General features: G+C 47.4%; 3 protein-coding genes, 1 long non-coding RNA gene and 4 pseudogenes across 29 annotated transcripts in view; 5 read left to right on the top strand and 3 right to left on the bottom strand.

The window, feature by feature from the left end:
- Positions 1-988, bottom strand: part of FCHSD2 (FCH and double SH3 domains 2) — a 212,655-nt gene extending 211,667 nt beyond the window's left edge. The window contains 1 exon segment of the mRNA XM_039848321.1: positions 278-988. Coding sequence (XP_039704255.1) covers positions 278-298 — 21 coding nt within the window. The 5' untranslated portion in view covers positions 299-988.
- A 45,766-nt stretch (positions 989-46,754) lies between these two features.
- LOC120590188 (ferritin heavy chain-like) lies at positions 46,755-47,549 on the top strand (annotated as a pseudogene).
- A 661-nt stretch (positions 47,550-48,210) lies between these two features.
- Positions 48,211-48,329, top strand: LOC120590719 (uncharacterized; annotated as a pseudogene).
- A 1,576-nt stretch (positions 48,330-49,905) lies between these two features.
- On the bottom strand, positions 49,906-50,024 carry LOC120590671 (uncharacterized; annotated as a pseudogene).
- Positions 50,025-63,891: 13,867 nt separating this feature from the next.
- On the top strand, positions 63,892-80,853 carry P2RY2 (purinergic receptor P2Y2). Of its 10 annotated transcripts, none has more exons than XM_039847976.1 (4): positions 63,955-64,364; positions 73,553-73,701; positions 73,973-74,066; positions 79,071-80,853. In XM_039847976.1, exon 4 carries the CDS (start codon positions 79,072-79,074, stop codon positions 80,203-80,205), a length of 1,134 nt encoding a protein of 377 aa, XP_039703910.1. In that variant the 5' UTR covers positions 63,955-64,364; positions 73,553-73,701; positions 73,973-74,066; position 79,071; the 3' UTR covers positions 80,206-80,853. The 10 variants fall into 10 exon arrangements, with proteins under 10 accessions (XP_039703906.1, XP_039703912.1, XP_039703913.1 ...); XM_039847975.1 differs by having other exon boundaries at positions 73,553-73,697; XM_039847972.1 differs by lacking the exon at positions 63,955-64,364 and adding an exon at positions 63,892-63,914 and having other exon boundaries at positions 73,553-74,066.
- A 13,374-nt stretch (positions 80,854-94,227) lies between these two features.
- On the bottom strand, positions 94,228-102,720 carry LOC120590326 (uncharacterized). The gene is made up of 3 exons (XR_005649679.1): positions 101,915-102,720; positions 96,156-96,378; positions 94,228-94,997 (listed from the first exon to the last, which is right to left on the bottom strand). It is a non-coding gene; the product is annotated as an uncharacterized LOC120590326 (long non-coding RNA).
- A 4,372-nt stretch (positions 102,721-107,092) lies between these two features.
- P2RY6 (pyrimidinergic receptor P2Y6) overlaps positions 107,093-142,737 on the top strand; it is a 39,776-nt gene continuing 4,131 nt past the window's right edge. Inside the window, exons 1-3 of one of the 17 annotated variants that reach the window (XM_039847987.1) lie at positions 107,093-107,226; positions 112,893-113,057; positions 142,282-142,501. The gene's annotated coding sequence lies outside the window, so the exon portion shown is untranslated. Of the gene's footprint in view, positions 107,227-112,892; positions 113,058-113,079; positions 113,099-113,130; positions 113,337-115,704; positions 116,496-126,102; positions 126,239-139,381; positions 139,436-139,554; positions 139,854-142,281; positions 142,502-142,737 lie in introns of those variants that run through there. The other 16 variants (XM_039848000.1, XM_039847992.1, XM_039848002.1 and 13 more) reach the window with 16 other exon arrangements.
- Positions 124,102-124,220, top strand: LOC120590714 (uncharacterized; annotated as a pseudogene).

Consider the following 142,737-nt stretch of genomic DNA (forward strand, 5'->3'; position numbering starts at 1 on the left):
TGCCATGCGCGCGCATACACACAAATGCACACCCGAAACTCTTGAGAAATGTCGGGGGTCCCTGGCGTGAAGGGGACGAACCCCAGCAGCCCCTCCGTCGGAAAGGCACCTCACACGCACGCCCCCCGCCTTGAACCGGCGGCAACTCGGTGACAAGCCAGAGGCGACGGCGGTCAAGGCCAGTGGCGGAAAGGGGGAGGGGGCACAGCGGTCGTCCTAGCCGCGATCCTTGGACACATCCTCCCAAAGCTCTCAAGCCCCCCTGCTGCACCCTCACCTTCCTCGGCGGCGGCTGCATGATGCCGAAGGGACATCAATCCTCCCTCGACGACGGCGTTAGCTAGGACGAGGGGCAAGTGGGCCGAGAGGAAGGGACGGCCCAGCGGGCGTGTGTGTGTGTGTGTGTGCGTGTGAAAGGAGAGCCTGAGAAGAACTAGCCCCGGAGGGAACAAGGCCGGCGGGAGGCAGGAGGACCCAGGTCGGAGGACGAGCGTGAAGAGAAGGAGGAGGAGCGCGGGGAAGGCCTGGGGCTCGGGCGGCCGGGGAGGTGTGTTAGCGAAGGAGGCGGAGACAGCGAGGGGGCGGGGGCCCGCGAGCTGGGCGCAGGGTCTCCCAGCTCGCTGAGCGGCTGTCGAGGAGCAGCCGCGTTGTCAGGTTCCCCGCCCGCCGCCGTCTCCGGGGCTCCTCGCAGACGCGCCTCCCCCGCCCCCACTCAGGCAAGCCGGCCCTCGCAGACCCCGACGCCCCCGCCCAGCCGCGGGAGGTGGAAGGTGGTGCCGCGCGCTCAGCTTCGGCTGCTCCACTCAGGCCGCGGGTATTTCCGGCCCCAACGCGCGGCGCAGCGCCCCTCTCCGGCGGCGGAGGGGACAGCGCAGGTCACAGCCGCGTTCCAGGGGACGGGCCAACTGCAGGGAGGGAGCGTGGTCGCGGCGTGGGGCTCCGTATCGTGGCGGGGATGGGGGGAACTAACGGATCAGTAGGCGAATAGGAGGAGCAGAAACGCTAGGAGAGCACGAACCCCTCCCCCGTCTTCTCCGAGAGTGGCACATTCCAAACGCCTCTGGTCCTCCCTCCCCCAGACTGGGAGCCAGCCGGGGGCTTCCCGCGCGCTTTCCCGCCAGCCCGCCGCGGCGCGCGCCTTCTGTCGGGGACGCGCACGTGGGCGGGAGGGGAGAGAGGAAAAAAATACTCTGCGAGGACGCACGCGCACAAGCCGCCCTTCCCTCCCGCTGGCTTTTGCTGCTGCAGCGTTTTGAGTGGGTTATAGGGACGTGGATGCTCAGAGTGGTTTTTACAATAGGGGGCGGGGAGCAGTATGCCTGTGGCAGTAGGAGATGCTTTATCTCGGTCCTCCAACACCCCTCTCTCCAGAGCTAATGGGCCGGGCAGATAGGCACGAAGGAAGCGAGCACGAACAAGCCGGCAGCAGTCGGCAGCAGGTGCCTTACTGTTGGGGGCCATGGTGAGGGGTTGATGTCTAGTTGCCTTGCAAAGAAAAAAACCCAGCTCCCTGCTGCAGGGCATTCAAGTCAAGCAGCGTAGACTCTACTGGAAGGGAGCAGTGTGGTCATTAAAGGCAGGACCCCCATTTCACAGATAGGGTGGCTAGGACCCATAGAGGACTGGGGACTTTGTCAAGGTCACACAGTAGGACTAAAATCTCTGGGTCATGCAGCGTTCTTTAGGTTATAAAGAAACAGATGCAGATGATAGCTATGGGGAAAAGTAGAGGAGGCAGCAGGAGCAAAGGAAGCCCTTGCCTGCGAGTCAGGACCTCTGGATGCCAGTTCCCTCTGCCTGCCCCTAACTGGCTGCTTGAGCTTGGGCTTCCTCATCTGCCAATGAGGATGCTCACCTAGGCAGCCCCCACCCCTTCCTGCTCTGTCCAGACCATCTGGGGGTAGGGGTATCAGCCTCTCTTGGGGTCCTTAGGAGCTTGAAAATACCTCTTCTGGAGTCACATGGCTGTGTAGAGGGTTAACTAGATTTATCAGAAGTTGGCATCTCAGACACCTGTTCTCAGAAGTGTAGTCACGCAAAACAGGAAAGTGAGTGAAGCCTGGAGAAACCCAAGTAACTTGCTCAAGTACACACGGCCAGAAACTGGGAGGATGGAACTTGAACCCAGGTTGTTTACATTGAGTTAGCCTAGATTCTTGTATAGGAAGGTGATAGATTCAAAGCTATGATTGAGTCAAATTTAATCTAGAGCTGTGAGCGCTGGGGATATAAAGGTGCTAGATGTTGGGAGATATGGGATCCAGCCTCCACCTCTGATCTGCTTAGCCTTCTCTGGGCCTCGGTTCTAACTGCAGAATAAGTTAAATGAATGAGTCTGGAACTTTGTAGGCTCTACATGGATTAAGTCAAATCCTAGAGCTTCACTTTATGAATTTAAGAGGGCATCCTCCACCTGATTCGGCATTATTCTGAAACCAGGAATGGCACTGACTCTGAAATAATTCCCTTTGAAGAGTCCATAAAAAAACCAAAGGGGCAACATCAGTTGGGCTTACCTACTACTGCTTTTCCAAAAATAATTTTAAAACATATATGTTTTGTATTTACCAAGTACCTTTTCCAGACCCCAAGTTTTCTTGTTGCTTTTCTGAGTTAATCTTCATTGTATTCCTATGAGACAGTATTATTTTCTTCATTTTACAAATGAAGAACTAAAGGCTCAGTGAAAATAAGTGACTTGCCCTGAAGTGATGAATTTGGGACCAGAACCCAGTTCTTGCATTTACCTCTATGAGGGGTGTTCGAAGGAACTGGGAGAGTTCGCCCAAGAAAAAAAGCAGACTCAGGATACAATTCATATGTTCCAAACTCACGGGAACAGGGAAAGGGGTTTCTGTGACTTACGCAAGCCTAACTTAAAATATACCCCTTTGAACCAAGCTGGGAACTTCCAGAGCCTTGCTCCTGCAATACAGGCAAGCACCATATTACCAGTAAGATCTCTTGAGATTCTTTGGAGGAGATGCCACAGAGCTGTTCCATGGCCACAGAGCAGCATGAACTGTGGCCCCAGAGACAGAACAGGAACAGGTATCGGCTGCATCTAGGGAAGGAGGTTTTCCAGGCAGAGCCGCCCCTAGAGAGGGACCAGCTCCCCCATCCCTGGAGCCGTGCGAGTAGTGCTGGCTTCTTTCTATCAAGGAGGCCACATATGGGATTCTCACCCTGGGAAGGAATAACAGCTACTGTTTATGTTGCCTCTTCTATGTTTCAGGCATTGAACTAAGCATGTCATTTACATTGTTTTTAGCCCTTACAACACCCCTTCATGATATATATGACCCTATTTCACAGATTTCACAGACTGAGGTTCAGGAGTGAAATGACCTGCCCAAGGTCACATAGCTAGGACAGGAGAGCCAAGTCTGACCTCTGGCTCCCTCTGGCTCTGAAGCCGTTCTCTCCCTCCAGTCAGTACGTGAGCTGCTGTGCAGTCTCACAGAAGGAATATGATCTAAGTTTAAGTCTGAGCCAGGACAAACAGCTGGCCTGGAGCAGATATATGAGTGGGCATTGGAAAGTGAGCTATTCCAATATTCCACAGAGCTCCCAGGAGAAACTCAGGGAGGCAAAATGTGCAGTAACCCTTGAGCATGACTAGAACATGAACAGCACTCCATCCTCATCTGGAGTGGGCACCCAGGACAAATTGAAACTCCATCCAAGGCTCTCTTGAGAGAAGGTGGCCACCATCCCATCTACCCATACTGCACCAAGGCACCCCCCTGGCCCTTCCTACAGCTGGAGTTTACAGTCCCCTCTATTTCTTTTCCTATTCTGTCGATATCCCTCACTCACATTGGCACAGATGCCAGCTATTCCCTGCCTGCGCCTCACAGAGCCTAGCTGGGGATGCTGCAGACAATGCAGTCTGTGGACCCCGTTCCCATTCACTTTCCTTCTATCCTAGTCCTTATCCCCTTCCTCCTCCATCCTCCCCACAAGCACATAGGGGCCTTTGCTCCTGCCTGAGCTCATCCCATTAACACGGTCAGCCTAGTGTGGGACTGTGCCCATCTCCTCCGTTAGTCAGCTCTTAAGACAGAGAATCACAGCCCACTGGAATGAAGCTTCAATATTGGTAGCCACTAGAAGAAGGCAGAGGCTCTCCCTAGGACACAAAATAAGTCTGAGGCAGAAATAGACCTTTGATTCCATTCAGCATCACTCAAAAAGCCCCTTATTCTGGGCTCAGTTACAAGCAGGTCTCTGGGTCAAACCCCATGCCCTACATGCACTCCAGGAGCTCCCCGTCTCAACATATGAATCAAAGGTCACAGCAGTGAGTTGAGGACATGCAGGGCCAAGAGAGTCATAGGGACCCAGATTCTGCCAGGTAGTAGCAGGGGTCTAAGGCCAGAGATAAATCCTGGAGAGGCAGGCACTGGGGCAGGGAATTATCTGGTCAGCTGGTGTAACAGACCTTGTCAAGTGGAGTTACAACTTGAGATGAGGGGACAGCCAGTCCCAGGGCTCTAGTAGGAGCTGGCAATCACATGGTTTTGACAGCAAGAGACAGGAAACCAAGATTGTAGTCTTGTCTTTGCCAGATATTTGCTGAGCGTGACCTCTGGTACATCATAAATTCTGTCACGTCTTCTCACTGGGGGTGGTGGTGCAGGTTAAATGAAATAATAGGTATGTAAAGGCTGAGGAGCTATGTGAGCAAGTAACTGCCCATCCTGGGATATATCAGGGAAGGCTGAGTGACCACCTGTGTGGGACACTGACAAGGACCTTCCCATTGAGAGCGTCACTATGATTACAATTCTGTGAAACTAGGACCAATGAGTAAAACAGGTTATGGTGGAGGGGTGACATCATAGGTATCTGGAGTCAGACACACCTAAGTTAGATAGATATCCAGTTCCTCCTCTACCTAGCTTTAGGTTCTTGATCTAGTTTGGAAACCTCTTTTCAACTGGTTCCCTTGTCCATAAAAGGAGAATAATGGTTTTTTGTAGGGTTGTGATGGGAATTGAATGGGAATGTTTATATAATATGCCTGCAACCATGCTGGCCCACACATGTGAGTTTCTTTTGTGCTTGCATGTGTTTTCCTTCAGTTTCCCTTCATTTTGTTTTGGTTCTGTTTGTAAATTAAAAAATAAAACACAAAAAGAAGAATCCTCATGGGTTGAGCCCAATTGCAGTCCTGGGTTTTTCCCCCGACTCCCTGTGAGGCCCAGGGAAGTCCCTGCCCTCCCTTCAGCCTTCATTTCCTCATCTGTAGTACCAGGGAGTCTCTCCAAAGCCCAGCCTGGAAAGAGGTAGATACTACCCATCAGTGACTTTCCATGGAGAGGACCTTCTAGGCTGAGCTGAGGAATGGGGTCAGGCAGGGATTAGGGGAGGGAGATGGAGTTGTGGGGGAGGTACAGAAGGATGGGGAACTGGCAGCTCTGTAACCACTGTGCTCTGGACTGTGAAAGAAAGAGGTCCACTTGGCTGAGGAAGCCTGCCACCTATTTTCCCATAGGAGAGCAGAGGGTGAAAACGAGCATCCTGTAGGGCTGGAAGATGCCCTGGCATCCTGCCTTTCCTTCCTGGGCACCCGCCCTTCCCCTGTCTGCAACACATCCACACACTCATGTCCTGTGGCCTGGGTGTGCTGACACCACCCTCAGCTGGCCCAGTGTGTGGAGAGGAGCTACCCCAAGACCTGCACTCCTCTCTCCATTTCAGTCCTCTTGAATGGACACCTAAACCTACCTGTCTTCCCAGTCCAGCCTCGGGCCCTTAGATGTGATCTAATTCTTGCCATGCTGCTATGGGCAGAGCGCATTGCTTTAGAATTCTGGGAGCACTATCAGTCGCTATGGGAGGAATTCCCTGGCTCAGAAAAGCTCTTTCAGCGGAAGAGAGCAGGTGGTGAATCTCCCTGAAGAGGCAGACACCACCTACACTGTAGGCAGAGCCAATTCTCTAGTTAAAAGCATCAAATCCACCTCCTCCATCTTCTTGCTGATGCTTGTCTATAGTGGGCACAGTAATAATAATAGCTCGTGCCTTATAATAGTTACTATATGTCACACTTCGCATAAATAATTTAATTCTCACAACAACTTTGAACAACTATTAGCCTCATTTTACCCCAGGGTCACACAGCCAATAAGTGCCAAACCAAAATTTGTACCCTATTAATCAGGCTCCAGGGTCAGTGCTGCTAACTGCTATGCAAACCTGCCACCAGAAGATGGTATCCCCCATAAAACCCAGGTCCTGACTTGGGATATGGCAAAGTGCTAGCCCTAGCATCCAAGCATTTTCCTAGACTTGCCTGAGCTGAGAATCACCTAGGGGTGATTGTTTAAAACACGGGCCCTCAGCCCCTCCTCTGAGAATTCAGTAAGATTGGTGTAGGAAGAGAGGCAGTACCTGACACGTGGAAATTGCCCACAACTATTTGTTAAGTGAATAAATGTCCCTGCCTTCTCTGAGCCTCTACTCATCTCGAAAATGGAGTTATGGTTCTCCACCTTGCCTCATTTCCAAGTGTGGCTGTGTGTTGAGCCAGTGTGTGTCTGTACCAGCATTGCTTGGGCGTGAGGAGTTGTTTGCTGGCACACCTGGCTGGCTCCTAATAATAGCTGTAATAATAATAGCAAACATTTCTTGAATGCTTATGGAGTACCAGGCACAGCTCTGAGTGCTTTCGTTGTGTTAACTGCTTGATTCTCACAACACCCAATTATCCTAACTTTAAGGATGTGGAAATTGAGACTCAGAGAGGTTAAATAACTTGCCCGTGATCACACAGTAAGAAGCAGGATTTGAACCCGGATGGTCTTACTCCAGTGTCCAGAGGTGAACCACTCTATCATAGTTTCAGGACTCATCCAGCCCCTCCTCTTGGGAACTAGGCTGCCACAGTTTAATTGAGCAAATGGTTACTGTAGCACTGGAAGTGGACCTTGTTTTGAGGGAGGCGAACAATCCCTGGAAATGAACAATGAGAGCAAAAACTACAGGCTGCATAGGCCTGAGCCATGTTTGGGAACAATCCTAGGAAATGAGCCTACAAAGGTGGACTACCTTGGGTGTCCCTCTTAGTTGTTTGCTCTAAAATGTAAAAGCAATCCTCCTTTATGGTGTTGATCATGGTCTGTAATAGACATGTGTGTTGTTTATCTCACCCATCCGATCAGTGCCCCCCATTCCCATAGATCTCTTGTTCGTCACTGAATCACCAGTACCTAGAATGAGGCATGCTGGATGGATGGCTTTGAAAATCTGAAGACCCGGAGGTTTACCAGCTGTGGAACATTGAGTGTGGACAGCCAGTTCACAGAATAAAAGGCCCAATACAGCACCCTAAAGGCGAGTTTGCCTGAGGGCCTGCACAGGCCCATTATCTATTCATACTTAGCTCTCTGTCCTCACATCTTGCACTGGGCCTGTGACATCACTGCTGCTCCTCCCAGGAGGTGGCTTTTGAGTGCATGGACCATAAAGAAGCCAGATGGTTCTGAAGGGCAAGGCGCCTTGAGCTGGGTCACACTAACTCCAGTGCCTTTCTCCTCTGCATACTGGGCACTCAGCTTGGGGGCTTGGTTAAGTGCTTGAGTCAAATTATAAGCCAAACTGACTGGTTTTACTTTTGACTCTGCTGCTTTCTAGTTATGTGGCCTTAACTGCACAATCTAGATACTGCATACCTCTCCAGTGTCATCTCACATTGACTCTGTGGCCCTGGGCCCAACTCTCACTCTCTGGGCCTCAGTCACTGTGTCCGTTGGGATGATTACCCTTGTGGCCCACGTGGCTTTGTCTCTCTAGTTTTGTGACCATCAAGACGAGACAGTGCTTTCTAGATAGTAACAAAATGAACGTAAAGGTGAAACTTGGCCTTTTCTCTCTGGGGCAGGCAGAAAAACCTCCAACCTAGCACTGATCACAAAGAAGTGATCACATAGACATCATCTAGATATTCCATCTTGGTGACAATTTTTCAGGCATATCTGAAGATTGTTAGTTTCTACTTGCACCCCCACCCAGACCCTCAGTCCTGCACTGTGCCCCAGGAGATAGGCCCCTGTGGGCGGCATCAACAAGGTCCCCTTGCCAATTGACTTCCACTTGGGTTTGGACAAAGAGAAACAACAGGAGACTGGAGGCTGAGCAAAGGGTTGGGCTATTTGTCCTTCTGCTCCCTCCCTGCTTTGGTGCCTTCCCCACTCCCTACTTGATCCCATTCCTGCCAGGCAGCCCTACCTCTCACTGGTCTCCAGTAACATGATTCCTGCCCCTCCTTCAGCCCTAGTTTGTGGGTGGGCGCCTCCCCCTCTTTTTGTTTGTTCCCTTAACCTACCCACACCTCAGTACAGCAGTCCTGTCACTAATTCTCTTCCGTTTGAACTGTTAGTGAATTGCTTCCTTCTGGCCTCCTAACAAGACTCCCAAGTTGACCTAACAAGTCAGGTCAAGACTTTCTCCAGAACAAAGAACCAATCAGCTTGGTTCATGAGCAGCCCTCCAATGCACAGTGTGGTTTCTCTAAGATCTAATTCTGATTTACTGTCACTCTTATAGGCAGTCAGATGAGAGAAGGGCACCTACGGCAAGGTAACAGTGACTGACCTGGTGAACCAAGACCACAGAACAAGACATGACTCAAGTCGGAGCATGGTCATACCATGGTTCAGGCACAGCGAGCGGCAGGGCTATGGAAGGCCAGGAACCTGCACTGTTCAGGGCAGGTTCCCTGAAGAGCTGGACGAGGCCTGATCAGGAACCACAGTGTGCTGGATAGGGAAGGAGGAGGAGGAGGAAAACCTTATCTCAGGAGTGAGTTGAGCAAAGCCTTGGCAGAAGGAAGCGGGATCCTAGGAGGCAGGAGCCAGGGTCAGGGACTTGGTGTGGCGCACAGTGGGCAGTAGCTGGCTGCCCCTTGGCCTCCTTCAGGATATGACCCTTCACCCTACCCTAGCCTGGAACAGGACTCCTGCCTGAGGACAGGCCTCCCACATTCCCTTGTAAGCCATCCCACCTCCCTCAGGGTTGTACTGCCTGTCACCCCAACCCTTTCACTTCCCTTGCTAACCACACCTGCCCAGACCACAGCCATAGCAAGGCCCACGTTTCAGTTCTCATTTCCTCCACACCTCTGTAGGCTCCTAAAACGTTTCGATTTCTTCACAGGGGTTGGGTCTGACATGGACCAAGTTACGTTCAATCTTCTGTCACTGTCACTGCCTCCTTGCCATCATTCCTGCCCCTTCCCCTAACCCGGCTCTCTCCTAGCCTGTGCTCTCTTAGCAGCTAGAGCAAGCCTTCTTATATGCTATTTTGACGATGCACTCCCCTGCTCTAGACCCTTCTACAGGTGTCCCTGCCTTACAAATTAAGCCCAAGCTTCTTAAAGTGGAATTCTAGGCCCTTCACCGCATGACTTCTGCTGGTCTATCCGACCTCATCTCTCAGTCTCACCATTTTAGGCATCCTTTGTTCCAAATATGACACATATTTGGACTTTTCAAGAACTCATTAGGTTCTTTCTGCAACTTTACACTTGTGAATATGTTGTCCCCTCTGCCTTCAGCCTTTTCCCCTTTTCTCTGCCTGATAAACTCGTATTCATCCTTCAAACTTCAGCTCAGACCCCCTGCTTCTGTAAAGTCTCCCTCCTTCCGCCAGGTCAGAATTATTCCTCCTGTCTATGGGTCACCACAGCCTTGTTTACATCTTGATGACAGCATTAAGAATAAACTGACTAGACTTCTGTTTTGTTAAATCTTTTTCTGAACTCCTCTTCCAAGCGGGACCCCTTTTTAGCTATGTGACCTTGTGCAAGCCCCTTAACCTTCTCAGGTGCTCTCCCTGAGCCCCGGGCTGGACGAGGTGCTCTCTGTGGAGAGTTATCAGCTCCTATATGTACATTGATAATCATGATTTTCCCATGATTCTGTATCTATCTCCCACCAGGTTGTGACTCCCTTGCCAGTAAGGTAACGGGCCAGGTTCCTTGTAACCAAATTGTCTCTATATCCCCAGTACCCACCATTCTAGAAATCCTTATGGGACAGGCAAATTTAACCCAAATTCCATTTTTGCAAATAGGAAAACCGAGCCCGAAGAGGCACAGAGATTGCCCAAGGTCATGAAAGGCTTCAGGTCCTTTTCCTCTGCCCTCCCCCAAGTCCTTGCACCAGCCTGCTCTCCAGGGCTCTCCCCCAGCTTGGGCGACAGCTCTGGATCAGAGATCAGGCCTGCACCAGGCCTCACCTGTTGCTGTCCCATGGGCTTTCAGTGTGGAAGCTGCCAGATGCTCAGACAGTTTTACTTCCCTCCTGGCTGCAGATCACTGAGAGCAACTGTCAGACCTCAGGCACTTCCGTTTCTCTCAGAGCCAGGCTTCCTTTTTGCCCATTTCGTAGGCAGCAAGCAGATCAAGTCTCTGTGCCAGCTTCTGGGGAGTTTTGTTTCTCCAGACAGCTTGGGTGGTGGACTCCCGCTAAGGACCGTGGCAGGAAAGCCTGATTATCCAAAACCCTGGGAGACTGAAGTCTTGACCTTGACAAAACCTCATTTGATCTGTATAGTTGGAGAGTAAAAGACCTCACATGAGGAAACTTCTGCAGAATCATAAACCCTCAAAGCCATTCATGGAACCTATTCATTTTATAGATGGGGAGACTGAGACTAAAAAGGGATTTTCTCGAGCAGAAATGCAGTGATGTACCCAGGGGCATTTATTTGTAGAGAAGACTGACCCTGAACTAAATGGTCCCAATGTGTGTTGCTCTGAAGTATTTTTTGCATGTATAATATTATTTTTTCTATCTTCCTTCTACCAGCCCATCAAGTGCTTCTTCTTTCTGCTTCCTTGGTGAGTTCCTGCCTGCAACAGCAACTCTTACCCCAACCTGGCTCCAAATTAACTTTTAAACTGTTTACAACCAGATCGCCAAGGACGTAAAACTAATATGTAAAATATAAGTAAATGGGCTCAGATCAAGAGCTTGAGAACACCTTTGGGATATCCAGCCTGAAATCTGGTCTCTGCAGCCCTCCCTCAGCAGAGAGAAAAGTCCAGTCTGTCTTTATCAGTTCGTCTCACTAGCTCACACTTACCCCACACAGGCTTGCAAGGTGCCTTTGGAAGAAAGACAACAGCTTACCCCTCTGCTTCTCTCATTTTGGTACCTTAATATCATCGCCAGGGCTGGGAGGAGCATTAAAGATCAGGCATTTCAACCCCAAGTCAGATTCAGAAAGCATTTCTTCCATCTAGTTTTTCTCCCCACAACTTTTATTGAACTCACACCAGATCCAGAGCTTGATGTGTAAGATCCAGCCAGGTCTTGGCTTCAGGGAACTCACCATCAAAGGTGGGAGACAGACATGTAAAGAAATCCTGCAGTGGAGTGTGTTGTGGGTTCAGGAGAGTGACCAGGATTCCCAGGGAAGAAGATGCTTCTCGGGATGAATGAAGGATGAATTCACCAAACAGAGAAGTGAAAGAAAGGCTCCAAGGATCTCTCCGTATTCCTACCATCAGAGCCCACTGTCAAGCAGGCCCCTCCTAGATCAGACTCCCTGGCTTTTGCACAACCCTTGCCTTTTCGCCAGGCTTTATTCACTCACCTTGTTGGTCAACATACTTCCCATGCATTTCACCTGTGAAGACCATATTGGACCCTGGGCATACCTGGCCTTGAGGAGACCCTACCCTGCTGCATAGATGCATATAGATGCATAGAGAGACAATGACCACTCAGTGTGGACATGGTGTGAGGGAGGGAAACAGAACTGGAGAGCTAGGCACCCAGCAGCGGTGTCAGAGGGTGGCACCACTGGAAAAACTGGCCCTAGGGGTCTGGGACCAGAGGCGGGATGTTCAGAGGCACAGGAGAGGAGCAGAAACTGAGACCCTGGAGCTGGATGGAGCTAGCAGGACATGCTATCAGCCCCACATGAAGTGGAGCAAAAGAATACATTATAGGCCATCAGTTCATGGCTTCAGGATAGCAGAGCTGGCTCAGTCCTTGAACACAATCTCATCCAGCCCTCATTAAACTGAGGCTCATCTAGGACAATTAATGAAGACATACAGTACCACAGTGGCTGGCCCTGGATTAGAACCCAGAGGCTCTGTCCTTCAGCCCTTCCTGCCACTACACTGTTTAATCCAATCTACATTTACTGATGCATGCTCTGGACTGGACACTCTTCCAGGTACTGTGGGGACCACAGGGATCCTCCCCATCACTGTTGCCAGGAGCTTATAGCTGGAGTGGGGAAGTCCGATCTGGCTCACAGACATGGACTCCAAGCAGCATATGGAAAGTGGGGCAGCAGCAGGCATGAACAGAGTGCTGGGGAATGGTGTGGGAGAGTACCTTAGTGTGCCCTGGGCAAGCCCTTGGACCTCAGTTCTCCCATCCGTTCCAAGAAGGGACTGTAGTCAACAATCTCTGTGTTCTCTCAGTTCATGCAGTCAGGCCTCTACCCCCACTTGCCTTGCAGGGGTTGGAAGGAGGGCTGAGTCAAGTTTATGGGAGGCTGGATGGTGGGAGGCAGAGGAAGTGGCTCAAGCTGCCTGAGCCACCCCCGGTTGCCCATGTCGGGGCTGACCCATTACCAGCAGGGAAATCACAGACTCAGCGCTCAGACATCTGGGAGGCGTTGGGCAGCCAGGGTATTTTTAGAAGGCCAGAGGCAGACATGCCAGGAATCCTGGGCGTTGCTGAGCTAAAGAAGCTGGGAGGCCTGTGGAGGGTAAACCAAAAGAGGTAGCCCCAGTCCTGATTCTTACTTCACCAAGGTTAGCTGGCCTTCTTTTTCCCCAGAGGCCGGTGCTCAGGATGATTGTGTTCAAGCTCTAGTTTCCCTGACTTGCCACTGATCTGCCTCCTTCTAGGTTGTCAGATGCAGAGCTGTTATAGAGCTTCAAGGGGAGGATGTGCACTTGGTCTCCACTGATTCCCTCAGCTAGCTCTCTGGGTGCTTTCTGAGGTCAAGATGAGCTGCTGGGCCCTAGGGATAAGAAGAAAAAGGAGGCAACCCTCGTGCGGGGGATATGGACATACAGACAGTGATGATACACACCCTCAAGATCTCTAGCAGGAGGAGGACATGTGGGCCTGGGGGAGATGTTGCGGGGAGGGGGTACTGTCAGTTTCCCAGGGTTGCCACAAAGACCGATGATTACCTATGGACAAAAATTTAAGCTGCTAGCTAAAGGGCAAACTCTAGGTAATAACTAAAGGGTGACTATCAGTCTTTTCTAGAGGCATGCCTTTTCCTCTTGCATTATTTCCAAAAGATGATATCTCAGAATTGGAGTAAAGAGTATGACGATCTTTTCAGCTCTGGACCTATCAACTACCAGAAAAATTGCCCGGTTTGTAGGAGCAGCTCCAACAAATAGGAGGCTCCAATGCCCTTTCCCTACTCCACCCCCACCAGTTTGTCCAGGCAAGCCTACTCCATCTTATTATAGATGAAGACCCAGGCCCAGAAAGGGCCATGTCCAGCCCAGGATCCCTCAGTAAGGCCTAAGGAAGGACTCTGACCGCTGTCTAAAACCTGCAGATTCTCATGGTCAAAACCACCGAAAGGACACTCCCAGGCCTGCCTGTCACAGGGCGTAGGGTGGGCAGAGGGCAGGAGTCCAGCTCCACGTTGTGCCCCATCACCACTGACTTTGAAGATTAGACCTGGCCTGTCCCCAGGAACGGCTGTCCTTCCAGCCCAGCGTTTCTCAAATCAGATTCTTCCTGAGGGTTTCCAGCCTTAGTCATGAGTGTCTTCAAAGTCTCTACCTGTGATTTTAAATATTGTGCCTTCACTTTAATAATAATCTAAACAAATTATTATGAGAATATTCTGGCTTGACTGGAATGCAGAGCATTTTATAAAAGAGGCAGCTCTAAGTGCCAGTGCCTGTGTCTGGCTTTATCAGCAAATTGGTTCTGAAGAATCTGTTAAAGTGACCACATTTAACTTCAGCGCAGTGTCTTAAGCTGACTTATCAATTTTGAAACTCACTGCTCTAGCTAAAATGCTTATTTCCTTCCTGCAAGATCCTGGGCAGAGAAATAAAGTTCTCAATTGGGATCCGAAGGCCTGGGTTCTAATTTTGTCTTTCCCCGCAACTCACTTAACAGCCTTGGCCAACCCCCTTCCTAAGTCTAGACCTGGGTTTAGATTTCTTCATTCGTAAATGGTTAGTTTGTCCCCATGACCCCTTCTGACTCTCACAAGACAAGATTCCAAACCATGATGAGCTACCTTCTCATCCCCCACATCTCCAAACCCTAAACCCCGCATGCCATCCCAACTCCACCTCTGAGGCCAGTGCTTCACTGGACTGGTAGGTGAAGAAGACACAGGCAGAGAAGTAGAGTCTCCAGGAGGGTGGGTATCAGAGAGAGAGAAATAAAGGAAGAAGCCTGAGTGGCGGGGTTGGAGGTCATCAGAAAGAAAGCCACTAGGCCAAAGAGAACTCTTACAACTAGTCCAGCTATCAGCTGAAACTCACCCATGGAGGCCTGGGGCCTCCCAGAGCGGTGGGAGTCCACATCCTGGGCTCTTGCAAGGTCAGGGAGCCTAGCCCTCACCTGTTCCAGATTCCCCTCTGAGACTCCTCCATCCCACCCTATCCATGCCTCCCTCCAGGCACCTAGAGCTACCCTCTCCTACATCCTTCCCATCCCAGCTCACAAATAGCTTCAGGACATAGGGTCCCCCAGGTAGTGCCAGAGCTACCCCCATTTAACTGGGCCACCATCTTCCAGCTTCTACCCAACTCCCGTTGATTACCCAGATTTCAAATTAGGAGTCCCCTCTGTCAGGAAGCCCTCCCCACCCCTGACTCCAGTCTGGGTAAGGGCCTCATCCCTCTCCATTGTCTGTATTAAACTTTGTTCCTGCATTGATCCACTGTAACTGTTTTCTGTTCTTCCCTCCCTCTTGACTCCCTGTTGCCTATGTGAATTCAGACACTGTGGAGGTGACATTCTAAGAGCTTTGTCACTTAACAAAACTTTTCTGAAATCAGCTCCGTGCTGGCACTGCTTTGCATCAGAAATGCTCTAGTGTAAACTTGCTCTTTGTCTTCTAGGGCTAGGAGTGGGGTTCTATTAAACTTCTCTCACTTTGCTGGGGGAAAGTTTGAAGCTCTGTCCCTCGATCAGGGTATTTTAAGACTGGAAGAGCAGCTGGAGTGTCTGTCCTGTATGCCACCATGACCTTGGGCCCCCAGGCATGCCTGTCCTCTAAGTCAATGTTTACCAGCACCTTGGGCAGCCTTTACCTGCACTTGACGGTTTGTGGACTGAATATGCTAATTTGAACTCCCTACTATCCTGACCCCTCAATTTATCCTGTCTTGTCATCCTGTACTGGAAGGGATCTCCTGGGGACACCGGTCAGAGCAGTGAGTGGGGGCACTGTCAGATGGGAGGAGAGGGAAGAATGTAGCAGAGGGATGCCAAGGGAGGGAATATGGATGAGGAAATGCTTGGAGGTAGGTGGGGCATCCACACCACACCTAGGTGGAGGTGGCTGCCTCTTCTCCTAGGTGCGAGATCATCCAAGCTTCCAGTAACTTGGCCCCCACCCTGGCCCAGCTGAGGAGCCTTCAGAGCCCGGAGATCATAGGTCATCTCCTCCCAGAGAAACAGTGCTCAGCTCCAAGGTGATCTGTTCTCAGCATCCCAGCCCAGGGAGAGAGTACAGGGCTGTGAGTTGGGAAAGTGTGTAGCTTTGGGCAGGTCATGCCTTCTCTCTGGGCCTCAATTTCCTGATCTGTACAATAAAGAAGTGGGTTTTGTAAGCTCGAAGGGCCCTTCCAGTCAGGACAATGTGTAGACAGGATGAAATGGAAGAAATAGCTTCTGTGCGTGTTCTGACTGGGTGCTATCATATCTCTCATTCCAACTAATCTCACAGCCATGAAGTAAGAAAGAAATATCTCTGCCCAAGCAAAGGGAGCAGAAACTGAGGGTACAGGCTAGTTGGGTACGTTCAGAAATCACACGATTGGATAGGGAGGACCTTTGAGCTGAAATGGGGCTACCGAATTTTTGTTTTAAGCAAAGAAGGGTGGCCAGGACATGTTTTCTTTTATAGTAAAAATATACATATAACTTAAAATTTACAATTTTAACCATTTTCAGGTGTATAATTCAATGGCATTAAGTACATTTACAATGTTGTGCAACCATCGCCATTATCTATTTCCAGAACTTTCCCATCCTCCCAAACAGAAACTCTGTACCCATCAAACAATAACTCCCCATCCTCTTTCCCACTAGTCCCTGGTTCCCTCTTATTCTGCTTTCTGTCTCTATGAATTTGCCTGTTCCAGGTACCTCACATAAATGGAATCACCCAATATTTGTCCCTTTTTGTTTGGCTTATTTTACTTAGCATATGCTAGAACTTCATTCCTTTTTAAGGGTGAACAATATTCTTTCGTATGGATATACCACATTTTGCTTATCCATCTGTGTGTTTATGGGCATTTGGGTTGTTTCCATCTTTTGGCTGTTGTGACTAATACTTATATGAAATGGTGTACAAGTATCTGTTTGAGTCTCTGCTTTCAATTCTTTTGGGTAGTTACCTAGAAGTGAAATTGCTGGATCATATCGTAATTCTATGTTTAATTTTTTGAGGAACTACCAAACTGTTTTCATACTGGCTGTACCATTTTACATTCCCATCAGCAAGGCACAAGAGTTCTAGTTGCTCTGGAGGACACAGTTTAGAGACACTGGTCATTTCCTTTTATTATTTTATAATAGCCACCCTCATGAGTATGAAGTAGTATCCCACTGTGGTTGGCCTGGATATTTTTAAAAACATATTTTAGCTGCAGAGTCCTTTTTATAGAGGAAAAGTTACCCAAAGGCTACATAAAGTCCAAGTGAGAAGATGGCAGTGATTAACTGGAGATGAGAGGGGCTGGTGAGGTGTGTGTGTGGCGAGGGGTAGGGGGTGGAGGGAGTGCACATTTATGTGTGAGGTTACTTCCTATTGATCTCTCCTTCTCTGTCTTGCCCCACCCAGAGGTCCCTGAGATCCTTCAGAGGAACCTGGCAGCACAGTGTAAATGTTTCTGACTCGTGGTCATTGAAGTCACTTCCCATCTGGGGTACTAACTGGAGGAGGCCAAGTATAACAGTGGCAGGAAGCTTCTCGTTCTTTGTCCTTGGGAGAGGACTTAGCCAGCCACCTTGGAGGAAGCCTTCTCCACTTGGCAGTCACTTGAGGTTATAAGATGTAAACAGGCCCTGGCAAAACAAAGCAGGACCCCTGATAGCCTGACAAAGGCTCTCTCTTCCAAGATCAATGGCAGAGCTGAGGAGGAAGGGAACACATTTGCAGGAGACAAAGGAGCTTCCAAGGTACACATGGAAGAAGGCCCAGACCCTTCCTTTGTGAGGTTCAAGATTATCTGACTCTTCCAAGATAACCAGCTCCAGTGAGCTCCACGGGTCAATGGGAAAAGACATCTGGGTCCCTAAGGGAAGGTCAGTGGTATAGGAAAAGTGCCTTGCATTGGTGACCAGGCTCAGCTCTGCAGCTGAAGACCCAGGAGCCCCTTTAGACTTTCCTCCTGGAGAAAATTGCCTGAGCATAGGACTGTGAATGAGAGCTGGGACTATGGACTCATGCATTCATGGCTGCTGGGGCTCTGAGCAGCGAGGTGGAGCAAGGCTGGTGCTCAGCAGTGACCTCAGTTGAACTGAGCTAGTCCCTGAGGATTGTTAGCAGTTGCATGAGGTGGGAGAAAAGGTCTCCAGAAGGTCAGATTGGACTTCCTATTGATAAGCTCTTGAGGGAACTCAAGCAATTAATGGAGATGGGAAATGTGACCATAATTTGTACCCCAAGCTGGTGGAATGACCATACCAGTTACATGTAGTTCTCAAATTCTTGGCTTCTCTAGCTTCCAGAAATGGGGCAGAGTGAGGGGAACCAGACAAGTGTATTATCCCTTTTAGCACCAGGCTAGCTCAAGATAACCTTGGGAAATAGGAGGGAAAGTCTTGGGCCTCTTTCTGCACTTTGGTTCCCTGTGAATCCTTCTCAGGTACCCTTCAAGGGCTCCCCAGCTTCTCCTCATCCTCAGGATTCCACTTTGACTGTGTCTATGGCTTAGGATAGTACTCAAGTGCTCAGGTTATTTCCTGTTCACTCTATCAAAACTTATTCAGCCTGAGCTCAGATCTCTCCAAACCTCATTAAGGACACTGAGCCCAGGTGACAGACTAAATTGACCTAAGAAATTGATGGAAATAGTTAGCTAATTTAGACAATAGAGCTTCACATGCATCCCATCCTTGATTCCACTCACATTTTACCAGGGACCTTATTTACTCCAAAACGAGATTGTTGGAATGTATCACCTCAACAGTCTTTTAGCTCTGTTGTGCAAAGGAGGTGTGATTATATTGGTGAAATTTTAGGTACCTTGAAAGGAAACTTGGGAAGATATTTTCTTGTTAAATAGGCACCCACTGCTCACCCATAGAGAAGACATTTTCTGCCTACATGTGAGAAGGCCCAGATGAGGGTCAAATAGGCCCAGCTGTTCCACTCCCCTGGCCAAGATGCTAAATTCAGATCTCCCATCATTCCTGAAGCAGGTTAGACCAGTCACAATGGGCACATACCTGGGCAACCAAATTTGCCTAAGATGAAAACCTGATTATGGAAAAGGAATATTTGCCTACAATGTTTTCTGCACCCAGCATACAAATGAAAAGATTTCTTTTTGACTACACTTGGAAGGAAAAGAAAAAACAAGCAGGATAAAGGTCAAGATAATAGAGCAGGAACCAAGGAATGGAATCCTCTAAGCCCAAGGTCCCCAACCTTTTTGGCACCAGGGACCTGTGCTCTTATGAGAATCTAATGCCTGGTGATCTGAGGTGGAGGGGAGGCGGTGATGCTATCGCTGGGAAGCGGCTGCAAATACAGACAGAGCTTCATTTGCTCACCCGCCTCTCATCCCCTGCTGTGTGGCCCAGGTCCTAACAGCCCATGAACTGGTACTGGCCTGTAGCCCAGGGGTTGAGGATTCCTGCTTTAAGCTATCCAAACTTCGTTCAACCTGCCTCCTCCTCTACACCCTGTATTTGCTAATTCTTACAACCAACCAATCTTCATTCAACTAATCAATAAACGAATCAGTCTTCATTTAACCAAATATCTTGTATTTACTGGAGCAACCATTTAATTTCATTAATTCATTCACTTTAACAAATCAACCTGCATTCATCCAAAAAGTACTTAGTGGTCATTCAATCTTCATTCATTCAACTAAGTATTGTAAAAATCAAAGCTCAGGGCTGGAAGAGACTTCAAAGGCCGTCTGGTTCAGCCAATGCAATCTCGTAGGAATCTGCTCCATTGCAACCTTGCAGAAAACGCAGGTTTTCCGGAGCAATGGAGAGCTCACTATCTTCAAAGTCTGCCTGGACTGTTGTGGGACAGCTCTGGCTATGAGAAAATATTACTCAACCCCCTTATAACGTTCATATCTGTTTCTGGTGCTGCCTCCCAGGTCACCCAGAACAATTCAGCTCCCACACTAGAAGAGCCTGTCAGCAGGTAGAGATTATGTCCCCTGGCTTCCCTTCTTTCCTCACCTGGCCCTGTGGGTAATGTTCCCAGCTCCAGTCTCTCTCTTTTGGTTAGGCAGGCCTCAGTCGGTCCAGGGCTCTCTCCTGCTCTGGGGATTGGAATGGGAGGCCACATTCCAGGTGTGATGTGACCAGTTCTGAGGTAAGGGTCAGAGTCACCTCTAGTTCTGAATGGAACCGGCCTCAGAGTATTTGCGAAGGGGTTTCCTTTCATCCTGTTCCACATGCCCCCTGCCTCCCTTAGCTACAGCTGAGTGCCCCAAGGGCAGCTGATCTTTGGACTTGCTGGAGACATCAAAGAAAGGTCGACCCAAAACTGTGCCCAAATGGAGGCAATAGGGATTAGGCGGGCCAGCCATTTCTCCTCTGAGATCTGAGGAGGGAGCTAAGCCATTGGAGGAGATGAGGAGAGAAGACAGAGAAAAGGGAGTGGGTAGGTGTTAGAGTTTGTACAGACCATGAGAAAGTGGAGGCTGAGGGAAGAAAATGACCTACCACATCAGACAGGTGGGAGCAAGTGACAAACACATTGACTGAGTTAAGCAGAAAAATAATATCTTAAAAGACCTCTAGGTAACTTGCAGAAACTGATCTCTAGTTAGAGAATGATTTTGTAATGGGGTATATATTTGATTCTGAATAATTATAGCACAGCGCAGGAAAAACATTTGTTTCAGAAAATGTAAAACTTCTCTTTCCTCGGCCTTCTAAGGAAGCTACATTCAGATAAGCATGAGGGTGTTTGGTTTGCTGAGAACAAATTCTTGTTCAGGGTGATGGCTTTTCCCACATTAGATAACAGCCTCACATCATGTGAATGGAGGAGATGCCCAGAGCTATCTATGCTGCAAAAAAGAGGAGGGCAAGAAAAGTGGGGGTAGGGGAGCCCCTGGAGAGAAGTGGGGCCTGCAGTCGCTTGAGGAGAGAGCTGCTGTGGGCTATTTGATGTTTAACTTTATTCCATCTCTAGGTAGAAATCTTCAATACCATGTCCATTTCTCACTAAGGCCTTATGATCAAAGTTGACTGTGGAGTAATTAAGAGAGGATCTCTGTGGTGAGGGGCAAGCGCGGAGGTTCTGGTGGGAGGGCAAACACACCTGGACTTCATTTTGGAACTCTGCTCAGGGTTTTTGATGGGAAGTTCAATTCTCAGCTGAATCTGGGTTTCAATCATTATCCTAAATAAAGAGCGAAATGCACAACATTGTACCTATAGTTAACTATACTGTGTTATGCACTTGAAATTTTGTTAAGAGGGTAAATCTGATGTTAAATGTTCTTACCACAATTTTTAAAAATACAAAAACCCTTCCTCCCTCCCCATCGCTGCCAAAGTGCCACTGCAGGCCGATCTAGCCCAGGCAGAGATGGCCTTGGAAGATTGTCTTGCCAGAAGGAAGTTGTGGCTGTGAAGTTAGCATTCTGGCCTGACCATGAATGGATTTTTTAAAAAGATATATTAATCAGGGTCTTTCTGGTAGCAAGTCATGGAAATCCATCTTGAAAGTGTTAAGCAAATCAAACAAACAAAACCAAAAAGTATGAAAGGTAAGGGAGGAATTATTGGCTTACATAAATGTGGAGCCCAGGAGTAGATCTAGCTAGCTTCAGGAATGGCTAGATCCAGACACACAAGTCAAGTCACCAGGAATCTGTCTCCATCTCACCACTCTGCCTTCCTCTGTGTTGACTTCCCTCTCAGCTTACTCTCCCCAAGTGGTGGCAAGATGGCCTCCAAGAGCTCCATCCTGACATCATCAGTCCTACTGTAAAGAGCTTACCTTCCCAATAGTTCTGAGGGTAAGTCACATGGGGCAGACTGGTTACTTCCCCAACCCTGGAGTTGGGGGATGGGTCAGTCACACAGGAACTCTTTGAACTGGGAGCGCAAGCAGTAAAGTCCCTCAAAGGAAATCGAGGTGCTGATACCAGAAATAAGAATGGTGAAACAAAAGTCTGAAAAATGGAGATATGCACTCTGCGAAGTGAACTCAGGAAACTGTCAAAAAAAAAAAAAAAAAAAAAAAGGAGAGAAAGAAGGAAAAAAGAAAACCAAACTTCCTTGTGTGACCCCAGGCTGGGAATTAATCCAGCCTTAAAGGACACATGATTTATTAAGAAACTAGAGTGTCTCCAGGAAGGGGAGAGGTGGACTGGGGCAGATACCCTTAGATGACTTGGGGCCCGACTCTTTCCCCTTTTAGCCTTAGCTTTGGCGACAGGATTTCCTGGAGCTGGAGCTGGTGCTGTGGAGCTGGCTACCAGACAAGCACTGAAATCTCTGGTCAGGGCCACATGCTTCTAGAAAGGAGAGACAGTTGCAAGGAGTACAGCCCCAGGAACAAAGAGGAGGTTGCTGAATTGTGGTTAGAGCTACCCACTGAAACGTTACAGGATGGCGGTGGGAGACAGGGAGAGAAGTGGTCAAAAATTAAGAGGTTTTAGGCTCTGGCAGTAAGAATCAAACATGAATTCAAGGCTGCAAATAATGCTCCCATCTCTGTGCAGGAATGACCAGTGCCACTTCAAGGGTTATGCAATGATAAGGGGAGGTGCCAGGATTCATATGACTTAGAGAAAACAGGAAAGAGACAAGTGCTCCCATATGTGTTAACAATGAAGAGACCTGCTAGAACAGATAACCATGGGTGCAGCCAATAGGGAAACATTACTGACAAAAAGCAGAATTCTCAGAAGTCTGGATTCTCTATGCTGTATCTTTTCCTTCTCTACTCTTCCCCACCCTGCTCTCTGCCCCAGAAAGCTCACTATTAGACTTAATTAGCAGAATTAATTAAGTGCTTCTGGCTTCTGGTTGGATTCTGCCAATGGGGAGTCCCAGCTGGAGACCCAGGGAAAGGAGGAGAGTGAGGTCAGGGTATTTATTCCCTTGACTCCCTTGTAATGGCAGAGCTGGCTCTGTCCCTCAACCAAAGGTCACTGCTCCTCTCAAAGAGGCTAACTCCACATGACTCTTTCTCATTTCAGGTTCCAGTAACTGCTCCCCTCCCCCACCTGTAACCTGGAGGTGATGACAGCTCACTGTTACTAGCTCCAGATTATTGCACTTGAGATTCCCCTACACTTGGTAAATAGTCTCTTTATAAATAAAACCACCTTTTTCCATTTTTGTTGAGTGGGTCATCTGTTGCTTGTTGGGACTCTGAATGGTCCCTGAAATTCTCCTTGTTAACTAAGTGGGAGGGGAAAGAGGGGGAGGTGAGTGGGGCCATATTCAGAGAATAAGAAGGAGCAGCAGAGCTCTGGGTGGAGGAGCCAGTACCCACCAGAGCCAATCTGAAGCTCAAGCTAAAGTGCTGGGCATCCTCTCTTCCACTGAGGAGAGTCTGGTACCCAGGAGGATTGGCACTGCTGGCACCTAACAGGTCCCTAGACTTGCTGGTCAGACTGAGGGGCAAACTAATGAACGCAAAGGACTCCTGAGTTTGAAACAATCTCACATTTATTTTCACTGTGACCAGGAAGGCCATTTGTGGCAGAGAGACCTCTGAGGAAGCTCAGTAAATGCATCATTTTTTTTCCCTTTACAGGAGGAGATGGGGAGCTTGGAGCTGAGGCACACAAGGATCTGTCTAGTGCTGGGCAGGGGTTAGTCAAAGATATGCGGATGGGGCTTGTCTCGGAGGGCGGAGGAGGTGAGACAAAGGATACAGGCTGAAAATTCCACCAGCTCTCCAGGCCCTTTTTAATCAGAATGCTTCTACATTTTAACCAACACTGGCTCCATGTGTTCTCTCCCATGTTTCTCTCCACCATCAAAGTTGAATGTGTGTGTGGAAGATGGGCAGAGAGAGTAGAGGCATTGAGAGGTTCCCTTGAAGAGAATGCAGAGGGACTTCTTCCACTGGATGCTCACTGAGCTAGACTCATCCTGGTGCTAGTACTGGAATAAAGAGTGGCAAGAAAGTGAGGCTGTGGACAAGGAGGGCCTGGGCCAAGTTCCTATGAGACTGAGGGTGTTTGTGAACATAGAAAGTGGACCTAAGAGTTCTGAAGATAAGAGGCCCAAGGAACAGCCTATATCAGCATGCTTGTCAGGACCAGGATATGGTGGGCCTGGGAGGAAAATGGGACTACCCCTCCTACCTCCTCATACTCCCCATGGCTCCATGCGAAAGAGTGTGAAGGTTAGAGGAGGGCTGGAACCAGATGGCCAGCAGCCACTGGGCCAAGCAGTGGGACTTCTAACTTGGAGGAGGGGCTGGGGTCAGACAAATGGTAGGGACAAATGAAGGCCAGGCGGCCCCTATCTGTGGGAGTGCCTGGCAATGAGGGGGCCCAGATAGAGCCAAATAGCACCTAAGAAACCACATATATGCCCTTGTGGAGACTACCACACTGCAGAGGCCTCTGAAGCAGACAGAACCAGAATAAAGCCAGGGATCCCTCTTTAACTGCAGAGTGAAATCAGGTTGGCAAAAGATCTCATCAAGCTTCCTGCCCACCACCAGAAGTTAATGACCAAAAAAGGGCAGAGTGTGTCACAGGCATGCCATGGTCTAGCCCCACACCAAGCCATTGTAGTCACAATTCTAGCCTGGGTGGGGTAAGAGGATTGTTTTTAATTGAATGGAAGATTAAAGTTTTAAACTAGACTGGTCTAAGATTTAATACCTAAACAAGACCAGAACGTTATATGAACTCTACCTGTGATGTTGAAAATGAGGAAAGAGTAAAGGGAGTGACTAGTGACCCAGAATTGCTTCACATGTCTACGACAACATGTTGAAACTCTTCAGCAACCAGTCACATTAACAAAATGGCCACGGGCCTCCCATCTCCATAGGGCACATCCTACCAACCTGAGCAAGAGAGCATCTCTGAACCAGGATGCCTGCAAAAGTCCTGAGAATCACTCTGACTGGACCATCCTGGATGACAAGGCCACCCCCTGTGCAAATCGCTGTGGCCAATGGATGGAACGTGCTGATTGGTCAAGCTTAGGTCATCCTTCCGCCCCTGGAATTGGCGTCCGTGGAACCACAGCATTCCCCAAAGGGATGTGGGGACTTCAGGGAAGAAGGAAGGGAAGATGAATTTGGGGAACTACTGCATTGGGGGTTTTCTCATTCACTCTTCAGAGAGTTTAAAGTCTCTGCCCCAGGATGGAAGAGTGACTAAAACTAAAATTCAGGTGTTTTATAATGCCAAGTATAATAGCCACGGGCATACTTAAAGACAAGGTTAAATGTTGGGTAAGAGTGGCAGAGCAGAATGAAACATCCCTGCAGTAAGAAAAAGGGGGGGAAAGAGAGATGTGAGATGGATGAGAGCTCCCGGTCTGAAGGCTGGGAGGGGCGTCACAATGAGTGAGTGGGCTGCTTCAGGGAGCAACGCCATGTCTGATGGGGATTTTCTGAAGTGAAATTGTGAAAGTGAAAGTGAAAGAAGCCACAGAAACAAAAACAAACCCAAACTCTCTCCTGTTTCCATATGAAAACCATCAGTTAAAAAGTCAGTTCCTACTCTACAGACCAGAGTAGGGAGACATGATGACTAGATGCAGGTGGTACCCTGGATTGGATCCTGGGACAAAAGAGGACAGTGCTAGAAAAACTGGCGAAATCCAATTAAAATCTGGAGTGTAGTTAACAGTAATTACCAATGTCAGTTTCTTAGCTGTAGTAAATGTACCCACCGGAATGGAAAATGTTGACAACAGAGGAACCTGTGTAAGGAGTACACAGGATCTCTCTGCCTGTCGTTGCAAGTTTTCTATAAATCTAAAATTATTCCCAAATTAAGTATGCTTTTTAAAAAGTCAATTTCTCATGGTGTAGAGTCACTTTTACTGTGTGGAGAAGCACCACATCTGGGATCATTCATCTGTCTCTAGGTATCGTGGCATCCCAAATTCAGTATGGAGGCAGTGGGAAGAGCCAAGTGCTAGCCACAACTTCTCCAGGATCCTGTGAACAGGGCATGCATGGATGAGATAGAGTCCATGATGCACTTAGCAGAGAGAGGGCTTGGCACATAACTAGTGCCCAGTGGAGGTTAGCAGTCTTCACTCTGCCCATATCTGGAGATGTTATAATGTACCTGCCTTTTCCCCTTGGCCTCCTACATCCCCAGGCCACTCTTCCCTGTGTCAAGGAGGTGAAGTGAATTGTTTAGCTGCTTAGTGGAGCTCTTCCACAGGCTGAGAACCCCAGCCCTAAAGCCTCGACATCTTTGGTGCAAGTTGACTCTGCCTCGACTCCTGTCATGTGTGTGGACAACTGAGATGACTCTGTGCTGGGTTCTGACCTGACTGATTTCATTTCATCCTTAAGTCAACCTTGGAGGGTAGAGATCACTGTCTCCATTTCACAGATGGGGAAACTGAGGCCACAGAGGCTGGTATTTGCTTTCTCTCAGAGCAGCCTCCTGAGACAGATAAGGCAAACAGCATCAATAACTCTGGGACAAGGTGAGCTGATAAGCAGAAAAACTTGGAAGTTCTGAGGAGCTTAGAGAAGAAGGTCACCTCTGTGTCACAGAGTCAGTAGATTTTGGAGCTAGGAGGGACTCCAGGAAGAAGGGGATAAAGAAAACATTCAAGAGGAGAAAAAAGCGAGAGCCTGGCACTAGGGTGGAGTACTTAGAAATCCAGCAGTTCACAGGCAGTCTGTCTGGGTGGGCTGGAATCCATGATCCATGCAGAGAGCAGGTTGGTACCATAAGCAGAGGGATTGGAGGGACCCCATGGGGCTCCCTACATCCCACTCCATGGGCCCTACCTCCCCTTCGGGATCTCCTCCAAAACTAACATTAGCCTTTCGTCATTTGTAGCTAAGGACTGCCCAACCCAAGTCTTCTTTGTTTCTGCTGGAAGGAGGTCCCTGCTGGGGCCTTTATGGGTCCGTGCTGAGAGGACTCAAAACAGGGCAGAGATGGGAGAAACAATTTAGTATTTATTTTGTGCCAAGCCTTAAAATGGGCTGTGGGAACAAGCTGACTCAATCCCCTTTCCTTAGGATCACTCAGGCCAGGGACTATGCTGACTGCCATGTGCAGTGTGGTCAGCTAGTCCATGAGAAACAGGGCCCCAGGACTGCAGGTGCCCAGAGGAGGCCCCAGCTTCTTGGTGGAGAGGGTGGAGGCGGGGTGGGGAAATCTCTAGCCAGACCTCGCCAACCTGTTAGTAGAGCAACCAACATGGTCAGCGGTCTCAGTGGAAAGGAGAACCCCATGTTCTATCTCTGGCTGCCTCTCCAGGAAGAGAATCAGATTCAGGAAGTGGTGGGCCCCTGCCCGAGGCCCATAGGGTAAACCAGGCCTCCCCCACCTAGGGAGCCCTCTTTCTGCAGGAGGGTTGTATCTTGGCAAGGCCCCATAGTGGTGCTCAGCAGGAGTCCGTCTCCTAGCAGATGTGAGGGCCTCTCTCTATTCCAGGTGACCTCTATAGCCATGCTGTGGGTGTGATCTGTAAACGTGCAATTTGCCAGCTGTCTGGAACCGGACCAACCCAACAAGCTTATTCTTACCTCACATGCTTGGGCTCGTGACACCAAAGGGCAGGACTCTCTCAAGTGCTCTGGCTACTTCTCCAAGGCCATGCAAAGTGCTATAGTCCTCTGGGTCTGTAGCATGAATTTCTACAGAGTAGCAGGGAAAGGGCCGTCTCTGTGACGGTGGGAATGCAGGCAATGTGTTTATGTGCTCGTAATCGTGAGCCAGTACTTTGGGGCCTTTCTCAAGTAAACATTCTTTTTATTCTTTCGAGATGAGTAAGAAGGGGTCAAGGTGATTCCCTGTTGGCAGAAATCCCATGATTTCAGGGAAGATGGCCTAGAGACACCGCGAGTCACATGTGACACTGAGCTCTGTGGAGGAAACTGCGGTAGGAGTCTCCATAGTCTCAGTAGCTCTCAGCGTCTTAGATGAGATATGGAAGGAAAAATCGTGAGGCTGGGGGAAGGGTGGATTCTGTCATGGGGAATGTAGGACCTGAAATTATTGCTATAGGTGGGTAGATGGATGGGACACTCATGGACAGAGGGCTTGCCTGGGCTCTGCTCTGACCCCGTGGGGATCACTGGATCAGACCCAAAAGGGCTACAGAGCCATGGCTTCCAACCCATTATACTGAAGAGAAGACCAAGGTCTGGAGAGGAAGAGGGCTTGTCAGGGCAGAGTCCAGCCTCCCAGGCTGGAGCATTTCCCACCCATGCTCAGGCAAGTCGAATCCAGCAGGCAGTGCTCTCTCTGGGGCTAAGGAAAGGGAAGGGACCCTAGAGAGGTGTCTGGTGCCCCTACCTTATTTCTCAGATAATGAAATGAGTATTAGAGAAGGGTAGGGAGTTGCCTGATGTCAGGCAGCCAGTGAGCAGCAAAATTCACCCACCAGACCAGATGTCCTGACACCCCACCTAGAGCTTCTCACCACACAGTGTCTCCCAAAGAGAGGAAAGGGCAGAGACAGAAGCTCACATTTACTGAGCACCTATTATGTGCCATGTCCCTGACATATATTCCTTCCAATCCCTACAACCCTGGAGGCAGATGTTCTTGTCCATGTTTAACAAATCAGATAACAGAGGTTCAGGGAGGCAAAACGACTTCCCCAGAGCCACACAGAGGCTAGATGGCAGCAAAGAAACAAGCCCAAGCTAGTGCACTTCCAAAGCCTGTGCTCTTGTCCTTACCTGTGCTAGGTTGGATTTAGGACCCAGGGCTGACAATGAAAGGAAGTAGAGGGAGGGGAAAGCCCGGGGCAAACTCAAGGCATTGCTCAGGCTCTCAGCCGCCCAGTTAACCAGTGACAAGGATCAACAGAAATGACCTTGGAAGAGCAGGACCTAGCCTCCTGCTGCATTTTTGTTGTTGTTGTTCCATACCAGTCAATAAAGCCACACTAAACAGAGCTGACGGCATGGCTTCCGGTGTTGCTGAGATACTCACCACTAAGTAGCTTCAGGCCAAGTCACCATTGGCCTCAGAAGCTCGGATTATTAGATTGATTTAAGACTCTCCCATATTTCTAACATGGAGGGGACTCCCAAGATGCCAGTCCACCCCACCAGGAGAGGAATCCTCTCCACAGACTTCCTAAGTGGGCTCATCTAACCTGCTCTCACACCTTCATCGCCTGTTTGTAGAAGTAGCCCCTTCTGCCGGGGACTGCCTTTCTCATTCTGAGCTGAGACCATCTCCTAAGACATCCCCATAGTCTCCTTTAGGGCCCAAAGTCAGCTCCCCTATGGCCCCAGGTGGCCCTTTTAAACTGGGAGGACAATGACTTTGCCTCTTCTCTGCTCTGGGTCTGAAACTACCTGGGCAGGGGTATCAGTACTAAAGCCATTCCTGAGAAATGGGCACAAAACTACAGAGAAGAGCTGGTTGGTCACCTCCCACATTCTAGGCTTTATGCCTCTATGAATGCAGCCAGATATCAAATCCATCTTTGCGCTGGCCATATCCCACTGTATTCCTGTTATCTCAGACCCCAAGCCTTCTTAAATTTGATCCAAGTATGGGGTCTTGCATGTCTTTAATTTCCATCTTGTAAATATTAGCAATTTTAGTGGTACAGCGCCTTACAGTTTACATACAGCTCCTTCACATTCATCATCTCCTTTCATGCTTAGGACAGTTCACAGGACCCCACAGAGATGGCTGATGTGAAATGTCCTCTGGTGAGCCTGGTCTTCCCAATGGGCTCCCAAGCCAGAGATCTTCATCAAACCCAAACCAGGCTGGCCCACAGTCTGTCCAGGGCTCTCTCAGTTGGCTTGAGGAGCCCCTGCCCTCCTGGGGCTCCTATCTGGTTGGGGAGATGGGCTTTCTCATTTTGCCTAAACGGCGATTTATGCAAGCAGTTTCCAGGAGGGTTGATAGTGGAAATTCAGGCCCTGGCAACAAGCCTGTGGGTGTCTCTCTGGAGCTTAACTGATCCCATCTCATACTCTGGTCACTGGGCTTCTGAAGGGTTGTTTGGGAGCTGGGTCTGGCTGCAGATCAGAAAGCAGGGCCCACCCCAGCCCAGGTACCAGGCCTGTGGGGAGGTCCAAGCTAAACCTCCACACAAGGGACCATTGTGGTTGCTCAGCCTGGACCTGAGCTCCACCAGCCCTTCCACCTCCCGGAAAATGCTTCCCGTCTAGCAGCTCCTGGAGCTGCCTGTCCTTGGCCAAGGCACTGGTCCCACACCCAGGTCTTTCTTGCCCAGTAGGGATCCCAGACTCCAGTAGCTAGAGCTCTTGGGTCCAGTCCACACTTCACAGCCGGGGTCCCTGAGGTTCAGGGAGGTGGGCACAGGCCAGTGCAGCACACCAGGACCAGAACCGGGACCAGAACCTAGCATTCTGGCCATTTTCTCAGCTCTCACCACACGCAGAAAATAGCAGAGTTTGAACTCAGAGAAGGAGAAGGGTTGTCCCATTAAACAGCCAATTGTGGCAAAGCATGGGTGAAGTGACTGGTGCCAAGTGGTTGATTGCCCTCCTTAGACTTTCTAAGAGATCTGGGGCTTCCTGGTTCAGCTGTGTGGCCTTGCAAGGACCATTACTACTCTCTGTACCTGGGGATTGGAGGGATCCCCATTGTCAAAGTAGCCCTGACATTCTGAACTTTTAAGTTAGACATGGACGCACTGGATAGGATGAGGAAAAGAAGCTCTGGAATTTCAGAGTTTGACAATCTGGCTCCTTATCTGGGTGCCAGGCTGCACTAGAACCAGAGGCTGTGGGGCCTGGGGCTCCCTAGCCCTTGTGTAGGCTGACAGCGCCACCTGGGGCCCAATCAGTGGGACTTGCGTCCCACTGGAGATGCCACCACCAGCCTTTGCTTACTGAAGGACCTCTGTGCCACCCTGTGGTAGATGCCGGAATAAAGTAGGGATTCTGGCTTCAGACATAGGGAAGAAAGTCCACTGAGAGCTTGGGATGAGGGACTGCAACTGCAGAAAGTCCAGGGCAGAGGTGGGGCTCTGAGCACGACAGGGCCACGAGGAAAGGAATTTCCATCACAACTCTCACTGACTATTTTTTGGACCAGGCCCTGGGGACTCTCAAGGAATCGATTATGATCTATTGTTGAGAGGTGAGGTGAAGGTGGGAGCTCAGGGCCAGATACCTAAAGCTGGGTCTCAGAGAATGATAGTAATTTGCTTTGTGAACGAAGGGCATTCCAGGCTCAGGGAACATACCTGTGCAAAGGCAAGAAGAAGTGAGTTTATGTGTGCAAGCTTGAGGGTGATAGAAGTGAGAAGGAAGAGGAAATGACAGACTATGAGGTCAGAAAGAGGTCACAGCCTTGGGTGCCAATGGTCAACACAGCTTCTTCACAATTCCCTGCTCCCCCATGCCCACCTCCTGATTTTACTCCTGATGCTGGCAGGTACAGAACTTCTGCCTCAAACTCCAACTCCATCCCCTCTGGATCAGGTTACACAGCAGAAATCCTGATTCCTGGAGCCTCCCTGCTTCCCCAAGGCCAGAGGCTAGGTCAGGATGCCCTCAAGCTGATCCCAGGGGACACAATCTTGTGACCTCTCTGGCCTCCCGGGAGCCCAGACACAGCCCCAGACCAGGAGAAGGATCTCTAAGCAGTTACTGAACTCTGGTCTCAGATTCCTCAACTGTAAAATAGGCAGAATAATAGTGCCTCCCTCATAGGATGTGGTGAGGATTAAATGAGAAAATGCATGTAAACCCATTCATTAGCATCTTGCTGGCATGGATTAATGCCAGTTAAAGAGGCTTCTCCCCATTGCCCAACCCTCTGAGCATAGCCTGTCCTGAAGGGGAAGCTTGAGAGCACCAGATCTTGACTTTCCAGGCTGCCCACTCCCCAGCCTCAGGTTACCTTCTCTTTCTCCAAGCCCAGAGAAGTTCTGCTGTGTGCCCAGCAGGGCAATTTGTTTATCATTCCTCTCCACGGTTTTGTTTTTTTTTTTAAGGGAATGTTCAAATACAAAGGGCAAAAAAGTATACAAAGAGCATTCACATGCTCCCCTAGATTCAACAATTATGATTTGCCTTATTTGCCTCATTGCTTTCTCTTTTTAAAAATCTGAACCATTTGAAAGTAAGTTGCAGATACAGTAACACTAGACGACACTGAATACCTGAGCATGCAGCTCCTGAGATTAAGAACATTTGCTACACTGTCATAAACTCTAAGAAAAGGATGAATAATGTCATACTATCATCTAATATTCAGTCTATATTAATATTTCTCTCAATTATCTCAAAATGTATTTTACAGCTGTTTGGGGGGAGAGGGGAGGAGGGATCCAGAATCCAGTCCATGTTCACTCACTAAATTTGTTCGTTGGTCACTTTATTCTCTTTAAATCTAGAACAGGTGCCTCACTTTTTTCTCTCCAAAAAAGAAAAATTTACAAAAGGAAATAATCTGTAATCTGACTACCTTTAGGTACCGACTGTTGGCATTTTGGTTTATTTCCTTCTAATTAAAAAAAAATCTGAGTATATATTCATTTTTTAAAAATATCTCTCTTGAGACATAATTCACATATCATTTAATTCACTCATTTAGCTTCAATCCAATTCAATGTTTTTTAGTATATGCACAAATATACACAACCATTACTACACTCAATTTTAGATTGTTTCTGTCACCTCAAAAAAAAATTCCTATACCCTTTAGCTATCAACCCTCAGCCCTAAGCAACCACAAATCTACTTTCTTTCTCTATAGATTTGCCTATTCTGAACATTTCATATAAGTGGAATTACATAATATGTGGTCTTTTGTGTTTTTTTTCATGTAGCATGTTTTCAAGTTTATTTATGTTGTAGCATTTAACAACACTTCATTACTTTTTATAGCCAAATAATATTGCATTGTATATATATATACCACATTTTGTTTATCCGTCTATCAGTTGATGGATATTTGGGTTGTTTCTACCTTTTGACTATTATGAATAATGCTGCTATAAACATTTGTGTTGAAGTTTTTGTGTGGACATATATTTTAATTTCTCCTGGGTAGATACCTAGGAGTAGAATTGCTAAGTCATATGGTAACTCTTTTTTTTTTTTAACTATTTGAGAAACTGCTGAGCTGTTTTTTCAAAATACTTGAACCATTTCACATTACAAACAGCAATCTGTGAGGACTGATTTCTACACATCCTCACCAACATTTGTTATTATCTGACTTTTTTGTTATGACCATTCTTATGGGTATGATAGGATATCTCATTGTGGCTTTGATTTGTATTTCTTGGATAACTAATGATGTTGAGAATCTTTTCTTGTGTTTATTGTTCATTTTTATCTATTTGTTTATTTCTCCATCTTCTTTGAGGAAATGTCTAGTTAGATCCTTCACTCATTTTTAAATTGGGTTATTTGTTTTTTATTATTGAATTATGATAGATTTTTATATATTCTAGATTTAAGTCCCTTATCCAATATATAATTTGCAAACATTTCCCCTCACTCTGTGGCTTGTCTTTTCATTTTCTTCATGGTATTCTCCGAAGCACATTTTTTATTTTGATTTATGTTTAAATCAAATTTAAGTTTAATTTATGCATTTTTTTCTTTTGTTGATTGTGCCTTTGGTGATGACATTTGGGTTGTTTCCAATTTGGGTTATTACAAATAAAGCTGCTTTGATATTTGAATACAAGTCTTTGTTTGGACATATGCTTTCATTTTCCCTTAGTAAATACTTGGAAGTAGAATGGCTGGAGGATTGGTAGGTTTATGTTGAAATTTTTAAGAAATTGCTAAACTGTTTTCCATAGTGGTTGTACCATATTACATTCTCACCAAAAAGTGTATGAGAGTTCTAGTTGCTCCATATCCTCACCAACAAATGATATGGTCAGTCTTTTTAATTTTAGCCATTCTAATAGATGGGTAGTGGCATCTCATTATGGTTTTAATTTGAATTTCCCTAATGATTAATAATAAGTTTGAGCATCTTGCATCTATGCTCATGAGAGACATTGGTCTGTAGTTTTCTTTTTTGGTAATGTCTTTGTCTGGTTTGGGTATTAGTTAATGCTGCCCTCAAAGAATGAGTTTGGGAGTATTTCCTCTGCTTCTATCCTCTGGAAGAGATTGTAGAAAATTGGTATAATTTCTTCCTTAAATATTTGGTATAATTCACCAGTGAACCCATCTGGGTCTGGTGCTTTCTATTTTAAAAAGTTATTAATTATTGATTCAATTTCTTTAATAGACATAGACCTATTCAGATTGTTTGTTTCTTCTTGTATGATTTTTTGCAGATTGTGTCTTTCAAAGATTTGGTCTGTTTCATCTTGGTTATCAAATTTGTGGGAACGGTTGTTCATAATATTTCTTTATTATCCTTTTAATGTTCATAAGATCTGTAGTGATGTCCTCCCTTTCATTTCTGATGTTATTTATGTCCTCTCTCTTTTTTCTCGATTAGCCTGGCTAGAGGTGTACTGATTTTATTAATCTTTGCTCAGAATCAATGTTTGCATCATTGATTTTTCTCTATTGATTTTCTGTTTCCAATTTCATTGATTTCTGGCCTAATTCTTATTATTTATTTTCTTTTCCTTCCTTTGGACATAATTTGCTTGTTTTTATAGTTTCCTAAAGTGCAACTTAGATTATTGATTTCATAACTTTCTTTCTTTCTAATGTATGTATTCAATACTTTAAATTCCCTGCAAACACTGCTTTCATTGCCTCTTACAAATTTTGATAGGTTATGTTTTCATTTTTATTTAGTTCAAAATATTTTTAAATTTCTATTGAGATTTCTTCTTTGACCCATATGTTATTTAAAAGTGTGTTATTTAATCTCTCTTTTTAAAAAATTTTAAATTATCTTTTGTTATGTTTTTCTAGTTTAATTCTATTGTGGTCTGAAAGCAGACATTGTATGATTTCTATTCTTTTAAATTTGTTAATGTGTGTTTTATAGCCCGCAATATAGTCTATCTTTGTGAATGTTCCATGTGAACTTGAAAGGAATGTGTATTCTACTCTTGTTGGATGAAGTAGCCTGGAGATGTCAATTATATCCAGTTGTCTGATGGTGTTGTTGAGTTCAACTATGTTCTTACAATTTTCTGCTGCCAGGTTGTCCATTTCTGATAGAGAGTGTGAAAGTCTCCAAGTATAATAACACATTCATCTATTTCTCTATGTACTTCTACTAGTCTTTGCCTTTAGAGCATCTTTCCATCTGCTTATTTACCACCATATATTTTTTGCTCATTTTTTTATTGGGTGTTTTGTTTTCTTGTGATTGAGTTTTGAGAGCTCTATATAACTTTTAGTGTTTTTTGTTTTTACAATTGTTCTGTATACAACACCTTTCTTGGATGTGATTTGCAATCGTTTATCCCAGTCAAGTCTTGTCTTTTCATTTTCCTAACAGCGTCTTTCAAAGAGCAGAAGTTCTTAATTTTAAGGAAGTCCAATTTATCAATATTTTTCATTTATAGATCACGTTTCTGGTACTGTATCTAAAACTCTTTGCCTAACTCAAGGTCACAAAAGTTTTGTTTCTTTGTTTGATGTCCCTTCCTTACAATTTTGTGTTTTCTATCTTACTTTTTTTCTCAAAAACTTTTTAAAGGTTTTCAAATCTATTAAAAAGTTGAAAGAGCAGTACCAGGAACACCCATATACACATATCCTGGAGTACGTTAATTGTTAACATTTTGCCACATTTGCCTTATCTCCCTGGATATGTTCCCTCCAGAAACATTTGACAAAAAAATTTGCAGAATTTTGTAACACTGACTTTTTGCAAAGTCTAAGTGAACTGTCCTGGAAACGTTCTTTAAAAAGCAGCAAAAACAACATGTGCCATTTACTACAATGGCTGCACTTACCCGTGTGAAGAGCTTGGAAAAAAAGAGAGGAGTAAAGAAGAAAATAAAACTGTCTCCTCCCTTTATTTTAACTCCATAATAGGAGGGATAAGGGAGCGAGCTCTTGGCTGCAAGCCCAGTGGTCAATGCATACAGAGGGCAAGTCCGTGTATGATGTACCTGGGACCTGTAACCTATCCCCCATCTCCATGAGTCTAAATTTGCCTCTTGCTTTAGAGCCTGGCCAGCTGCAGGGTTGCCTCCTCCATAAGGCCTTCTCTGATTCCCATTGGGGGTGATGTTCTTTTTCTGGATAACCCATACCCTGGAACCAGTGGCCTGATGCTTCTGCCTCTTCTATTCACACTCAAAACCTCCCCTCCAAGTACCCATGGTCCTGCACCCTGGTGCTTAATTAGCTTCATTCAATACATTTTTAATGTTTCCTTTTAATTTATTTGCATTATCTCTTTCTTGCATTATCTCTTTTAACGTTTATTGATTTTTCTCTTTCCTTCTTTTACAATATTGTGTTTTTTTCCTATCAATGCATGTTCACTTATCGAAAATTTAGGAAAGAATAAAAATTGCCCCAAATCGTGCATAGATAACTATATTAACATTTTGGTAGAACATTTTTTAGTATGATTTCTGTAGACATATATTTTATAGAGCTGAGATCACACAGTGTAAACAGTTCTAAAGTCTGTTTTTTAAAAAAATCTAATGTTACACCAAAGACATTTTCCGTGTCATTGCAAATTACATGGGTCACACTCACTAAGATGGCAAGACAGATAATAACAAATCTGGCAAGGATATGGAGAAATTTAAACACTTGTACACTGCTGGTGGGAATGTGAAACAGCACCATCACTTTGGAAAACTATTTGGCAATTTCTCAAATAATTGAGCATAGAGTTATCCTATGATCCAGCAATTTCACTCCTAGGTGTATATATTCAAGAGAAATGAAAACACATATCCACACAAAAACTTGTACATGAATGTTGTTAGCAGCATTAATTATAATAGCCCCAAACTGGGAACAACCCAAATGTCCATAAGCTTAATGCATGGATAAACGAAATGTGATATATCTATGCAGTGGAATATTATTCAGCCATAGAAAAGAATAAAGTATTAATACAAACTAACACATGGATGAACCTTGGAAACATTACGATAAATGAAGAAAGTCAGACACAGAAGACCACATATTCTATGATTCCATTTTTATTAAATATCCAGAATAGCAAATCTATAGAGATAGAAAGTAGATTTGTAGGCTGGGTTGGGGGCGGCGGGGAGGAGGTTTGGTAGCAAATAAGGAATGATTGCTAATAGGTTTAATTGGAGGGGAGTGATGAAAATATTCTAAAGTTGATTATGGCGATCGTTGCAAAACTTTGTGAGTATACTAAAAACCATTGAATTGTATACTTTAAGTGTGCAAATTGTATGTTATGTGAATTATGTATCAATAAAGCTGTTATAATTAGACACAAAAGAACTCTGTGACAGCATTTTTAATGTCTGTAGACATTATTCCTTTGCACAGCTGCATCATAATTTATTTAGATTTCTATTGTTGGGACTTTATGTTTTCTATCAATTCCTTTGTTTCAAAACATTTGAACACTAAAAAATGAATTGAATACTATAATGAACCCCTGTACCCATCACCCACTTCAATAATTATCAACACAATTTTTGTTTTTAGAAACATGGATTTGCGGAATATTCTGTGTATCTTTGTCCACATTTCACACTGTTTCCTTCCATTTATACTGAATTCAATTCAATTCAAACCACTTCCTCAAACCCTCACAATGCACTGTAGGTGCACAGTAGGGACGTGATGGATCAGACTCTATCCTGCTCTTTGGGGGCTCCTAGTCTGGTGGAGGAGGTAGATATTGGATTGTGACCAGTAGAGGCAGGGGCTGTGTAATTGGCAAGTGCCGTCTTTCTATTACCCAGGAAGATCACCTCCGCACACTGAAATCATTCCATTCAGGGAGCCTCTTTCCCAAACCTCTGCCTGCTTCTGTCTTTCTTCCCCTTCTGCCACAGGGGGGCGACAGAGTCACTCTTTCACAGGCTCTTCTGGAATCTCTATCACCAGGAACTTGGATGAGTGGCTGGGGTGGGTTTTGTGGCCCTTCTCCTGATGACCTCGACCTGGTGATGATCCTCTCTTGGCCTTAGGAACCTCACATGGAAAATGAAGAAGGTGAATGCAGTGAGCCATCTGGACCCACCAGTGCTGTAATCTGGTCTCCCACCTTTAGCCAGCTCTCATTAGCAGTGTGTCCTGGGCTCATTCCCCAGCACCTGCTTCTGGGTAGTCCAAGGGGTCCATCCATCTGAGTGCTTCTCCATTCTGGGTCCCAGGAGAGACTAATGCCTACCAAGGCAACTTCCCACTTTGTACAGTTGCCTGCAGGAGGCAGCTCATTACCCTAGGAGTGACTCAGGCAGCAAATTTACCTGGTGGGAAAGGGATCTGCCTACTGATGCCTCCTCACAGCTGCCCACACTGGGAGCCGCCCCAGTGTGAGCAGTGTGAGGGACACCCCAACTCAAGGAGCAAGGTTGGGTTGTGGGTGGAGGAGGAGAAAATGAGTCCCAGAGACTTCCAAAGGCCCAACCTAACTGATGTCCAGCCTAGGCCAGAAGAGACTTGGTCCCTGGTAGACATACTCTGCAAAAGACCATGAGGGCTGATGCGTCCGGCATAGCTGAAGGCTGAGTCAAGGGAAAGGGCGTTTGCTTTCCGGGGAGGGCTTCTTCTGAGTTGAGAGGTTTCCAGTCTTGCAGCTCTCCTGTCTTGGCCAATCCAAGGGGCAGCGAGTCAGGCTCTGAGCTGTCTGGATATCTATCTCTCCTTGGGGTGCTCTTTCATCTGTGACTCCAACACTACCCTATTGGCCTTGCTCCAGCTTGTCCCTGGCCCTCCCCAAGTGCCTCTTCTTAATGAGTGAGCCAGGCCAGAAGCCACTCCCCAAAGGGCCAAGCAGTTCAGTCACAAGGGGAAAGAAGGACCATCTCACATATCCTGAGCACCTACTGTGTATCAGGCTAGCCCTGGGCTATTATGTACACATTATCACATTCCTTCCTCAGAGCAGCAGCCCAACTATTATATGCTCATTTCACAGAGGAGGAAGTCGAAGCTCAGCCCAGCAATGTGAGGACTCAAGTCCAGGCTGGTCGAACGCATGTCTGTGTCTCCTTCCTTCTCCCCACCTGCTTTCTGCACACGCTCTGAATCGTTGTGCTCAACTCCTCCCTCACCTGCTCATGCTTGTTGCTGCTTTACTTGTGCACTCACCCATGTCCACCCAGTTGCACTCATGCTCCCAAGCTCACATGCACCAAGGTGGGTGCACATGTGTAGCTCAGACCGGCAGCCCTGACTGCTACTTATCAGCCATGAGAACTTGAGAGCAAGTCACTTAACTTCTGTGAACCTCAATTGTCTCATCTCATTGAAGTTATGATAATTAAATGAGATACTGTATGTAACATTGTTAGTACTTTGCCTGTCCATAGTGCTCAGTTAAGGTTAGCTATTTTAAAAACTTTTAGCTACTTTCATTATTATTATACACATAAATCTTTGTATACTCTCTACAAATGCAACGAGCCACATGCAATATATGCAGGGCCACAAGGATTGCCATGGACACCTATATGCCCACACAGGAACCCACAATGAAACAGTCATCTACTATATCATGTGCCGAGGTGCTGTGCCAGGCTCTACTGGGGTGGGGATGGGTAACACCTGTGGAACAGAGGACAAGGAGCCTGATCTAAGGGTCCATCCAGACTGGCAGGGAAGTAAGATTCATGATCAACGTGTGGTCTGCAGACCAATCTTGGACCTTGTTAGAACTTTGAAGAATCTCATTTACACCTCACCCCAGACCTTCTGAATCAGAATCTGCATTTAGTTAGATCCTCAGAGCACCAGTATGGAGAGGAGGGAAGTGGGCAGAACTACTATCCCTGAGTGAGAGGGGCATGGCTCTGGGCTGCTACTTATCAGCCATGAGAACTTGAGCAAGTCACTTAATTTCTGTGAACCTCAATTTTCTCATCTCATCAGAGCTGTTATGAGAATTCAATGTGATGCTGTATCTCCAAACTACTTTTATAGCAGGCTGCTATACCTCCTGGTTCCTCTTCTGTGCTTGGAAGTGGTACTAAGGTGTGAGGTTATCCAACTCAGCCTCGGGAGGACAGGCTGCCCCCCCCAACCCTATTCTAGGAGAATGTAAATAGCAAGGTCACTCCTGGTCCTTCCCAGGCCTCTGACAGGCTGGGAACCACATCAGGGCTCATGCAACTGGTAGAGGGTGCCTGCCCTTCAATCCCCATCCTAAAATGTGTCCATACTCATTTGTGACTCTCCCACCCAGTATCATGGCAGGGTCACTGCAACAACTCTAGCTGACCTTGCTCACCTTGAGTGGGGTATGGGCTCAGTCCTTTGGGGCCATGGGGCCTGAAGCCTGGGCCAGTGTCCCCTCCCTATCCCCGCTGGGGCTAATTTTAGGGCTGCCTTGACAGCTGCCTCAGCTCAACTTGGGTCAGTTCCTAGTCACTGAGTGTTAGGGTCAGTTATAATCTGTTGGAGAGTGAACCAGACCAGCCCCAGCTTTGGCTGCAACAGTTGAAACTGAAATCCTTAACCCCTGGCCACCATCCCCATTGCCCGAAGAGCCCCGCTCAGTGCTGACCAGCAGGATGGGATGGGAACTGGTCTTGCTTTCAGCCTCTGCAGATAGACAAACCAAATCCCATGGAAACCTGGAAGTCACAGAGATCAGGGAGCTCAGGACCTTGAAGATCCTCTAGCTCAGCACCTTGGAAAAGGGCAGAGGGACCAAGGTCTTGGCCAGAGTCACAAGCAAGTGGTGACAATGCTGGGGCTGGAGCCTGGGCCTCCTGGTGCCCAGCTGGATTCCAGGGCCAGGTAGAAATACAGAGGGGCTCAGCATCTGAAATGGCCCATAGAGGTCAAGCCTGGGCATTAGTGCCATCCTGCCTGGAGGGTACAAAGACGGGACTCTTCTCAGAGTCCCTCCCTGATGCCAGCCCAATATATACTTCCTAAGCCTCCTTGCTGTGCCCGCTGTCAAGGATTCAGGAGCAGGGAGCACCTATGATAGTTGACAGAGAAAGCATTTTAGCCTCTAAGGTCAAGGGATGGAGTTCTTGCTTTGTCCCCAGCATTCTGGTCCTTGGTTTCCTCCTTGGTGAAATAGACATGGACATACTCACAGACTGGTTGGGAGAAACAGAGGAGATGAATGGAGGAAGGTAAGAGTAGTGGGAACTCCAAAGTGAGCTGAGCCCACAGGGCTGCCAGCTAGCTGAGAACCAAGCCTCCCTCCTGTGGGGAACCTAGATCCTGAGTGGCTCCCACAGTTTTCACCCCCACTGCCCCTGTCCCCACCCTGTCCCTCGCCCAGCAGTGTTGCAAAGGAAAAGGGAAACAGATCTCGAATCTCACCTGAGCGAGAGGGAAGAGAAATGCAAGCAGGGGTCACAGAAGTTAGCTGTGGTTCTCCCTCCTCCCTACACCTGCAGCCTTTGCTCCTTCTGTTCCCTCTATTCCTGCCTCTTGTGATGCTCTTTTACTATTGTCTCCTTCTGATCTCCCCAACCTCACCACCTCCCCATTCCTTCCTCCCAATTCCTCTGAATCCTCTCACCCTAAAGCCCTATGCCCTGGCCCTCCCATGGTTCCCTGGGATCGTGTCTGCAAGTGGGAGTGTGGGTGAACATGTGTGCACATGGGACTTTGATGTACATGGCTGACATTCAATAAAAATTTAACTGCCCACCTCAAATCCTTTTTGAAACAAGACTATGTATCCGTGAGTAAATAGGTAAACATTGACTAACTTTCAAAGTACACACATGCACTCTGGGAAAAGCCTTTTTATCTATTTCCCCTGGGTAACAAGTTGATTACTACTGTGGACTCTCTAGATGGCCGAATAGGGGAGAATCTATGGATTAGGAAGGAGGGAGGCATTCCAGGTGGAGGTAATACCTTGAGCCAAGGCTGGGAGCTGGAAAATGCTCAGAAGTCAGTGGACCAGCAGTGGAGATGAACTGGTGAGGCTGGCAGGGTCTAGATCAAGAAGCGCCTTGAATGCTAGGCCAAAGAAATGATTTTGTCCCGAGAGAAGGAGGGAGCCATGGAAGGATTTTGAGCAGGAGAGTGACAAGGCTGGATTTGCTGCTAATAAGGTCTCTCTCTGGCTGCTGCATGAAGCATAGATTGAAAGCAGAGAGAGTAATGTTAAAGAGTCAGCCCTCTGCTTTCAAGGTTCAGGGGAGAGAAGATGAAGTATGAACATAGGCGAGGCTGCGGAAAGAAGTGGACAATCCCCACGATGTCACAGGAAGATAGCCAGGACTGTGTGAGCGATGGTATGAGGGCAGGGAGAGACTGAGAGGAAGCTTCGTGATCTCAGGTTCCTGGCCGAGATGACCAGCTGGCTGGAGACACCCTCGCTGAGGCTGAAAGAGGAGCAGGTCTGGGGAAAGATGTAGAGTTCAGCTTGGGACATACTAGGGAGATGATATGGCTAGAGATGGAGATGCCTAGACCGGTCAGAGGGCTGAGGCCAGGCAAATCTGGGCAGATTCTCTCTGAGTAACATTCTCTGGATGACTTTGAAGTGTCCCAGGTACTGCCAGACAGTCCTTTAGGCCCCACCCAACCATGGTCTTCAAGACAGACAGGACCTGGACTTAGGCTCCAGGGAAGGACAGGGGATAGGGGCCCCAAAGGGTCTGATCAGGATGGAAGGGAGAATCTGGGGCCAAAGGATAAGCGATACCCCAGGGTAGGGCAGGAGTGGCTCGCACACAGGCTAGCGGTGGAGTAGGAACAAGCCAAAGACAGGCTGGGCTGATAGACCTTAGACATCAGTCAGTCCAAGGCCATCATTGCACAGAATGGCAGAACAAGGCCTAGCAGGGGGCGGGGACATGGTAACACAGCAAGGCAGACAAGTCAACAGCTGCTGGCTAAGGGCTGTCCCCTGGGCCACACTGGCTGAAAGTGTTCAACTTGGTGTGATTTTGAAAGTGAGCTTCCTGGCCATGCTCAGGTATTGTGGGCTTGTCTGGTCCAGAAGGCTGTGCTGGGGCAGACAGGTGAGAAACCAACCCCTCACCAAGCAGCATCCCTTAAATCCACTATCTGTCCATTCCAGCCCTGTGCTGTTCCTTTCTCAGTCCCAGGACCCAGCTTGGGCTGCAACTGGAGGAGGGAGCCACAGAGTCTAACCCAGGGAGCTTACAGTTCAGCACAGAGCCGTGCTCCTGGCAGAGGCTGCAAGGCATATCTGAGGATGTGAGGACTGTGGCATCATGTAATGTGTTCCACACAAAGTGAGATGTAATAGAGGCAATTACCTTTAACAAATGCTTATTCAGCACCTACTCAGTGCCAGGCTATGTTCTAGGATTTCAAGACAGTGACCAGGATTTATGTTTTAACTAGAGACTGAAAATCAACAAACTAATACATAATATGTCAAGGAGGGAAAAGTGAGATGAAGAAATACAGAACAGTCGGGAGCATGGATGAAATGGCTATTTGATAGAAAAAGCACTGCTTGTAGGCCTGACTGCCTGGGTGATTTTGGCTAAGTCCCTGCCCCCATTCCTCACCTCAGTCTCCACTGGAAGTTGAACTGAGTCATCTGTGAGGGCCCCACCAGGCCTGGCCATTAGAAGGGGCTGAGGGGGATGGCCAGTCAATAAATCATCTGGAAGGCCATCTTCTCCCATGTAGTCCAGACCCACCCATCAGCTCTCATTCATGAGCCCTACCCGCCCCGCCCCCTGCCCCACCCCACCCCTGCCAACTCAGCTCCTCCTGGCAGGGAGTTCAGTAGGAGCCGAGGAGCCAGGGCCAAGGCATTGCTCTAGATTTAGCCTGGCAGGTGGAAGTGACTCACCTGGAGGTGTCAGGATCCAGGAAGCTGCCTGGGGTGGACGTGTGTCTGAGGAGGAACCTAGAGACTCACTGCCTTGCCTCACCTGGAGGGCCCTGGCCTTTCCTGGGCACCCCCACCCCTACCAGGGTCCTTCTGCTCTCCAGGAGGGCCAAATTACAGCCAATGAGTTTTGAGGGGCCCAAGAGCTTGCCAGTGCCTGTTCCCTCTGGGCCTCAGTCTCCTAGCACACACATGGGGGGAGTGATGGGGCCAAATAATCCTCAGTGTTCCTTCCAACTCTAAATCTTCGTTTTGTTGAGTATGTTGCAGGAGGCCCAGGACCTCTCTGATGGTTCTCAAGAGGCTCAAGGCAGAGGTGAGTGGCAGATTCTGAACTGCGGGGTGGGGTGGAAAAAGGATTGTCAGATTTAGCAAATAAAAATGTAAATTTGAGATAAGCAATGAATTATTTTTTAGTATAAGCATGTCCCAAATATTATTTATGCTAAAGAATTATTCATCATTTATCTGAAATTTAAATTTAACTGGTATCTTGTGTTTTTTCTGGCAACTCCAGGTGGAGAAGGTGATTGGAACTGAGACTTCAACAAAGGAAGGTCCTAGACTCTCAGGTGACCAGAGTTCTAGCCATCTACCTTGCTGCTCTTTGGATTCTTTATCTGTGGACTCTCAATGCCTTGTTGGGATGTAGGTGGATGAGGGAGGGAGAATCAGGAGCTGGGGGACACCAATAGTTGTATAGAGAGGCGGAGAGGCCCCTAAATCCTAAGAGGCAGCACCTGAACTCCTGCCCCTACCCAGCTAACCTCACCACCGATCCTTTCATAAGGCAGGCAGGTCTCCCCACTGTCTCCTGGACAGCCGAGACTCATTCCTACTTCCACACTCTTGCTCTATTCCTGCCCCCTTCGCCGCTATACAAACTCTACCTACTTCAGGAACCCTCCCTTAGTTATTCTTTAGCATCAGGACTGCTCCTCTGAGTTCTCAGAGTTCTGTCAGACTCATTGTCTGACATTGACACAGAGCCATTCAATCTACTGAGCACTCTCTGTGCAGCAGGATCTGTAGCAGACACCAGACATACAGCAGTGATCAGAACAGACAGTCTCCACTCCCATGAAGCTTACAGGCTAGTGGGGAGACAGATATCCAATCACAAAATGGAGAGATAACTGCCCTTTCACTAGGACTGAAGAGTCCATGTGACTGAAGGCTTCATACAGGTGGGGCCCATGTTGTATTTTATTCATGTTCTACTACAGAGCAGATTTCAATAAATATTAATGGAAGAAATGAAAATGCTAGGGGAGACCAGAGGCGGGAGAGCTTCCCAGGAGATCTTCCCCATCAGAGTTGAAAAAAGGACCTTCTAGATTGAGGGAAGAGTACAGGTGAATGCCTGGCCTGTAGAGCAGGGAGAGAGGTTTGGCCTGCATGGAGGAGGAGCATTGCAGACCAGGCTGAGAGGTCACCATGAAAAGAGCCGGAACTGCACACCTTGTCGGGTGCTGTGGATCCATGACTTGGGGAGGCTTCGTATCGTGGTGTGCCGCTGCTCAGACTGGTCTGTCCTGTGAGCGTCTACATTTCCGGGGGCAAGGGCTGGATCTTCCTCTTCTAACATGCCCTCTAGGACTGGGCTGAGAACCCAGTCCAGGAGATTGATTGATAGAGTGCTGAGGGGTGGATATGGCTGCTCTAGGCTGACTGAGAGAACCAGTTACACTGTACTGTTCTCTTCCCTTGGAAATCAGACGTTGCTGGGGCAATTTTAGTAGGTGATCATAGTCACTCAGCAATATTAGGAAAGATGAGTGGCTTTCTGCCCTACATGGAATGCCCTTGTAGCATTTAATGTGTTTACCCAGGTCCCTTCACAGCCATGGTCTGGGCTGGTGCAGAGACAGTGAAAGGCATTGTTGACCTACCCAACACTGAGCCTCTACTGAATGAGCCAGACCCCCTGCAGATATCATCTCCAGTGCCAGATTTAAAAAGAAGAAACTGAGGCTCAGAGAGTTTAGGTGATTTTCCCAGGGAATTTAGGTGCTAGAAGTTTAGGCTAAGCCAAGATTTTAACCCAGCGTTGCCCAATGTTGAGGTTCCAGCTCCTGTTACACTTAGCTGCCCTTATGTTGATGTGTAATCTCTGAGACGTTGCTTAATTTTGGCACTCAAAAGGCACTCCAGCTTTATGCAATTTTGATCTTTGCTACTTATGTTGCAGATGACTTCAAAGCTGTTGCTTGTCCGTGAACTTCTGCAATGGCCTTTGCCCAGAGGAAGTACACTATGGAAGGAGGGAAGAAGCAGGAAGGCAGGAATGAGGGTGACTTCTCAGGGGGTTCATTGGCATTTTTCCCAGGTTCCCCACCCTGCCTCCAGCCCACAGCCCTACCCTGCTCTGAGTCAGCACTCTTGAGATAACTAGGCCTTGTGCATGCAGCAGTGTTCCTGCTCTGCAACCCAGGCTCACACCATCCTCCCCCACGGCCCCCTGGAAGTACTTCACTCCCTCAAGGTATTCAATGACCACAATCTGCCCTACTGCTGGTGTGCCATGTCTTCGCTGCTAGACTGTGAAGGCCTTGAGGACAGTGTAAACTCCAAAAAGGAATTTTTCTGCCAACAAGGACTCCTTGTGGTTGACTGGGCCCAAATACCTAGCCAGAATCTAGCAGCCACTGCTGACAGAGGCTTTTCATGCATTCTGCATTTCAGGTAAAAGCTGTAGACTGAACTTTCGATCTCTTGCACTGGACTTCTGCTGAGTCAACCCTCATAAGAGAGTTCTTGGTATCATACTTTGATCAACGAACTGAGACCTGCTGGTCCAATAGAAACTGTGCAGCTATATCCTCAATCGCATCTACACTGACCAGTCAGAGCTGCTCCATGATGACCGATCAGAACACACGACTCTGACAGATCAGGACTGTGGGATTTTGGACCATTCAGCTGTGCAAATGTGGGTTCTTCATTAGCATAAAATTGACCAATCAGGAACGAGGGCAGACACTTTCTCTATAAAAGGCGGCCTCTCCTTGGTTTCTAGCAGAGGCTGCAATTCCCCATTTGCAAACTGTGTCACCTGAATAAAGCTTCTTCTTTTTCCACACCACAGACTGGGAATTTCTGTTGACTACAGGGACCTCACATTCTCTCAATAAGCACCTACTGACAGTCTTTGCGGATAGTTGCCACAATTTCCTGCTTCTACAGTGCTTGGATGGAACCTAGCACTGGACCCCCACCCCCACAGCCACTCAGAGCCAGCCCTCTGCCACCTCCTCGCAGTGCCCTCGGACTCCCCCAAGGTCCCCGCCGCTGTTGCCTCTCCTCAGCCACTGTCATGATGACTGCGTCTTCCTCACATGTACACCGGAATTATCACCAGGACTCAGAGGCTGCCGCCAACTGCCAGATCAACCTGGAGCTCTACACCACCTACCACTACCTGTCTATGTCTTACTACTTTGACCACATGATGATGTGGCTTTGAAGAACTTTGCCAAATATGTCCCTCATTAATCTCGTGAGGAGAGGGAACATGCTGAGAAACTGATGAAGCTGCAAAATCAATGGGGTGGCTGACTCTTCTTTTAGGATATCAAGAAACCTCACTATGACGACTGGGAGAATGGGCTGAATGCAATGGAATGTGTGCTACACTTTGGAAAAAGTGTGCATCAGTCATTACTGGAATTGTACTAACTGGCCACTGACAGAAATGACTCCCATTTGTGTGACTTCATTGAGACTCATTACCTGAGTGAGCAGGTGAAAGCTATCAAAGGACTGGGTGACCACGTAACCAACTTGTGCAAGATGGGGGCCCCTGAATCTGGCACAGAGGATTCTCTCTTTGACAAGCACACCCTGGGAGACAGTGATGAGAGCTAAGTGTTATGCTGGCTTCTCATAGCCACTGGAGTGATTTCCCTGGTCACCAAGACAGTGTATGCAAGTTGGGGTTATCTTTACCTTTTCTATAAGTTGTACTAAATCATCTACTTATGTTTTTTCATTATCCTTCAGATAAAGTAATTTAGTATCCCTGCCAAAAAATTAAGCACCTACTGTGTGCCAGGCACAGCGCTGGGCATCAAGGTACAAATGAGATGGATATACTCTGAGACTTCCAACTATTCTGCCACCCTGGCTGCCCTTGGGTGTACCACTCAGGCCTCCTCATGGTCTTTCAACTAAAGGGATAATGTCTGGTGCACCACAGACATTCCAGATGCTTGGGCCACATTAACCCAGGTCTTGGACCTCCTGGACCTCCCTGTTCCTCTCCAGGTGAGTACCTAATACAGGGCATGTCCTCTCAAGGGGAGACATGGGCAGTTTTAGTGATGATTTATATGATGATGGCCCCGGTGAATATTAGGTACTATTGGGTGCAGACATGCACAAGACTCTGAGAGCCACTCTGCAACAGTCTCCTCACCAGTAACCCTCAGAATCAAGTTTGGCCATGGATAAATCCCTTTCATTTTCTTCCATTACCTCCAGGATCCAGCCAGCCCTCTCTCTTTACTCAGTCTTCTGTATCCTAATGGACGTGTGGCCTTGGTGGCAGGTGCCACTTCCCTAGAGCCTGTGGACTTCTCATTGGCTTTATACAAGAATCTTGACAGGAGCCTGAGACCTTATATCAGCTACTCTGCTAAGCACGTTACATGAATCATCTCATCTCATCCTCCAACAATCCTATAAAATACGTATTATTATTATCCTTGCTTTACAGTTGTAAAAACTGAGGGTCAGTGGTTTTAAATAAATTAATAAGTGGAGTCTATGGCCATGCCACCCTGAACAAGCCCAATCCCATCTGATCTCGGAAGTTAAGCAGGATCGGGCCTGGTTAGTACTTGGATTGGAGACCACCTAGGAAGATCAGGTGCTGTAGGCGTTAAAAAAATTAATAAGTGGTGGAATCAGGATTTCAATCTAGGGTTGTCTATTCCAAACCATTCCTCTTAAACTCTATACTTCCCTGCCCTACATTTGTATTTGAGAAAGGCATCCATGATATCCTTATGTACCAAATTGAGGAATGTTTGCTCAGTAGAGAAGGAAATGACCCCTGGTTAGTGGGTGGGAGCATCTGTCTATACTATGTTGGATTAAGATATTCTACTGTTGACTTACAACTATCAGGCCTCAAGACTCCACCCTGCAGAAAGACAGGTATCCCATCTAAAGTTCTTCCTGGTATAAGTCCCCTGGAGAAGATGTGTGGTCCAGAGCCTGGAAAGCAGAACTGCTGTGGGGTCTGAGGCTATGGAAGAGAAAACCCAACTTCTTAGTCTGGATTTTTCAAGGTATTGGTGTTTACAGGGATGCTCCCAAATCAGGAAGAGGCAGGTCAGGAACTTGGAAAGCAGTGTTGCAATCAGGTGCAGCCTCATTTTTTTTCCCTGGGATCAATTAGCACCCCGAGAACAAATGTCACATGATACACCAATCTGTTTAGCAGATCGTACTCCACTCTGTTCATTTCCCTATTGTTATCTCTATCTGAACACCCTTGTTATAGCCTTTACAAGGATTTTTAAAGGATGTATTCTTTAGATAATATCTTTAAGTAAACTTTAAAAATAAAAAAACTTTTTATAAGAATAGTTCTATATTTACAGAAAAGTTGCAAAGATAGTACAGAGGATCTTTGTACACCCCAACCCATTTTCCTCTATCGTAACGTTATATATTTGGCACAATTAATGAACCAATATTGACACATTATTATTAACTAACTAAAGTCTACACTTTATTCGGATTTTCTTAGCTTTAACCTAATGTCCCTTTCCTGTCCAAGGATACCACATCACATTAATCATGCCTCCTTATCCTATTTCTGCTCTGGGATGATTGCTCGAACTTTCCTTGTTTTTGATGACCTTGAGAGTTTTAAGGAGTATTGGTCAGGTATTTTATAGACTATCTCTCAATTTAAGTTTTTCTGATGTTTTTCTCATGATTAGATGGGATTCACGAGTTCTTAAGAGTAAGACCATAAAGGGTACATACTATCACCATGACTTACCACTGTGCATGTTAACCCTGATCACATGACCAAGGTTATGTTTGTCAGATTTCTCCACCGCAAAGTTACTAAGAGGATGCATTCTGTGTAGCATCAACCCAGGTCACTAAGATGGGAGGGTACAGCACTCCTGGAAGTCTGCATGGTGGTGATAATACTAACCAGTGAGAGAAACTTCAGTGTGGAAGGTGAATCTCGGAGGGTAGCCCCATCTCAGCTTCAAAGGTTCGGAGCTCTATCGGCTTTAGCAGGTAGCAGTTCTCATTCATCTCAGTGTCCTCACTGCCTGCACAAGGCTGTCTGATGAATGTATTAAACTTTTTTTTTCTTTTGCAGATGCATTTTTTTTTTCAGGCAAAGCAAGCTGACCTTACAGATTGGTTGACCTTACAGATTGCAAGGAACTTGTCAGCTTATGATCCCTTATTTTTTAATTTTTTTATGCCTATAGCACCTGATTTTCCTAGGTGGTCTCCCATCCAAGTACTAACCAGGCCCAACCCTGCTTAGCTTCCGAGATCAGACGGGATCAGGCTTGTTCAGGGTAGCATGGTCATAGACTGTGGATGCATTTTTTTACTTGAGGTAAAATTCACTTAACATAAAATTAACCATCTTAAGGTGCACAATTCAGTGACATTTATACATTCGCAGTGTTGTGCAACCATCCCTTCTATTTAGTTTCAAAATGTTTTCATCACCCCAAAAGAAAATCTCATGCCCATTAAGCAGTAATTTTGTATTCCCCTCTCCTCTCAGCCCCTGTACCTATACTGGATAGTTCACATAAATGGAATCATATAATATGTGACCTTTTGTGTCTGGCTTCCTTCACACAGAATAATGTTTTCAAGGTTCATCTGCGTTGTAGCATGTGTCAGAACTTCATTCCTGTTTATGGCTGAGTAATGTTCCATTGTGCATATATATCAACTTTGTTTAACCATTCATCTATTGATGGACATTTAGGTAGTTTCTACCTTTTGGCTATTGTGAATAGTGCTGCTATGAATATTCATATATAAGTATTTGTTTTAATACCTGTTTTTCAGTTCTTTTTTCTGTATATCTACGCCCGACTGGATGTTTTGAAAAGGTGATATTTCTTCACAGATGTTTAGGAAGCCGATCAAACTTATACAGGGGCTCTGGTTAAGGAGATTCTGTCTTGGACATAGTTCAGGTTATCATTGTATCAGTAGATTAGATAAAGACATGACACACATGTATCAAATTTACAAGAAGCCAAGAGGAAAAGCTAAAAATCGTAATGTAATGCAAATATATAAAAAGAGTAAAGTATCAAGATTTGTGTTAAGTTTCTTCAAATGATTGTCCAAGTACAGCATGTGGAAGAACTGGTTTACCAACAATTACGCAAAAAAAGAAGCTCAAGTTTGAGCTGACCACAAGCTCTACATGAGCCAAGGCAATGGCTATGAAATAAGCAAATGCAAATATAGGCTGTATTAACAGAGGCATGACATCCAGAACAGAGAAGGTTGATTGCTCTGCTCTGTTTTATATGCTGCCAGACCCACTTGGAGTTCTGACACTTCTCTGGGTCAAGATAAAGTGACCAGACTACAGAGACCTGGAAACCAGGTCATGTGACAAGTGAGCAGAAGAATCAAGTGTAGGCAGGATGGCTGAAGCAGGGTCTTTGTTGCTCAGGGTTGGCAGGATGGTTTCTGGGGAAGAGGCTTTTTCCTAACAGGGTGTGATTTCCCTTCCTTGTAGGGTTGGGTGTGTGGAATGAGCAGGGGAAAGATTTAGAAGTACATCAAGTGAACCCAGGTGACTCTGGGAGTCAGGTGACTTCTCTGGGGTTTTTCAATATTGAGAAACAGATTTAGTCTGAGGAGGAAAGGGACAGAGAAAATTAAGTTAGTGGTGTTGCTTTCGTCTTCTCCTCCTTCCCCTTCTTCACCTCCTCTCCTATTCCTCTCTTCCTTCTCCCTCCCCTTCTTCCTCCACATTGGAAGCTAAATCCCAATACAGGTTAAGGATTTTTGTTAGAATAATGGACTGAAATCAACAGGGTAAGATTTAACTTGCTAGGTTGTAAAACTTCAGAAAAATGCTTGTGCCATTATAGTGAATAAAACAGCAGAGTATACAATTATATATACATTATGGCTAGGTTAAAATGCGTAGAAAACTCTAGTATAAAACACACTAAAATTTTAACATCAGTTTTCTCTGTGAATCGGGAATTTTTTATTTTGGTTTATATTTTTCTGTATGTTTCAAATGTTTTGTGATGAAGAGTCAGGAAAAAAACTTTGTTGTGAACGAATTTAACTGGGATGAGATAGATGTGAGGTGCCACAGGATCAGTGCCCGCAGTTTTTGCTGGCTACTTCTTGCCTAGCCCTAGGCTGGCTGTGTGGCACCCCCACCTCTGGGCCCCACTCTCAGTGGTTCTTCTGGTCCCCTGGACCTCCCCACATAGGGCCCTATTCTCAGTAGGCAGTTTGGAAACTTTAGCAAACACATGACGTTTTGCTTGAAGAGCCTGAGAGTGAGCTAGGGCTCTCTTTTCTACTCTAGAGTCACTATATAAATAAGTGACTCTAGAGTCACTATATAAATAAGTGACTCTAGAGTCACTATATAAATAAGTGACTCTAGAGTCACTATATAAATAAGTGACTCTAGAGTAGAAAAGAGAGCCCTAGCTCACTCTCAGGTAGAAAAAATCCAAGGGATGATGTTGGGCACTTGTCAGGGTGGGGCAGGCCTTTCCTCCCCCAATGTTGTTGCAGTTGGGCATCAGCCTGGAAGGATCCGCATTGGTATGAGACATGGGCTGGCAGGGTCCTGAGGAGCCAGGGGCAGTGTGTGCAGCTCATACTGTCTCCAGCCATTGCACGTGAAAGCCTGGATTCACTGAGCACCTCCCTAGGGCTGCCCTGGGTTGATCCTTTATATATATTTGTTTAATCCACCAGCTTGGTGTCATTACCCCATTTTACCTACAAGAAAACTGAGGCTCAGAAAGATTAAGCACCAGGTCGCCTAGGTGGTACAAAACAGAGGTGCTCTTAACCTCTATGGCACACCACCTCAAAATAGTCTACCACACTTCAGCTTTCTTTGTAATATTACCTATTCTCACCCTTTTGGACTTTGATGTGGCCCCACTGATCGTTTGGTTATTGCATGTGATGACACATTAACTGTGGCCTTAGAGAAAGGACTTCCTGATTACTTCCTCATCTCTCAGGGAAGGCAGAGTGCTAAAGGTGACAGTTGCAAAGACCAGCCCGCCCCAGCCCTGGCTCTGATTTGTTGTTCTAGGCTCTGGGGGCAGGTAGTGTCTCTGTAGCCTTGGAGATAGAGAGGAGACCCTCAAGGAAATCATATAAGGCAAGTCTTAGGTCCTAGGTTGGGGTGAGTTCCTGTTGCCAAGGGCATTGTGATCAGACTGGTCAGATCTGGACAGGTCGTTTGGGACTTCTCAAAAGGTCAGTTAGATGAAATGACCACAGAAGCCCTTTCTATCTTTCAGGTTCTAAGATTCTACAATTCCAAGACTCTCAGATATTTATAGGGAGTAGTGGCAGGGCAGTGGCTCGGTGCCTTCTCCCACTTGGTCAGATGTTTTCAGAGCCTCAGCCCACGAACTCAGGGTCATAACAATAGGCATCCTTGCCACATGCCAAGAGTGAGACTTGTGTTTGTATGGCTCTTGGTTGGCCTTCTCTTGAAGGTGGGAGAGACTAGCCCCTGGGGTTCAAGGCACAGCTCTCTCTGAACTAACTCTAGAAATATTTTTTTATGTGCTAGAGGGGAGGGTTGCCTGGGCTGGGCACTGGGGATACAGAGGGTGATCACTCAGTCCCTGCCCTTGCATGGAGGCAGGCAGACCCGGACAGAGCTGGGAGCTCAATGCTAAGGCAGAAGGACACATTAAGGGACGCAGGAGCCAGAGGAAGGGCCCCTAAGTCTGAGAATATGTACCCAGGGATTTTGCAGAGCTGGTTCTTTTCTCTCTCCAGTTCTAGGAAGGCCTCCAACAACCTGTGGGGCCTACCTAGTGGCCTCAGAATAGCCAGGGGTATCCTGAGTCTGCCGGGGCCCAAGCCCCAGATACACTGAGTCATGGCAGCCCACTCTGGTTGCTGGACATCGAGAGAGAGTCATGGCTGCCTCATGTAGTCTGTTGGGTAACTGAGAAGACGCTAGCGGTTTGTGGGCACTGGGTAACCGTTGGGCTTCCTGAAACTTCAAGTTTCTTTCTGGACCACTCTCCATCTTCCTCTTTCAGGGTCAGGCTGGGGGCTGGGAAGTATTCACAAGCCCACATTTATTATTTATTTATTTATTTATTTGTTTGTTTGTTTGTTTGTTTATTCAACTGTCACTTGCTTACCACCTACCCTGCTCCTGTCTGTCCTGAGCTTGGGGGACTCAGAGAGACATCCATAACGTTATACCCTCATGAGTTCCCTGACTCAGATAATGGCACCACTATCTCCTCCTACAGCCAAGGCAGAAATCTGGGCATCAGCCTAGACTCCTCTCTCACACCCTCTCACATCCCCACTTCTGTTTTCCTGTAGTGCCCTATACTTCCCCTGTCACATAATTTATCATCTTTTATCATAAAAGCTCCAATTGTCCATCTTCCCCTTGTAGACTCAGTAAAGGCAGGGACGGTGTATATCTTAGTTCCTACTGTGTTCCTGGTACCTGACACAGTGCCTGCCACTTAGTAGATGCTCATTAAACATTGCTAAATGAATTAGTAAGTCCCTTTAACTCTATTTTCTTAATATTCCTTGGAGCCACACCCTCCTCCCCTCCCCCAGCCAGGTCTTTGCTCTGATCTCATCCTTCACCCAAACTATTGAGCAGCCTCCCAACTGAGCTGCCTGACTCATCTCCCCTGTTCAACTTATTTTTCACATTATAGCTAGAGTGTTGATTCTAAAGTGCCCATCCGCTTTACTCAGAACCCTCCCAAACTTCCCATCACTCAAAGGAACAAGGCCCCATTTCTGGGATGAAAAAACAAATGATAACAGATACGACTGATTGGCCCACTGTGAAATGATGTCAGGAGGATATGCAAAAATTCAAAAACTTACAGTGATACTATATGAACTAAGGATAAGAGAAGGTCAGAAGGCAAAGTGCAAGATGGGGACAGATTAAGAAACACATTCTTGGATGACACGCCACGTGCTCCTCCCTCTGAAACAGAACAGCAGGTGTCATACTGTCATTAACTGGCCATGTGCCCTCTCTCCTTTACTGAAAGCTCCTTAAAGACAAAGACCATATCTAATTTATCCTAGTATCTCTGGCACCCAGCACAGGACTTGGCATATATTAAGCACTCAGTAAATACTTCTTGAATAAATGGATTGCAGGATTAAATGAATTAATGAATGAAGAACCAATGGTTCCAAAATGAATAAATTAGACTAATCTCCACTGCCTACTCTTCTCCTAAGGATCTAGGGGCAGCACTAATTAGAAGGACCTTTGGTCATACCCCAGCAATACAAGATTATCTTTCAAACCAATCAGAGTAATTGAGGGCATGGATTCTGGGGCCAGAAAGCCTAGATAGTCCTATTAGCTGTGTGAACTTAGGCAAATAATCTAACCTCTCTGTGCCTCACCTTTGTCATCTGTAAAATAGAGATAGTAATAGTACCAGTCTTAGAGAGTTGTTATGAAAATGAAATTTACCCGTGTGTCTGTAAATTTAGTGTATATATATTTAATATATATACATATACACACATACACATGTAAATAAATTTAGATATATATACTATACTATATATACTACATATGTTATGTAGTATATTATATATATATAGTGCTTGTTTAAGTGCCAGCTGTTACTCATGATGATGATAATTTCCTAATCCATCCCATCAGTCTTCTTTTTTTGTGTCTACCCCATCTTTCTAACAGTGGAATTGAAACTTCCACCATTATTAAATAGTGCGTAATGAAGTTGAGGGGGTCAGAAGATGGTGCCTGGCTTGGTTTTATTTTTGCCCAGTCAAAAGAGAGTAAATAAAAACAATCAACGGGTACCTGTGAAAAGATACTACACGCAAGGAAGAAAATTGTTCTGAAGACTCATATGAAGAGCTTATTATCTCTGAAATGATCTTCTGTAAGAAACAGAATAAAACTCTAAAAGTTCTCAGTTTGGTGTTCTCAAAACAAATATGCACTGCAAGATACATTGATATAATGGTTATTTGCTGGGTGCCTCTCAAGTAGGCACAAGATATGAATAGGCAGTTCATAGAAAAGCAAATGCAAATGGCTCTCAAACATGGGAAAAGATGCTTTATCTTACTCAAAAGGGAAATGCAAACCAAAACTACAGCGAGACATGATTTTTCACCTATCAGATTGACAGAAACCCAAGAGTTTGATATCACAGGGTTGTGAGGCCCACTGTGGGAATTTTAAATCCCTGTGGGGATTTTGCTTTGAAGAATTCACCCCTGCCCTACTTTCAGCAATGTTGTTTAACTGAGATTTCCTTCATTCCAACTCCAGGGGTGGCCCTGACTAGCTGAAGCCTGGTAATTTCTCATCATCCAGAGATCATCAGAAATAAATGTGTGACCTTGGGCAAGCTACTTAGCGCTCTGAGTTCTATTTCCTCATCTGTAAAATGGCTGGCAATAATAGAGACTCATAGAAAGCAGCTAGCTCAATGTCTAACACATATTCAATAAGTGACATCTTTTCTTGACTTTGGTAATTGGATACTTATCAATTTAAACATATATGTTTGACCTAATCTAAAGGCTTATAGAACTACAAGATGGAGCTCTACTTTCTTAATCATTACAGAAGAAAAAACAAGAAAAATCTAGAATATGTAGCAAAGAACAAAAAACACAACAATAAAGAAGCACAAAAATAAAGAAGTAAAATGAGACATGAGACATAAATGAGATATAAATAAATTAAGCTATGTTATTGTCAAACTCAAAAAAAGTCTGGAGGCTTTGGCTAGAAATAAATGACAAAGATTTACGCAACGGTTATGGGGTTTTCAAACCAGAAACACAACTAGGCAATACCCAGAAGTGTTCTAAAGAAGAAAGAAAAGCTGAGGGTTATTTTAGTAAAAAGTACATTCTTGAGAAGAATCAGATCTGCATTCTTGGCCACTGGATTCATCTGAGATGGTAATTCTCTAGATTACCCAGTGGCCTAGATAATGGATGTCAGGTGATACGGATATGTCAAATCAACATTCTTTCCTTACCCCTTCAGGGGTAATCAGAGGGTTATTTGGAGGTTTGCAATATATTCAGGCACTGACACAAGACTGGAAAGTTCAAAAGTTTAAGTGCTCAGGCTAGTTAAAACAAGACTAGAATCATACCTCAACCTACTTGATTTTGGTAATTAACAGCTTGACTATAGCGATTCCATTTTACCTTTTCACTCTATTCCTCTCTATTGAAGGCAACGATTCTCACATTTTACCTTTGAAAAACAAAATTCAACTAGACTATATGCTGCTTATAAGAAATATTTAAATAACAGAATGTACAAATATATTAAAGATTTACATGTAAAAAATGAGATATAATAATATTAAAAGAAAACATAGGGAAGAGATCTTGGAGTAGGAAAGGCCTTTTTAACTATGGCTCAAAATCCAGAAGCCATAAGAGAAAAGATGGGTAAATTCAATCACTGGAAAATAAAAACTTCTACATTAAAAAAAAAGAAAGAAAAATCTAGAGAAAGTCAAAATGCAAATGATCAATTGGGAAAAATTATTTTTAATTTGGGTAAAGACAGGAGGATAGATAATCTTCCTAAAATACAAAAAGCTAATAGGAATCAATAAGCCCAGCAATCTAATTGAAAAATGGATGAAGAATATAATAGAAAAAGAAATACATTGGATCTTAAATGGCTCTTTTGTTAGGAAAAGATGTGCTCAAAACAAGAGAAATACAAATTCAAACCACATGGAGACATGATTTTTCACCTATCAGATTGGCAAAATTCCAAAAGTTGAATATCACCAGGTTGGTGAGACTATGGGGAAACAGGTTGTCTCATACAGTGCTGATGGGAGGGTAAATTGGTAAAACCCCAATAGTGGGCAATTTGGCGGTAGTTATCCAATTTATAAATGCATAGTCCTTTTGATCCGGTAATAATATTTCTGTGAAATTTCTTCCATAACTATGTACATAAAAAGTATGTACATAGTTACATTGTAGCATTGTTTGTACTAGCAAAATTGGAAACAACCCAAATGTCCACCAATAGAGAACTGGTTAAGTACATGTGGTGTCTTTACAATGGGATGCTATCCAGCCCCTAAAAAGAATGAGGAAGCTTCCAACGTACTAATTTGGAAAAATCCCCATGATACAATTAAGTGATAAAATGCAAGGTCATGTGTATTATATGCTATGTTTTGTGTTTTAAAAAATAAGCAAATATATTTATATTTGCACAAAGAAACTCAAGGATAACAAGAAACTAATGAAATCACCTTCCAGCTTAGGAGTGAAGGGAGGTGTGGGAACTGGGTAGATGTGTGCTGTGGGGTAAAGAGAAACTTTTCTCTATATGTCCTTTTTTCCTATATTTTTAATTTTTGAAACATATTACTCATTTTGAAATACATTACTCATTTAAATGTTTAAATAAAAAGTTAAATGACAAAAAATTTACATTAAAAACACAGACAAAGCTATGTGTTAGGTAAGTAAAAAGTAGGATGTGATAATAGTAATATAAGAAATAATAATAATTGTGGCTAAGAGCATTCAATGGGAAAAGGGGGATACTTTTATTTATTAAAAAATATATAATCCATAGTGAGGATGACTTTTATGTATTAAACAATAGAGCATCAGAATCAATGAAATATAAAAAGTAGGGGTTAATATAAACAAAAACATAGTAAGAGATGCATAATTATCAGCTGGATAGGTTATATATGGATATACATTATTTAAATATGGATATACATTATTTAAAATATGTTGTATATGTATATGTGTATATATAATATATAATATATAACATATGTATAACAACTAGACTAAAAAAATGTTAAAAGATGGCTCCTAAAAAGACACACACATCTATTTAAAAATCTATAGAATATACATAATCTAAAAAACAAAATATACACAAACTACAGACTTTAATTGAATCCATATCCCTTAAATACCTGCAATAAAACTAGAAATTCATGACACAAGTTTAAACAATTAAAAGAAATAACCCTCAAACCTAAATATTTCCCTAAAAAGAACTTTTGATTGGGTAAAAGAGAAATTAAAAATTCAATTTTCAACTATTTACAAAATAATGATAAAAAAAAACTTTACATGTCAAAACTTGTATAATGCAGCCAAGATTGAATTCAGAGGGAAATCATAATTTTAAATGCTTATGTTATTTAAAAAGAATGACAATGAACAAAATAGGCATTCACTTTAATAAGTTTGGAGAAAAGGAATAGAAAAGCTACTCCAAGATAATTAAGAGGAAGAAAATGATAAAGATAAAGCAGAAATGAATTACTTAGTAAACTCTAGGACTGAGAAATAAATTCAGGTGCATTTCAAACGAGCAAACAAAAAAAAATTCTATACTATGGCATATAAAACCCATCATTACTTGGCTTTTCCGGTTTATCTATCTCTTAACATGATACCCCACCCTCTACCTGCCTACCCCCATCCCCTCCACACATATACATTCAACTCCTGCTGTTCCAAACTATGGACTCCTTGCTATCTGAACTCAGGAACTAAATAGGTTGATTCAGATAAAACATTTGAGAGAGGGCTGGTATCCCTGATTCTCTGAGCTCTTGTTCCTTGCTTAGCACTGTCATCCACTAGTGAAGTCCACCTGCCTTTTAAGGCCCAGCTCAAATGCTTCCTCTTCCAGGCAGGTTTTGTGGATTCAAACTACAGCTCAAACCAGAGGGGGATAAGATCCTACAAGAGAATGGGTAAATCCAACACTTGTGGCAGAGTAGAGGTTAAATCCAACTGTAGGGATGGAGGAAAGCTACCTGGTAAAGGCGGCCTTTGAACCGGTTTATGAAGGAGAAAGATTTCAGCCAGCACGAGGCAGGGGAAAGAAATCTCCAAAAAAAAAAAAAAAAGGAAAAGCCTGAGCAAATGCAGAAGTGTGTGTGTGAAAGGACTGAGTGGGAGAACAGTGAGACATTCTTTATGACTGGGGTGTGGAAGGCTAATGGGAAGTGGGGACAGAGGAGTGTGAAAAGGTCATTGGAGCAGATCACAAAAGGCCTTGAATGGCATACTGAGGGGCTTATGCTTCCTTTTCCCATGATAGAGAGTAGCCAGAAGAGTAGTCAGAAATTTCTGAGCAGGATTGTGAAGTTGGGACTGTCACATGCTCAGCTGTCTGAGACTCACTCTCACTGAGGAAAGCGAAGTGGTCTTGGGCATTAGGGGAGATTCCTTAAGCTGGCGGGCTCCTAGGAGGAGCTGAAAAGAGGCAGTATGGGCAGCACTGGCTCTGGAGGCCTTTTTCTCCTCCTTGACCCATTTACTGGCTCCTGCATGCCACCTCTTCACCCTCATCATGACCAGGGAGGTGTTGGAAGGCAGCTCTTGGCACCTACTTAGTGACCATGGGGCTTTTCTATCTACTCTTCTGGCTCAGCCCCCACACGGGCCTCTGTGGTCAGGTCTTTGTGTCTGCACAGTGGCCCTCTTTGTCCAGAACAGCATCCCCTCTCCCCACCACACCCCACCCCCCCCCCACGCAGACCTCCTCCTGCCTTCTCTCCTCCTTTTCTTCCTCCTTCCTTCCCTCCTACCCCAGTGTATTACAAAGCACCAGTTTTGCAAAGAGAAGGGCCAGGGCTCTGATCTTGGTTGCTCCATAAAATCTCTGAGAAAGTCATTTTGCTTCTCTGAGCCTTAGTTTTGGGTCTGTAGAAAGGAGCTGTTTGAGGAATCAAACTCTTGGCAAGAATTGATCTGCTACTGTGTCAAGACCTAAATAACAAGTGACATCCATGGGGACCTCTCCCAACCCAACTCTCATGCTGTTCACTGGACTTCCTGCCTACATCTCCAACCTCATCTTCACCACTGCCTGGCCAGCAGGCCGTCATTCTCTTATCTGACAGATAAGAAAACCAAGGATTGTACAGAACCAGAACCCCAGGCTTCAAAGAGCCCCGAATTTTATTTAATACTCTGCTATTTTGAAATTCTTATTAATCTTTGAACGAGAGGCCCACATTTTCATTCTACCCTTGATCCCACAAATTATGTGGCTGGTCCTGCTTGTGGGATGGTGGAGCAGAGGCTTGCCCAGGCCTAGACCAGGCTTCTTGCCTCTTGAGCTGCCTCCCCTGGGTGCCTGCATCCTGGCATGCTGAAAGCCAGAGCTTTCAGGCTGCATTTGGCATCAGAGGCCTGGCTCTGCCTGGGAAACCTGAGGAGCACAGTTCCCGGTTGGTGAGAGAGGCAGGACAATCCAGGCCTATGCAACAGTCCAGAGAGCAAGCAAGACAAAGCTGCTGTGTAACTGGAGCTGCAGTGTGGGTCCAATGCCATGTCTCAGCCATCACTCTGAGAACTCAGCAGGGCCTTCCTTCCCAGAAAGTTGAAGTTTTAGGGCCAGGGGACCTACCGCAAATTCATTGTGTGACTCGGGACATTCACTTCCCTTTTCTGAACTTCAGTTTCCCTATGGTAATGACAGCTCCTACCTCACAGGGTTCTGGTGAAGATTAAATGAGATACTTTAACACAATGACTAGCACAAAGTAGGTGATCACTAAATAGAATTCTTACCCATTTGCTCACACGACAGATATTCATGGAAGCTGACCAGGTGACAGGGACAGTGCTAGGTGCTAGGCATTTAACTGTGAACAGGATGGACCCTAGCCCTACCCTCAAAGAAATCACCATTAGAGAGGGTGATAGACAACTACAGTGACAATGGTGTAGTAAAGTGTGACAAAGGGAGGTACCTGATGGGGTGCTGGGCTAGGCCTTAGAGGAGCGATGCTGGGGAGCCAGGAGAAGGGGCCAAAGGCAGAGGAGCATGAAGAAGCATTGCAGGCAGAGAGGGCAGCAAGTGCCAGGCAGGAGGCCAGTAAGGGTGCAGCACTGCAGCACACCTGGATCAGAGGCAGGAGATGAGGTGGGAGGTGGGAGGACCTGGCCTGGTAGGATGCAGAGCTGGGCTTTATCTTGAGGGTAGTGAGGCCACCAGAGGGTGTGAGGCAGGCAATGGCCTCAAGAGGCAACGGACATACCACCCTAGCCTTTGAAGGAGGGCTTAGAGGTGTCGTGTTCTAGCTTAGTGAAGAGACCCGAGCCAGGGCCAGGCCTCCACCACCTGCACAGATTCTCAGAGTAGGTTTTCTCAGAGGAGACGACAGAAGGCAAGTGAGAAAAGATGAGATGGCTTGAGAAAGCCAAATGGTTGGCAAGACAGGAAGCCTCCTAATGCATGGGGAGGACTCCTGGATTGCCCTTCTCTATCCTGATGTGCTGCTGATAATGGAACCCCGCTCCCCTTGCTCATGGCTACATTCTCCACCTCGTGGGAACCATTGGGTACCTGGGCCTTCATCACTAGCCTGTCTTTGCTGCTTGGTTGCAGGAAGACTCCCTCAGTGCTAGTCCACTCTTCCAGGTGGGGCCTCGTGTGGGGCTTGCTGTGGGACTCGCTGGGCCTCAATTTCCTTACTGGGTCAGTGACTCTAAAATCTTTTCACCATGGAAAGTTCTATTGTTTTTCCAATGAACTCTTACCTTAAAATGTAAATAAATACAGAGATAAAAGCAAAGGTGCTCAGGTCGAAGTGGAATGGAGGCTCCTCAGGCAATCTCGAGTAAGGGAGGTCTCAGCTGGAGGAGTTGGTGCATGCTGGACTTGATCTCTAAAGCCCAGTGATGAGAGTGTCAAGGGAAGATGTCAGGATTCTTAGACTTCCAGCCCCTCATTAGAGGAGATACTAACTCTCAAACCTGGGGAGCTCAGGACAATGGACAAAACCCTGAAAAAAGAACCTCAGATGGGCCAGTGAAAAAGGGATTATTATTACTATTTTGCAGAAGAGGAAACTGAGGCTCAGAGAAGAGTCTGAACCTCAACCCAAGGCCGTGGTATTCAAGGTCAAGTCCTTTTCCTCTGCTCCTCAGGGCCAAGTCTCCTGCTGGACTAGCTCGGACATCGTGTGTCTCAAGAATGCAGTTTCTTCAGCTATAAAGTAAGAGATGGACCAGAACAAGAGCAGGACCGTGGGCTGCCTCCTCGCTCCGAGTTGGCTAGAGACTAAAGCAGGTCCTTAGGTCCTCACCTTGGCATCAAAGGAATTTTTTTCTCTCTGTCTAAATAGCAGTTACAGGAGAGATTTGAAGGAAGAGGAAAGAGGGGGGTTGGTTGGACTGGGACTCCAGGGGGACTTCCCCAACCCACACTGGGACCCTAAGGCTCAAGCTCCATAAGTAGGGGCCATGGGATTTCTAGTCCCGGAGAAGCAGCATGGACCAGTTTGAACAATAAGTGGAGGAGGCTGGACAAAGGGCCTTTGTGTCTTCCAGGCATAGGTCTCTGGAGGACTGCAGAGGCGGCTCAGCTACACAGGGCCGTGTGTCCACTCTACTTCTGCTCCTGACAAGGGTGCAGCCAGCATCCTTCCTGGGCCCTTCCTGGGGTCAGAAGCCCGGCACCAGTCAGCTGATGCAGAGCCCAGAAGGACCCAAGGCCCCAGAGCTCTGAATAAGCTTGTCAGCTACAGAAAGAGGCCTACTGTGCACTAGTCCAGACACTGACCGTCCAAAGCCTTGATGGATGGATACTGGTTGGCAGGAGGGTGGATGCGATTGCCTCTATTTCACAGAACAGAGGGCCCTGAGAGGGACCGAAACTGGGTCAAAATCTCCCAGAGTCAGTGTTGAAGCTGAGCCACAACTTACTCTCCTGACATCTAGACCAGATAGTTGGGGTAGGGTGGGGGGGCATTCATTCATTCATCTATTCACACTTTCCACAACTCCTGGGACCTCTGGGCCCACAGTGGGAAGTAGACAGAGTTAGTCTCTGCTCTCCTGGAGCTCACTATAGAGGAAAGAGGCAGACATAGGGTCCCTGACCACCAAAGGCAGTCAAAGCAGGGTTAAGGGCAAAGAAGGGAGATGTGGGTGACTGGAGTAGTCTGAGACAGCAGCTCAAGAGAAGCCTCTCAAGATGAGGGACCAAAAAGAGTAGGGTGTTCAGGAAATTTCTAGTGACTATTTCAGACCAAGATTAAGCAAAGGGAGCTAGGGGAGGCTCTTCTTGTCACCCCACCCACCAACCCTCCTCTCAGGAGCTGGAGAGAGACAAAGCACTGAACGCTTGGATTTCCTCCCTAGGGCAATGGGGAGCGCCCTTTCCCCCTCCCCCACAGGCTCTCAAGCGAGGGAGGTGAGTTCTCAGCATGGTGCTCTGAGCAGGTCCCTGGGAGGAGAGGGCAGAGGTTCACAGCAAGGTCTCGCGGAGGGCAGCGACGGGGGCCACACAGGCACCAGACAAACCTGCAAAACTTTAGCGTCGCTGAAAACCTCGGCCAGGCGGTAGGACAGTCGCCGCTGGCCCCTCCCTGCACAACGCTAGTGGCAGAGGCGCTGACCCAGCCACCAATAGCTCCCGGTAACATCCCGAGCCGGTTGCAGCCTGTGTGTCGGGACAGGGACGGGGCGGTGCCAGGGTCTGTCCAGAGTCCGCCTGCCCCCACCTGACCTGGCTGGGGTGGGAACTATACCCGGCCGGCGGGCGGGTCCCTCTGGCACGTGGATCCCTACGGCAGCGGAGGGACACAGGCGCTGCTGGCACCCGGGAGCGGTGGCCGCGGCACTGCCGGAGGAGAGCACAGAGGTGAGGGGTGCGCTACCTGGAGCGGCCAGAGGCCGGGGAGATGGGCGGACACAGCCAGGAAGGCAGCAGTGCCTACTGGCGCGGGGCAGGCAGAGCCGTGCGCATGTGGCTGCCGGAGTGAGGTTCTGTTTCAAGCCTGTGTAAGCACGCCTGGGTCCAGGGGTCGGACTCTGTCTCCACTGGAGTGTAGCTCTCGGGGAGTGTGAACGGATATCCCGGTGAGTGTGTGTCAGCGTATTTGGAAGTTTGTGTGTTGGCGGGTGAGCTCGTGCGCCCCAGCGGAGTCGATAGCTGAGCTGATGGAACTTGTTTATGTGTTTGTGTTCTGAGGAGGGCGCCCCCTTGGCGCCCCGAGAACCCACCGAGGCCTGCGCCGCCGCTCGCCCTAGGGGAACTTAGGGTGGCCAGCCCCTGCCCGATGTCAGTAAGACTTGGGGGGAGAGAGTTGGGGCAGTGGCCTTGAAGGACAGTTAAGCTTCAGTCAGGGGACTTTTAATCTGGCAGGCAGTGCTGTAGGAAGGGTCAGCCTGGAGAAAGGTAATGCCCTCCCTCCACTCCCCTACTAGGGCTGCCAGCAGCAGGCTTGGGACCCCCTTGGAGTCAGACCCAAGGGCAGGCAGGCCCTGCTGTGGACTAGAACTGCCAGTCTGAGGTCCGTGGGGCTGGTGGCAGGTGTTCCTTTCAGCATGGCACCCCCGGCTTCCCTGGGCCCAAGTCTGAAGTGCCTGGTTTGTTTTGGATCTAGACTGGAATAATGGCAAGCTTTTGAGGGCCAGGGTGAAGTCCCAGTAAAGTCTCAGTTATCTGTGGGTAGAAGTGGTTGCAAAGGAGATTCTTTGAACAGAGCCCACAAAAGCTTTCTGGAGAAAGCGATCTATATTCCAATCCTGCCTTGGCCACTGTGTGACCCTAGATAAGACACATCCCTTCTCTGAGCCTCAGTGGCCTCATCTGTGAAAGAGAAATAACAATAATGTAAAACATGAGGGTTCTTGAGAAGCCAATATGTGGATCATGTTCAGCACCAATGTCCTCTTAGATGGGCTCACAGCTTGGGGTTGGGGGGGGTGTTGGTCCCTGGAAGGAACGTTGGGAAACCCATATCCCAACTGTTCTCCTCCCTAGACTAGACTTTCACAGGACTTCCACAGGACCCAGCCTGCATCCTTAGTGCAGGACTCAGGCCTCCAAGAACTGATCCTTGACAACCTCTCCAGCCCACTCTCCCACCTGACTTTTACCACTATAACTAAATGGAGTCTGCTGCACACACTGGGCAGTTTCTTGCCTCTGGACCATTGCATATTCTTTGCTCACTGCCTGAGATGCCCTCCTACTCTCATCTTCCTCAGTTGGAGAACTACTCAGGCTTGGGGCCCAACTCAGATATCCCCTCCTCTGGGAAGCTTTCCTTGATCCCCCAGCTGGGTTGGAGCCTCTTCTGGGCTCTTGTAGTCCCAGTGCTGATAGCCCTGATCCCACCTTGGTCAGAGGCCCCTGGAGGGCAGGAACTGGAGCTCATTTCTGTGTTGCCAGCACCCTGCACAGGGCTGAGCTATACTGAGAGAGCAGCAGTAGCTTCTCTCCCCTGCCCCCTTCCCCAATGAAGGCCTGTCTATAGTAGAGCTCCATGTCATTACAAAGCAGGGGAAGCCAGAATCAGATCATCAGAGTGTGTGGCACAGGGTGTCAGAACAGTGCATCCTAGGGCACTACAGGACCTAAAGTATATAGGCTGAAAACTTAGATTTCATCCTAAAGGCAATAGGGAGCCATGGAAAGTTTGTGAGTGGGGGAGAGTCATGGTCAGAGCAGCATTTCAGAAAGATCTCTCTGGCTGCAGGGTGGAAAATGGATTGAGTAGTGCCAACAGCATGGAGGTCAGGATATTTGTGATGTTGACACCAGACCCACCAGGCATTTAAACTCTGAGCCCTTGTCCATGTGGCCAAACACTTCCCTGAGCCCTCAGATTCTTCTGCTAAGGAATGTGGGGACACTTAAGACTCTCCCTTTCCCAGGAGACCAGTGATTGATCTCATCCCAGCTCTGCTCCCAACTTGCTGGGTGACCTTGGGGCAGTTTCTGCCCTGCCAGCCTCTAAAAGGAGCCAGTAAAGTCCTGTGCTGAGAGTTTGTGAGTGGAGAGGCCCTGACGTGGAAGGCTTGCCACTCTCCTCTTCTTCCTGCTTTGGACTATCCTGGGATGAGGCCAGAGGGTTTGGAGGATCACAGTGGGTGACCGTCATAAGTGGCTATCAAGCTTGGGCTGCAGAGTGAGGTTATGGCCCCTCCATTCTGGTCCTCTTCCTCATAGAAAATACAGAGTTCTGAGGCTTCTCAATCCCCCAGCACCAACTAAGAAAATGTGAGAACATCACCACGGCCTAATGGGTGACTCTGTGAGTGCTTTGATTTGGCTTCTTTTCTGGCTATAGTCCTTAGAGAGGCCACTGTGACCCTCTAGGTGTTGGTTTTGCCATCTGTAAATTGAGCTTGATGATTCTTGCTTCTTCAAATGCAAGGTCACTATGAGGATTCTTCAGATAGTAGTAGTCAGAAAAGGGCTTTGTAAGCTGTAAAGTGCAATGCGCAGGAGAGAAGTGTGATATTCATAGACTTAAATGCATTTTGAAGACAATAATAGAACATGGGTGCAATAACAAGAGATTATGCCGGTCTGGGGAATTTTGACTGTTGATTGCCTTCCTCTCCCCTTGCTCCCTCTGCTTCCTAGTAAAATTTATAAATGTCCCTCATTTTATCCTCCATGAACCCTGTGAGGCAGGAATTATCCCCATTTTGCAGATGAGGAAATAGAGGCTCAGAAAGTATCTTGCTCAAGGTCACAAAGCAGAGGTGAAAGCTGCAGCTTGTGCCTACCTGCCTCAGCTTATCTCTCCCCATTCAAGACAGAAGCCCCATCTGGGTGAGGCCTGGTCCTCTGGCTTTCAGGCTGAAGGAAGTTTGAATTCTGCCCTCAAAATCTGTCTTCGGTCTTGCTTGTGGCCTCATTACCTAGCCGCTGATAAGATAATGCCTGCTCAGGCCTGCCCTCAGGACCAGGGAAATCCTGCTGGTCTGGTGAGAAGAGGTAGAGGTGCCCCAAGTGAAATTGTTTTCTCTACCTGAACTGCCTTCTGCGGGCCTGTCTGGTGTACCCTTTGGCCCACACCTTCCTCTTGGGCTACCTTTGTGTTCTCAGTCCTGGCTTCCCTCCACTATTCGGCCTGACTAGGGGAGGCTGGCTGTGGGGGCCTATCCTGACCCAGAGGGTCAGTTGCAGGACTTGGCCAGGCCAGGCCTGCTTTCTCTCTGTCTATATCAACCATTATAGGTTGGGGAAAAAGAAATGCCAGTGAGTACTTGGGAAATGAATGACCAGGTAAAAGCGGATATATAAAGGAAGAAGAAGGCCTTGCTCCATGGAGGGCTGCAGTTGGTTCTTGAGCAGAGGAGTTTCTCCACTCCCCCGCCACACCATCTCTTAAGCCTGAGTCATTTCTGATTTCAGGAGTCTAGTAACTCGGAGGGAGTGCAGCCTGGGCCCTCCTGGGCAACTACTTCCTCCTTGGCCCTCTACCCTATCACTGTCATTGTAGTGACAATGGCACTGACTGGGCACTGGAGTATGGGAGGAGGGCTTCCCTCAGACTTCTTGAAGCCCACATGACCCTCCTTTCTCCCCCTGCCTCACGGGAGGCTCTCCCATCCTACCCACCTTCTATGTGGCAACATCTTTGCAAAGGTCAACTCTGACCATGTCCTTCCTTGCTTAAGCCCTCCATGGCTCCCCATTGTCCTCAGGATAGAGGCCAAGCTCCTCAGCCTGGCATTCCAGCCTTTTCATGTGAGTCCTGCAGCCCCTCGACCCAATTATGGGCCACCTAACCCTCCACTGCAGCCTCACATTACCCCTGGCTTTACGAAAACAGGCCACACTATCACACGACTAAGTCTTTGTACCTGCTCCTCCTTCTGCCTTCAATGCCCTCCTCTGTGTCCACCTGACAAATTCCTTATTGTCTATCGTGTCCCAACTCAAGTGACCTCTCCTCTGAAAAATCCTGACCACCTCTTGTCGTACTCATTCCTCTCCAGGCTGGTTAGGGGTTACTCTGGGCTCCGTGGCCCCTGGGCTGCCTTTGGTCATGGCTTGATCACCCAAATGGACTTGGTCCATGTCTGTGGCTTTCTCCCCATCCAAACTGGAGCTCCTCAAGCATCTGACCAAGTCTGATCTAAGTCTGGGTTTGAAGGGTCTCTCTGAGGTCAGGCACATGGGGGCACTGGCAAGTGTTTGCTAAGACTTTGTGGCTCCGCCGAAAGTGACTTATGATTGTATTATTCTGAGAGTCCAGACTCCTGTGGTTCTGAGACTCTCAAAACCAAAGGCTATCAGAAGCAACGAGTAACAGAATTAAGAAAACATTTAGCATTTACTCCAGGAACCAGAGACTCTTAGAACTGGACTGTAAGAATCAATGAACTCAGAATCCTAGAAGCACCCAGAGTGAGACAGTCTCAGAATCACAGACTCAGTTGTATCCTATTCTATACTTTTGCCCCTTTTTATACTTTGAGTTCTCCATTCTCCCTCTTTCCTTCTAAGCTGGACACTTTCTGCTTCTCTTCAGGCCTGATCACAGCCTTTTCCAGGAACCTTCCCTGGCTGTTCTGATCATGACCCCTGCCCCTCTGCTGGTCACCCACGGGGGCCCCCTACTGAGAAATGTCAGGCAGATGCAGCCCCCACATCAGAACAGTGCATGATTTACTAGCCCCACAGAACACCCACCTGCCCTTTTGTCTTACTCATTCTTCACGAGTTATCATCGGTAGCAGTGATTCTCCCCAATTGGCCAATGAAGAACCAGAGGCTCAGAGAGGAGAACCAATGTGACCAAGATTGCACAGCATGGGCAGTTCCAAGATGGAGCTTGAACCCAGGGTTCTTGCCTCTTGAGTCTGGCTGGAGGCATCTGGATGTGATAGGTTGATGTGGAGTCCAGAATCTTCTTGTTCTGAACTGGTTCACTTTAGCAGCGCATCTCTATAGCTCTGTGCTGGGCTGGGCTGGACCATGCCGAGTCAGGGGTGGGACAGGTAGTTCCCACCCTGCCCTTCCCTGCCCTTCCTTGCCCTGAGGTGGGAGTGGAAGTGCTCAACCTTACACTGAAAATACTGTAATTAGAACACCAGACTTTGAGAAGGTGCTTCTTCTTAAGGAGTCTTGGTTTTCTGATCTGTAAGGTGGGAGGAATAGCCTAGCTGATTTGAGACCTACACACTCGGATGCTCTGAGCTCAACTCCAACATGTGGCTCCCCCAGCCAGGATCCTGAGGGCTTCCAAGAGGAAGAGAGCTTCTAGAAGAGGCTCCAGAGTCCAAGGACTTCCTGGAGGAGGCTGCAGAGGCTTTACATTGTAATATCACCTGTCGATAACATCTGAGGTTACCCCCTCAGCTATTGCCCCAGACCAGCCCCCATGCTTGTGGTGCAGAAAGCACTATTGGCAAGGCTGGAGGTCCACTGGCCTGGCTCTGTGGAGGATATTTGGGAGGGGGCAGAAGATAACTTCCAAAATCCTTCTTTTCTTCCATCTCAGCCTTGTCCTCACCACTCCCCTCAGTCCACAGGGATGACTGACAGCCCCCCAAACATACAGTGTGATCTCTTGCCCTGGTTTTTGCTCGCTCTGTTCCTCTTCTCTCTCCATTCAACTGACCCCTACCCATCTTCTAGAATGCAGGTCAGGTGTTCTCTCCTCTAGGAAGCCTTCCTCGACCACCTCCTCATTCCCATTAGGGGCCCTCTTGGCTGCTTCAGCCTTGTTGCCTCTGCTTCCTTCAGCTCTAATCACCCTGAGTTGTCATTACCTATTTCTAGGTCTTCTCCTATATGCAGATCCCACCCCTCCCCCCATCAACCTTGACAGTGACCCACAGCAGAGTCCCCAAGTGCCCTGCACAGGGACAGGCATAGATATGATAACCTCTTTAAAGGATGAGTGAGTGAACTAGTGAATGAAGAAATGCGGTGGGGTCTAGTTCCTGCTGGGGGTCCCTGGACTGCCCTCCCTTCTCAGGATGGCCTTCAGTATGGGAGATTTGATCTGTGGTCTGTCTTACTGTGACCTTGCTACTCTGCCCAAAATTTCTGTGGGTTTCCTGCCCCTCTTGTCTTCCTAGGATACCCCCATCTTCCCTGCCTTCTCCACTTGCTGAAATCATACTTCTTTTAATTATTTCATAAGATTAATCTAAATCATCTCCTTTAACAACCTCGACAACCTTATGGGGCAGGAACTGTTTTTAGATTGCAGAGGAATTCAGACTTGGGTTGTGGACAGGAGATTTGTCCAGGTCCCGCAGCTGGGAATGGCAGAACTGGGGTTTCCCACTTGCCCGGTGCCCTCCCCTGTCCCCTCCATGGTGTTCTGGGTCCAGGTTCTCTGTTTCTTTTCACAGCACCTCACCCTCAGCAGAGGCAGCCAGCAGGGGTTTCCAGAATGGGACAGATCACTCTCCCTTTCCAGGCTGGACAAGGCCAGCCAGGTGGGTGGGCAAGCGGGAGCTGGAATGTCGTCTAACCACCCTGGAAATTCCTCAGCTGGCCTGGGAACTGCCCCACCCCTCCCCTGTGGCTATAGGCTCACTAGCCTGGGGCCGCAGAGAGAAAGACCCAGCATATAGCAGAGGCAGAGCTAGGTCAGTGAGGCCTATAGTCTGCATGTTAGGCTTGAGTCTGCCCTTGACTCACTGGTGACCTTGAGTGAGACCTTGGGCTACCCTTTCTGGCATTAGTTTTTTTTTTTAACCTGTGAGGTAGGTACCATCATGGCTGCTTCATACCTGGAAAGTACCAGAAAGAGTAGATCCTTGGGCCCTGCCTGTAGGGCATTCCCCCTACAGGTGGAGAACTGATCAGACAAGTCTGGTGGAGAACTGACCAGACAAGCAGAGCCATGGGGCTCTAAGAGGGCTGGTCATGGAGCTTCCTGGAGGAGAGGTCCTGGGCTTTGGAGGGAAAGAGGTACTAGTCAGGGGCACAGCTCTTGAAGTCAGATAGACCAGGAATACTCTGCCATTTGCTAGCTTTATGACTCTAGAGAAGTTATTTTGCCTAAGCATCTCAGGATTAATGAGAAGAGGTCTGTGAAGCCACCTAATGTGAAACTTGGCATTGAGAAAGCACTCAATTCCTGTTAGAAGATAAGGGAGGGTGCCCCTGAGCAAAGATATGATGTTGGGACTGCTTTTGCTGTGCTTGAGGCAGGAAGATGAGGATGGAGACAAAGAAGGTAGACTGTCTAGATGAGTGGCAGGGACCAATCAGGGCCTAGAGTGCTAGGCTCAGGAGCTTGGATGTAGCCTGAGGGCAATAGGGAGCCATGGAAGGGTTTTGATCTGCACAGTATGTGTTCAGATTTGTGGGGACTAAAAAAATTAATACCTTTTCTCTCACATTCTAAGTTCTTCTAGCTGGGCTAATAATAAAATTAACAGAGACAGATTAACAGGAGAAAAATCAAATTTTAAATCCATGTGCATTTTCACATAAGCATGAAAATTCCAAAGACAGTGAGGCAATATTGGATATATATGACATTTTGGACAAAAAGGAAAGGGGGGAATGAGGTCTTAGATTTCAGACATGAAAATGGGCAGTTTACAGGTAGTCGATTGCAGTAGTTGAGGAAAAATAGAACACACACGGCAGGCAAATTCTTGCTAAGCAACTCAAAAACAATGGGACACAATGGGTATCTAGCTAGCAGACCCCTGCCTGAAACCCTCCTATTTACTAGACTTAATTCGAAATAGGTTAAGGTGAATATCCTAAGATTTCTTCCCCGAAGCAGACTTTTTCTATCTGAATCTCTTGGAAAGTGGGGAGAGCCAAAGGTTCTTTCTGAGTCTTATTTCTTAATAAACAGCTTAAAATCAATATCCCAAAAAGGCAGCTTCAGGGTGGTAAAACCTTAGTCCCCTTCGGATTCATGTTTTAAGAAATATGAAAGATGTACAGGAGGGGCGGGAGGTAAGGGGAGGCAAGGAGACCAGTGTGGGGGCTTGATGCAATGTGGAGGAGAAACTCGGGCCTAAGGTCACAAGGTGAGGAAAAGTGTCATCTCTGAGCCACTTCACTGGCTGAACTGACAGAACTTGGTGAATGATGAGTTTCACGTGGGTGGGAAAGAGAGAGGTCATCAAGGACATATTGGAGGTTTGAAACCTGGAAGGATGGATGGTGGAGACTCTTCTCAGAAATTGGAGAATGGCTTTGAGAAAGTGCTGTGCTCCACCTTAGTCTGTTGGAGGCACCTCCCAAGAAGACAGGTTATGACCCTGGGCGGAGTGGGGTGAAAAGGAGAACCCAAGGTAGAGCAGACTGGCACATAGCTACCAGTCCATTGGCCCAGGATAGCCTGAGGCTCCTTAGGCAAGGTACATTAGGACAACAGTGACCCAGGGGGATTTCCCAGTGCCCCCCACCCCCAAGTCCTATTCCTGCAGCCACCCATCTCTTCTCTCCACTTTCCCCACGCTTGCACTGCACTTCCAGCTTGGGGATCTGGCCTCAGCTATCTTGAACCCCACTCCCCCGTTGTAGAGAAATGAAGGAGAGAGGGAAAGGAGGGGAATGTTTTTTTTTCTCCTGTGATATGTGTGAATTCTGGTGAATGCTGGAGGCTGCCCACACAGAGGGAGTCCAGTCTACCAGGTAACCACCCCTTCCCTGAAGCCCTACGCCTGGTATGTATGAGGGGCTCCCAGGCAAGACAAAAACAAGGGCCCAAATCTAGAAGGCCTGGCTTCTGATCTTGCCTGTGTCTCTGACTCACTGTGAGGCCTTGGGCCTCAGTGTCTTCCTCTGTCAAATAGGAGTTTGGTACAGGTGATTTCTAAAGGCTGTCCCAGGCCCTGACTTGAATTGTGTATGTGTGATAGTGTGTGTGTGCACTGCATGTACATCTCATTGTGGCTGTGTATGTCTCTATGTAGCTATGTATCTAGGCATATCCATACTTGTATTTGTTCATGTGTGTTTACAACACCTATAGAAGAACAATCGGGGGGTGGCATATTCCAGATATAGAGACCCAGCTTGAGCAAAATTATGTTGGCTGAAGTACTGTCAAGTGTATACCTGGCAAGGAGGGTATTGACTGTTTCCTATTGCAGGGCTGAAGCACAGAACCAGGACCAAGGAAAGGGAGCTGGAGGCTCAGCTCAGCTCTGCAGGATATGGGGAGAACTTCCCTGGCAAAACCACCTTCCTGTGAAAGGGGGCTCCTGGGAAAGGAAGCTGGGAACAACCATCCCCAGAGTGTGTGAGCTGAGAGTGGATGGCTGGGGTATGGTGGGCAGAAGACATCCCTACTGGGCAACCACACCAGGTCTCATATGTGCCTTTTTTGGGCCAAAGTTGGAGAAGAGGAGGAGACCTCGGGGAGGCTCAGCCTAGCTGACTTCCCATGACCAAGAGCCCATGCCATCTCCACCTCCCTATGTCTCAGGAGCCCTCAGCTCTGCCTGCCCTGAGAAATGCTGGAAGCTGGGTGTGGCCCCAGGCGGGGGACCTGTTTTTCCTGTTTCCCACAGAGTTCCCTGCAGCCCTGTCCAGGCATGTACATTCATGAGCGATGAACCGGAGCAGGTGCTGAGTATCCTGACAACGAGCACAGGGGCTGGTCAGGTACGGGCGTGCAAGGGTGGTGCCCAGTGGTTTGGAGCCTGGGGCAGGCGCGTGCATGCATGTGTATACACTGAACTGGGGGTAGAATAAGGGGATCCTTGCCTGGCTCCCTCATCCCAGGCTGTGATGAATTCAGGCTCCAGAGCCAGACGTCCCTGGGTGTCAAGCCCAATTTTTCCAATTCCTGGCAGTGTGACCTTGAACCTTGAACAAATAGCTTCACCTCTATGGCAGTATCTTTTGAGGAGTGAGGATGCGGAATGAAATGAAGATGCCGTATGGAAGCTAATCAATCCAGGCTTGGCCCCTACAAAGTGAGGGGACGGGGCTCGAGAATTAGGAGCTCCTGACCAAGACTGACCTACGATCTGAGCTAGAGATAGGTAAGATAAAAGAATGTGGCTGGCTCAGGCAGCTGATCCATCTTCAGAATGCCTGGGTCAAGTTTCTCTCCCCCTGGCATTTCCCCAGCCTGTTAAGAGAAGGGCAGGGCCTCTGGGCTCTGCAGCTCTTAAAAGAGAGATTGTCCAGGGGCCTGTCTAGGACAGAAGTAGGACTTACGTGGTCTGTGCCCCAGGAGGGCTAGGGTGACTCCTGGCCACCTAGGGTCAGCAGCTGAGAAATCTTTAGGTGTCGTTGTCCTCTGGGCAGCAATCAGAGGTATAAGGAAAAAGAGAGCCGTGGTCATAAAGCTCAGCCTCCTCTGGGCTCCCACAGCCTTTTGCTTTTGTGCATTAATTTATTCATTCATTCATTTATTCTCTTATTCATGTCATACCCGCTTTGGATCAGGCCTGTCGCTGGATGATAAGGACAAAGAAAAGAGTCAGATGGCCCCAGCCCTCTGGGAGCACCTGAAATGTGTGTTGGGGTAGAGGTCGAAAGGATAAATTACTAACAGTATGTGAGGAATGCCTGGGAGGGTATTAGGGAGAGAGCTTCAGAGAAATGGTGACATTTGAAAAGAGCCTTGAGGGATTGGCGGGATGGAGTGCAGGGTGGGTGGGTTCTGGAAAGGCTTTCCAGGCAGAAAAAATAGCATGAACAAAGAAAGGCAGGGAAGCCTGGCAGGGCACTTACATGGCTCACGTCTCTGTCCAGACTAGGAGCTCTTCAGGCAGAGCCAGCCAGAACTGGGCACCAAGGGGCTGCTAAGTGGTTTTGGACAAAGTTAGGCAGGAGCTGGTCTCAGAGAGCAGGGAGTGAGGCCCCAAGGGCATCAGAGGTCAGAAGAGGCAGAGCGAGGGTTGGGGACTTGGCTGTCTCCATAAGCAGGAGCTGAGGGGCCAGGAAAGATGTATTCACAGATTGGTGAGCCAATCTCTGTAGGGAGAGAATGGGCAGGGTCAGTCTGGATGGGGGCCGTGGCGATGGAATCCCCAGCTTGCCTGGTAGGGTGGAGGCCAGGATGTTTTAAAACAGGTGGAAAGGGCAGTCCTCTCTGTTCACTGTTCCCTGGAGGCTTAGGGAAGTCTCCACCCCTCTCATTAGTGTCAGAGATTCCACTGTTAGTGATTAGGGAGAGCATAGTGCAGAGCAATAGGATGTTGACTAAGAGACAATGAGGGCCCTGGCCCCCACTTTGAGGAGAGACCCGCCAGGCCTTAGCACTGGGGCAGGAGCGGGGAAGCAGCATCTCCCAGGTGGGACTAGGTGTCTGTCCGGAGTGTGGAGGGGGCCACTCTCACCTCTCCAGTGAAGAAGAGGACTTCATGAGGGAAGTTTTAGGACCACTGTTCTCCAAGGCCAGGGAATTCAGCCCATGAGAGGTCTGAGTCTCAGAAGGGCAGGAAATACCTGATGTCACTGGCTTTCTGTGGCAGAGCTAGATACCCCAAGCTGGTGTCCCAGGCTGGGGGGCAGAGGCCTTGTACAGGTCCTCAATCTCAAATTCAGACCTCCATACTCCTTCTGCAGCTACTGTGAGCCAGCAACTTCCAGCTGACCTCCCAAAGTGTCCCAGCCCCATCCCCACGTCCACCATACCCCTTCGAAGCACCCCACACGTACCATGTCTGACACCAAATTCTTCCTGTCCCCACTCCTGTTCCTCCCAGACCCCTCCTTGGCCACCTCCTTCTCCTGCCCTCTTTCGCCCAGACTTTCTCTGGGCCAGTCTCTCCAGCCTCCCTCCCTAACAGCTCTCAGATCTCTCCCCTCAGAGGCCCCCAGGCCCGGTCCCAGCTTGGGCCTCAGCATCATCACTCCCTTTGCTCACCACAGTCACCTGCTCCATAGCCTCCAGTTCAAGACCTGTCACCCTCCACCAGTGACCTGAGAGAGCATCCCAAAGATTTCAGGAAAAGGCCACATCTGAGCTGAACCTTGAAGCTCATAACACCATAGCGTACCTACTGTGTGCCAGGAACTGCTCCAAACATTTTACACAGATCACTCACTGAATCCTCACGGGAATCCTGTGATACAGGTTCCATTAATCGCCTCATTTCACAGATGAGGAAACACAGGTGATCTAGCTCCAGAGGCCAGGCTCTTCGTAATCACTAGAGTTTGCTACACTGAAGGATGAAGAGTTATAATTTCAACAGGTAGATAGGAGGGGCGTGCATGGATTCCAGGTTGAAGGAGCAATACGAACTAAGGTTGGGAAGAGAGAAGCATTGAGCACATTGAGGAAACTGCAGGTCACAGAGGATGGTTGGGGCTGGCAAAGCTGGCAGAGGCTGGATTGTGAAAACCTCCAATACCAGACTAGTCTTTCTCCTCATAGCAAGCAGGAGCCATGGATTGTTTCAAGCAGGAGAATGACTGTTTCTTTTACAAAGACCCGTCTGGATTGCGGGAGATTGAGGCTTGAGGCGGAGAGGATAATGGCAGTGTCTCCAGCAGCAAGGGTGGAGCTGACACTGGGTTGCCTATAGCAGGGGTGGGATGCAGGGAATGCTTTAATGCCAGGTCCTGAATCCTGGCCCTGGGCAAGAAGGATTCCAGTAAGTTGGCCCTGACAGAGCTCCTCCATACCTGCCCCCTCTCAACTTGGCACCACATAGGCTTCTCTCTGTTTTTTCACCCTGAGTCTGCCCTGGCTCCTTGAGAAGGAACCTGCGTCCATGTGAGGGAAGTCACAAGTATAGGTGCCCTTCCTCCTGGTTGCACCTTTGCTGACAACAAGAAACAGGGATCTAGGGTAGGGTGGCAGGGTATTGGGAAAGAAGGAAAACTGAAGGACCTATGTGTCCCTCAGTCCAGCCCCCCTCACTCCAATCTCAACTTCAGGGGCCTTGAACTCCTGCTGGGAGACCATGCTGGGCAAGAAGCTTAGGGTCTAAAAGAGTGGATGTCGCTGGCTCTACAGAATTCCTGAGTCTCAGCCTCTCAGGACTCCAGGTTCCAAAATGAGCAGAATTGTACAGCCCCAGATTCTCAGGGTAAGGAGGACTCAGATGTCATCTGCCCTTTCTGTCCTCCCAGATACTCACACAGGGTGTGCACGAGCCTTTCTGCAGACTCTGCTTGCATACCCCCATATGCAGATTGTTTACTACCTTCCTCTTACAGCATCTTTCCTGGGACGTACCCTCGGATAGGAATTGTAGCCCGTCCCCAGCTGTGTGACCTTGGCTAAATTACTTGACCGATCTGTGTCTCAGCCTCTTAATCGTAAAACCAGGCATGGTAACCTGACTCCCAGAAGTTATAAGGATGGAATAAAATAACATTTATAAAGCACACATAGTTGTAGGGTTTGAAAAACGTCAGCTCCCTCTGCCCCTTCATACTATTTGAAAGTTATTCTTTGTGCTTTTCCCAAACCTACCCACCTAGGATTCCTGCTAGGATTTTCAGCCTGCCTTCTGAGACCTTTGGGATCTTTGCCCTCCAGACTGAGATATCTGTCCCCTGCCTCCCAGCTGAGAGACAGCTTTTAATGGTGACATTGGTGGGGGTCAGGAGAGGAGGAAGGTGGACAACTTGTTCTCTAAGTTGCTGGGCAGTCAGTCCCTGTGATGCATTATACGCCCACTAGGGACAAGTTAGGAAACCCTCAAGATAGTGATGGTGTGGAAGAGAAGCTGGGTAGGCCTGGAGGAAGCTTAAGTTGTCCCACAAAAGAAATTCTCAGCTATCTCCACTCCCACCTCCACCCCAGACTTCCCTAGAATCTTCAGGAGGGTCACAGTCCCATCTGATAGCCTCACAGGCCAAGGAGAGGGACTGCTGTTGTCGGATGCAGAAAGTGCCAGAATATAGGAGTATTGAAAAAGTATTTGCTGAGCTAGTGAATGAGTGACTAAAGAGGGAGACCCTTGGAAATACTCCCTCAAATACCAAAATACCAGGCACAGGGCCAGAACCTCCCCAGGGAGAGGAAGGATGAGCTAAAGGAAAGTTCTAATGCCTCCAGGAAGGTATGGATCGTCCATTGGCCAGGAACGCTTCAAAAGGCTGTGGTCACTGGGTGAGAAGTGGAACCAGTCAGCCTTGAAGGCCCCTGCCTATGAATCTAAAATGATACCTTCTGGGATGCTCAGATTCTAAAGCTCAGAATTCCAGATCTAGAACTCGGTGCTCTTGTGGTCCTAGAGCAGGGCCGCCAAACTTTGTTTTTTTTTAAAGGCAAGATAGTAAGTATTTTAGATTTTGCAGAACATATGGTTTTTGTCACAACTATTCAGCCCTTTGTAAACGGATGGATATGACTATGTTCCAATAAAGCTTTATTTATATAAACAGACTGGTGGGCTGGATTTGGCCTTCAAGTTGTAGTTTGCCTATCCCTGCTCTAAAGTTTTAGAATTATATGATCCTGATATTTATGAATCATATGCATTTTCGAGGTTCCAAGCTTCTGAACTCTGAGTCCAGGGAGCCAGGTCAGATGGCAACAAAGGCCTTGAATGTAGTTGGCCAGATATTAACCAAAGAAATCTGAGCACTTGGAGTCCCTCAAGGCCCTGGTCAGGTGGCTATGTCAGGCCATCCTGCTGAGCCCAGGTCATGACGCTGACGACTGTTCTCCCCACCCCACCTCCTTCCCTTCAGGATGATGGCCGCAGGCCTGGGCCTCTGGAATGACACCATCAATGGCACCTGGGATGGGGATGAACTGGGCTACAAGTGCCGTTTCAACGAGGAGTTCAAGTACGTGCTGCTGCCTGTGTCCTATGGTGTGGTATGCGTGCTCGGGCTGTGTCTAAACGTTGCAGTGCTCTATATCTTCCTGTGCCGCCTCAAGACATGGAATGCCTCCACTACGTACATGTTCCACTTGGCCGTGTCAGATGCACTATATGCGGCCTCCCTGCCACTGCTGGTCTATTACTACGCCCGCCGTGACCACTGGCCCTTCAGCACGTTGCTCTGCAAGCTGGTGCGTTTCCTCTTCTACACCAACCTTTATTGTAGCATCCTCTTCCTCACGTGCATCAGTGTGCACCGGTGCCTGGGTGTCTTGCGCCCACTGCGCTCGCTGCACTGGGGCCGGGCCCGCTATGCCCGCCGCGTGGCAGCTGCCGTGTGGGTGTTGGTGCTGGCCTGCCAGGCACCCGTGCTCTACTTTGTCACCACCAGTGTGCGTGGCAGCCGCATTACCTGCCATGACACCTCAGCGCCCGAGCTCTTCAGCCACTTCCTGGCCTACATCTCCGTCATGCTGGGCCTGCTCTTCGCGGTGCCCTTTGCCACCATCTTGGGCTGCTATGTGCTCATGGCCCGGCGGCTGCTAAAGCCAGCCTATGGGACTGCAGGGGGTCTGCCGCGGGCCAAGCGCAAGTCGGTGCGCACCATTGCTGTGGTGCTGGCCGTCTTCGCCCTCTGTTTCCTGCCTTTCCACGTCACCCGCACCCTCTACTACTCCTTCCGCTCACTGGACCTCAGCTGCCACACCCTTAACGCCATCAACATGGCCTACAAGATCACCAGACCGCTGGCCAGCGCCAACAGTTGCCTTGACCCTGTGCTCTACTTCCTGGCTGGGCAGAGGCTTGTGCGCTTTGCCCGGGACTCCAAGCCACCCACAAATCCCATGCCTACTGCCCAGGCTAGCCGCAGGCTGGACCTGCGCAGGTTTCACAGAACTGACACCAAGACAGAAGATGAGTCAGCCAGTAGCGAGGACTCCAGGCAGACAGAATCCACACCAACTGGTGGCAGGAACACTAAGGACATCCGGCTATAGAACCTGAACCCATCTGTCCTATGCAAGTTTATATCGGGGGGACCGAAGGGACTACGACTTGTTCAAATGGGACAGTCTCCCCAGATATGGACCAATGTGACTCATGCGGGATGGTCAAGGCAGCCATGACCCCAACGCTCTGTCATTTGACAGGGGCTCAGGACACTCTCTGTGGTCCAGAGAACTCAGCGGTCCCTACAGCCCCATTGCCATTGGGATAAGGTTTCAAGAAAGGCAAGGGTTCAGAGCCAATGCTGCCACTGGCCTGACTCACCCACGTAAATAGCTGGCTGTGTCTGCCAAGGTACCTAGACTGGAGCCCTACCTAACCAAGTCAAATGGAGAAACAGGCCCAGAGAGAGAAGAGACATACCAAGGTCACAGAGCAGAGTCTGGGCCCGAGCTACATGGGAGGGGTGGGCTTGCAGGCTGACCAGAGGATCCTGGTAAGCAGTCAGGGCTAAGCCAGAGTTTTCCACAGAGGGTCTGGGGGCATATCTGGGTGCCACAGTGGACTCAGCAATGAGAAGTATCCCCAGCCTAAGAAAAACATCTGGAAACTGATGTCGTAAACTTATCTGGAGTCTCCCCTGGGCTGGGAGCCAGTTTGAGGTTGTAACTTATACTAAAAGTGTTGTTGTCTGTTGAGCTGTGCCCTATTTTGTGGTTAGAGATAGCTGTCACCAACCACACCAGGGTCCTGTCTTCAGCCTGCTCTCATCTGCCACCTGCCTTTCCACTAGCTGCCTCAGCAGTGGTCTCACATCAGGTATCCCCTCTCCAGACCCCAGGTCATCCCCCACTTTAAAGCTAACTGGCTTTTGTGGCTGGTTCTGTTGGGCACAGAAAGGAGTCAGGTGGGGTCCCAGTCCTTGAGATCCCCCAGTTTATGACTTAATGGTGATGACCAGTCAATTGCTGACAAACCTTAAACCATTTAACTGGCCTGCTGGGGCGGGGGAAGGTATGAGGGAGACATCTTATTTGTAGCATTGCCAATTGCTGTGGTACAAATACTCCTGCCATAGCCAGTGTCAGACTACCAACCTTCTTGCAAAATTCTTCAAATTTAACAACCAGCTCTTGCCAGCAGGTACAGGTTGCTCTAGCACACCACTGGATAATGCTGAGTCATTAAGGTTGTGGACCAGGGGGACAGGGAAGGCTTCTTGGGGTGGGAGGACTCCTGAGCTGTAGCTTCTGAGAAAAGCGGTTCATCAGAGAAGAACGTCCAGGTGCAGGGTGTATCCTGGGCAAAGACATGGGGGCAGGAGAGCAGGGTGTGCAGGAACTAGAGCAGGCTGGGCAAGTGGTGCCCAGGCTCAAGGCAGGAATGGGGCTGAGGCTGGGTCACAAGGAGGCCAAGTCAGGGCTCCTTCCTTCCCCTAATCATGAGGTTTCCTTTGCACTGAGTGGTATGGGAGAGACTCACTCTTCTCCCACCCAGTCCTCTGCCTCCTGGGAAAATGCAGCTACATGGTTAATGCCCAGGCTGGGTCAGGGCTTGGTGTGAGGGAGATGGGTCTCATCTGTGACAGGTTCTGAGTCCAGCCAGGACCACTCTGGAGGTTTGTGGAGCTGAGATTGGCAGGGTCCAGTAGCCATTGGGCAGAGATAGGGCAAAGCTGACAGGCCCCACTCTTAACCTCAAGGATAAGGACGCACTCCCTCTCCCTCTGGAAGAGCCCTTGCCCTGTGGGCCCACTCTGCCTGAAAGAAGGTTCTTTCCTCACTACACTTCCACTGCTCCCTGTAACTTCTCCACCCTTCCCACTCTACCTTAGCAAAATGGGGCACCTCCAGGGGTTGCTCTATTTAGAGTCTGACTCCACAGTTCCCTCACATGACAGGAACCCATCACAAGTCATCACAAACACAAATGATTAGTCTACATTGTGCAATGTGGGTGACCTGCCCAAAGTGGTGTTTAATGCTTACCTCTCACATTCTAGGTTCTATACTTCTGTTAATGTAACCAGAGTCCCTATGAGCTTGTTTTGTAACTACCTCTTACAGACTGTCCTTGAGCCTTTCCTGTAGGCTAGAGCCGTCTCCTTTCTACTAGCTGCTGCTCAGGCTGAACCCCACCCCAGTTTATAGAGACACCCTACCCAGATAGGATGCTGTGCTGGCCAGGAGTGTGAATGCTGGGCTCCGACTCCCTCAGCTCTGCTCCGACCCAGAGGCAGGGGTTATACATTATGACTTTGGGGACTCTTGAGTGTGCATCAGTGGTTTGGGGTGGAGCTGTGACCACTACAGGCCCAAGTTCACCTAGTTCCCATTCCTTTCACATCCTGTCTACCTGCCCCTCCAGCAGCTGCCCTGGAGACCCTGAAAACCCAGGGCTCCATGGCACGTGGAGACAACACTGTGGTCTGGCCCTAGGAAGCCTCCCTTAAACCAGCTGCCTACAGATTTCTAAGGACTCAGGACCTAGGGGATGGAGTGGGGTGAGGTGAGGGGACTGACTGACCATCTAATCCTGTGGCAGGCACTGATAGGGATGGGGAATGGGGACCTTAAGGGAATCAGGGCCAGGCCCAGGATCCCACCTCTGCACCCCAGTTGGACTGCCCAAGCCACCCTCCTGGTGGGTGAGTTTCCTGACACTGCTGCCTTGTGCTATTTTCAGCCCAAGTAAGAGCAGGATTTTCCACTCCCGGCCACAGACCATTGTCCAGCAGTGACGTGGGGGACCTGCCTGCTCTCAAAATATCTCCTTACTCTCTGGGCCTCCCTGCCCCTCCCCACCTTCCCACCCCCTCACCCTGACATAACTTCCTGGGGCTGATGACTCCTGAAGGCCACTGTGAAAAGGCACAGCCACCTGACAGGGACCCCAGGGATTGTTCGGCACAGCTGCAGACTCAAGGCTGAAGAGGGGCGGGGCCTCGCCCAAGGTCAATCAGTGGGTCAGCCTGGCGCCTGGACATATGCCAGGGGCTCAGGCTGCTCCTTTTAGTGCAGGTCAGTGCCTTTGTGGGAATCCTGCCATCACCCTCACCACCTAAGTTCTTCCCACCCCAGATAGACAGAGCCACAGAACTGAAGCCAAAGACACAAGGCAGAAAGGTGTGGGAGCAGGGTGAAGAGAGTAAATGCCTGCTGACTTGCCTACAGCAGCTGTTGTCGATAAGCTCCATGAAACCAGGGCAGAGGGCTTGGCACCATCTCTCTGCCCTGGGTGACAGGTATCCCACAGCCCAGGAGGGAGGGGGGAACATCAGAGGACATTCCCACTGTCACCTTCCAAGGCTAGAAAAGGCCCTGAACAACATGCTCCCCAGACATAGTTCCAGGTCAGGCTACCACCGTTGTCACGGCAGATTTGGTCTGATTTGTTTAGAGTCAGGCGAATGAGGAGGGAAACTCCTGTACTAACCCATGCCCAGGCACCAGCCAGACCTTCTCAAAAACATTATATCATTTAGTCTTCACTGCAACTGTGTGAAATAGACATTCTTCTCCCCCTTCAGTAGACGAGGGAACAGGCTCTGAGAAGTGACAGCTTGTTCCAGGTTACATAGGCAGTAAGTGGGTGAGTCGAGATTGAGTCCAGGTCCATCTGATGCCCAGATTAGTTCCCTTTCTAATATCCTGTGCCACTTGCAACCCCTGTGGCAGGAGGGTTTATAAGTAACCCTTCATGTGGTTGAGATGAGAGAGGCTATATAGCAAGGATGGTGTTAAGAGTACAGATTCTACACCCAGACCAGCTGGGTTTGAGTGTGGTCTCCACTTTTTCCAGCCATGATATCTTGGGCAAAATACTTAACCTTACAGTGCCTCGATTTTCTTATTGTTAAAAGGAGGCACTACCTCCCATGTAGGGCATTGGGAGTTTTACCTAAGTTAACACACAGGAAGCACTTAGAACAGTGCCTGGCATGTGATAAACAGTTACACACCGGGCACTGAACCAAGGGGATATGGAGGTGAACCAGCCAGATCCTACCCTCATGGAGTTGACATAATTTAATATGGAACCACATGAGGATAAGCGATTTGAGGAAAGGACAGTGTGTCCAGCCAGTGAGCACCATAGGTCCCCTGTGGCCAAGGTTTCCCCCGAGTAGAGGAGGAAGGGAGCAGGCCCATCCTGGGGTAAGGTGTGGGAGCACCCTCTGCCCGGCCTGGCACCGAATGGCTTTCAGGCACACAGGCTTCTGTGTCTACAGAACCTTATCCAAGTGTCTGGCTGTGGGGAAGGCATCAGGGAGAAGGGACAGTGGGAGGAGAAGGAGAAAGACATCTTTGATAGCAAGCTTCTGGAGCCAGCTCCTGTGGGATAGAGAGTTCCCACCCACCCATGGCAGCAGGTTTAGTCATTTCTCCCTGACAAGAGGTACATGCCATGGGGTACTGCAGCCACTCACTGCATGGTTCAGCCAAGAGCCTGGAGACCCAGGGTGGAAATACTGGACTGGAGCTGGGCCGAAGTAGGCAATGAATAGGCAGCATTTGCTGTGTGACCTGAGGCCATCTGCTGGCCCTCTCTGGAGAACTTGCCTCTCATGTTCCAGTTCTTCCTACCTCAATCAGGGCACCCACTGTCTAGATCTTCATCAAGGCGGTACTAATTGCTGCTCCCCCGGGCACTCCCCAAATCCCCTGGGCTCATCGTCCTGAGGACTAGAGTGAGAGCAGTGGGTCTCCATGCATCAAATGACCTGAGAGGTGAATTGACTTAATTGTCACCACACAGTGCCTTGAATGAAGCCAGTCCTGTATCTTATGGGGTGGAGGGTAGAGCTTGGCCTGAAGTGGCTGGGCTGCAGGGTGAGGAATCTGCTTGCCTTCCTAAGGGATATGTGCTTGTGGGGGGTGAAGGATGGAGTGAAAGGAGCCCCAGAAGCCAAACTCTCATCCTCCTCTGTCCTGATGCACCACATAACATGTAACTTGGTGAATCCTTTCTATCTGGGCCTCTGTTTCTGCATCTGCAATGGGACTCAGCATGGCTCAGCTATTCTTCCTCTAGTAGGGGCTTCCTGGACTTGCCTCTGCCTTGGCTCTAGCTTAGCCAGGTGTTCAGTCTCAGCCCTGTCCCAGCCAGAAACAATGGGCCAGGCTGGGCAAGCCACTCATCAGCCCGAAACCCAGTCCCCAGGGGCACCACCCTGGACTATTTTCAGCCCTTAGAGATGGAGTCAGAAAAGGATTTTCCACTCCCAGCACAATGACTGCACTGGACCATTGTCTAGCGTGATCAGGGGATACGCCTGCCCCAAAATATCTCCCCTTCCCCTACCCTCTGGGCCTTCCTGCCCTGATCCTCACCTCTCTACCTTGACATTGCTTCCTAGATCTAACTCCTGAAAGCCACTATAAAACAGCACTTGAGTCCCCTGGGAGACATGACCAGTTTGAATCAGTTTTCTCTCCTGGCAGGGACCCCAAGGATTGTTTGGCTGCTCAGAGGGACTGAAGGCCCAGAGAGGGTCGTGCCTTGCCAAAGATCACACAGCAGTCAGCATGGAGACTGGATGTGAGACCAGGGTTCTCTAGTTGCTCCTACTACCTTGGCTGTCTTCGTTAGCACAAGTCTGTGCCTCAGGGGAGTGATAGCTTACCTTCAAGGCCCAGGTTGGGCATCCTGGCAAGAAGCCTGAGTGCTGTGGGTAGGAGGGGCATAACTTGGGTCTGACTTTGGAACTCAGTCCTATTTTTTACCAAATGTGGTTTTAGCTTGCACTGAACTCAGAGTTACCAAGTAGCAGCTCTGGGAAAAGACAGCGGTTGGGAGGACGCAGGGAAGCTGAGGAAGGAGGAACAGAGTTCTGGCCCAGTTCAGCCATCTCCAGCTCTGTGACCATAAGCTCAGTTTCTTCATCTGTAAAATGAAACTGTTACAACCTGTTTTCCCAGTTTACTGAACAGTGGGAATGTAGTAAGGCACATAAGCACAACTATTTTATTTTTTCTCCCATCAATACTCTCTACTCAATGACGTCTAATTTCCCTCTTCCCATCCTTAAACTGCATATTTGGCAAACTCCAAAACTTTGAGTCACTTTTGAGCAACAAAGTTCAGTCTAGTTTAAAGTTCCAATCCCTACTTAATTTATTGCTTACTCCTCTCCCCCAGTGCAGAGAGGACCTCCTCACCCCTCCTTTGGGTCCATCTCTCCTCTGAGTGTTGGCCAAGATGGGGAAGGAAGGGACCAGTGTGTCTTCCCTACTACCATAGCCCTCTCTTACTGTCCTTGCTTCTCTGACCATTACAACATGGCCATCATTGCCTCTATGTGGAGCCCTCCAAATGCCACGAATGTGCCTCATCTTCCCTGCTGAGACTCTAACTGATACCCCCCAATCTCTCTGAGTGATTTTCCTAGAGCACCCCTCACCTGCCTTGTGGGTAGGAAAGCTCTTGTCCCTCTTTCTCTCCTTTCCATTAGGTTTAGAACTCACAACTTCAGAAATGTCTTCAGGTCCCCAAGCCCAATGCCCAGCTGGTAGAGTCAGCACGGAGGGCAGTAGAAGTTGGGGTAATAAGCTGAGAAGGTATCTGACCCCAATTGTTTTCAGGTTTCTTTAAAATGTAGGGCATTTTACCCCTATGTGTCCTCAGATTTATGTCCTGGAGCCAAATTCCAAATCAGCAGCCATATGAAAAGTCCCACATCATTGTGGGATTAAACTGTTAGACCAGCCTTTGTGACCAAAGCAATCGCAAAATGTGGGGGAGGAAATTAAAAGCCTGCTGCATGGGTCACACAGCCCTGTGTTTGTGTGTGTGTGTGTGTGTGTGTGCAGTGTGTGTGAATTGGGGGCGGGGGCAGGGCAGTATAGTCCCACTTGCACCAAATAGATACCTGGGAATAGAAGGGCCACAGGTGGTTGGCCAGCCTATAGGAGGCAGAGAGGGACCGGGAGGGGCTGCCAGGAGGTCAGACTAAAACCAGAATATAGAAGTAGACAGGCTTGGGAACGGCAGGAAAAGATGGTGAGTGGGGAGAAGATCCAGCTGCCAGCTGTATGGACCCCGTTTCCTTCCCTCCCTTCCCATTCTTCCTTCTTTCCCTCAGCTCCCCTCTCTCCCTCCTCCCATTTTCCTCCCCCTTTTTGTTTCCTGCTCTCGGGATTCCTGGGAGCAAAAGGAAGCAAATAAGGCACTTCAGAGCTTCAGACTCATTCCTTTATTTTTGAGACTGGCTCAGGGCCCTTCCCTGGCTGTGTTTAGTTCTACTGTGGGCCCCAGGTTCATGGACGCTGTCCTGCTGCCCCCTGGTGTCCAGAGCTGACTGCAGAGGCCAGAATGAGGGATGGAGTCCAGACCTTCACATGCGGAATGATGAGAAGAAAATGACTCTGCTGGCAAACAGGTTGATGTGGGGTGCAAGATGGGAGTAGGACTGAGAATTGAAACAGGAGACACAATTTGTAAAACATACCCTGACTTGCAAAACAGGTAACAGTGCTTGACCAAGCTTTAATATCTATCACAGGCTAAGTTCACACTTGTAAACACCCCTGTATTTAGGCCTACATATTCCAAGAGAAGACCACAGACAACCTGATCCAATAAAAATGCTCTGCAAAGATTCCTGTGTTCTCAACTTAGGATCATAGACTGTTCCAGCAACTCCCTGCTTTGCAAATTCTGACCCATCACTGCCAAAGACCATCCTTTGACTAACTCCAGTCCATACAACCTATAAGCATTCTTCCCTAACTCTCCCTTTTGGAGACATCCCAGGGGTCCCCCATTGTGGAGTCTTTGCTGCAGCAAGTAATAAACTCAGCCTTGTTGGTTACAGGTGTATTCCCAGTGGTATGGGCTGACTGGCTTTGATAAGAGGTTGCTGCCTCTTCCTGAGTGAATGAGGGCAGGTGACATTTCAGCTCTCCATTCCGGCCTCCCTCCTCCCATGGCTCCCAGGGACTGCCCCATCTAAAGCCCACGAACCCTGGCTGACCCACCATGGTGCACTCTGGCACCAGGATAACGCACTGCATTGTGAGGTATTTTATTCCCTCAGAGGAGCACGCCATGTCCAGCTGCTGGCTCTGTAAATGAAAAACTAAAGGGCAGACATGGCTGCTCCATCCTCTGGGTTCTGCCCCTTCCAGGCCCAGTCTTTCCAGCTTGGAGTTTCAAAGGCACTCACTTTGCCCTCTCTAGTTTTTCCAGGACGAGGTTCCCTGATTACAGCCCGATGATGTCCTTTGGCCTTGAATGTCCTTTCGACTTCCTGCTTACCTTTAAGGAGGCCCCAGATGGCGTCCCCCACCTCAACTAGCAGCCAAGAAGACACCCAAGCCCTGGGTCTGAGGACATAGCTGAATGGTTGGGGAGAGAGACTAGAGTGACCCTCCCAAAGGGCCTGCCGATCTAGGGCTGGATTCCAGGCCCTGAGGGCCAGCCCCTCTCTCAAGGCTGGGAGCCCTCTGACAAGGTCTATCTCCCCTATTTCAAGAGTCCCCTCAGTACCCCTTAATGCCCTGATATCAGTTTTACCTTCTCCTCCACCTCCAAGAATGGAGGGATCACTCCTTCTTAGGCAACCCCTTTATCTGTGGGAGAGCCCCCCTCACAGGAGCCCTGTCTCCCCAGCTCAGCCTTAGGGGCACACAGCATCTCTGCCCTCAGCTCAGGGCAGGTATGGGAGAGTATGACCATGACCCCAAGTGGAACCTTCTCCAGGCTTGCCCCGCCCCAGCTCCTTCCCCTGCCCTACTCCAGTGCCTCCATCCCCACCAGAGGTCCTGCCCTCTGTATGTCCCTAGAGGTCCTGCCCTCTGTATGTCCCTCTGAGTCCTTGCCTCCTCACATGGTAGCCTCCAAAATAGGACTCCATCCCTTGGGAGGGGTGACCAAGCTCATTTGGCTGGTCCTACCAACACCTCCTGTGATTGCGTCTGGGCAGAAGTTAGGATTCACCCACCACCGGCAAGATGCCTTTAATTTTGATCTCCCCAACGTATCAGTAGGGGAAATGTGTCTGACTCACAGTCATGTGGAAGGGAGGTCCAAGTGCTGGGCGCTTGGAGTGGAGTGGGAAACACAAAGGTGAGGGGGGAAGTCTCAGCCAGCCCTGGGGCCCCACCCTTACCTCCTCACTCTACACCTGCACATCCCCTCCACAAAGCTTTTACTCCATCTGAACCCAAATGTCTCCACTCAAAGGCATAGAGACACATAACGCTTTGAGTCAGACAGACTTAAGCTTGAATCTCGGCTCTAAAACTCATTAATCAGATGGCCTTGGGCGCTTCAGTTTCCTCATCATGACAAAAGCAATAAACATACTCACTTCATATTTTATTTGTACTCTCTGTCTCTTCCTGCCAGGATAAAAGCTCTCAGAAGACCGGGGTTTTTGTCTATTTTAGTCACAACTTTATCCCCAGTGCCAAGAACAGTGCCTGGCGCATAGCAGGTGCACAAAAATTACTTGTTGAATAAAAACATTAATTAGGTTCATAGTTAAGAATAAATGAAATAAACTGTGTAAACTGTTTTGCAGGATACCAGTGGGTATTCATTATATTTATTCCTTCCCTTTGAAAAGCAAGTCAAATAAATTATTTCATGTAAGTTTCACAATGGACCTTTGAGTCAAGAACTTTATTATTATTGATTCATTCATTTATTTATTCAAAAAAATATTCACTAAGAGCCTACTATGTGCCAGGTACTACTCTAAGTACTTGGAAATCATCAGTGAATAAAAAAAAAAGAAGAAGAAAAAAAAGGAAAAAAAGACTCCATTGTGGAGCTAACATTCTAGTGGGGTAAGAGAAACAAAAAGCAACAGACATAAAATGTAAAGTACGTGGTCTGTTAAAAGGCAACGAATGCTGTGGGGAGAACAGCACAGCAAGAAGAGGGACTGAAAGGGCAGGGAGTTTGCACTTTTCAATAGGATGGTCAGGTGAAAACTTAGGAGAGGCCAAAAGAGGGCATTTGAGCAGACTTGAAGGGCTCTCTGCGGGAAGAGACATCCAGACAGAGGGAACGGAAAACATAAAGGTCTGGCTGCCAGTGTGAGGAGTCCCGTGGCTCGGGTTAGAGACAGGAGACGCAGAGGCCATGGATCAAGGAAATCCAGTAGGATATTAAGTGAGGTGGAGATCCATGGCAGAGATGCGATCTGACTTACATTTTAAAAGATCAGTCTGACTTCTGGGTTGTGAATAAACCACATTGAGACAAGAAGAACAGCAAGATCAGGGAGTAGAGTTAATGAAGGAATCCAGGAGAGAGATCATGAGGATTCGGCAGTTGAGGGAAAGCAGAGTTTGCCACCCCAAAATATGTTTGGGGGGATATGGTTATTAAGAAACAAAAGGCACAGAAAGAACCTTTGACCCTCCCTCTTTACCTACCTAAAGGAAATGAGGTAGGAAAACCTGCTTCGGGAAGGGATCGTTAGCATATTTATCTTAGCATATATTAATTAAATGGCAGACAGGGAGGATCCAAACAAGCATTAGACTCCCTTCTGTCACATTGTTTGGGTGGCCTAGCAAGAATCTGTTTACCACATGTTTGTTTGCTTCTTCTCATCTACCTATGAATTGCCTACTTTCCCTTTGAAATCCCAGACCTCTGCTTCACTCTCCTTCCTTATTCCAGAATGGCACATAAGCTCCAACTGCCCAATGTGTCTTCTGGTCTCATACTCTTATGGAAACCCTGTGTGTACATACATGACAAATTTTGTCATTGTCTCCTGTTAGTTAATTTGATTATTAGTCCAGCCAAAAGAACTTAGAAAGGTGGAAGGAAAATTGTTTTTCTGCCCCCACAAGGTGTGAAGAAATGGATTGACACCAGATGTATTTTGAAGGAATAGCCAATAGGATTCCTTATAGGTTTTTCCTGTAAGTTCTGTCAGACAATAAAACAGATCCAGAGAAGGTCTAGTGAGATGCCACGCAGCTGATCAGTAGGTGGGGTAAAGGAGTAGAGGATGGAGGAGAGGTGGCAGGAAGGTCCCCAGTCTACTGCAGTGTCTGGGAGAGGAGAGGGCCGAGTGGGAGAAAAGGTTCTGCTGCAGCAGGTCACAAACCAGCCCCAGGGCAGCTGGGCATTGATTTGATTTTTCCTCTTCCCCTGAATTCCCCTATGATGGCCTTTTAATTGGGTCCATTTGTTCCAAGACCATAGGCTGAACCGAGCAGACGCCAGAGTGTTGCCTATTATTAAATAGATTAGGAAATGGCCCTATGTCTTGGCCTGCCAGAAAAGTCAGAGCAGCTACACAGCATCTCTGAGGAGCAACTGCAGGCCCTTGGTGCACTGCAGGATCCATGCCAGGCATCTTGCCTCTGACGGTGCTGCTTCTCTGTCTGCAGTGACCGCACCCCTGCATTGCTCACCTAATAAATGTCTCCTCCTCCTCCAAGGCTCAAAATCCTCTCCTTGGTGAGTGAACCTTGCTGATTACCATCCCTGCCTTCAGTCGGCTCATCTCCCTGGGCAGACAACTCATACATGTGCTAGAGAAAGATTCCTTGCTGGAGGGCCTGCCTCCAACAGAGAATGTGTTCCAATGTGGGGTTTTCAGGGAAGAGGGACATCCAAAGAGCATTTAAATCACAAGGCCACTTAAGGAAAAAGACTTTTCCTTTCCCCTAGTTACACCTCACAGAGAAGCTGAGGAGGGGGCTGTTGGGAGGCAGGGAGAGGAGAAAAGTAAGTGTTAAATTAATTCAATGGAAATGAAATAGAAATCTAAACTCTACTGGAGAAAAAGAAAACTTTCCTGGCAGTAACGAATCTAGACTATTAAAAAAAAATGATTACTTCCACTTTAGACATAATCTACTGATATCCTCTATGAAAGATGAGGATTTAGTTCTCTTCCCTCATCCTCCCATTGTAATTTTTGGGTAAATCAATATTCAGTGCTTACATTTTTATGACTTACATTTTATGAAGGTATTGTTTGCAGTAACTCTATTATTACATTTTCTTTCTTACATAACTTTTTATTTTTCCTGGAATTAATAATTGCTTCACCGTATGTCTATATAAGGACATAGAAAAATAAATATATAGAAATCTTAAAAGTATTTATAATCATATCATGAGTGGTTACTGAGCACTTGAAAGGTGGCTCATCTAATAGGCAGAATGTGGAAATAGTTCAAGAAAACAAACTGGTAATGGCAGTAAGCTAACACAAACATTACTAATTTATCATTTTTAATCAAGACAGTGACAAATGCGAAGAATTGGTATTTGCCAAGTCACACCATAGATAAGGCCTGGCTGGCTATTCTTAAAATAGAAATTTATTTTTAGATAGTAGTCTGTACATGAACAGCGTGCATTCTCAATGCAAGTGATGTGAGAATTGAGTTGGAGGCTAAATATATTACTCATTTTATGTATAAAATACAGATATACATACAGTATCTAAACAGATATACAGCATATCTATAGTATTAAAATTTCATAAAGGGAGGCAATTAGGTAAAAAATGTCTAAAGGGCTCTTTGGGGGCAGAGGGAGAACTAATGGGGAAAAAAATGTTGACAAATACTGTTCTATATTATAGTCTCAGTCCTGCATAGGAATCCACTAAAGTTCAAGCTCCAAAATGTTAAAATAAATAAATAGATAGATAGATAGATAGATAGATAGATAGATAAAAAGAAATAAAGTTCAAGCTCCTTAAGCACACAGATTTTTTTTTTCTTTCACTGCTCTGTCCTCAGTGCCTAGAACCACACTTGACACATACTGCGTATCTATCAAATATATATTAACTAAATGAGTTCTTTTACTTTAGAGCAGAGACACCCAGGGTGATGATAACAGGACCCCGATATCCATTGCTCTATGATCAAAAAAGAATAATCTAACATTTGGTCAAGTCCTTCTTAGGTCCAGTCCCTAGCCACATGTCCAGTTCCATCTACAACCAACACATCCCCTTAAGCGGCTTTAGTCTCTTCAGCCTGCCGTCTTTCAGGTTTTCTGTCCTCTCTCCTGCTGCAGGACCTTTATGTATAATGCTTTCTGCTCTAAATCGCCCTTCTTGCAGCCTAATCAACTCCAACTCATCCTTCATTAACATCCCCAAATGACTCAAAGTTTTTCATAACCTTCCATGTAATTCTGTTTCATAGCATTGAACACAGAGATGAGATAGCATGTCCATATATAATGAATCAATAATGCTTTCGTTATAAAAAAGAAATTACAATTATGTGATGTGACAAAGATGTTTGATGTACTATAGTAATATATAAATGTGTCAAACCAACAGTGTACACTTCAAACCTACTCAATGTTATATGTCAATTATATCTCAATAAAAGAATACTTGCTGAGAAAAAAAGAAATGTGGCTTGTCTAAATTGACTCATGTTGTAAGCATAAAATACACACTCGATTTCAAAGACTTGGTACAAAAGAAAAGATTGCAAAATATCATTAATTTTTCATATTGGTTATATGTTGAAATGATAATATTTTGGATATAATGGGTTAAATAAATTATATTACTAAATTTTATTTATTTATGATTACTTTTTAAATGTGGTTACTTGACAGTTTTAAATTACACCTGTGCCTTAATCATATTTCCATTGAACAGGTCTAGGCAGTGATCATCAATGGCTGTTAGTGGATATAATAGTCTCCTAATACCCAACCCACTGACCAAAATTAATATCACAAGAAAGAACTAGAAATTGTGTCTCGCTGATGTGGTGCAAAAAAAATGTTGGAAAGATTTCTCTGGGGCTGAGAAACCAAGGAAAGAGACTGACATGCCAGAGTTACATCAAGAGTTTATTAAGGAAATTTATGGACAGAAGCAGCTACTCTGGTGGCAACAAGATAATAGAATTCTGCACCCAAAAGCAGATGGACTTTGTTATACATAGCTAAGTGATGTCTGCTTAATACAAGTAGCTTGCAGCCACCCTGTATGTGCTTGTTAAGAACTGTATAATCCAAAGCAGTGAACAACTTAAAGGGCCCACATACCTATGCAAAAATATTTCTTTCAGGTGATAGAGGCCCACCCCTCCAGGGGTGAACTAGCAGTCTGCTTGCTTCGTAAGTTGGTGTCATCATGTTAAGTGCCAAGAATTATTTTGCCTAACGAAAGGAAGCGCACACTACCACTTATGAATTCTTGCCAAAAATAAATAAATAAATAAACCTGAATCTGATCAAACCTCCAGATTTAACTACCAGTTTTTAGGAAATACAAGGTACAGAAGAACATGTTAAATAACAACACGGGGATACAATTTGCTAGGTCCAGAATTTGAGAATTTTTATAGGATAAATGATCTGGTTTCTTCATAAACAAATGGGGAAAAAATGGCAGAGGAGTAGACATAGGAACGAGAGGTGAAGCCGAGATCCCATCTCCCTTCATCACTACAAAGGTGTAAGGCCCCAACTCCCTAAGTGCTCAGAAGCCACTATCTCAAAGGGAAACAGGGAATAAATCTGAAACAGAGAAGAGACTGGATCATATTTTCTTTTCTTCCCTGTTATAAGCTGAATTGTGTTCTCTTCTCAAATTCATATTTTGAAGTCCTAATACCCAATACCTCAGAATGTAACCTTGTTTGGAGCAAGGTCTTTAAGAAGGTAATTGAGTTAAAATGGGGTTACTGGGGTGGGCCCTAATCTAGTATTGCTGGTGTTCTTATAAGAGGAAATTTAGACACAGGCACGATATAAAGACACAAGAAGAAGACCACCATCTACAAGCCAAGGAAATAGGCCTGGAACAATCTATCTCTCATGGCCCTCAGAAGCAATCAATCCTGCTGTCGCTGTGATCTTGGACTTCTAGCCTCCGAAACTGTAAGAAAATAAATTTCTGTTGTTTAAACCCCCAGTCCATGGTACTTTGTTAGGACAGCCCCAGCAGACTGATATATCCACCACGCAGAGGCACTCGTGAGAACCATCCAGTCCATTACAGCTGCATGTACTTTGTACATCTCTCCCCACATGGTAATGCCTCATTGAAATTCCTTCTCATGACTGAATTTACCCTTGCTGGTTTAATAAGTTGTCATCATGGTGGGGAACCTGGCCCTCATCACTCTAATTGTTCTAAATTCTCACCTTCACACTCCCATGCTCTATTTTCTTTTTAACCAGTGTTTCACAGATTTCTGTTTTCGGAAATATTGATGAACTTTGTATCAAAGAACATCGTCTCCTCTGTTAATTGCATGACTCAACTGATCTTCTATCTCTTTATTGTCATCTCTAAATTCTATGTGTTGCTATTAATGGCTTAGGATTGCTTTGTAAGCTTATGTAAGCCATCATTGTATAAGGCCACATCTTGTCAGGTGTGTCATGTAAGAACTGTCCAAACCTGTAGAGAATTTTTCTGAGTTTATCTGAGCCAAACTGATGACAATGCCAGGAAACAAGATCTCAAACACTCCTAAAGAATGACAGTTTTGCAGTTTCTTTTATGAATTTCAAATTAAGGAGGGAATGTGAGGAAGATTACACTACGGTGGGAGAAAGCAAAGTGGAGATTGGATTACAGGATAGTTAAGATTATGTGTTCTTTTGAGGGTGGTTATTCTTCTCAGGGGTTTTTCAAAAGTGTGTTAAATGCATGAAAAATGATGGGCAGGGCTTGTTTAAGGCAAAGATAAACCTTTTGCTGAAGAAGTTATAGGCCTGGGTCATGACTACCCACCATGACCTGCCCGGTTAGGAATTTACGATCAGATCACCCTGTGAAGTTACTTTTGGTTAGATTTATTACAGTGCTTGTATGTTTGGTGTTGAAGTTGTGTGTGTAAGCCAATGCCGTGTGTGTGTGTAATAGCGTGTGTGTGTAATGCGTGTGTGTGTGTGTGTGTGGGACTAGTAAACTTGGAGCCACTGTCCACACAGGGGACACGCTTAGGCCAACCTTCTGCAGAGGCAGTATCATCAGTCATTGCCTGTACGATAATTTCTTGGTCCTCTAAACGCTTTATACCGGTACCTGGGTTGCTGAGGTGGTGATCTTCATTGTGTTGGGCATTCATCTCACAGTACACAGTCCAGTCTCAATTTCTTTCATTTCCATTTAATCTGCTTGAGGCAAATCAAAACCCTTCAGCACCTACAATAGTATTGATATATCTTAAACATTCTTCTCCAGGGTCTATGAACTGGTAAGTTTTCTTTTCCAGTGTGGGGTCCATGCTGAACTCCCCATTTAAAGCCTGAGGAAAAAGAAAAATGCTGGTTAAAATCCAGGAAAGCAGTGATAATGTAAAGGGATCCAAATTTTTATTTATTGATGTTCTTTCATGGTGAGATTTTGTTCCTGTGTTCATCCTATAGATAGAGGAACATTCAGACTCTTTTCATCACTATCCTCATAGGTGATCTTGGCTCATCCTTTGCTTTCTCATCTTCTGCACACCATAGAGATGAGTTTGACTAAATTTTGTTGTTTCTACAAGGGACCTGGACATTTTTTCATTGCTGTCTGGCACCCTTCCATCTCTTGCTCTTTTCCAAATCCTGGACATATACTATAAGTCTATAAGTTACCTGGAGAAAAGTTGAATACTGTAGCTTGCTTGCCTAAACTTAGAAGTGCCAAATACTTTGGAAGGATTTTCTTTCTTGTCAGTTCTTTTCCTGGAAGAGTCAGCAGGATTCCAGTGAAATGCCTCTCTTCCAATCTGTGGTGGACCTAAACCCTTCTGATCTTGGTCTATTATCCTAGCCACCCTCGTTTTTGTTCTTCTGGACTTTCTTGTTCGTTTCCAAGAGGGGCAACATCTAAAAGCTTCCACCAGCCATAATCTCAAGTGATGGCAGGTGAAGGTATTTTGGTACACACCAAACTCCCTGGTGAGTAAGGACATCTGTGGCCCTCTCCAAAAGAGAGAAGGAAGTCAGTAAATCATATCTCCTTATTCTCAAACTTTGGAGGTAAAAATTAATCAGAAAGAACAACTCAGTTGTTTCTTATATGATGATTTTCAGTGAAGTACAGCATTACTCTGTTAGTACTTTTCTCATCTGCCAGAAGCCCAAAATGAGCACAGTATAAGCCAATGCAATAACACCTGAGATAATGAAAATAACACATGACAACACCACCATTTTTTGCAGCATGAATGCCAAAAACAGCATTCATATAAGATGATCAGAGAACTAGATATGTACTCAGGACCTCAGGTGGAAAGTAGTTGATAGTATAAAATTTGCACATAACACTATCCAAAATGGCATCAAATATTCTGACTGCAAATTTTGTCATTTGTCGTATAAAAACCACTGCACATAAAATTAGATAAATAATTCATCTGGTTTTTAATTTTACAGTGAAGTTTAGTGGGAAAAATTAGCTGAATACTGACAATAATAAAATGTATTCCTAGAAAAGAGATGTGTGTCTACTTAAATTTTGTCTCACCAATGAGACCATAAGCATCTTCCGAGAAAAGATTATTTCCAACACTTCCTTTAATTCTACAATGCTTCTCCCCTTCTTAGTTTATGTGGCAGACATATAAAAAGTTCAAGAAATATTGGTTGAATTGTAAGTCTTGTTCTGTTATTTAAATAAAACACTTCAATAGTTAAAGAAATATTTTGATTATTTGCTCTGTGCTAGGCACAGTGCTAAGAATTTTATATACATCACCTAAGTTAATTTTTAAACACTTAAGGGGACAAAAATATTACCCCCCTTTTTATGAGTGATTGGCCCTCTGACAGGTGAAAACGTGGGCTTTGTTCTGCATTTCTATTATTCCTGTTACCAGGCCACTAATGTCCAGTTCCAGTTCCTTTCCTTACAGATTGGGTGACCTCAAACAAAACCATTGACCTCTGTGAGCCTCAGTTTACTCCTCCGAAAAATGGGAGTAATCATCTGTTCTATATAAGGCTTAGGAAGACTAATGTTAATTTATGCAAAACTCCTTAGAAAATGGTAATTTCTTATGTAAATTTTTATTTATAAAAATTTTCGTTTATAAAAATTTCAATTTTTCTCAATATTGGGACACTATCAAGCCCCAGCATTTGGGACAATTTTATTAAATGTGACATCTTTATTTAAGGAAGTGATGTGGATGACGAAAAAATGGCATAGATGATAGAGGCTTTGTTCATCCCTCTTGCGACCAAATCAGAGTTGTGACAGAAACACAGAGCAAATAGCAAGCAAAGTTACCTGGGATCTAGAAGAATAGAAGCACTACAACTAGGGAGAGAAATAAGAAATTACCCTGCAATAGTAGAAGGTAGGAGGGCGCAGAGACATAAAGATGCCTGGTCCCTAGCAGCTGAGTAGAACAGAGGCTACCACAGCAGCAGTCTCTTAAAGGGGCCATGTCCACAACTGGACTTTCACGGTAATGGACCAGCTTGCTCTGAGCACCAGCGCTGGGTCGACTGCTGAAACAGGGGGCCACCATGGATTTACAGGGGGACACTGAGTGTCAGAGCAAGGGCGCAAGGTGAGGCTCTCTCTCAAGCAGAAGTGATGTCAGTATCCATTGTTCCTCTGTTGAGCCCTCCTGCCTCCCACTGTGCAAAAACTCAGCACCGCCATAGCTGAAACATCCTTAAACTGGATAACAGAGGTTGCTCTGCCCAGAGGATTCCCTGAAATTCCACCTCCTCCAACTCGTGGCCTCACCCAAGCCACATCCAGTTGTGTCCTCCTCGAATCCAGAGCTCCTTGCTGAGCCAACTCCAAGACTCACACTGGTGGCAGCTGACCACAGTTTCTGGTGTGGCCTCTTGAGGCAACTATAAGCACAGCATCTCTGGATTGCTTGCTGAATCTTAACAGGTGGCCCCAGAAGGACACAGGCTGGGGCTAAAATTGGCCTGCAGCTGAACCCCTCTCAGGACTGTGCCTCTGGACACCTACTACACAAAGCCATGCTAATAAGACCGGGAGACTTAGGAGCTTTGCTTAGTACATAGAAACAGAAAGGCAACCAAAATGGGAAGACAAAAAAGCAGAAACCACAAGAGCGAACAGAACAGAGATCTAGGAATAATGGAGTCAAGTAATCTAACAGATACGGAGTTCAAAACACTGGTTATAAAGATGCTCAATGAACTTAGGGGAAGAGTAGATGAACTCAGTGAGAACTTTAACAAAGAGATTAAAAAAAACATAAAATTGGAAATGGAAATTATAAAAGGGAACCAGTTAGAAAGGAAGAACACATTATCTGAGATGAAGGGTATATTAGAGGGAATCAACAGCGTGGATGAAGAACAAGATCGAACCACCAATATAGAGGATAGGGAAGCCAAGAACACCCAATCAGAATGTCAAGAAAAAAGAAGCCAAGAATATAATAATAATTAAAGGAGTCTTTAGGACAAAATTGAGTATAATAACATTCGTGTAATAGGGGTGCCTGAAAGAAGAGAGAGAGAACAAGAAGTTGAAGAGCTGTTTGAAGAAATAATGATGGAAAACTTCCCTAATCTGGTGAAAGAAATAGACATACAACCCCAGGAAGCTCAGAGAGTCCCAAGAAAGAGGAACCCAAAGAGGCCCACACCAAGACTCATCAAAATTAAAATGCCAAAAATTAAATACAAAGAGAGAATCTTAAAAGCAGCAAGAGAAAAGCAGTTAGTTACCTACAATGGAGCACCCATAAGACTGGCAGCTGATTTCTCAAAAGAAACTTTGCAGGACAGAAGGGCTTGGCACAAAATATTCATCGTGATGAAGACCCAGGATCTACAACCAAGATTACTTTACCCAGCAAAGCTATCATTTAGAGTTGAAGGACAGATAAAGAGCTTCCCAGACACGAAAAAATAAGCTAAAGGAATTTATCGACACCAAGCCAGTATTACAGGAAATGTTTGAGAGACTTCTTTAAGAAGAAAAAACATGTATCAAAAACATGAATAAAGAATGGTAATAACTGCATTCCTATCAACAAGTATCTCAAATGGAAAAGAATTAAGTGCTCCAACCAAACAATAGAGTGGCTGAATAGATAAGAAAAGAAGACCCCTACATATGCTGCCTACAAGAGACTCACTTCAGATTAAAAGACACACACAGACTAAAAAGAAGGGGATACAAAAAGATATTGCCTTGATGGACCTACAGGGTATTGCGCCAAGTGAAGTAAGTCAGGTAAAGACAAATATCACATGATTTCACACACGTGTGGGGAGTCTAAAGAACAAAATAAACAACAGTAACAACGAAAATGGAAACAAACTCATAGATACAGAGAATATTTTGAGGGCTACTAGACAGGAGGGGGTTTGGGAGGGTGGTGAAAAAGAGAGAAAGGATTAAGAAATACAAATGGATAGTTACAAAATAGTCATGGAGATATAAAGTGTAGCATAAGGAAAAAAGTCAATAATGTTGTAAAAAACATGTAAGGGAGAAGAAGGGTACTAGATTTAGTGGGGTGATCACTTGAGCTCTAATCATTATGTTGTACAACTGAAACTAATATATTGTTGTATGCCAACTATAATTGAAAAAACTCATCAAATTGTACAATGTAAATATGAGCAACTAATTGTCTATTATATTTCGATAAAGCCGGAAAAAAGTGATGTATTTATTTTCTATTTAATTTTCAAGTAAATAATACATTCGCTTGCTTCAAACAAAAAAAAATATTGAAAAAATTTCATTGATTCTATTAAGTAACCACCATTCATGGTTTCTTTATCTTTTCAGATAACTGTATGCATATACAAGCTCTAAAAGCTGTGTATTGTTTTTTTCTTCCTTTTACACAAAAGGCTGCATACTTATACACATACTTCTAGGTTTTTTCTGCAGATTTTCTGAAGGCCTTTCCACACCAGTATATAAAAAGTTTACTTGTTCTGTTTACAGCCATAGTTCATTTAACCAGTTCCTTATGAATAGACATTTAGGTCAGTTCCAATCTTTGGATATTGACTTGTTGATTTCTTAAAGAGCTGAAATGAATGAAAATATCAGCTCTCTATTCATTACGAAGTTTAACAATTTAAAAAACAATAATGTCAGGCTGTACCTCGGAGTCAACAAGTCTGATTTAAAAAGGACAGGAATCTGTTGGTACCAAGTGAAAGATATGCCCCCTGATTTTGAGATTCAACTCTCCTGTTATTTGGCTTCTTGCTTCACTTGATTTTGTTACCCCTCAGTCCCCCTGCAGTAGGCAGAGGCCAATGAGTCTCCAGAGGTAGTTTAAGCAGCAGACCTCTGTGGAGGTCTCTGCTTTCCCACAGGCACTATGCTGCTACTAATGCACGTTAACTTCTAAATCAGGAGCAGCTCCAGCGGGCATGGTCTGATAGGAAGGAGCTGAGCTGAAAAGAGAAAGACCTAAATCTTGCCTCAGCAGTCCTGAATTCTAGTTCTGGCTGACATTTCCTGGATATGTAAACTAAAGCAAGTCATGTAGTCTACCTGAGCCTCCCTTTCCTCCTTTGTAAAATGGCAATAATCAGAGTATTTACTCAGACTCCATGTGCAAATGAAGCAGGATAATGCATGCAAAATACTTAGCATAATGCTGGCTCCTAGCACACCTGAAATAAATGGTAGCCTGTTTTATTAGCAGAGCTTGCAAGGATAAACAGGACTCATTAAGAAGATATGGAAAGAAACATGTGTAAATAGTAGAATTTACGAGATCTGAACACTCAGATCCAGCCATGGGAAGGAGGCCGGGCGAGGATGGCCAATCCAGTTTTGTAGTTAAGGAAACAGAGATCCAGAAATGGGCAATGACTTACCCACATTTCCCATCAATGTACATGGAGGCAGGCGAGGAATTCAAGCCCTGAGGAAGAGATGCCAGGGCAGAAATTCCTGGGTCATGAATTTGTGAATTAACACTTGGTTGAGCAGCTGGAATGTGGTGGGAATGTGAAAGGGAAAACTCCTGGAAGCAGTGCCCCTATTTAGAACATGAGCCGGCCATGGCTGCTGGACTGACAGAGCAGACAGGAACAACATGAAACTCCTGGGCCTCAGGAAAGGGGTTGGAGAGTCCTGGGGTCATGGCTGGGGCTGAAAGAGCAGCATAACCTCAAGAGGAGGCAGCAGGCACATCAAGGCTGGAGGCTGACAGGGGCAAGGGAAATCTCAGGAGTCATTAGAAATTCCAGACATAGCTCGTCCAGCTATTGCTCTCACTGGACACCTGCCAACTGCTGAGGTTTCTGAGGCCATAGGTCGAGGCTGGGACAGGGAGGAGAAGGAAGAGGAAGAGGAAGAAGCAAGTTTGCTGCCAGACATGGTTTAATGGAGGGTTCCATTAAACTCTCCTGGGGCCAGCTTTGAGCCTGCATTCCTCTCCCTCGCCCTCCCAAGCCCATCTTCCCTTGGCCTCAGTGACACTGGTCTGCTGCACATCTTACTGCTCTGGCTGCTCCTCCTCAGTCCCATCCCCAGTCATCTCTTCTTTCCTCCCTTAACTGATGGGTCCAGCCTAAACCCTTTTCTTTCTTTTTCTTCTCCCCTAAAGCAACCTCACCCACCCGGAAACCTAGACCAGGGATCGCCAACACCCAGGCCATGGACCAGTACCAGTCCATGGCCTGTTAAGAACTGGGCTGCACAGCAGGAGGTGAGTGGCGGGTGAGCTAGGGAAGCTTCATCTGTATTTGCAGCCGCTCCCCAGTGCTAGCATCACCACCTCGGCTCCACCTCAGATCATCAGGCATTAGATTCTCATAGGAGCACCGGTCCCTGGGTGCCAAAAAGTTGGGGACCACTGACCTAGAGAACTAAACATTAAGCTAGTAAGTTCCAAATCTGTATCTCCAACCCACTGCCAACTCTGGGTGATGAGATCTGATTTTATTAAAGAGCTGCCAAGTTTCTCTGCCTTGCTATGGGCACAGGGATCAAACCACTGGGCTATGCTATTCAGAAAAGGCATTTCTAGGGGCTGAAGCGCAGGTGAGGCTCTGCATACCCCAGAGGGCCTGGGGACAGTGGATTGACCAGGCAAGAAAGGCTGAGGGCTGAGGGGAAAACACTGGCAGTCAGGGCCACAGCCAAACCCCCACTCGCCCAACTCTAACACATATTCCCCTCCTCCACCCATCTTGGAGAACCTGGGCTCAGCCTATTAGAAGTAACTGAAGTTCCTTTCCCCCTCCAGCTGCTGCTGGAGCAGGTTCCTGAACATTACCATCAGCACTCACTATTCCTTACACCCCTATAGTTTCTCAGTGAGAGTTCTGGGACTCTGCCAAGGGCCTTTCTCAGATGTTTGGAGCACATTTGACCAGAAGTGCCAGAGGTTTGGGAACAAGTCTTTAACCAATGATGGCTGGAATTGGTAGATAAATGCTTTGTGCTATCTCTTAGAAGTTCCCAATGGGGATGACCCCTAGTAATACTCTATTGACCACCCTGAATAGCCTTACTTCTTTTTCTTGTCTCACTTCCCCAGCCCCCTACTGATGCTTCCTAGGATCATCTCAGAAATTAACTACTTGCACCTGAATCCTTCTTTCAGGGTCAGCTTCTAGGGGAACCCAAACCAAGATACCTCTCTGTCTCCCTCACATTCACATCCAATCTGCCTAAGTCCTATTGAGTCTACTTCCTAAAAAGCCCCACAACCCACCTTCTTAGTCAGCTCCTCATTTATCCCCCTCCTTCATCCCCAACGCCTTGGCCACCACTTGCCTGACTACTGACCCAGCCTCATTACTGGTCCCTGCCTCCTCTTCTGGCCCTCCAGACAGCAGCCATGACAAGTGATCTAAGACACAACTCTGATTATGTCCCTTCCCTGTCTAACCCCTTCCATAGCTCCCATCACCTTTAGGATAAATCAAGCTTCCCAACCTATTATTCAAGGCTCTGCAAAACCTGGTTCCTGACCCTCTTCAGCCTTGTCATGTCCCACTGTTCTCTTCACTGGACTCTCCAGTAGGCTTGAGCTTCACAAGTTTTCCAGAATCTACCATGTTCCCTCTCACTTCCAGGTCTTTGCATGCTGCCGCCCTCCCAGGAACACCATCCCCCAATTCTACTCAGAACTCTAGATCTTGAATACTTAGCTTAAGACACACTTGCACTCTGACCTTCTCTGTGCCCCTTGCCCCCAGGCTGAGCCAGGATCCCTCTAGGTCAGGACCCCTCTGGGCTCCTACGCCTCAGTGCATGTCTCTGTATCCCAAAGCCCATCCTGGTTTATCCTCTCTCCACACCAGATACTTCTTAAGGGCACTAGCCATGGATATTTCATCTTTGTATCTCTAGTGGCCCAACCATGCCTGGGCACATAGCAAGGATCAAAGAATAAATGAATGATAATAATAACTCTAAATCCCCAAAGAAACCTATATTCATGCCTTCATTTAGTTAGATATTTAGAGTGCTGTGCCAAGTGTGGGGAAAATAGGGCTGGTGAACAGTAGACACCGTGCCTGCCCTGTAAGAACATCTCTGCTGTTGAGGAAGAGACGTAAAGAGAGACAACATCAAGCTGGAGTGATGAGGTGTCAGAGGCCAACACTTGGGGCCATGGGAGCCCAGAGGAGGCCCTGGGTTTTGTCAGCTGGGGAAGGAGACAGAGAAGGCTTCTGTGAAAAGGTGCTTCCTATCTGTGTTAGCCCGGCTCACCCTCTGTCTTTGCAGAGCGTGCAGGGGAGTTGGAAAGTCAAAAGAGAAACAAGGGCTATCAGTGTGTCCCCTGCAATCTCATCTCCTCCCTCCCCTCAGAGGTGACCTCTGCATTGTTTGTCATTCCCATTCATGTCCTCATATGCTTTCTACATGAGTTTAGTATTATTGTGAATGTTTTAAAACTTTTTGTTCATAGTATTATACTGTATGTATCCTTCTATATACTTTTTCCAGTCAAATAATGCTTGTGAGATTTAGTTTTGTTGCTGTGTGTTGCTCTGGTTCATTCATTTTTCTCTGTTGCATAGTAGTCCACTATATAAATGTACAGCCAACCCTTATATCAGAACATAGACCATTCCTAGTAGCAAATGTGTGGATAATAAAAGCTCATATTATAGAATTTTAGTTGGGGAAAATAATATGTTCCCCGCTCATCCGAAAACTTCAACTTATTTCCCACAAATATTATTAAAATCTTTAAAACTATTAATAATAACCAAGGATTTCTGCACAATGTAAAGCTATGTAGTCCAATATGGTATCTACTAGCCACATGAGGCTATTTAAGTTTAAATGTATATTAATTAAAAGTTAAAAATTCAGGTCCTCAGTTGCACTAGACACATTTCAAATGCTCAGTAGCCACATGGGTCTAGAGGCTATTGTATTGGACAGCAGATATAGAATATTTCCATCGCTGCAGAAAGTTCTAACGTATTTAAAACACAGATTACTTCATTGAGCTTTTTCTGTTCTTTCACACATAGAGCAGTTCCTGTACGTGATGTGATAGAGGAGGATGTGTGCCTGGCCAAGCTTACATTTTTTTCACAAAACCAGCCCTTTCAATGAGCTTTATTACTTCCACATTTTCTTCTAATGTAAGGGCTTTTCTGAGCCTTTCGTGCTCATCTATTTTCTTCTCAGGTTTTCCCACTTTCAAAGAAGACATTTTTGCTTAATAATCAGGGAAAGATAGTAACAATTATGTACCAAATAAGTTTAAATGACATAAGTATGAGGCATGATCCTATCCTATCCAGAGAAGAGATGAGTTACGACTGCAGCTCAGTCCGCATCCTTGTACCTTGTACCCAGATTCATGCTGGTACGCACCTACAGATTCTTCATGTCGAGTTTTCTACTAGTAGAATTTTTGCAAATCATTAGAACAAATACTGGGAGAGTAAGAGGTCAAATAGCAAGGGATACCTGAATAAAAATGTATTTTTCCATTTTCTTATTGACAGATATTTATTTAGTCCTCCACTTTTCCTTCTTAGCACTTACTGCAATGTGTAATTATGTATAATTATTTTTGACTATTTGTTTAACAGCTGTGTTCCCCACCAGATTATAAATTCCATGAGACCAGTGCTATCTGGACTTCTTGTTCACATGCATCCTCAGTGCCTAGCACAGAACCTTGCACATAGTTGTAACTCAATTAACAGTTGAATAAAAGCTGTGATGGTAGCCAAAAGGAAAGGCCAGCTCGTCTGAGGGCTACAGGTCAGGGAAGGTTTCAGGGATGAGGGAGAATGTTGGCATCAATGCCAGCTATGTGCCAGGTACTGTCCCATCACACTATCCTGATACTCACCATCTTCGGCATCACTCCCACGCCACCCCCATCTTTAGCTGTCCCACTAACTAGGTGACCTGGGGTAAAATAATCTCCCTGAACCCCAGTTTCTTAATCTGTAAAATGGATTTGTAACACCAAGCTCCTGGGATTGTTATGAGGATCAGGGAGTAGTATATGGTATGGAAAGTGCCACCACCACATGCTGTAGGGGTACTTGGACTCTGGAGTCAAACTGCCTGCGTTCAGATCTCAGTCTGCCATTTACTAGCTGTATGACCATGGACAAGTCACTTTAATCTCTCTATATCTCAATTTCCCCGCCTGTAAAATGGGATTAAGAACACCTCTGGAATTGCTTTAGCGATTCAATGTTTTAAAACACCAAGCACAATGCCTGGCACATAGTAGGTGTTCAAGAAATAACAGTATTATTAACCCTCCCTCTCTACCACCATCCTAGAACTGTAGAATGTCAGAGCCGGGAAAAGACCTGAGGAACCGCCACTTAAGCCACCACCCTCAATACAAACAGGGAAACCGAGGACAGGGAAGGGTAGGAATCGCCAGGGACCCTAGGCTGGAGTCCAGGGGTCACAGGTCCCAGCCCAGAGCGCTGTCCCTGACGCCTGTTTCCCCAGGGGCGGGCAGCCCAGCCGAGTCCTGCCTGCGCCAAACTCTCACGTGGGTTGAGGAGGCCTCCCGGCCACACCCCCTCCCCGCCCCTTTGCTCTCACAGCGCGCGGCGCTGGATGTGGGGGATGCTTGTAGCCAAAGCTGCAGCAGCCGCCTATGTTGCCCCTCAGTTTGTAGGTTCGCCTCCCAGCACCGGAGCAAGTGACGTCCCAGGCTCATAGCCAGACGACCCAGGTAAGCGCTAGGTGGGGCAAGGGGAATGAGGGTCAGTAGGTGAGGGACATGGCGGTACGAGGTACATCTGCCCACTCCAGGCTTGTGTTGCTGCCCCCGGGGGTGAGTCTGTGTTGTGTGATGTGGACAGTGTGTAAGAGGTTAATGTGGGCAATGTGTGTGCACTGGGTTGTATGCAGTTAGTGTGTGGTGTGTCCGTGGTGTGCCCAGTGTAACCAATGGATTGTGGCGTGTGTCACCATGCAAAAAGTGTGTGTGGTACTATCTATAGCACTGGGTGACTATGCCCAGGTAGCCCAGGGGTTCCATGTGTGTGTTCATGGTGTGAGCACGCTGCCTGTTGGGAGCCCTGGCACGTTGGTGTATACATGTGTGTTGTGCAAGTTGTGAGATGTGTGTTCTGTATGTGGAACATCCATGGCCCTGAGCAGTGTGCTGAGCCAGGTAATGGAGGGGAGAAGCACTTGTGCAGCTGTTACCACTGACGGAACATCTTCCACGACCCCAGGATGGCTCTGACTTTTCCATCCAGCACCCCTAAGAGCTTGGTAGAGTGAAAACTCACCCCAGATCTGGGTAGAGGAAGTGCAAATAGTCCCATGCTCGCTCGCTCACATGCGCACACGCGCACACACACGGCTTTTTTGAAGTCTCATATTTTATTCTTCAAAATTCATGTGGATTTTGCATTACTCTCTGTAATATTCCTGCATTTGTTTTAATATAAAAATATTGTTCTGGTAAGTTACCATCCAGTAGTTGAGTCAAGGCTTGGTAATGAGCTGGGTTCATCCTGCAGTGGGAGCCTGTGCCACCTGTAGAGGAGGGTTCTTCTGTCTGTGCTCCCAGCTGGGATGACAGGACCTAGACCTGATGAGGGAGTGTGGCAGTGTCACTGGTAAGTGGTTTTACTGTGTGCGTGTATGCAGCACAGTGTGTGGTGGGAAGCTGGAGCTGTGTAAGGCCATGTGTGCTGTGCATGAAGGAAGGGGTCACAGTGCTATGGGAGTGTGTCTTGCATGAGGACTGTGGTGGGGTCAGTCTGAGTCATTTACAGTGCAGGAACAGGGGAACTGGCTTCTGGGAAGGAGCCCCGGCCATCTATGAGGTTCTCACCTTTGCTCCACTGGCCAGGCAGGAAGAGGCTGCCAGATCCCAGGGGACCACAGGGAAGGGGAGATTCCCATAGCAGATGACCACCTGGGACTGTCAAGGTGGTTGTGGTATCCAGGCTTAGTTTAAATCTCAGCTCTCTACATGGAGGACTTTGGGCAAAATCTCTCTGCGCATGAGTTTCTCCCTTTATAAAATGGAGACGTTAATTAGTGTTTGCCTTGTAGGGCTTATTATAAGGACTGAGGTCCTGGATATAAAGTGCTTGGCATAGTCTCTAGCACATAAAAACTCTTTATGGCTGCTGTAAAACTATGGTCCTGGCAATAAAACCATGATGATAATGATGGAGCCCCTCATAGGAGTGTGTCCTTGACCACTCAGGAACCCTCGGTTCCCAAAGAACCAATGATTTCCCATGAGCTAGGCAGGTAGAAATCTGAGAGCCCTCCATTTAAGTAGTCTGGGGGAGCCATTCCTGTCCCGGGCCTTATCACTGTTGAACTCTCAATGACTATCTGACTTCTGGGAAGATGCAGTCTAAAATGGGAAGATGCCAAGTCTCTGACAAGGCCTGGATGGAGTGTGGGAGAGAGGCTGGGCGAGAAGTGCAGGGGCAGCCGTGGGGCTTGGGTGGAAGCCTCTCTCTCCTGACAAACACCAGAGGAACATAAAAATGCTGGTCTGTGCCCTTGAGTGTGTGTGTGTGTGTGTGTGTGTGTGTGTGGAGACTGGCAGGGGCAGGGGCAGGGGTGCCTTCTGCCTGAAATCAGGAACGTCAAGAGGAGCAGGATCAGGGATGTTTGGTCCCCCAACCAAGGCAGGCTCTGGGAGCCGGAGGGAGGCTGTGAGGTCAGAATTAGGACAGATGGGTCTGAGCCAGGCTGAAGTGGACCAGGAGACCCCTCAGACTGAACTTCGTTTTGGGGGGAAAACATTTGCGTTGGTGGAGCAAGAGCCCTTGTTCCTGATGACGTCATCGAGTCAGTTTAGAGAAGGTGCCCAGAAGCCTCGGAGGATGAGGAGACATAAAAGGCAGTGTCGAGAGCTGTGGGAACATATTTAGGGAGGGAACCTAAATATATCCACTGTGGTGGCAGGGTGCTATGATGAGCTGGTGGCGAGGCTCAGTCCAGGGCAGAGGCAGACCCCTGTCCCCAGGCAAGGAGTGCTTTGGCCCAGAGGCCCTGAGAGCTGCTCCAGGAGATCTGGAGGACAGAGCCCTGCTGGGCAGCAGCAGGAGGCCTGGCCTAGCCCCAAGTGGCAGGGTGACAAGGCCAGCTCTCTCTTGTCAGCTATCAGGGAGGTGGGACAGAGTGATGTTGACGTCACTTCTGGTCCCGATTTCCTTAAATCCACAATTCCAACTATAATTGTTTATTTTTCTACATCCCTTCTCCTAAGAGTCTATAATCTCAATTCAAACATTCTAAAAATCTGTAACCCAAACTCTAACTTTCTATACTCCAGCTCTAGCATTCCCTGATTCCAGTTTAAATGTTCAAGGATTCTGGCCCCAGCTTTAGCAGTCCAACACTTTCAAGCTTATAAACTACCAGGGAAGGTTTACTAGAGGTCACTTCTGCAGAATTATTTGAGAAGCCCCAGGAAAGGTCCCTCCACAGCCAGCCACAGCCATTGTCGTTCCTCTGGGGTGAGAGAAGTTTCCTGGTAAAATGGCCACACGTTCCCTGGGATGGATGGCAGTGAACCCAGAGGCCCCTCCTCATCTGGGCAGTGTAGGTGCTCAGAGCAGCTCATGGTTCTCAGGGGAGGGTGGCACAGGAGTGGGAAAGGTTAGGATCCAGATTGTCCTTGGTCCCCTCAGGATAAGGGAATTGTGGGATCACTTGGTTTCTGGAGGGGATATGGAGAGAAAGAAGGGAGACAAAAAGAAATGGGGCTGAGGAAACCTCAAAAGCAAACCTCATTCTGAGAGACTCTCCGAACACCTAAGGTATTAGCACAAGCAGCACTATAAATGCACAGCCGTGTTAGAACTTAGCATGGACTGGGGAGTGGAGAGCTGATGGCCAATCCCAGTTTCAGCTGTGTGACTTCGGACAAGTCACCATCTCGCCTCACTTTACTCATCTGGCAAACTGGCATACAGGACTAAAATTCCCTGACTTCTCTTTCCTACCACCGAGGACATCAGCACTGTTGTGGAATGCCTGGTCCTTGGGCCAGTCTGTAAGCAATAGTCGAATGAACGAAGAGTGAATGCAAAATGAATGATCAGATGAAGAGATGTGGAAACATAGCATAGGGCACCATGATTGTAATCTCTCCTTTCCCCTCTTCCCCTCCCAGCCTCAGCCCACATGTGAGAAATTGACCTCAGAACTAAATGAATTGGCGGCATGGGGTGGGGTTGGGGGAGTGCTTGTCCTCCAGAAGAACACAGGATTGGTGGAGAGTTTAAGAGATTGGGTGGAGGGTGGAACTTCCTAGATGTCACCCTTTGCCCTGTAGCATTTCCACTGCCAGCCCTGCCCTGAGCCCTGGGTAACAGACTCGTGGATTCACAATGCTCTCCATGATTATTTCCCCATGATCACCCCCCACCTAGCCCTTGAGCTGATGATTGAAGGAAGGAACTGTAGCTTCAGGGGCTGCTGTGGTAAGCAGGAACCCCCAAGAGGTTGGTGGAAGAGTGGAAGCCAGAAGAGTCCCGAGCTCCCAGGCTGTGTGAGGCAGGGTGAGGATGAGGGTGGCTCATGTCCAAGCAGGTGTTGGCATGAATAAAGAGAGGGGCAGGTGGTACACATTTACCAGGCACCTACTGTGAGGCACTGCGCCCAGTCCTTATCTGGGTGCTCTCTATCCTCCAACCACCGGGGCAGGAGGGAGGGGTTTCTCCCTCCATTTCTCCTTCTTCCTCTTTTCCCTCATGGAGTTGTCAAGCCCCATTGAACTTTCCTCCCAAACATCTTTTCACTGGCCCCCGCATATCCATCCCTGTGACTTTGGCCCAGCTCTGGGATCCTCATGGTCTCCCACCTGCAGCCCCATTCTTCACTCCTTTTTACTTCCACTGCCAGGAAACTCAGTAGCCGTCTGAGTTCAGGTTTCTGCTACTGTTTTTTCTGTCCCGCCTCTAGAAGGACCTGTAGTATATATAGCTATTGTCTCAGTTCCTTTATGGATGGAGTTGTAAATTCTAAAGCAATCAATAAGTAAAATCTGGTATTTCCTAGATTCTCATGAGGAAGGCCACTAGCTCCTTGGGTTTTTTACTTTTCTTTATTTCCTCTCCCACCACACTGACCCCTACTCAGACATGGAGACACCGCTGCTGACCGAGCAGTGTATTGGTTCAAAGCATTGGGTTCAAATCCTGACTCTGCTACTACTAGCTGTGAGAAGCTTGGGCAAGTTACTTAACCACTCAGTGTGCCTCATGTTCCTATCTGTAATACGGGGATAATGATGGTATCTACCTTACAAGAGCGCGTGAGGATTAAATGAGATAATATAAGCACTGTGGTAAGCACTGTGTGTTTGCTGGTTATTATCCAAATGTGTCTTAGCCATCCTGGGAGAGCTGGCAGGAGGAGGGGCTGGCTCTATTTGGAATGTTCTGTACCAGTGTGCACATGAATCCCTGGGGTCTGAGGCAGTCGGTCGAGGTGGGACCTCAGAAAGCATTCCTGACACACTCTCAGAAAATGCCAGTGTTCCTGAGCAGGGTTTACACTTTAGAGTGTACTGTGAAGACAGGTCAGACTGTGGCTGGGATCCATTGCAGGGATCCAGAGGGGAATGGAAGGGCCCGGGACTGGTGCTCCCACCCTCCATCCTGAAGCTCTGAGGAGGCTGGACTCTGAGCTGAGTGTCTGAGACAAGGATGCTTTTCTTCACCAGTAGGTCACCAGCACTCTAAATAGCTCATCGGAGTAAATGAGTGAATGAACCAAAAATCTAGTGAAGTAAGGACTCTGAGGAGGTGGCTGTGCTCCCTCTGCCTAGGAATGGCCCTGTCTCCTCTAATACTCCACTTTCCCACATTCTACCTTTTGAGCTTCCAAATCCAGAGTGATTAATTAGCCTGAAGCCTCACTTTTAAGCTGGTGACAAACAGGGCTGGTGGCTGGCCAGGCAGGTCAGGGACCACACTTCCGAAAGGACCTTTACCTGTTTTCTTTGAGCATTCTGGGTAGGTCTTGTGTAGGATGGCTGGAGAGGATAAGCTAGACAAACCATCTGTGACCTTGGTAACCCTTTGGAGGAAGCTGAAGAAGGGACTGGGCATTCGAGGACTCAGCTCTTCCGCTCCATCTCTTTCCTGGTTTTGAAAGTTCTTTGCGTGAAATCTGCTGCCGAGCTGCACAAGAGCCCTACTCATGCTGCGCCACATGTGGGTGCACACTTATGCGGGTGCACATATGCATGATGGGAATGGTGTGCTTCTGGATGTGGCAGGTGCCTGGACATATGCACGTCTGTGGACCTGTGTGGGTTATATGGATCTGTGTCGGGGTCTAGGTGTGCTGTACACACACCAGTGCAGGATTGCACCCACGGGCACGTGCTCTTTCCTCCTCTGCCAGGTCTCTGTGGGCTCTCTGTGCTTCCTCGTGATGAGAAACAGCAGACCCCAGACTCTGGACAGAACAAGGTATCCAGGTTACAGAGAAGGAAAACCAAGGCACAGCAAGAGGAACCAGACTCCTTCTGTCTGAGGGACCACCAAGCAGCCTGCCTGCAAGCCTAAAGTAGGGGCAGCTCCCTTCAGGATTTGATTTGAATCCCAGAGGTACCAAGTCTCTTCCCTCAGAATGGGACACATGGACTCCTGTTTCAGACAGAGGGCTGAGGGTAGTGTTTCCCTCCTGGTTCCTGGAAGCAGCTAATGGGCAGTGGCCTTGGGTGCCCAGATATGGGTGAGACCGTTCCTACCAGCCAGTGGCTCATAGAGACCCTTCTCAGCCCTCGACTCACGTGGACAGGAATAGCTCCAATCTGCAGCTGGGGAAACCAAGATTCAGCAAGAGGTGAGGCCTACCGGGCAGTGGTCTGTGCTACACTGTGGGCTCAGTCCAGAGCCTGGAGGGGCTACCCTGAAACCCAGCTAGCAGTGGCAGCTTGTGATTGGGGCCTACAGAGGCTGGGTTCTAACGTCGGCCTGGCATAAGATTGGTGAACATCATGCAACAAGCACATGTAGGGTGTAAACTGTAAAGTGTTTGACTATTGTAAGAGGCTGAGGAGTTCCTGCTGGTGACTAAGGGCAGAAGGATAACTGTGGAGGCGTTGGTGTTCACAGGTAGCAGTGGGTCTTAGGACCCCTGGAGGCAGGGCTTTGGCTTTGGGCACACACCCACCCCGACCTCTTATCCCCCTACCCCAGTGCCTATACCCAGGGCTGAGCTCGAAGGGCCTGAACCATAGTTAATCCTCAAGCCTTCCTCCTCCTCTTGTCTAGCTGCTTTAGTTCCTGAGGAAAATCAAGAACCCCACAACACTTCCATGGCATCTGGGCCAGACTGGGATTTTGGCAAGGACTGGAGTTTTGCGGGCCCCCAGAAATAGGCATGCATGTGCATATGGAGGCACCACAGGCAGAGGCACAGGCACAGCCAAATGCACGTGCAAACAAACATACAGACTCCGGGGCCACTCGCACAGATACACACATGTACCATACACACGTTGGTACAATTCCAAACATGTGTGAGTACACGTGCACCTGCCAGGTCAGATCTACACATGGCTGACACCCCCCATGCAGACATGCATGTACCTGACATGCAAGTAATTAAGTCTTCTCCCAGACTGAGGGCCTGGGGTGAAGAATGAGTGACCCTCACAGTCACCGCAGGTCTGTGCCTTCTCCCTCTCCTGAAATAAGTTTCCCCAGGTCTTCCAACCTTGTCCCTTCCCATATCTCCCTCCTCACCTTCTCACCACAAGGACAGAGGAGGGGCCCTTTCTGTCAGCTGCCTGCCAGCTGGTTGGGAGCAGACGTGGCTTTGTCTTTTCTGAAGAACTCGTTCTGTGGAATTTTCACTTATTCCTGGCCAAGGGTCAAGAGCTTTCTCTGGGAGCTGCCTCAGGGCCCTGAAAGTGTGAAGAGGCTGGTTTTCGGATGGGCGGGGATGTTGAATCCCCATCACCTGGGTAGCTCCTAAATATTGCAAACTGCCTTCTTGCCAGTGTCTTGCTCATTCTTCATGACAGCCTGGAGATATAGGTACCTTCATTTCCTCCATTTTACAGACGAGAGAACCAAGGCTCAGAGAGGGATGGGCCTGCCTAAGGTCACACAGCAAGATGAGGCATAGTTGACCAAAACTCAAGTCTCCTGAGCTTGGGCTTGGGGGAAATAGTTTTAGTTTTCTAGGATAGGTGTCCCCAATCCCCAGGTTGTGGACCAGTACCTGTCTGTGGCCTGTTAGGAACTGGGTTGCACAGCAGGAGGTGAGCGGCAGGTGAGTGAGCGAAGCTTCATCTGTACTTGCAGCTGCTCCCCAGTGCTCGCATCACCGCCTCAGCTCCACCTCAGATCATCAGGCATTAGATCCTCAAGAGTACTGGTCCCTGGTGCCAAAAAGGTTAGGGACCGTTGGGGCTTAGAGAATGAGAGCTGGAAGGGTGGGTCAGGCTGGGACCACCAGGTGAGCCCCATAGAGGAGCATCTCACACTCATTTACCAGGAGCTGGCTGAGGGCACAGGCAGCCCCATAACAGGCCAAAGCTCTGCTGTGCAGCTCAGCCCTTAGTCCACCCTTGTGGACATGCCACAGGGTAGAACAGGAGGGGGAACAAGGAGACCTTTTCCTTGCTGTGTGATCCAGGCAAGCCCTTACTACTCTCTGGTCCCTAGGTCCTCTCTACAATGGAATATTGGGGTTGATTAGAGCATGTGCTTCCTCTCTGAACCTGCATAGGGGGATTCTGCAAGGCTGCGAGCAGAAAGCAAGATCAGGGAGCTCCATGCTGAACCCTTGGTGGTTCTGAGCTGCAGCCTATATCCAGGAAGCCCCTGGCCTGCTGCTGAGCTCTATCAAGGCAAGGCCTAACACGGAGGAGGGGCTCAGGGCCTGGGGTCTCCTCCAGGCTAGGCAGGAGATAGTGTTGTGGGGAGGGGACCCAGAAAATCCCCAAGGTACCTGTTCACCCTGTCTGAGATTTCAGCCCACTGTCTCTCTGCCCCTTACCCTCCCTTATGTTTCTCTATAGCTCTTATCACTACTTGACTTGCTATATATTTACTCATTAACTAAAATAAATGAGTCTCCACTATTAGAATGTAGGCGCTACAAGGGCAAAGACTTTGTTTTATGCTCTCAAGTGCCTTGAACATTACCTACACAGAGTGGGTGCCCAATGAGTACCTGTGAAAAAGGAGAGGGAGGGAGGACTTATTTTATGAATGGGAGAGGATGCCCAGGTCTACCATTGGCCTGAGGCAGATCTACCCTGGCAAACTTCTCCCCATCAAGCCCAAGTTCAAGGATGGGCTGAAGCTGGGGAAGGGGATGGTGTCCAGGCCCAGTCTCCCTGCCCACCGAACTACTCTTGATCTGAGGAGCCATCCTTAGTCCCCAAGGGGAGGGATGGCGTCTGGACTCATGGAGTTAGAGCCGAAGACAATAGAGCCATCAATCTCAGGATCTCAGCCTCTCTTAAAGGACTTCCAGGCACTGCTGAGAAAATCAGGTTAATTCTCCCTCGAGGCAGCAAAGAGCAGGACCAAGCCTCTTTCCAGACTTGAGAAAGGCCAAGAGCAGGCTGAGGGGTGGGGTGGAAAGGAGGAGAAAAATGGTCACCTGATAAGTACCAAGCCCTGGTCCTTAAATGTCATCTCACTCGATCCTCAGGGCTGATACCCACTCTGCGGGTGAGCACACTTAGGGTGAAGTGGCTGCTCACATCTGGGTAGGGGCTGAGTCAGCCTTGGTGTTAGGGACTTGAGCTGGAATGTTCTTGGGATTCGAGTCCCAGCCCTGCTGCTTGCCATCTCTGTGCTGTGGCAAGTTACTTCCCCTCCTTGGATTTCTCAGTTTCCTCATCTGAGGCCTTCTGGGACTTCTGTGAAACGGGCATGTGACAGTTTGTGGCACAGGAACTAGCTAGCAGTAGGGTCTGCTTTGGGAGTCCGAATTTGCTCCAGCACGTCACAGACAAACTCGGCGCTCACTAACTCCTGGGTGAGTGTTCTGGGTCAGTGCTGGGAGAATGCCTGAGTCCCTGCCTCAGCTCAGAGGTCCCTATTCAGTCCACTTGCAGCCCCTATGGCTCATTGTAGACTGGAGTGGGAGTGGGATTGGGAGCAGACTTGAGGTGGCGGGGGGTGGGAGGGGTCCTCCTCCCTTCCTCTGCCTGGTTGTGCCTGGAGCCTGTAGTCTGCGCAGCATGAAGGGGAGAGGAGGTGGAGACGCGGGTGCTGGGCTGGGCCACAGGGACGAGTGGAATAGTGGAGACAGGCCTGGGAGCCCTATCAGCCTGGTTTTGCGTCCTAAGTGGCACAGGATACTTTTCCTCTCTGGGCCTCAATTTCTTACTCTATAAAGTGGGGGTAGCAGTGATCTCCCTCTGAGTATTTGAAAACTAAGTGTTGTGTCCTGGTCAGGGTCCCTCGGGGAGGAGTTTGTGTTGGGAGAGGCTAGAAAGCTTAGAAGACTGGATGAGAGTCCACAGAGGAGGCCTTGGGAAGCTCTGGCCTCTGCCATCCCAGCTACATCTCAAGACAACCTGGAGCTGACCACATGTGACTGGTGGGGAAAGTGTGTCCCTGAGTCCAGATGTGACTTTTTAAAGGGGAACAAAGCAGAGTGAACTAGTGTATCTGAAGGAGATGAGGTGAAAGTTTTCTGGGGTTTCCACTGTCTTTCAACTCCTGCCGACACCGCCACAGGAGAAGAAAATGGAGGTAGCACAGCCCATGGGACGGGCTCTGGCCTCTTGATATCTGGGATTCACATCTCTTGCCAGTTCTAGAATGGGATCTAAGCCAATTCAGGGCCAGTCTCTCCACCCCTTGGTATTCAATGAGGTGATAAATGAGAAAACTCTTTGCAAAATATAAAGTGCTGTGCCTCTAATGGTGCATCTGCATGTGTGTGCAAGCCCTTGGGTGTGTATGCAAGAGTGAGAATGTGCAGCTTGTGAGTGTGTGTGCATGTGTGTGCAATGTGTGTGAGTATGCACATTCCCTTGACTTGATGGGATAGAATAATTCCAAGCTGCCCAAGGCTCCTTGTTTGGCTGGGTCTTTCTCCTCTAAACTTCTCACAATTTTTCTTGTGTTCCCTCACTGTTTCTTAGTTTACCAGAAAGGGAGCAGGTCATAGTCCAGAAATTTATTTATTGTCTCTGAGCCTGCCCTCTCTCCTTTCCCTCTCTCCCTCACCCCATCCTGAGGCTGTCCCTGGAGTTCTGGCTTCCCGGCCCTCCCAGCATGACCCAGTCTGCAGGGCTGGCAGCTTGCCTGGCTCCTCTGTGCAGCTCACCTGCCACCCGCTTTTCCCTCCAAGGCTCTTCACTGGCTGCTCTCACATCAATGTCCCATTGACTTTGCAACATCCTAGCACCCCCACCGAGATGCTCTTATTATTCTCAAGTACAAGCAGGGAAATGATGGCTCAGTGAGTGGAAACGGCTATCCCAGAGTTACCTAGCCAACTGGTGGCAGTGCTGGGGTTTTATCTCCTATTTAACTCCAAAAACTTTTTTCTTAACTGTTGTGGCCTACCTGTTAGGCATGTGCTAGCTGATTAGCTGAATGAATAAATGAACGAAAGAACAAATGAACAAATCACAAGGTCAGTAGTGAGCTAAAAGAGAAGGTTAAGTGATATTAATGATGGCTATCATTTATTAAGCACCTACTATGTTCTCAGTGCTTCATATAAAAGCAAATAAAGCCAAGATTATTGTTATCCCCATTTTGCAATTGAAGAGGCTGAGGTCAGAGAAGTTAAAGCATCTTGTCTGGTGCGGGACCTAGGATTCTAATTCGTCCCCTTTAGAGGAGGGGTGAGTGGGCAGAGCCTGGCAACAAGTGCCCATTGCAGGCCAGTCAAGACTCTCAGGAAGCTGTGTCTACAGGGTCCTCCCCAGTGACACTTCGCCCCCACCCCTCCTGTCTTGGGGCCATTTCCGCATTTTTCTCTGAAATGGGTTTCTATTTCAGTCTAGGATGGGGATCTGCTGGCCCAGCTCTGACTCTTCCTCTGACAATCGGCATGTCTAGTAAGGACCAGTGCCCTGGCCTGAGCATGTGGAGGTGTCTTCTTGTTCCCCCTGACCCAAGGCCATCTCTGTCATTAACAGCTCCCATGATAGGACACACCTGCTCCAGATGCAGTCATGGGTCTGTGGAGATTGCCTAGGGACCCAGGGATAAGTTGATCCAGCCCTCTGCTTAGTGAACTCATGGGCTGGGTGGGCTAAGTCTGTAGTAGTTGGAGCAGAGCCTGGCATCCTGACTCAAAATGCAGAGCTTGTTTTCATGGCCTGGGACAGAGTTAGGGCTGTCCTGTAGCCCCAGGAGAGAGCTGACCTCTAGGAGTCAGATCTCAGCCAGAGTGAAGGATGACACTGTCTCTGTCATTCCAGTGAGATGAGAACTAGCCATTCAGGTCAGCCTGAAGTTCCCTGAGTGCCTTCTGTTGGGGATGCAGTGGAGAGAACACACTGCACAAAGAAAAGAAATCAGATGTTGAAACCAGAGCTGGGTTTGAATCCAAGTGCCAGCATTTGCTGGCTGTGCGATCTCAGACAAGTTATTTAACTTCTTGAAACTTCAATTTCCCCATTTATAAAATAGGATAATAGGAGCTCATGAAGAGGATACCTAACAAGCTCATGAAGAGGATAAAATAAGAAAAGGCACATAAAATTACTTGTAGGCTCTTAGGAAGTTTTAGTTCACTTCTCCCCTAATCTTGGAGAGCCCTTCATCTGAGGAAGGAGATATTCCTTTAGGCAGCAGCTAGACTGATGGTTGAGGAAAGAGACAAAACTTGTAAGATATTAAAACAAACCCTATAGACTCACCAACACTTGACATTATGGTGCACAGACTCGTTTTTCATGTCACAAAGGGGAAATAGAAGCACAGAGAGGCTGATGTTTGAGGCAGCTTGAAATGCCTTGTTGTAAAAATTTGCTTGAATAAAGTGGATAATAGATTAAAATCTAAACAGTTCCCAGCTTAAGTCTCCTGACCAAGCCGGAAAACTCTCTGTCAGACTTCCAGAATCATTAGTGAGATTCACTGAGAACCTATTTTGTGCCAGGCCCACACTATGGATTTATCTTTACAATAACAGCAACGACCGTGAAAGGTTAATACTGTAACTCATGTTTAATAAGCAGGAAAACTGAGACTCAGAGCGATACATAACTTGCTCTAAGTCATACAGCTAATTGAAGTAGAGAGAAGATTCAAAACCAGGACTGTCTGGGCCAATGACTCCCCTACTCCATGGGATACTTGTTCCATAAAAGATTTCAGGCCTCAGATCAGAAATACATAAAATTAAGTGGGAAAATATAAATGACAACCAAAAAAAAAAAAAGGAACAATTAGGAAAATGCAAATCAAAATTATAAATGATATCACTTTATACCCATTTAGGATGGCTGTAATGAAAAAGACAGACAATAACAAGTATTGACAAGGCTGCGGAGAAATTGGAACTCTCACACATTGCTGGTGGGAATGTAAAATAGTGCAACCACTTTGGAAAACAGTTTTTCAGTTCCTCAGGAAATTAAATATAGAGCTACCACATGATCCAGCATATACCCCTCAGAATTGAAAACATACATCCACACAAAAACTTGTACACAAATGTTCATAGCAGTGTTATTCATAATAGCCCCAAAATGGAAACAACTCAAATATCCATAGCTTGATGACTAGATAACAAAAATGTGGCATATTCATACAATGGAATATTATTCAGCCATAAAATGAAATTCTGATCCATGTTACAACGTGGATAAACCTAGAAAACATTACACTTAGTGAAATAAGCCAGAAACAAAGTGGCACATATAATTCCATTTATATAAAATTTCCAAAATAGGCAAATCCACAAATACAGAAAGTAGATAAGTAGTTTCTACAGGAGAAAAGGAGAAAAGAATGAGGAGTAACTGCTGATGGGTACAGGGCTTCTTTGTGGTGGTGAAAATGTTCTGAAATTAGTGGTGATGGTCGTATAGTCTTGTGAATATACTAAAACCCACTGAATTGTACACTTTGAAAGAGTGAATTCTACAGTAGGTGAATTACATCTTAATTTAAAATAATACAGGAGCAGGAACATACGAGTTATATAGAAGGTTGAGACTAACTTTGACCTTAAGGTGGGAGAGCATGGACACTCAACCGTGAGCTTCCTGGCAGCGGAAACAAAAAGGGAGAAGCAAGAGCAGGAAAGTGCCAGCTCCTTAGGGAAACCAACTTTTCCGAGGTGTTAGGTCTAGAGAGCAAAATTCCCCCAAATCTGTGTTGGCTGACTATGATGCTGAATTGTCAAAAACACAAATTTCCTACATCCTCTGCCTGAGATTCTGACACAAGCAGCATCAAGAACTGTGAAGGGTCTGTGATTTTACCACACTTGCAAGTTAGCCTGTTCATGGATGCTGGCTGAAGACATAAGACTCCTAGTTAGAGAGACAAAGAATTTTGTTCCTCACAGCAATAGTAGCAGGAAGAATATCAGTATTAGCATTGGTTCCTTAAGACCTAATTCCCATGTGGCAATGCAGAGAAGGCCAAATAATACCTGCATATGCAATGGATTGAATTATGAGAAGGGAACCTGGACGTTGGGCAACTGGAATCTTTTATAATGGGCAGTAAACCTGCCTGACCTTTGCCTTGGAGCAAGACATTGCCTTTGTTAGACTAGACAATCAACAAATCTACCTTTTGCTCCAGAAGGAGACACTATCACTATCCTCCAAGGCTATTTGCTATGCAACATCCTTGAAAAGATGGTCTGGAACAAGGGCAGTTTGTTTCTGCTCAAGGCATGCAGAAATCTGAGAGACCCATGGAAAATTGTCTCCTGACATGTAGATGTAATTTAGGTCAAGGTTGTTTATGTTTGTATGTTTTTACTGTAGTAAAATATAACATAACATAAAATTTACCATTTTAGTTCTTTTTACAGTGGTATAATATATGTAACATAAAATAAGTGGTTTTAACTCACAACACATCTGATACCAAATGTGTGGTGTTTTTACCTGACACCAACCAATTCTGACACCAACACTGAGAGGTAGCACAGACCCCAGAGGTTAAGGGCTCAGTCCCATAAGGCTGCCCCTCTAATTCAAATGTCAGTTGCAAATCCTGGGCCTTCTGTACTTTTGACAAACCAGCTATGTATTGGGAGCTTTCACAATCCCCTCCTTAGGTTCAGTAATTTGCTAGAGTAGCTCACAGAACTCAGGAAAGCACTTTGTTTTCTCCTACTGGATTGTTATAAACAATACAGCTCAAAAAGAGTCAAATGGAAGAGATGCACAAGGCAAAGTATGGGGCAAGGGCTTCCACACTCTCTCTGGGTACACCACCTCCCAGGGCTTCCATGCATTCACCAACCCGGGTGCTCTCTGAACCCTGATGTTTAGAGTTTTTAATGGAGGTTTCATTTTGTAGGCATGATTGATTAAGTCATTGTCCATTGGTGAATGAACTCAAACTCCAAGCCCTCCCCCTCCATAGAGATTATAGGGTGGAGCTGAAAGTTCCAAGACCAAATGAAGGTTTGGTCTTTCCGGCAACCAGTCCCATCCTGAAGTTATCTAGGGACCTGCCAAGAGTCAGCTCATTAGAACAAAAAATACTTTTATCACTCAGGAAATTCCAAGGGATTTAGGAGCTTGTGTCAGGACCAGAGGCAAATACAAATTGTATATATCTTATTACACATAAAAGTTATCATTTTAACCCTTTTTTCTTTTTTCCCAGCTTTATTGAAATATACTAGACAATTAGTTGCTCATATTTATATTATACAATTTGATGAGTTTTTTTTTCAATTATAGTTGGCATACAATAATATATTAGTTTCAGTTGTACAGCATAGTGATTAGAGCTCAAGTGATCACCCCACTAAATCTAGTACCCCTCTTCCCCCTTACATGTTTTTTACAACATTGTTGACTTTTTTCCTTATGCTACACTTTATATCTCCATGACTATTTTGTAACTATCCATTTGTATTTCTTAATCCCTTCTCTCTTTTTCACCATCTTCCCAAACCCCCTCCTGTCTAGTAGCCCTCAAAATATTCTCTGTAGCTATGAGTTTGTTTCCATTTTTGTTGTTATCATTGTTTATTTTGTTCTTTAGACTCCCCACACATGTGAAATAACATGATATTTGTCTTTTCCTGACTTACTTCATTTAATTCAATACCCTCTAAGTCCATCAAGGCAATATCTTTTTCCATCCCCTTCCTTTTAGTTTGTGTGTGTTTTTTAATCTGAAGTGAGTCTCTTGTAAGCAGCATATGTGGAGGTCTTGTTTTCTTATCCATTCAGCCACTCTATTATTTGGTAGGAGCACTTAATTCTTTTCCATTTAAGGTAGTCATTGGTGGATATGTAGTTATTACCATTTTTTATTCATGATTTTTCATACATGTTTTTTCTTCTTAAAGAAGTCTCTCCAACATTTCCTGTAATACTGGCTTGGTGTTAATAAATTCCTTTAGCTTATTTTTTCGTTTGGGAAGCTCTTTATCTGTCCTTCAACTCTAAATGATAGCTTTGCTGGGTAAAGTAATCTTGGTTGTAGATCCTGGGTCTTCATCACGATGAATATTTTGTGCCAAGCCCTTCTGTCCTGCAAAGTTTCTTTTGAGAAATCAGCTGCCAGTCTTATGGGTGCTCCATTGTAGGTAACTAACTGCTTTTGCTGTTTTTAAGATTCCTTCTTTGTATTTAACTTTTGGCGTTTTAATTATGATGTGTCTTGGTGAGGGCCTCTTTGGGTTCCTCTTTCTTGGGACTCTCTGAGCTTCCTGGGGTTGTATGTCTATTTCTTTCACCAGATTAGGGAAGTTTTCCATCATTATTTCTTCAAATAGCTCTTCAACTTCTTGTTCTCTCTCTCTTCTTTCAGGCACCCCTATTACACGAATGTTTTTATACTCAATTTTGTCCTAAAGACTCCTTAAATTATTGTTATATTCTTGGCTTCTTTTTTCTTGCCATTCTGATTGGGTGTTCTTGGCTTCCCTATCCTCTAGATTGGTGGTTCAATCTTGTTCTTCATCCACACTGTTGATTCCCTCTAATATACCCTTCATCTCAGATAATGTGTTCTTCCTTTCTAACTGGTTCCCTTTTATAATTTCCATTTCCAATTTTATGGGTGTTTAAAATCTCTTCGTTAAAGTTCTCACTGAGTTCATCTACTCTTCCCCTAAGTTCATTGAGCATCTTTATAACCAGTGTTTTGAACTCTGTATCTGTTAGATTGCTTGATTCCATTATTCCTAGATCTCTGTTCTGTTCACTCATGTGGTTTCTGCTTTTTTGTCTTCCCATTTTGGTTGCCTTTCTGTGTCTGTTTCTATGTACTAAGCAAAGCTCCTAAGTCTCCCGGTCTTATTAGCATGGCTTTGTGTAGTAGGTGTCCAGAGGCACAGTCCTGAGAAGGGTTCAGCTGCAGGCCAATTTTAGCCCCAGCCTGTGTCCTTCTGGGGCCACCTGTTAAGATTCAGCAAACAGTCCACAGATGCTGTGCTTATAGTTGCCTCAAGAAACCATACCAGAGTCTATGGCCATGCCACCCTGAACGTGCCTGATCTCTTCTGATCTCAGAAGCTAAGCAGGGTCAGGCCTAGTTAGTACTTGGATAGGAGACCACCTAGGAATACCAGGTGCTATAGGCATATTTTAAAAAGGAAGGAAGGAAGGAAGGAAGGAAGGAAGGAAGGAAGGGAAGGGAGGGGAGGGGAGGGAGGGAGGAGGAGGAGGGAGGAAGGAAGGAAGGAAGGAAGGAAGGAAGGAAGGAAGGAAGGAAGGAAGGAAGGAAGGAAGGAAAGAAGGAAGGAAGGAAGGAAGGGAGGAAGAGGGGAAGAAACCACTCTAACATTTCTGTCCAGGAGAAAGCTTCACCTCTGGCCCTCACTCTAACAATTCAGTGTACCCTTGTAAGTCCCTGGTGCCTCCTCAAGCAGCCCACCCTACACCAGTGCTCAGAGCAAGCAAATCAGTCACACTACGAAAGTCTGGTCATGGACTCGGCCCATTTAAGAGGTGTCGACAGCTGCCAGCTGCCACTGCTGAATGCAGCTGCCACAGCCTCTGTTCCACTCAGCCGGTTGGGATGAGCAGCCTCACGACCTTTCCCTGTTCTACCTCCTCCCATTGCAGGATGATTTCTTATTTCTCTCCCTAGTTGTTGGGCATGTTCATCTAGACCCCCAGGCAACTCTGCTTGCTGTTTGCTCCAGTTTCTGTCACAACTTCGATGTGGTTGTAAAAGCAGATGAAGCCTCTATCATCTACACCATTTTGACTTCTCTCTCATTTTAACCCTTTTGGATGTATAATTCAGTGGTATTAAGTATATTCACATTGTTGTAAAACCATCACCACTATCCATCTCCAAAACTTTTTTATCATCCCAAACTGAAGCATTGTACCCATTAAACAACAACTCCCCATTTCTCCCTCGCTCAGCCCCAGATAACTACTATTCTACTTTCTGTCTCCACGAATTTGACTATTTTAGGTCCTTCACATAAGTGGAATCATACAGTGTTTATCCTTTTGCATTTTGCTTATTTCACTTAGCATGTTTTCAAGGTTCATTCATGTTGTAGCATGTGTCAGAATTTCCTTGCTCCATAAGGCTGAATAATATTCCAGTGTGTGGATATACCACCATTTGTTTAATCATCATTCTGTTGATGGACAGTTAGGTTGTTTCTACCTTTTGGCTATTGTGAATAATGTTGCTATGAACATTGGTGTTTAAATATCTGTTTGAGCCCCTGCTTTCAATTCTTTTCACCTAGAAGTGAAATTGCTAGATCTTATGGTAATTCTATGTTTATTTTTTGAAGAAACTGCCATGCTTTTTTTCACAAGAGCTGTACCATTTTGCATTCCCACTAGCAATGAACAGGGTTCCATTTCTCCACATCCTCTCCAACACTTGTTATATCCTGGTTTGTTTTTTTTTTCGTTCGTTTGTTTTGCTTTGTTTGTTTGGTTTTCTATAATAGCCATCCTAACAAATGTAGGGTGATATCTCATTATGGTTTTGATTTGCATTTTTCTAATGATTAGTGACTTTGAGCATCTTTCATGTGCTTATTGGCCATGGATATCTTCTTTGAAGAAATGTCTATTCAAGCCTTTTGCCAATATTTGAATCAAGTTGTTTTTATTGCTGTGGTTGTTGAGTTGTAGCAGTTCTTTATATATTCTGGATGTTAATCCCTTATCAGATATACTTTCAAATATTTTCTCCAATTCTGTGGGTTGTCTTTTCATACTGTTCATAGAGTCCTTCAATGCACAAAAGTTTGATGAATTCTAATTTATCTATTTTTCCAATTGTCATCATATTGGTGTCATGTTGGTCAGGAGTATTTTGATTGCAAGTGACAAATGCAAGTAGCTTGAGCAAAACAGGTATTAGTTCATGTATTAGTCCAAATTAGACCTAGATTGGATGTGACTAGAACCAGCAGTTACAATGATGTCATCAGCACTTTCTCTTTTTTGTATCTTTTCTCCTGACTTCCTGCATTCTCAACCAAGTTCTTTTCAGAAGCACCAGGCTTCCAGAGCCCTCAAAGATAATAATCCTGGAGGAAAAGGGAGAGAACCTTTCATGCTGGTTGCACCAAAATTCTTGAGGGCAAGCCCTACCCAGTTTCCCCTGAACCAATCACTGGTAAGGGGTCTGGATGGATGCTCTGATTGATCAGCTCTGGGTCAGGTACCCACCTTGAATGAACAAGATTAACAAGGAATGGGGGAGGGGTGCTCCACAGCAAGAGATACTTGACAGGCACACATTTCTCCCCAGGAGAGGTCCAGGAATCTGATGGGCAGCCAGGGTCATGAGGTTCTCCTTGAATGGACATTCCTGACCTCAGATTTCCATGTGGTGGGGGTGGGGGTGGGGACACTGCAAGAAGTAGAGGGACTCCTTTTAGTTGGTTTCTAAAGACTTCCTGGAAGAGGCAGCATTTGTGGAGCCCTGCAACTGGTGGGAGGGTGACCCTAGGGCAAGCTGGGTCCCAGGCAGATTGGGTAGAGCAATAGAGAGAATTGATTTCCCTGCTGCCTGAGACCCTCCCTACCCCAGCCCTAGTGTACTGTAGGAGCTAAGAATGTGGACTCTGGAGCCAGACTACCTGGGTTCATAGCCCAGTAGCCATTCATTCTACCTGTGCCACCTCAGGCAAGTCAGTTAACTTCTCTGTGCCTTGGTATAAAATGAAGGTAATACTAGTACTATCTCACAGGGATTAAACGTAATGTACATCTGGCATGCAGTGAGGTTTAGTAATTGTATCATTATTATTTTTAATATGGATCTCTTTTCCAACCACATTTACTGGTGCACTGGCAGCTCCTGTGTTCACCATCCTTCAGGGTGCCTCATCCAGCCTCCATTCTTGCTATTCTTTCTCTCTGAAATGCTTTTGCTTCCACGTATACTTGGCCATTTCGTTGCTGCCTTCTCCACTGAATCTTCTCTGCTTGTGAAGCCAGCTCTCTGGCCTGGGTCCCCTTGGGACTCTGCAGCACTGACATCTGCCTTGAATTATGGACCTTCAGGTACACGTTTCTTGTTTATACTAAGCTCCTGAGGGCAGGGCCTGGGTCTCTTCTGTCACTGAGTTCATAGTGGAAGTCTTCCAACTGCAGATGTGGGGAGAGGGCAGTCTAGGGGTGGAAACAGCACTGACACTGACCAGGGAGCAAAGGAGAACATAGCTGGTCCCAGGAACTGAAAGTAGCTGGTCTTCAGGGCCCTGCAGATCACCTGGGAGAGGCAGGAGGGAGTGCTGAGAACAGAGAGATTAGTAGGGCCGGGGTTTACCTTGACCCTCAGGCACTGGGAAACTATAAAATGCTTAGGCAGAAAAGTGATGAGGTCAGAATTTTGCTGAACAAAGATTCCCTCTGGCTGCAGAAAGGGGATGGATTGGCCAGGGAGGTGGAAGAGAGAGAGCATGAGGTGGCTGCACTAGGTTGAGACAGGAACGATACAATGGGAAAAGTAGCCAGGTTGACAGATATAAGAATGGAGATCAAACAGGGCTTGTTGACTGATTTAAAGGCAGGGGGTGCGGGTGAGGCGCCTCAGTTTTCCCATCAGGGAAATGGCAGTGAGCAGGCCTGCCCCACTGGCCTCTCCAGGGGATTTGAAGATAACAGGCACCTGGCATTGATCACTTTAAACAGGAACCATATCTCCCATGTAGTCCCATATGCTACCCTCAGCCCATCCAAATCCCAAGTAGGGTCCAGGCCAAGTATAACACAAGACATTGAGGAGGCTTTGTTGAGTCTGCAAGCTCCAAGTACCAAAGCCAGGCCTCCCCACCAAGCCCATCCTGGCTGAGCTGTGCTGTTGGGACATCTAACTCCCTTGAGCAGAGTAGGGCCCGAACCACTCTGCCGGAGAAGGGACCAGCCCAGACCCACAGTTTCCTGAAACGAATGGTACATGGTTTCTTCCTGTTTTGTCCTCCTCAGCCATACCTTGCAGAGACACAGGCTGATTTGGAAGGGGAGTGCACCCTGGGAACAATGCTAAGCACAAGGGCCAGGCCAGGGCCACATGCTGGTGCTATAGGAACCTCACCCCCTCACTAGCTGGGTATCCTCAGGAATCATGAATCCAGCTGCCCAGCAACAGGGCTGGGACTACTACCCAAGTATACCAATAGGTCAAAACTGTTGTTTATCCCAGGAGCCCAGTGCCTCTCTTCCATGAACTTCAATTTTCTCAGCTGCAAACTGGGTGTGGAGAAAGAGAGAACTCTGGAAGTTCTAAGGGCTCCCCTCCCCAGTCAGAGAGGAGAGGGCCTGCATGGGCCTGGCAGCTGGAGCAAGTCATTCTTCTGGACTCCTCCAAGTCCCCATCTACCAAAGCCACACCCTTGCTTCCTCAGGAGAGGAGTCAGACTAGAGCAGCAGGCTTGGGAATGAGGTCCAGGGCAGGAGGCCCCCACAGGTGCACTACAGGGCTGTAGGCCATCCTCTCACCTGCTCTGGGCCCTGGATTCTCCTCTGTGACCTGAGGACTGGAATAGGACCCCTCTGAGAACCACCTCCCCCTGATCTGTCTTTCTAGCATTCTGGCTTTCAGGGCTGTACAAGGGTGTATAGAAGAGGGATAAGAGGCTGCTGTGAACCTGGCATTCAAGGCCCCTTAATTTGACCCTACCCCTAGCCAGCACTGGAAACTCCCTGTTCCAGAGCCAGGGCCCCACTTCAGATCCTATTATTTCTGACCTGGACTCCAACTACATCTAATCTGTTCTCCATGTAGCACCACATGGGATCTCCTAAATCTCAAATTTGATTGCACCTCTGCCCTGCTTTACAAACTATTGAGGGCTTCTCAGCTGGCACCCACAATGCAGATGCCAGCTTTGTAGCCTTGCATTTGAGGCTTGTTGGGACCTGGCTCTGATGACCTCTCAGTCTGAGCACCTGCAACCATAAACACTTGCAGATACCCCATGACCTCACATCTCCAATAGATCTCCCCTTCCTTGTCCATACTCTACAAAAGGATCACCTCCTCCAGGGAGCCTTCCTTGATACCCCAGGCAAGGAGAGAGACCTCCTCTGTCTTCCCAGAGACCTCTTCATCTGTCCTTCCATCAGCTGGGGCTTCTCAAGAACAGAGACCAGAGCCCAATGAAGTCCCTGCATACTGTGAAGCTCCCTGAAAATGCATGTCAAATGAATGAATAAGTGAATAAGTAGATAAGCAAAGGCCATAAGCGAGGCCATTTTTCATGGATTTAGCTGGTCCGTGATATAATTATTAGTGATAATAGAAGCCCTACTGAGTAAATACCTGCTTTTACCAGGTACTGAGTCAGATGTTCTAGATCCATTACTTCATTTGAGCCCAAACAGTGCTGTGAGGTAGGTATTATTGTCTCTGTTTTATAATTAAGGACAGAGGCTCAGCGAGCTAAAGTCACTGCTCATAAGCTGCAGAGTCAGGGTGGAAACCAGGTCTGCCAGGTGCCAAGCTCTGCAGAGGGAATAGTGATGGATGGCTGAGGGGTGCAGATGCCAGGAATGGACATTTGGATCTAACTGACCTGGACTGAGGCACCCAGGGATAGGCATTAGTTGGGAATGTATGGGATTGCATGGGAGGATTAGAATTACTGATGGGGCTTGAAGAATTCTGAGTTTTCCAGGGAGCTCGAAGGAGAGACCCCTTCCAGAATGGAACTTCTTCTTTTATATGACCAGAGGTGATGCCAAGGGGTAACTTAGAGAACTTCATACCTCCCCACCTTCACTTGCTCCATGATTGATAGCCAGCCCTTCCTATTCTGTGACACAGACAATTGATGCTTTCTCAAACTGATGTCATGAGCTATGCAAAGGTATCAGCCCCTCCTCTATCTCCTCCAGATCCCCGAGTCACCACCTAAACAGAGGTACCACTGCCCACCCTGAGTTCCACCCACGTTCCCATCAGAGTCTAGGCCCTTTCCTGGAAGACTTGTAGCAGCCTAGGGGTGGGGAGGTATCAAACAGAAGTCACCCAGCAGTGGCCTGTTTTTCCCCCAAGATCTGTTATGTCAAGTCACTTCTGAAATTTCCTGGTGATGGAACTCAGACACTTGCTCCCACAGTCTCATCTTGCCAGCCTCACCTAGAAACATGAAGTGCCCACTGTTCTCTAAGCTGGGCCCAAAGGCTTCCTGCTCTGCCCTGACCTGGGCTCAACTGCAGGGATATCAGAAATGCGGCAGGAAGGGAAGAAGTAAAGGCAGAGCCATGAGAACTCTTCCAGAAGCTTGACTGTGAAGAGAGGAAGAAGCAAAGCTGGAGAGGCACATAGGTAGGGTCAAGGAAGAGCTTTGATTAGGATAGGAGAGGGAAAGATGAAGAGGGCTGTGGGAGGAGGGGAAGGAGCCAGCAGAGCAGGGTCTATACAGGAGGAGGTGGCCTGAGGTTCAGGAGGGCTGCAGAAGAATGAGGAGAATGGAGAGCAGCCATGGCTTTATTTAGGTGGCCAGGAAGTTGAAGGAGGCTCCTCTGCAAGGGCTCTCTTTCCTGTGAAGGAGGAGTTGAGGGCTGTTAGGGCTGATCAGAAAGATGGGGCAAAGGCTTAGAAGAGAGGGGAAGGAAGCAAAAGGTTCTCCAACCCAGCCGAGTGGTGATTTCATTTGTGGGGCCTCAGGGTCCTCAGGTAAGTTGCACCCTCCAGCCACATTCAGCTCCATAGTGCAGGACAGAGCAGTCTGACGGTGCCAAGAGTGAGAGATAGAAATGGACTGGCTGTATTCACAGGAATCTTGAGTTCTGCAGTAGAAGTTCAGGCTGGCAGGAGAAGGGAGAGAAGCCAGAAAGGTGCTGGCCCAGGGTGCAGGACAGCTCCAAATCAGAGGCCCTGGTGCAGAGGGAGTGATGGTGTGTAGGCTGGGAGACTGGGAGGCTCTGGGAAAATATGGTGCAGCAGGGCCAGTGTAGGGATGGGGGGCGGGGAGGAAGATATGGGATAGAGGTAAGAGTATCAGGAAGACCTCAGACAGGGCTGGGCCAGGCCATGTCCGGTTCATGCTTCTCAGCTGGTACTATTCACAGCCTGAATCTCACATACATAGAGGCAGCCTCTTTGAGGTCTCTGTCAGCCCCTAGTCAACAATAAACATACTTACGGTAACATACATACTGTAAGTACAAACTATAGCTTGTGATACAAACACAGCCTCAAGCCCCCAAAAGTCCCCTTTGCCCCCAGTCAGACCTCTGCTCCTAAGTCCTCTCCTTGCAGACATTCTTGAACCACCACTAGAAATTCATTCATTTATTCAACAAATTTTTATAGAATATTTACTATGTGCCAGGCACTGTTCTAGGCACTGGAGATACAGTAGCAAATAAAGCATGAAACCCCCTCTCCTGGAGGAGTTTATGTTCTGGTGGGGGGAGATGGACAATAAGCAAAAAATTAAATAGTCTGTTAAAAATTGACAAATGCTAAGGGGAAAAATACAGCCGAGGAGGAGAGTAGGGAGCACATGAGTGCAGAGTGGGAGGCTGCAATTTTAGCTAGAGTGGTGGGGAAGGGCCTCATCAAGAAGGTGTCACCTGAGTGAGCACCTAAAGAAGATGAGATCTGTCCTGTGTTCTTCATTCACTCTCCACATGCACCAGTGCATCTTCTGCAGCGGGAACCACCTGTGTCACCACTGACCTCTCACATTGCACTCCAAGACAGGCGATTGACTGTCTTTGATCTCGTCCTCCCCAGCCCCCTCAGATGGCTACAAAATGCTGCTCCTCCCACGGTAGGTTGGCCACACATGGGGAGCCAGTCCCACATGGCTGACATTTGAGGGTGAGAATTTGGGGTTTGGTGGAAGGCAGTTCAGTTGATTGAAAGACCACCGACTGACAGGTGGCCTTGGCAAGGTACTAAGCTTTTGGATGCCTCAGCTTCCTCCTCCGAAATGGTAAGAAGAGACCATGCCTCCCTCTCTTTACCACCATGCCCCACAGGACCAGGCAAGGAATGAGACAGGACAGAGGCGGAGGGTTTTGTCCTCGGGTTTAGAAATGGTCATGGCCCCCTGGCCTCATATCTGGTTTATGGGCTCCACCACTGGGTTCCCTGGTCCTGAACATAAGCACTAGAATTGCCCAATGAGAATAAAGAATAACTGATGAGTCGTCTTAGGACAGTTTCTATAGGGTGTCCTGGGGCTTAGAGGCAGCCAGGCTCTGTGACCTAGAGGTAGGCCAGATTGGGGATAGGAAGTAGTGCCTAGGGGCATAGGTCAGATGTTGGTGTAACAAAGCACATCTCCCAGTGAGCTTTCTCAAGGTGGAATATTGTGGCCTGGGAGAGAAGGAGTGATCTAGCTGTCATGGGAAGTATGCAAGTAAGGGTCAGACAGACAAGCCCTGTCATGGAGGCTTCAGGGAGACTCCTTCTTTGAGTTATCGGAGACAACTCTGGCTCAGATGCTCTTAAAGCCTCTCTGACCCTGAGGGTCCAGAACTCAGAGCCCTGACATTGACTCCTGGGCGCTGGAGTCCAGTTGGGTGTCTTGTCTCTGCCAGGTAGGCTTGAGTGCTAGGGATGGTCAGAGGATTGCCTTCCATGGGAAGTGAGATGTTGTCTGAGGCTTTCTCCACACTGAAACTATGGGTGAGAGCTGTGGACAAAGCTGCCTATCTCTGGGGCTTCAGTGTCTGTGCGAAACACTCAGATAGTGTTTGTGGTCAGCCCTTCCCGAGGGTCAGGGGCTGGGGAACCCAAGAAGTCTCAGAGGTGCTACTAGTACAGTCATTACCTTCATTACCCTTGGCAAGTCTTTTCTGTCATCAGCCAAGGTAAAGATTTTTTTAATTTTTATTGAGTCAGGCAGCACCAAGGACAGAGCCCTGTGGCTTATCTTTACAGGCTGGGTTCATTCATTCAACATTTCCCAGTACCTCCTGGGAGCTGAAACCTGTGTTGGTCTCTGGGGCCCCAAAGACAAAGCAGACTTTGTTCCCAATTCCTAACAAAGTTAAAGAATGGAGTCTGGCTAATATTGACTCTTGGGCTAGTCCTTTCTGCCATATCTCTCGGCCCCCATTTCTTTGTCCTATCTCGGGCCACTGTGTTCCTGAGAGGAAGGGTGCCCTGGTGGATTTACTGGGCACTTTGAGCAAGTTCCTAATCTCTCTGGCCTCAGTTTTCCTGGAGGAAAATAGCACCTCTCTTCCTGACCACAGACATTACCATTACTCAGATCTGCATCCTAGTCTTGGCTCACCGCTGACTCACTATGTCACTTTGGGCAAGCCACCAGCCTTTTCTAAGCCTGCTTCCTCGTCTGTCAATGGGAAGAATACAACCCACTACACAGGGCTGTTGTAAAAGAAAATAAGAACCTGCATCGAAAGCATTTAGCACAGTGGCTGGCCAAGAAACTGTAGCAGTGAAGTAGGGAAATAGAAAAATAAAACTCAGGGAGGCGAAGTGACCGCTCCAGGGTCACACAAGTAGAAGAAGAATCTAGGACTGGAACACAAGTTTCCAGCTTTCCAGTTTCCTGCCCAGGAGCTACTGAGATGACGCAGTGGTTACTCTGGGTGCTGATGGAGGAGGGGCTCTCCTTCTGGGAAATGAATTAGAGGGCTTCCCTAGCTGCCCTTATGGAGATAAAGCTTGACCTGACAATCCCTCAGTCCCCACTTGCCCCTCTGCTGGTGGCCTCCAGGTACATGGTTGGTTCCAGACTCCTCTGCAGGTATGTTAGGGTTCCAGGGCCAAAGCTGTGAACATGGGCTATGGAGAGAGGTGCAGGTCCATAGGCAGGACTCCTGATTTCAAGTGACAGAATCCTAAGTCAAATGGACTAAGGCAAAAGGGAATTTATCAGCTCACGCCACCAAAAAGTTCAGTGGAAGGTAAAGCTTTATGCATAGCTGGAAGCAGGCGCTCAGTGGTGCTCCCATCTCTCAACTCTGCCATCCCTTGGCTTTACTTTGGATCGTCTCCTCCCTGGTGGTAGCACCTGCACTGCCTAGGCACAGTTCTCCTGGCTCCAGCAATTCCAGGATCACTTCCTACCAGCTTTACAAACCCAGTGGAAAAACTCTTTTTCCCAATGTTCCAGCAGAAGCTCTAGAATTGACTCTGAGGCACGCAGTGAAGGTCACCCGTCTCCCCCTGAGCCTGTTATGGGGCCTGCTGAACTCACTCTTCTCTCATTGACAGGCCTAGGTCTCAGGCCCACCACTCCCAGATCCTTGAGACTCCGGGAGAGGAAAGAGGGGTTCCCCCAAAGGAAAAACAGGAGGTGGGGCCATCATCATGAGAGGAGGTCTGGGAATAGGTGGGAAGAAACTATAGGGGAGCAGAACAATGACTGCTGGGGTCAGGCCAGACTGGCTGGAGCTCTGGAGCTCGGCCATCTCTTCTCAGTGGACTGGAGCCTATTTATCTGAGAGGATGGGCGGGTCCCAAAGACACCAACAGAGGCTCTTGGCCAACTACACTCCTTGCAGCTAAACAACAGTTCTTTTTTCTTTTCTTTTCTTTTCTTTCTTTCTTTCCTTCTTTCCTTCTTTCTCTCTTTCTTTTCTCTTTTTCTTCCTTCCCTCCTCCTTTCCTTCCTTCCCAGGACCAGTCATGTTTTATTAGGTATTAATTAGGCTGAGAAAGGATTCCGGGGTGCTGGGCGAAAGTCATGGCATGAATACAGAGTGTGCCCTTCACACTGGGCCATCTTCAGTGGTACTTGTGTCCCACTCATGCTTGAGTCCCTTGTAAGAACAACAGTAGTTGAAAAACACATAAGCTTTTCACCATAGAAACCCCAACGATGCTCCCTTTCTTCACATTGACATACTTGTTGTAATACCGGTAATAACCTCTTTGAAACACTCCAGCAATGCCTTTAGGAGTGAAATCCCACATCAGTATCAGCTTGGCAGCTCCCCTATTTTGACATCTATGAGTTTCTTCTCCCTCGATGGCGTGACTGACGCCATCTTGGAGGCCAGGGCGTCCACTCTGACTAGCCACGTGACGACTCTGGTTCTTTCTTGAAGAGAGATCCAAGTGGCACACCTCCACAGAAAGGTTCTTAAAATGGGACATCCTAGGGGTCCGGGCAAGGAACAGAGACCCTCCCACACCAGCTAAGGAAAGAGGGTTTATCAGAAGGTTTCTGGATCTCCCAGAGCCCTGGGAAGGATAAGAGATGCTACAGGCCTGGACTTGGGAAGCCGGTCACGTGGACTCTCCCTCTGCTGTCGCCACTGCCTTCTGGGCCCTGCGGTCTCTCTCGCAGTTCTCAGCCCCAAGACCACCCATGACTTCTCAGCCCTGTGCCCACCAGGGTCACTATGGTCTCTGACTGCTTCATCTTATTCCCAAGAGAGAACCTGTTGCTAACTTGCCAAACCTCAGTTTCCTTGCCTGCAAAGTGAATATGGTAACTATGAAGAATAAATGAGATATGGCATGTAAAGCATCTTTGCACAGTGCTTGGTGCATAGCCAGTGCCCAATAAAAACATCTGTCCAGATTACGGTGGGGATGACGTGAGCTCACTGATAGGTAGCTGGAGTCATAGCAGGGACTCAGGAGATGCAAGTTCCCTTTTTGCTCAGCCTGTGGAGGCTGAAGAGAAACTGAAAGGAGCAGCCTCAACCCCCAAATTCCCCAAAACTGCAGCTTCCCCTTCCTTGCACTCAAAATGGTTGTTTCAGTTCTAGCTTTAATTCCTGTTGAGCAGGAGGTGAGAAGGGGAAATGAGAAAGAGAAGAGAAATCAGGTGTCCTGCCCTCCCTGTGCCCTCCTTCTGCCAGGTTTGTCTGCTTTTGTGGCCAGCCTGATACCACAAGTGGAACCAAAACTCCTCTAGAAAGGATTGACTCTGCCCCCTGCTCATTGTCCTCTGGGTGCCAGAGGCAGCCAGGCTCTGTGGCCTAGAGGTAGGTCAGATTGGGGATAGGAAGTAGTGCCTAGGGGCATAGGTCAGATGTTGGTGTAACAAAGCACATCTCCCAGTGAGCTTTCTCAAGGTGGAATATTGTGGCCTGGGAGAGAAGGAGTGATCTAGCTGTCATGGGAAGTATGCAAGTAAGGGTCAGACAGACAAGCTCTGTCATGGAGGCTTCAGGGAGACTCCTTCTCTGAGTTGTTGGAAACAACTCTGGCTCAGATGCTCTTAAAGCCTCTCTGACCCTGAGGGTCCAGAACTCAGAGCCCTGACATTGGCCCCTGAGTAGCCAAGGCAGTAGCATCAGGAACCTGGCCTCAGGTTGGCCTGAGGTGGGCTCCAGGGGTCTTCCTTGCCCTAGGTTGGCTGTTGCCCAGGTCAAGGATGGGTTGGTGACAGGAGCACATAATGACCCTGTCAGGTAGGCATCATGCCTAGCCCTGTTTATCGGGTGGCAATTCAGGCTCAGAGAGGGTAGGTGGCTCGTGCTGGGTCGCACAGCAAGTTGGTGATGGATCGCAGCCTGTCTGACTCCTCATGGGAAGGAAACTGGGTCTTGACCTGTGTTATCCTGTGCCCTTGCTGCTAAACTCACAGGCTAGGGGCTGGGCAAGGGGGATTCCAGACCTTGTTTCCCAGCAGGCAGGCCAAAGTTGGGAGACCTATTCCCACATCCAGCTTGGTCTGGGCTGGTTCCTGGCTGGCTAGCAGGCTGTGACTCAGGCTTCCAGCTCCTGCTTCTGGCCGTCAGACCTCCTCATCCCTTCCAGATATGAGGGCCTTGCGGTGGGGGGAGGGGAGGGGAGAGGCTGCCAAGTCATCTAAAGGGTATCCTTAGACCATAGGATCCAAGCAGCCCAAGAAGCTTCAACCCTTGTCAGTTCTTCCTTGCATTTAAACTGAATTACTTCTGTTGCAGGCATAAATTGACCCCATATGTTGTTGTCCGAATTTTAAAAAAGTTGTCCCCTCTACCGGATGAGGGACTTCATTGTTTCTGCCAGGGGTATACCTGGAGGGGAACTGGGTGGTGGATACCTGGTGTCAGAGTGACACTCCCAGGGCCTCAACCTCAGACAGACAGGCTCAGCACTGGCCCTGTCAGCCTGCCAATGTCCCCAGTGGCTCCTGAGAGTCATATTGACCAGGCAAAGACCTGAGAACAGAGCTCGAGCTTATCTGGTAATGAGAAGTAGAGAAAGGCTGGAGACTGGCTCAAGAGGAAAGGAGGCTGGGAACCTGGTCCTGAGGTTGTTCAGTGCCAATCCCAAAGGGGAGGCCCCTGCTGTGTGCAGACCTGCCACCCAGCCCAAGGCCACTTTTCTGAAGGTGAGGCTGGCCGTCCTGGGCAGTTTGCTGGCGCCATCTCATGGCCATAGGCCCTCAGTGCAGGGAAGACATTTCCCTGGGAGTCCCCTGGACTTTGGGGGAACTTGGAAAAGGGGGCTGTAGAGTCAGAAAGACCCTGTTAAATTGCCACCTGGCTAGGACATCTTGGGAACCTCACTGGTCCTTCCTCAATCTTAGTTTCTTCATCTGTAAAATGGAAAGAAGAGTCCCCCACCCCACCTACCTAGAGCTGCAGATAGACTGTGGTGAGTTGAGGGAGCCCAACGTGGGGGCATTTAGGTGGGGCCTGGAATTGGCCATTCCATTAACAAGTGTTTATTGTGTACCTACTGTGTGCCAGGACACCTCACATACATGGTGTCATTTAATTCTTAAACCAGCCTATGTGGTAGATACCAATAATCATTCTCATTTCACAGATGAGAAAACTACAGGAAGGATAAGTAAGGATTATTCAAAGAAGGTGGGAAAAAGCATCCTAGGCAGAGAAAACAGCTTGTATGTAAGCTTAGAGGCTAGAAAGCCAGGCGGGGAAGGCTGAGGCTGAGCTCAGGAGCAAGGCAGTAGCATTTGGGTTCTGGCCTCCCATCTGGCCCCCTCTTTGCACAACTCATCCCATGCTCTAGCCACAATATTTATTTTTCATTTCTCACACAGGGTAGGCCCATTCCCTACCTCTACGCCTCCTACCTGAGATGTTCTCTTCAATCTTCAGAGTCCAAGTCCCCTTGACCCTTTAAGGCCCAGCAATAGACATGTCTTCTACAGGAACCTGTCCTGATCGCCCCTCCCAGGTGTACCTATGAGTCCTAACACCTAAGCTCTTCCTCCTGAGCCCAACCCAGCTGACAGGAACTGAAACCCAAACCCAAGATGACACTCCCAGGAAGCCCTCATAGTTGCTTCTATTCTTGGGACACACAGTGACCCATCCTGGTGGGGGTGACCAGGGGAGGTCATCCTGGAAGACTGGCTACTGGACTGAAGAGCAGGCCTCTCATGGGTCCCAGCACAGCTCAAATCAGACCGAGAAGTCCACACTCTTAACTGGCACAAGTGACTTCCTAGCACTGACTTGAATATGCAGTAGGTGCCCAATCCATGCACAATTGATGAAGTGTTTACCAGCTGTTTAAACTTAAATTTTCTCAGTTTGGTTTGAACTTTTGGCCCCAACTTGGTTGCTCAATTCCCTTGCCTATAAAATGGGTTTGTGAGTAAGGTCGGTGCTTATACCTCGCAGGGTAAAAAGGATCCTCCCTCCCTTTGGCAGTCCATCCTCACACTTGCTGGTGGCCAGTGTCACCACATTCTACTAAAGAGGCTCAAAGAGAGGAAGGGGCTTGTCCAGAGTCACGCAGTGAGTAAGGGCCAAGTGGAACGAGAACCTGGGCCTCAAACTTCCAAGGCAGTGTCCTTTCCCTGAACCACCCTGTCCCTCCTCCCCTAGTTACCTCAGCTGCTCCAAATCTAAGCCCACCTCCTCCAGGTCACCTTCCTGAGTGTTGCCTCCACCACTGGAGCTGGCTTCTTTGAGACAGTGAGGTGAGGAGCCACATCCCCTCCTCTAGTTGTTCTAATAGCTCTTGAGTCCTGGTCTGGCGGTGAGAAGGGGTGGGAGGAGGACTTGGCACAGGCAGGGAGAACTCGTGTGAGTTCTTAGGGCATCACCTCCATCCCCGCAACCGACACCCATCACTCCCCTGTGAGCTCCAGACCTGCAGTGGGGAAGGAGGCAGGGACTGCTAAATGGGGAAATATGGAAGTATCTGATGACATATAGTCAGTGCTCAGTAAAGGCTGTAGAGAAAAGGAAGACCGAAGAAGGACAGGAGAGGGTGGCTAAATAAGTAAGTGCATAAGTAGATTGCCACATAGAGGGATGGGCATGTCTGTAAATGAGATATTGAATGGATTGAGAAAGGAGAGGTGGATGAAGGAGTGGGTGACTGGGAAGATGACTGGGTATTACAGCTGAAGAAGGAACCAGAAACTATTTAATCACCAACCTGCCCGTTTGACAGATGAGAAAACATAGGGGGCTGAGGAGAAAGGAAGCTGCTGGGTTTGTGGCACTGGTAAGCAGCCTCTGGTCCCCCCCACCCACCCACCCACACACACACTCCTCTTTCTCTACTCTCCTCTTTCCTCTGCTGGGGTGGGAAAGGGTTCTGGGAAGGAGACCGTTTCTCCGCCTCCTTACTCCTCTAGGCCCAGTTTCCGCCAGAGCTTGGTGTTAGGGGTGTTAGGGAGGGGGTGGCTCCCCGTGGGGGCTATTTCAGTCAGAGACGGCCCTGCCAGGAAACAGAGGAAGCTGCCCGCCCTGTCAGAGGTGTTGAAACTTGGGCTGAGGGCAGGACAGTGGGAGCCTCACGTCTGGCTTCTCCTTGCTACACACTTGGGGCCACCAAGGCGCTTCAGGGACAAGAAGCACTTCAGGAACAGGAGGCTGCATGTGAGTTTTGGTTGTGTCTCCTGGCCACAGACCAGAGTGAGGTGGGTCTGGGATACAAGGCACTGTGACATTGGGCAGGCAAGCTGGGCTTATTGCCCAGAGGAGGTCCACAGGGTTGGGGAACATAGAGGAAGTTACTCTACCCAGATAGGGCATCAGAAAAGGAAGAAGCAAGATTGAATCTGGAACTTGATGGACACTTGGAGTTTTGATGAGCAAAGATAGGTTAAATGGCACTTTGTGTAAAGCAGACAGTAAAGATGAGGAGGCCGGAGAGGAAGTCTGGATCTCTGGCTGTGAGTGGCTGTGTGGCAACCTCGATATCTTGGGAACAGTGTGACAAGAGAGAAAGGGACAGGTAGGTTGGAGGGACCTGCGGTATTTCAGATGAGGCTAGAGGCTCTGCAGGAGCATGACTATCAGAGCAGAGGTTTGAGCTTTTCCCCAGAGGACAGAGCGATGCAGGGAAAGAGGTAATCGAAAGCCCCCCACTGTGGGCAGAGTAGCTGTAGCCCAGGAAGAGGCTGGAGTCTGAACTGGTCCAGGGCTCGGGGCCCAAGAGTAGATGACAGATTGTGAGAGCTAGAGGGAGCTAATGTCATCTGCTGCCCAGTGGCAGGGGCCACGCAAGCCCTTCCTCAGAACCAACTCCTGCCAAGACCTGGAAGAGTAACTCCTAAGTCCTCAGAAGGCAGAATGGATGTTCTCAGGGTGACAGCCAGGCCTGCCTTTCCTGGAGCAGACCTGAAGGTTTGCCCTGGATCCCCTCATGCAGCTCTGCTTCCTTCTAAGTGTACCCATCTCACCAGGGAGTCGGGGGCAGAAAATGACTGGAGTCTCCAGTCATCTAAGGTGGAGCGCTGTCTCTGCGGTGGTGTCTGAGGGCAGCAGGCCTCCCAAAGGAGGGTTCAGGGGCACAGCACAGTTCCTTCCACCAGTTTCCTCCTCCTCACCATGACCCTCTGCCCCAGCAGACTGCTCTCCTCTTAGGCCCTGCTTGCTCCACCTTCCTCCTCACCTGGGGACACCCTAGGGGGCTTCACACCCCAGTCTACCCACAGAAACCGTCTTCAACCATTAGGGTCTTGCTTCAACCTTCATCCTCCTTTGAAAAGTCTCTTCCATCCTCTGGCTTGCACTGGTCTACCCCCTCAGACAAGCAGATATATATGTATAGGTATAAGTATATGTATATATGTATTTCTGTATCTGTATCTATCTACCTACATCTATATCTATATACTGTGCCCTCATGCATCCATCAAGAAATAAATATTAATTAAATGCCTGGCGTGTGAAAACCAGAGAATGAGTTTATGAATGAAAGAATGGCCCGAAGAAATGAATGAAGACATGAATGAATGAACTTTCTCTTGCCTGTACTAATCTTGGCTTCCTTATTACAAAGGCGGGACTGCTGTGCTTCCTCCTTGGCTTCTCCCTTGTGCCTAACTAGTCAACTGAGCACCCAGCACTCCGAACTCATGGGCTGAAGCCCCACAAAGAATCTTTGGTAACTAAAGGTGATATAAGGTGTGGAACACAGAGAATCCAAACATCATCGTTTTGCAGTTGCCCAGAATCTGGGTAAAATATCTTCATCTAAATCAAATTTTAAGTTGGAAAATATTGGTGTGGGGAGTTATGTTTCCTTTAATATAACTTTTACAAATCTCATAACTTTACTTAGCTGATGCATTCACATTAAAAGCAGCTAACACTTGCCCTTTGTCAGGCACTGACTGATCCTCACAACAGCCCTATGAAGCAAGTGCTAAATTATCCCATATTATGGATGGGGAAACAGAAGCACAGAGGTTCAGTGATGAGCCTAAGGCCACATAGCTCACATGTGGCAGAGTGAGGATTTGAACCTGGACATCTGGACCAGAGCCCATACACTCGGCTTCAACCTTCTATCACCTTCTGAGTGCATATTTTTTCTGGGCCTTAGTTTCTCCCACCTCTAAAATAGGGAGGGGGAGGATTTGACTCACTATATCGATGGTTTTGTCTTACTGGCCTATTGGATTTAAATGGTGAATTCTCCCTAGATAACAGTAAATGTGGAAATGCTAGGTGGGAGGTGGGCATCAAGAAGTCAGACTTACAACATCAGGGGACCCTTTAAGGCATTTGTGCTACTGGCTCCCCACAAAACCCAGCCTGATACATTTTGCTGATGAGAACACAGGCCCAGAAAAGGCAAGTGACATGTCCTGGGTTGAACAGCATGGAAGAAGGGGAGCAAGGATTTGAACCAGGCCTACCTGGTTCTCTAAAGCTGGGCTTGTAACCTCTACGTTCCATGTCCATGGGCTACATTAAGTTTCCTCTGAGTCATGCAGTTGGGCTCATGCTCTGGCTCTGCCTCTAACTCACTAAGATTGAGCAGTCATCACCCCTCACTGTCTGGATTTCCCTCCCTATAAAGTAAGCTGTTGACCTCCCTCTGTGATTTGCCTTCAGGGAAGCTGTTTTCACTCTAGCCACCAGGGAGCGCTGTGACTTCAGTGGCTCTGCTAGACCAGTTGTAGCCTCAAGTCAACTAGAAGAAGGCTTAGGGAACTTCTGAATCACCCGCTTCCCTCAATTTACAGATAAGAAAACCGCAAGCGAAAGAAGAACCATGATTTTGAAAGGTGGAGTCCAGGCGGAGGAAGTGGGAGCTGTCCTTGGTGAGCTCATGGTGTGTGGACATTTTGTTCATGTTGTTTAATTGAGTTACTGGGCCCTCTCTACCCTGGGACCCTGGGCTGGGCTCTAGACACAAAGAAGCACTAGACCTAGCCCTTCTCAAGAGGTTCCTGGTCTGTGGGGGAGAGACAGACAGACTGGCCAGCCATGACCACAATCTCCAAACACCAGGGAGCCCAGGGAAGCCCTGCGTAGCATGATATAGTGCCTCTAACGTCATGACGTCCT

This window comes from Pteropus medius, unplaced genomic scaffold (assembly GCF_902729225.1).
Source record: "Pteropus medius unplaced genomic scaffold, Ma_sr-lr_union100, whole genome shotgun sequence".
Lineage (NCBI taxonomy): Eukaryota > Metazoa > Chordata > Mammalia > Chiroptera > Pteropodidae > Pteropus > Pteropus medius.

Excerpts from the sequence above, each read along its gene's own strand:
- P2RY2 (XM_039847970.1), top strand. The coding sequence starts at position 76,593 with ATGAAGAGTTATAATTTCAACAG. Across the intron at positions 76,616-79,070 it reads AAGAGTTATAATTTCAACAG|GATGATGGCCGCAGGCCTGG; the intron begins GTAGATAGGAGG and ends CCTTCCCTTCAG.